Consider the following 144,179-nt stretch of genomic DNA (forward strand, 5'->3'; position numbering starts at 1 on the left):
GATAGCATGGGTATCAAGTACAGGGGCGATTGGTTTTAGTGCAAGTGGGAGATTGAAAGAATAGTGCCCTACAATCAATCATATGGATGATGCGATGGGACTATTCTATATCATTTTTCTCCTCATATGTATGACATTAATTATTTATACATATATAAAGCATTGTGTTTCGTCATTTATTATATCATATTCATGATTACGACGAACCCTATAGATTAGGGCAATGATTTTAGGACCATGATGAGATCATGCTAGTGAGACCTAAAATCTTGATAGTCTCAGTCAAATATTTTCAGTCGTAGAATCATCAAGTCGAATATCGATGATGTCTGTAAGACTGGTACATCCTACATATGCTTAACAGAGATGGTGATTGATCTCACAGTCACTTATGTGGTGACACTAATACAAAGATGTAGGTGCTCATTGAAGAATGAGTTCACTAAACTATCTATAGAAAAAATATCTGATAGAACCTTATCAGCATGTCAAAAGATGGTTCTCCAGTGGGAGTGGTGCAAGTGATCCTTAGACCTGAAATCACCACGGTACCTTGTGTATGTGGATCCATGCTTTGGTTCATACTCTAGCATGACTCTTTGAGACATGTGTGGGATGTTCTAGATGTGGTGAAGTGTATATGAAGGTTATGAGTAGTCAACAAGGAATCACTCACTCTTTATAAGAGGAGAGAATATCCTATGTGATCTCATAGGATGATGACTCAGAGAACCTCTAGTCAGAGTAGAGATGAACATTAGAAAGAGTTTCTAATAGTTCATCAAGCAAATCATCATTATCAAATCGAGATACATATGGATAGGTATTTGGACTTGACATGATTCTATGTCCATAGCCTGCCCGAGATGTTGTGTGATCGAAAAATTGAATTACACGATAACTCACCATAAAAAGATAATTTTGGTATTCCACCAAATTTCATATTTTTTGAATAGTCATGATACGTTACTAGACGTCAATCTTGACTTGTAGTCCCAGTGAATTAAAGAAGTTTAATTTAGCAAATTAATTAGAAAGGGCTCTAATTAATTGATGCATTTGGGTTCAATGTATCTTGGACCTAATTAGATTAGGTGCATATGAATCTGGACCTACTGCTGACTAGGTGTGGAATCTAATAGGTCACACACAAAAAAAAAATGATCTAGAATTTTTAATTAGGCCTTGTTGAATCTAATTGAAATAAGAATTTAATCCTAAGCGGTTGAGTCAAGCATGCTAGCATATATCTAAACCCTAATCCCTAATCTAATTGGATTCATTTTTGGCAATGGGCTTTAATTAGTCAAAGACCAAATTTATTGGACTTCAATTGGATTTTGAATAGTTTAGATCCTATCTTGAATTGGGTCCATAGCTCCTAGATTTATAGGTGTCCAAGTGTTGGATACAAAGGAAGAAGTTTGATGTCCAAGAGTTGGACGTAATGAGGAGTCCACGCTATCAGAAAGAACTCACACACTCTTCCTCTTAATTTCTTGCATGAAAATTGTTTCGCGCGTCTCACTTCTTCTCCATGCGCTTGGGAATAATGTGGAAGGATTAAGACACCATAAGATGGTGTGTTCCATTAGTATCACTTGGTTTAAAGGAGTCCATGACTTAGTTTCTTTCCACACTAATTATCCCTTAAATTTACACACATTTTCATGTACGCACGCCAAGAGTTGTGCGTTTCCTCAACTTTCCTCATGCCTCTTCATTTCTGTATTTGTGGAAGAGTTTCATGCAAAAGATAGAGGAGACCCTTGAGCCCACGCTACTCTGACTTTTTCCTCCGACCACATCTGGTCATCCAAGTTGTTGGTTGCCAAACGAAAATCCACGCTGAAATGGCGTGAAAGATTTTTAGATATTTGAGGTTTTATCCCATGGCCACACGTCCCGGTTTTGGAATGTTTTTTGGACGTCCAATAGTTGGACATCTGATAGGAACTTCTATTGGACATCTGATAGGAACGTCACGCTGAAATGGAAGGTGTACATGCCTCCAAAAATCCACACCAAGAGTCCCTGAAGAATGTGATTCTTTCATTCCTTTATTGACGCATGAAAGTATTCACGCTAAAACAGATTTCAGCACCCTTAAGGTGAAGTCCAGAGAAGGACCTTCTGTATCTCACAAAACATCGGGAGAAATATCTTTGATTTTTGTCGCCCAAATGTTGGATAGTTTGGCGTGAGATTGAGTCTGCCCATGGCTTATTTTTAAGTCAGAATTTGGGCTGATAAAGGACTGATTACATAGGGCTTAGGTGTGGTTTTCTTATGTCCAATTATTAGACAATAAATGGGCAAAGGGATGAATGGATCTGAGAGATCAAAAATCAGATCTAATATGTGATTTTCTTATGTCCAAATGTTGGACAGCAAAAAAAGGCTAAAAAACATCAGGATTATACATCCCAAAGAGGGAAGAAAGGAGAGAGGAAATATCAAGTGTTGATGATGCAAAGTTAGGAGCTGTTGCTGATTTCCTTGAGAAGAAATTCATCGAATCCAGATTGGGAGAGTCCTAGATCAAAACCTATGTGGATCACCATTGGATGGCACGCGCTTGAGTGCCTTGTGGATACTGACTACCAGACTATTCAAATCTATATGTTTGGTATAATATTTTAATCTCTCACTTATATACTTTATGTTCTTGTTTGATTGAATGCATCAAAGTGATTTTGGGATTGAAGTTCGGATTACATATTTTCAATTATTGTTACATATTAAAAAATTTTAAAATTCAATTCCGCTATGCATCCCAATCCCAACATTTTGAAGACATGCTTTGACTGCCAGAAAATAGCGACATGCACATCCTATGATTGCTGAGATCATAGATCTCATCTAGTGGGGGAGAGAGTGGTGGAGCGAATGGTTGGATTACTTGTCGTCTTGCTTGCGGATAGAAGACTCTAGAATTTCTTCAACATAGCCATAAAAGATCAGGTGGCAGAGGTCAAGCAATCACTCTATCGACCTTTACCAAGGACATGCGTCGGATTATTATTGGATCGTCAGTACCATGGTGGATGATCCATCTTGGGGTATATCAGTACCCATGTCTGAGATTTTAGAGAGTTTTTCCTTCTATGTTAGTAATAGGACTTCATCTCTTATCATCAATAAGATTCAGACCTTGTGGTCAGTAAACATCCGAGCAAGAGGTCAGACAAAAGTCGATGACATAACATCACTTCATTTCGATTTTTTTGTCTTCTCTTCCTAACACCCAAGAGTATCCTATTATCGACAAATGCTCGATTATAATCCCATGAAAAAAAGGTCGCAACAGATATAAAATCCATCTGAGCTATATCAGGGGTTTTTTTGATATTATATGACTAGTAATTTTGGATTCTCATAACATACCAAGTAGGTTATTTATGGAGGTTATTTATGGATGCCTAGGATCTTTAATCATGGAACATGGCCTATCAAATGCAGTGATTCTAAATCACTAAGGATCAAATTATCCCAAGATTAAAATCACCGACAACACTAGATCACCATGGTGATCCCATTAGGATCACTAAACATGCTGTATAAGTAATAGTGCACAAGGCTACAGCTAGTGGGGCATGTAAAGATGCAAGCCTTTGGGGGTCAATCTAAGGCCATCAAGATAATTGATGATTTCAGCAGGCATGTTTGAACTTTGAATTCAGATAGTCAGACTTAGAGGTTGCAAATTTCTTGTTGGGACACTTCTTTTAGTTGTAGCCCGGACGATTCTGTTATATGATGGGCTTTTCAATTGGGTTTGGTCATTGTTCTTTTGAAGTCAGGGCTTTCTTTTTCTTTTTCTTTTTCTTTTTCTTTTTTCTTTTTCTTTTTTTTTTTTTTGGAGGGAGTTTGCCCCTGGGGGATGGGGAGGGCATTTGGCGTTTTGCTTTCAAAAATTAAAAAAAAAAAAAAAGATTAAATCTTTTTTTGCTTTAAAAAAAATATAGAGGTAACCAACGTTAAAAGCTGCCCACACTTCAGGCAACCTTCTAGAGAAACAAGGAAAAAAAAAAAAAAGCTGAAAAATTGAACATTTATTTGTTATGCTATCATTCGTAGAACCTTTTATATATAACCATCCAAAATTTCAAATACAAAAACAATAAAATAAAATGAAAGAAAATAAAAAATACAGAAGTAATTAAATAATTCAAATGGGTTTGTGAAAATCACTTAACCAAATTACTAACCATGTCATGTTCTGGTAGTCCGTAATGGTACTAGGCCATAACCTTCAAATGATGATACTATTAACCATGATGAGCACAAAGAGGGCTGAATGGTGGTAGCAGATACTCCAGCTTAAACCCAGCAAGTCTAGAAGCAGGCCCAGCAGAAGCCCTAATGTCAAAATTATCCGGGCAATGACCTTAAGTATTTGTAAAATACTCAATCCTTGTAACCATGATACAACTAAGGAGTTGTTTGCAAGCCATTGCATTGCAAAAACAGGCACCTCCCTAATTTTGTCCACCTAAAAATGACATATGAATTCACTGTTGAGGTCATTGAACTTCATGCGTTCAAAGACTGGGTGCTAGTGTAAAATCTCACTTCATGCTAAGCGTAATTATTGGTACAAAGTTTGCCATCTGTAGAGAAACATGAACATTAAAATAAGCTCAAATGAATTAAGATATCTTATGTTCCAAATGATAACACTAAGAGGTGCTGCAATCTGTGATGTTCAATTCTTCATCTGTTCACCCTGCATATATTTGAACACTCCATATGCAACTGTGCCACCCACAAACAAAAAGACAGTTGGAGTGAAGGAAGGATAGAGATACTTCACAAAAAAATTATCCCATTCCTCTGGCAGGAAGCCTGCACATGCAAAAAGCCTAGGGTTACGGAAGACCAGTGCAATGTAAAAATTTTGTAGTACGAGAAAACTGGAACAAGGAAATCCCTAAACCCATTTAGTCTCCTTCCAATGTTTTGGCGCATATCGTTCTAGTTATCTCAACAAAAAGGTCAAGTTGGATGTGAGGTGGTGATTGCATAATAAATTTTGTTATCTTAATCACAAAATTAGTTCATAATAAAGAAAATTGCTAAGGAGCACCCACCGTATCGTTGCTCAGTTCATAGATCCTATATGGAAATTGGTGATTGGCTGAGCAGTATATGGGACGCCAAGCAAAACCACCTACCTCTTAATGCACCATACCAATCCCTGACCACCACACAGCCTGTTGAACTGAGTGGTGATTTAGCAAGTTATCAGAAGCAACATGCCATGATAAAGTAGGTAGATCCCCTCACCTATCAATAAGCCTTCTAATTATAATGGCAGGCTCATCTGTCTCGTCTGTCACATGGTTGTCCAAAGACAGCAATTAAGTGACAAATAGAGAGAGTTGACATCAAATCAGGAGCTGCTTGTGACATTTCCAGCCTTAATTGGATCATACGTCAAGCCATACAGCTTTCCTTATAGATGAGATGAAGCACATTAATTAAGGTCATAAACATGAATTATTAAAAATCATATTCCACCCAAGGATTAAAAAAATTCATCTCAGTTCTTTTATACCTGCTAAAGTGAACGACCTAAAAGAATGACTCGCATTGAGATCCTGTTTTAATCATTTGCTCACTGGACATTAACATACTCCAACATCTGGAATGCCCATAATATTCCACAGACTTGAGTGCCTAATACAACAACCAATAATCAATATATCTGGTAGGCATTTATGGTGGAAGAGATACAACCTTTCGCTTAAATTTCTCCATCCTTTCCAACAAAGCTAGTCATTAAAAAACTTGCCAGTGGCCACCACCTCTATCTTCAACTTTGGCATTACAAACATCCTCATGTCACCCAAATATTCAGAAGCAAATTCCATCCATTGGTTAGATTCCACTAATTTATCCTGGTAGGCATCATGCGAGATGAATAGAACTAAATCAAGATGAAGTAATTTAATGATGCTACCAATCTTATCAACCAAAAACATGTTTGGAATATATTATTTGCCATCTTTTTTTTTTCAAAAAAAAGGTCAACAACAAAAATACACCAATTTTCATCAGCCCACTTTTGCCTTATCTTTAAAACACAACTGTAGAGAGAAAAATTAATGAGAGATCAATCCACCTGGAGGTCCTGATCAGGAGCATCAGGAGGCACAAAAGAAGCCATTAGCACATTGTCTTAGCTTGTTGATTATTCCAACCAAGACTCTGATTGATCAAGTAGAGATTTCACATCCATAAAGGAACAGCAGAGATATTACCAATGCAAAAAGTTGTCCATGTCATTATCTCATGGCTCAGGTTGCCTGCTGATCCGAGGTTTTTCCAGCAGCAAGTCTTAGGAGATGTTTTATGGTGTTAGAAATGCAACAGAAGTTTTTAGGGCCTGTTTGGATGTTGGAAGATCTTATTGGTTGATAAGATCTGATTAGCCTGAAAAGATCTTCCAAAAGGGGCTTCTATATCGAAATATGGTGAAATCTAGGTAAGAGAAAGAGAAGTTGGAAAAGCCAATCATAACCAATCCCAATATTTAGGGATAATGGAAACTGGCAGATGGGCAATTTACATTATCCCAGAAAAATTATGGATAATTTGTGACCAGGCGACTTCCTCAGCTCTCACTCCCACATAGTTTTAGATAAGAAGCTGGCACCATGATCTTATCGGATGATCTTATCAGACAATAACATCTCCCTATGTCAAGGCACTTAAGGTGCTTTGATGGGCATATCTATGTTCTCATTTATGTCCCGTTTTTAGTTCTTATTTAGAAATGCTCCAGATGTCCATAAGGGCAGGACTGTTTGTTTCAAATTGATATTCTTTTGTGAACTCCAACTTGAATGGAAAAACAACATTTAGGGGCTAGCTAGTAGAATATATAAAGTTGTTTGGTTAATAGGAAAAATAATTTGGGAGTTATTTTGGTTAAATGAAAGACACTGAAGATTTTGTAACCACCGCCCACCCCCCCTCCCTCTATGGGCAAGGCCCATCAAAGTTTATGTGATTGTAAATTGTTGCAAGATAAGACTCATAGTAGTGGGTAACCAAACCCCAGTGACTACCCATTGAATTAGTTGGCACCCTTAATTCTTCCCTCTTCTTAATTCTTCTCTACAATAAACTTTCTCCAATCCCTTTTCCCTTCTTATCTTTTCCTTTTTTTTTTGTTTTGTTAATATAGACCCATGATATGAACAAAGCATCAACGTATTTGAGTTGTTTTCAGCCTTACTGTATTTCTTTGATCATTTACAAGTATTGAGAGCCAGGAGAAATTAAAGTCATAACCCTAATTGAACCTTAGAATCCTGTCCCATCCCTTTTTCTCGTATGGCTAATAGATATTGATTGGTCCACATGAATTAAGTTTAGCAAAATGGTCCTATGTTAGTTAGGATTAACTTTGAATCTTAAGTAAGGCCACGAAACACTACAAGTTTTACTATTCAATTAGAGCCGAATTTGAAGATCCAAACTAGAGTATTGTATCATATGGGAAACTCTTTTAGTTGTTTATTATTTATTTTATCATAGATTTTAGGAAGTCCATCAAGATGGACTGAGTGAGAGGTAGTTCGAATTCATGAAAGGCTCCTATTAGGTAACGTCATAATTGACTAGCACATGTGATCTGAGAAAGGATGGAATGTCATTCTTGAAGAGATCGGAGTACATGAGACAATGTAATGCAAAATAATGAAGTTAGCCTCAAATTAATATATTGATAGCAAACAAGAATTCAAGGATAGATTGGTCACTCATGGGGGACAGCTAGAAAAACTGGCAATCCTTTTTCTTTTTAAACAAATATTGGACTTGCAATGGTAGTTCTCTCGAGGCTTGGATTGAACAAGTTCCCAAACTGATTGGTCACTTTTGCTACAAGCTGCTTTCATGGCTTTGATAGTCCAAAAGAAACTTAAAGGAGGTCTCTCAGCTAGACCTAGCACAAAAGGTGGTGACTAAGAGTGAAAGTAACAGTGAGAAAAATTTGCATCGTAGTTCTAACCTCAAGCTATAAGCACTAAAAGAATGGCAAAGAAGATTGGATCAACAATTTCCAGGCATGTTATTGTTGGAATTTTGTATAGGGGCATGCATCCATATTTCAATTTTTTTTTTCTAAATAACGCAGCAGAATATAAGATTAAAACACCTTTTAATCTAAATCATACATACACAAAATATAAAGCACAATGATCTACTTCATATGCTGAAATTGAACACATACTGAATTTTATTCTAAAATTAAATATGTGATTGAATCACATACCTGTTTCATAATTTCTTTCTTCGAATCTGGATCTGGAAAAAAGTAGACTCTCTCTTAGCCACACAAGTGTCCGATTTTTATGGATATCTATTAGGATCAATTTGGAACAGCCCTCTATGGTATTGATCTTTCTTCTCCAAAAATGATCACCCTACAAATCTGAACGAAGCCTGGATCACGATCAACTCTTTGATCCGTTCCTTGATCTTTTTCTTCTTTTCTTCTCTTGCTTTCCTTTCCTTGATTATGAAGCAACCAAGGTCTGGAAACCAGCCACCAAGTGGGATGCCCAAGCTCCTCTTACGCGTGGAGATGGACGACGCCCAAACCCCTTTGGGCCTTGGAACAAGAAGGGAGAAGAGAGGGAGGCGTGGGGAGGCTTATGGGAGGCGTGGGGCTACTGAAAATCTTATCATCAGAGTTTTAGAGAAGGATCCTTTAAATAGGTAAAAGATTTGAATCCTATTCAAAACCAAATAGCCCCTTAATACAAGTCCTATTTGCATTAAGAATCCTTGTAGCCTTAGATATTTAACCCCCTTTAAGAGATCCATAAGGTGCCAAATATTGGAGCCTTTTCACCCACTTTTTCACACGCTACATAGGGTCTAGGAGATGCCCAATGCTGGTCCCACACGCCCTCTATCATGTGGGCACACCCAAATTGATCAAATCAAGTGACGCTCCAATGCAAACAATCAAAAAAATTGATTAAAAATTTGAACCCTTAATGCATATGATCCAAAACCCTAGGCACCCAACAATTTGAGCCCAATGAATCTAATTCATTTAGGTTATTAATAGATAATTAACTCGAATTAATCTTATCAAATAAATAATTCAAGTACAAAGAGAAAATTGGATTCAACCATATGCTAACAAGATTATCCTGAATCCAATAAAATTTCTCTAAACCCAATTGAGACTTTATAAGCCCAATTATTTATTACAGATCTAATCTTCTTGTTGTGTGATTCCATAGGTTCAATCCTATCTGATAGTGAGATATATCATGATCTCTATCATAGTGAATATTTCAGGTCTAATCTTTTTATTGTGTGACTCCATAGGTTCAATCCTATCTAATAGTGAGATATACCATGATCCCTATCATTGTATCATTGAAACTCTTTTCAATAGATCAGAATAATTCTACTCTAACTCATCAAGAATTGTCGATGATACTATGTGCTCATCCTGAACCATGTGCTAGCAAGATTATCTTAAACCCATAGGATTTCTCTAAACTCAATTGAGACTTCATAAGCCCAATTGCTTATTCCAGATCTAATCTCTTTGTTGTGTGATCCCGTAAGTTCAATCCTATCTGGTAGTGAGATATACCATGATCTCTATCATAGTGAGATATTCCAAGTCTAATCTCTCTGTTGTGTGACTCCATAGGTTCAATCCTATCTGGTAGTGAGATATACCATGATCTCTATCATAGAATCATTGAAATTTCTTTTAATGGATCGAAACAATTCCACTCTAACTCATCAAAGATTGTCAATCCTGAGCAATCCTAATGAGCTCTCACAATCCACTAGTGATACCTAGCAGTATGTAGTAGCAATCCAGTAGAACTGAAAAAGAACCTTAAGGTGTAGTTCACGTATGATTTAGTTTCTCTATCATGAGTCTGCCTAGATGACAGGTCATGGATAAATCGTCAAACCTCATCATCAGTCATATGATAGATTCGATTAGCTTAAGTCCAATTGTGATCCTCATAAATACTCTTTTCCATTAATCGCACTGCTGTGACCACAGACTCGTGGATTTAGCCTCTCAAATCTCATAGCACTACTCTTTATCAAGATCGATAGATTCCATCTAGATACGCACCCTACTCCCACAGTGGACCAACTATCACCAACATCTACTACAAGTCTCAATGAGGCCATATTTGTGTCAGTCAAACTCCAGCAGTCTCATTATGAGCAACGTACCATCACAGATCAAAGGACCATTCACACAACTACAGCATCGAGACGATCACTGACGATCGAGTAAAAATTCAAGTGATCTCTCATATGGTCATGCTCAGTACTAGTTGTTCTCTAACAACTATCCGTACTCATCGTTTAGTGTTTATACTGTATACTAGAGACTCATCTATCCCGAAAGAAGCGATCTATGCGTCGGACTATCCAAATCGATCACCGTCCTCATGATGATACTATGACCGAGAGTATTTAAAAATTAATTATACATACCTCTAATTCTCAACTACTTGAGAATATGTATCGAAGTATTAATTTCATTAACGATTCAAGGACACATCATACTTGAATAAAAAAACAAACTTGCCCTTTTATGAATCAAATCAATATATTAAGTACAAAATTATCTTAGATTTATTACAATATGCCAGTCAGATTGGCTTCTAGGACATATATCTAACAATCTCCCACTTGGACTAAAGCCAATTGGCCACTAATCTAACTCCCATCTTCTCAAGGTGGACTTCCATCTTTGGCTGGCTCAATTATTTTGTCAATAGGTCTGCCATGTTATCCATAGAGTCTCCTCTTCACACCTCGATATATTTCTTTTCGAGATAGTCATGTATGATATGAAACCGCCGCTCGATGTGCTTGAATTTTTTATGAAACCTCGGCTCCTTAGCAAGTACTATGGCTCCATTATTGTTGTAATAAAGTGATATGACATCTGATGTCATAGCCCCAAGCTCCACGACGTACTTCTTAAACCAGAAATTTTTCTTTGCAGCATCCGAAGCAGCGACATATTCAGTTTCTGTGATCGAATCCACTATGACGGGTTGCTTGAAACTCTTTCAGCTGATTGTGTCACCATTGCATCTGAACACGTATTCTGACGTAGATTTTCTATCATCAGGATCAAATATGAAGTCTGAATCAGTATACCCCTCGACTCGCAACTCAGAAGCTCCTCCAAAAATCAAGAACAAATCCTTAATTTTTCTCAAGTACTTAAGGATGTTCTTAACAGCTATCTAGTGCTCCTCGTCTGGATTCGACTGATACCTGCTCATGACACTCATAACAAGGACAATATCAAGTCGAATACATAGCATGACATATATGAGGCTTCCTATGGTCGAGGCATAAAGAATCTTACTCATACGCTGAACTTCCTCAGATGTGATCGGATACATCATTTTGAAAAGACGAATACCATGCCTAAAAGGTAAGAGTCCTCTTTTAGAGTTTTTCATACTGAACCTATTCAGCACTTTCTCTATGTATAGCTTTTGCAACAGGCCTAACATCCTTTTAGATATATCCCTATAGACCTTTATTCCAAAAATATAGGATGCTTTCTTTAAGTCTTTCATAAAAAATTCTTTGGACAACTATCTTTTAACCGTGGTCAACATAAAAATATCATTCCCAATAAGGAGAATATTATTCACGTACAATATGAAAAATGTGATTGCACTCCCACTGACCCTCTTGTATACACAAGATTCCTCTTCATTCTTGAGAAAATCAAACGATTTGATTGCATCATCAAAACGAAGATTCCTACTCTGAAAAATCTGCTTTAATCCATATATAAATCTTTGCAGCTTGCAGACTCGATAATCACCATCATCAGATATGAAACCCAAAGACTACTCCATATAGATATCTTCTTCAAGATATCCATTCAAGAAAGCAGTTTTTACATCCATCTATCAAATTTCATAATCATAATAAGCTGCAACAGCAAGCAGAGTGTGGATGGATTTCAGCATGACTATAAGCGAAAAAATTTTCTGATAGTCAATGCCTTCGCACTAATTATAACTTTTGCCACGAACCTAGCTTTAAAGGTCTCACTATACCATCGGCATTTTTTTTTTTTGTAAATCCATTTACACCCAATGAGTACCATACCCTCAGATGGATCTACTAAGATCCATTCTTGGTTCGAGTGCATCTAGTCAATCTCTGACTTCATTGCATCTAACTATTTCTCGAAATCAATGTCAGACATCGCCTAGTCAAAGATATTAGAATCATCATCATGATCCTTATCTCCCATAAGAAATATTTTCTCTACTTCCTCCGTAAGCATTCTCATGTATCTTTCAGAAACTCAAAAAATCCTACTAGATCTACGAGGTGGTGGAGAAACATCAACACTGGCTCATGAATAATGAATTCCGGAGGATCCATAGCTCTTTGCTCTTCAGAAATCTCTTCAAGCTCAACTAACCTCCCACTACCACCATCCTGGATAAACTATTTTTCTAGAAATATGGCGTTCCGATTCACAATCACATTATGATTTTCCAAAAAGTAGTATCCTATTGATTCTTTTGGATACCCGATAAAATGAGCTATTACAGATCTATTCTCTAATTTATCAGCCATCTGTCTTTTGACATAGGTTGGACATTCCTAAGTCTTAAGATAACCTAAACTCGACTTCTTACCATGCCATATCTCATATAGTGTGGTAGGAACGGATTTTAATGAAACTCTATTCAATAAGTGAATTGCAGTTAATAAGACATGTCTCCAAAGATATAAGGATAAATCAGTGAAGCTCATCATGGATCTGACCATATCTAATAGGATCCTATTCCTTCTTTCGAATATCCTGTTGAGCTGAGGTATTCCAGAAGAAATCCATTGAGAGATTATGCCACTGTCCTTAAGATATCCCAAAAATTTCTGACTAAGGTATTCACCTCCTCGATCAGATCAAAAAATCTTAATACGTTTGTCTGTTTATTTTTCTACTTCGTTCCTGAATTTTTTAAATTTTTCAAAGACTTCAGACTTATGTTTCATCAGATACACATACCCATACTATGATAGATTATCGATAAAGGTGATGAAGTAGATATAATTATTCCTGACCTGCACATCAAATGGCCCACATACATCGGTGTGTATCAGGACAAGTAACTCGATAGCCCTTTTCCTATGTCCCGCAAAAAATAACTTGGTTATTTTTCTTCAAAGACAATTCACAAACTGGGTACGACTCTGAATCAAAAGAGCCAAGAATCCCATCCTTTTTCAATTTGTTTATCCTATCCTCTCCAATATGGTCTAATCTATGATGCCATAAGTACTTTTGGTTAATTTCATCTCTAAGTCTCTTTTGACTTACGACACCCACTACTTATTCATTAAATTCACATTCGCATCAACATACAAGTGATAAAGACTGTCAATTAAAAGACCACATGCAATGAATTTATTTTATAAATAAATGAAATAAAAATTTTTGTTCAAATTAAAATCAAAATCATCCTGTGCTAGCACAGACACGAAAATCAAATTCCAACTAGCTATAGGAACAACATAACAGTTTTTCAAATCTAATCTAAACCCTAATGATAATCAGAGAGAATAGATGTCAACGGCTTCTGCAACAACTTTTGCTCCATTGCCGATCCGAAGGATCATGTCATCTTTCCTCAACCTCCTACTTTTTATTAGATCCTGCATTAAAATACATACATAAGCATTCGCATCAGAGTCCAATACCCAACTAGAAGTAGAAGAAATCGTAAAATTAAATTCAATTACGAGCATACCTTTTGAAAGTTTGTCATCCTTTTTGATCTTTAGGCTCTCCAGATAGAGTAGACAATTTCTCCTCCAATAGCTATCAGCATCGCAATGGAAATACTTTTTCTTTGCTTCAGCCTTCTTGGAAACGTCCTTCTTTGGCTTGCTCTCTTTCTTCTGCTTCTTAGCGGATTTACTCCTTCCAACCAGACTTTCTTTTGGATGAAGAAGTCCATTTCACAGCGAGAACAGTATCCCTTGAACTCTTAAAAGTTCTCTCAGTTGTGACCAACATGTTGACCAGTTCAGGTATAGTGCAATCCAGTTTGTTCATATGAAAATTTATAATAAATTAACTATATGAACTCGTAAGGGATTGAAGGATCAAATCCATCTGTAATTTCTTTTGCATATCAAGTCAGAGCTTCCCAAGCTCCTCAATATCCTTGATCACTATCATATAGTGCTCATGGACCAACTGCCCTTCGTACATCTTCAAATTGAAGAATTTTTTGGATACTTTGAAGCGTGCTATGCGGCTCTACTCACCATATAACTTTTGTAAATGAGTGATCATAACCCTAACAGTAGACATATGCTCATGCTAACTCTACAACTCATTTAACATGAAAGCCAGCATCCACTTTTCATATGCTGATCTTTGCTCAGCAGTAGGATGATTTGATAACACTACGAATTCCTGATCAAGTACATGATCTAATTTTTTAGAAGTCAGGACAATCCCAAAGTTTCTTAGTCGATCTTTAAAATTGATTTCGATCAAACGATTGAATTCAAGGATGCGGACTAGAGGGTTTGAAGCTGATATGGTTAAACTGCGAGTAGAGATTTAAATTAAACTTTTATACTTTAAATTTATATTTACTCTAGAAACTTTAAGAAGCAAACAATGATTCCCACTATTTTTCGGATCCCAACACTCCCCAGATGGGAAGCGAAAATCCTAACGCAATAACTGGATTTCTAATGGGTGCTACGGTCCCACCGATGTCATGCACCTCACCTAACAGTTATTGGTAATATGCACACCGATGCGTGGACAACTCTTTGCTCAGATGCTTCTCTAAGCATATTGCAGCGACTTGATCTCTAAATTATGTGAGCTCACCTAACAGTTATTGACCATACTTCTTGGTTAATCCGACCCACCATTCATAAGTAGGTGCAAAGCCGTCATTGGGTCTCTCACCTAACAGTTATTAGGTCCAATCCCATCTTTATCCTAGAGCAACTCTTTGCTAATAGAATGGTTGCGTGTTTTCGGTGCAATTGAACCACTGTGACTAGTCGAGAACAATCAACATCAGTACCACATCCGCACATCTATAATGGTGGAAGATCTATGGACTTAATATTTATGGAGAGATTTAGATTTAAATCTCATCTAATCAATTATCATATGACCGATTTAACTGGCATAGGCTAAACCAAACCATCAAGCAATCTTATTCAAGACTCAATCTTCCAAATTAGCCAGGTAAGCGGAGATCAGTGGAGTTCCCCAGTTGCTTTCCTTAGACACCAATAAATTGATCAAGTCAGCAAACGAAACCAATTAAATAACCACCTCTCAATTATTTGCTTTAGACACCAATAAGTTAATTGGTCCAAATAGATTAGCTTAAACGAATCAGGCTCAAGCCATCGAGCCGAATTAGATCCTTAGATTAATCAATTCTACATATGAGATTTAATCGATTTGATCAACAATAATTGTATGATCTTAAAACTTGATCGATCTAATCTTAATCAACACTTAACTCGATTTGATCGATTACTTCATCGAATTAATCTCATTATGATCAAATCAAAAATCTTAGATGCAACCTAATTACATGACCTAATTTTTGATTTTTCTATGATCAGAATCCTCATGTACAAACATAAATTTCAGACTTTAAAACTAAATTTCAGATCTAAATTCTTTGCATGAAAAGTAAGTTTTAAATCATGAAACTAATTTTTTAAATTTAACATATAAGCATATATCTCATATATATATATATATAATTCAAATCTAAACAAAAATTCAGATCATATTATGATATCATATATCTCATATACAAATAATGAATCATATTGAAATTAATTTTCAGACATAAATATGCAATCATACATCTCATATATGGATCATAAATCAAATCAAAATAATTTTCAGATTTATGCATGCATCTATATATTACATATACATGAACTAGAATCCTATCTAGAACAAAATTCAGATCTATGCATGCCTTCACATATCAAATATATGATCTGAAAAATAAATCTAAAATAAATTCTAGATTCAAAGCAATTATCTATACATCTCTGTATCGAAAAAAATCAGATTTTGAAACTCTTTTCAAAATAAAATGTCAATTTCATATATATGAAAATCGTGGCTCTGATACCACTGTTGGAATTTCGTGTAGGGGCATGCATAGATATATCAAAATTTTTCTTTTCTAAACAATACAACGGAATAGAAAATTAAAATATCTTTTAATCTAAATCATGTATGCACAACGATCTACTTTGTATGCTAAAATTTAACACATTGAATTTTATGCTGAATTAAATATGTGATCGAATCATATATCTGTTTCATAATTTTTTTCTTCGAATTTGGATCTGAAAGAAGGTAGGCTCTCTCTTAGCCATGCAAATATCTGACCTCTATGGTATTGATCTTCTTTCTCCAAGAACAATCACCCTGCGAATCTGAACGAAATCTGAATCGCGATCAACTCTTTGATCTTTTTCTTGATTTTTTTTCTCTTACTGTCCTTGATTATGAAGCAATCAAGATCTAAAAATCAACTACCAAGTGGGACGCCCAAGCTCCTCTTGGGCATGGAGATGGAGGATGCCCAAACCCCTTTGGGCGTTGGAACAAGAAGGGTGAAGAGAGGGAGGCATGGGGAGGCTTATGGGAGGCGTGGGGCTACTGAAAATCTTATCATCAGAACCTTAGAGAAGGTCCCTTTAAATAGGTAAAAAGTTTGAATCCTATTTAAAATTAAATAGCCCCTTAATCCAAGTCCTACTTGCATTAGGAATCCTTGTAGCCTTAGATATTTGACCCCCTTTAGAAGATCCATAAGGCGCCAACTATTGAAGCCTTTTCACCCACTTTTTCACATGCCACATGGGGGCTAGGGGACGTCCCATGCTGGTCCCACACGCCCTCTATCATGTGGGCATGCTCAAATTAATCAAATCAAATGACGTCCCAATACAAACAATCAAGAAAATTGATTAAGGATTTGAACCCTTAATGCATATGATCCAAAATTTTAGGCATCCAACAATTTGAGCCCAATGAATCTAATTCATTTAGATTATTAACAGATAGTTAACTCGAATTAATTTTATCAAATTAGTAATTAAATATAAAGAGAAAATTGGATTCAACTATGTGCTAGCAAGATTATCATGAATCCAATAAGATTTTTCTAAACCCAATTGATACTTCATAAGCCCAATTACTTATTCCAGATCTAATTTCTTTATTATGTGACCCCATAAGTTCAATACTATCTGATAATGAGATATACCATGATCTCTATCATAGTATCATTGAAATTTTTTTTAATAAATCGAAATAATTTCAATCTAACTCATCAAGGATTGTCGATCCTGAGCAATTCTAGTAAGCTCTCACAATCCATCAGTGACATCTAGCAGTATATAGTAGCAATCCAGTAGAACCGAAAAAGAACCTCAAAATGTTGTTCTCGTGTGATTCAGTCTTTCTATCGTGAGTCCCAAATAGATGGCAGATCATGGATAAATCGTCAGACCTTATCATCAATCATATGATAGATTCGATTAGCTTAAGTCTAATTGTAATCCTTATGAAAATTTTTTTCATTAATCACACTACTGTGACCACAGACTCTCGGATCTAGCCTCTCAAATCCCATAGGACTACTACTCTCTTTCAAGATCGATAGATTCCATCTAAATGCGCATCCTACTACAATGGACCAATTGCCGCCAACATCTATTACAAAATCTCAATGAGATCATGTTTGTGTCAGTTAAATTCCAGCAATCTCACTGTGAGCAATCGTACCATCGCAGGTCAAAGGATCATTCACACAACTACAACATCGAGACGATCACTGATGATCGAGTAGAAATTCAAATGATCTCTCGTATGGTCACGTTCAGTACTAGTTATTCTCTAACAACTATCCGCATTCGTCACTCGATGTCTCTACACTATAGACCAGAGATTCATCTATCTCAAAAGAAGCGATCTGTACGTCAGTCTATCCGGATCGATCACCGTTTTCATGATGATACTATGATTGAGAGCATTTAGGAATTAATTATACATGCCTCTAATTCTCAACTCTTTGAAAATATGTATCGAAATATTAATTTCATGGACGATTCAAGGACACATCACACTTAAATGAAAACAAACTTATCTTTTTATTGATCAAATCAATGTATTAAGTATAAAATTATGTCCTAAATTTATTACAATGTGTCAATCAGATTGACTTCTAGGACATACATCCAACACTTATAATATACACTTGTTCACTACAGTTATCAACTCTGGAAGTTGTCTTAATGTGGTGTAAGAGGATGGCGGTTCGAATGCAATGGCTCACATATGAAGCCCAAGAAGATCATGTGGGTGCAAAGTGCCATCAATCATGGATTCATTGAGATGAAACGCATCATGCCACATGTGAAACTATGGCATGAATTGCTCTAAGCATGAATACCTCTAAACAAAGCACGTATAAGCTGAAGACTTGCCACCGATAAGCTCAAGAAAACTACAAGCCATACAGTACAAGACTGATCAATCAATCTATCTATCAGATTATGTGTCCATGATGACTGCATATCAAACATCAAATCACTACACAATGACTCAAACTGCTTGTTGATGCAAAGACTGCTAGCAGTCCAAGTGTAACCAAGTGTAACTGATATCCTACAGTGGTGTATTCCAAAAGCATTTGAAAACATTTAGGAGAATTTTACAAGCCATAACTGTTTAGAAAAGTTTCAGACGTTCCACGGGGTTGATATGGGTGCTCAGTACTAGTAGGCTTATTCTTTTGTGAAGTCCAGGATGAACTCAAATAGGAATTTTTGTGTGAGCAAACAGGAAAAGGAGTTGTTTGGCTTGCTGTTAAGATGATTTCATTTTGGTTCAAGTAGGGGAAACCAAAGCTCTTGACTATTCTCTTTTCTGTTCCTAGTCCTCTCTCTCTCTCTCTCTCACTCACTCACTAGTTCCTCTATTTGATCTGCTCATTTTATTCCCCTTACTCTTCTTTATCTGAGCAAAACGGGTCTCTGAGGAGATTCAAAAGTGGGTACATCACCCTAAATAGAAAACTCCTACTAATAAGGATCTACCTTGTTTTATCTCAGATCAGTTAAAGAGACAAACAGATTTCTTTTCTCTTCCATTATTATCTTTTCTGCTCTTCAAAAGTTTATACTCTTGATCTACACAATTCATAACGTTAATTTCAGTTTGCTTTGCTATATATTTGGGAAGGGTGAGCCTTAGCACAGCGGAAACTATGGTCTGCCATACTGCCCTATATCATCTAGTGCCGAACATACCATACCATACTGGTCTTTTACCGGTACACTATCTTGTACCATACCGACACTTGATACGCTATCTCGAACCGTACCGAACCATGTACTGACACTATAATAAAATGGTACTCATACAGGATCTAGTACTGAGATGGCGAATCTTGGTAGTAATATTACTCCACTGTGACCTATAGATCACGCATGCGAAACATGGAAAGAGACTCTCTACAATTAAGGGTTAGGAGGCATACATCTGACCCTCCCTAGACATTGCAAATGGCAAGATCCTCCTGAAGTGGACCACCCTTTTTATTCCTTTGATCCTTTGGATCTTTAGAAGGTAGAAAAATAAATACAAATTCTCAAGACCCTTATAATTTTGTGCACACCACTTCACTCAAATGTCAGAATCATTTGCACTTATTCATAAACTCTGAACCACAGCTACTAAAAAAGCTATCATTACACTAGCAAAGCCTTAGAAAAAACATTCTCATAGTTTTCATACCTACATCATACCTCAAACGACCAGCTCTTAACCCTAGAACCATAGATAGGCCCTCCATTTTCTTTTTATATCTGAAACTTTGGATCATTCCAAAACTTTCCCTTTTTCGACCACAGAGCAACAAGGTACAACCATTATGAAAACTTCAACGAACTATTTTCTTTCCCTACCATCACTAGTCTATGCCCTTTAACTGTTGGAGCACGATCCCGGCTCCTCCCACGGACCTTGGGTGCAGCGGAACCAGCAACGAACAAATCTGGAGACTTCTGGACTCGATCAAAGGCCCTTGACGAAATCAGCCTGGTTGCTGTCTTCTTCGTCAGCCTTTCGTTCCAGATGAAGAACGCCTCTAAAATCACCTCTAAAAAATTCAAGATCTGGTACCCAACCAGATCAGGCCTGGACCGAGGTCTTCCAATTCGTAGATCTCGAATCGGGGCGTTCTAGATAGGAAAGAAGGTAGATAGAAACAGACCTTGCAGATCTGTCCTGCTGCAGCCTTTCCTGTAGATCTATTGATGGAGATCTCACCCGCGCCTCAAACGACCTCAGATCAACTCCAGATCTGAGAGGAACTTGTACCAACCTCTTTTCAAGAGATTTTAGATCCTGGACCTGATGTTTGGGCGGCTGCAAGAGAGGGAGAGGAGAGAGAGTTGGCGGCACAAAGGGGGAGGGGGCTAGCGCCTCCCCTTGCTTTCCTGCCTTTTTGGACCTTGGCGGCAAGAAACCCTAGGGTTTCTTGCTCCTGGGGTGTGGAGAATGGCTGGAGAGAGAGGGAGAAGAGAGAGAGAGACTTAGGAGAAAGAGTATTGTATTCCTTGGCTTAATCAAACCTATACAGTACATGTATATATAAACACAGGGTCAAGTGACCCAAACCCAAAACTCCCTTGACCAACTCTATGGGAGATTAGGTTAACCCAAGCCCATGTATACCCATGACTCGACCTAATCTCACCTATCCTGGGCTCAGACCTGGCCCATAAAGAGTTGGTCCCTTGAGGCCCACATAACCTAGACCTTAAGAACCCCAAAGGCCCACAGCCTTTCAACCTAGGGCCCAACTAGCCCTAGAGCCTCCATGAAGCCCTCATGAATGATGGACCTTGGCCTTAGCCTTGGTTCCCTGGGCCTTGGGCACACCACTTGGATCACAACAATCTCCACCTTGATGTCCCAAGGCCTCAACCAGCTCCACTCTGTCCATCAGCCGAATCAGCTCAACACATCTCTGAAAGCTATCCCGTGGAAGTACCTTCATAAATGCATCAGCTGGGTTCTCCTTAGTGTGTACCTTTACCAGCTCCACCTCGCCATTCTCCACAAGCTCCTTGATTCGATGATACCGAATGTCGATGTGCTTTGTCCTTGCATGATAGACTGAGTTCTGTGCTAATAGAAGTGCACTCTGGCTGTCACAGTGCACTCTAATGGCCTCCTGAGTAAGGCCCATCTCCGTCAATAAATTCTTCAGCCAAATTGTCTCCTTAGCTGCTTCTGTCAGCCCGATGTACTCCGCCTCTGTAGTGGATAGGGTCGTGATAGGCTGCAGACTCGATCTCCAAGAAATAGGACTTCCATACAAGCTAAAGTGAAGCCTGTCGTAGACCTCCGGATATCCAAATCTCCACCGAAGTCTGCATCTACATAACCGCCAATCAGCCCCTGAGCCTCCCTGGACATGTCAGAGTGTCCCACTGCACCTCCTCGCTGTTCGTAGCAGATACCAACTCCAACTGAACCCGTCAGGTATCTGAATATCCACTTCAGAGCTCTCTAATGCTCCCTGCCAGGCTGCGCCATGAACCTGCTAACCTGACTCACTGCATGAGCGATGTCTGACCTACAACAGACCATCGCATACATCAAGCTCCCAACTCCTGAAGCATAAGGAACCATCTCCATCTCCTGAGCCTCCTCCTCAGTCTGTGGCGCCATGGTCTTCGAGAGTCTGAAGTGACCGGCAAGTGGCAGCTCCGCCGGCTTTGCTCCCTTCATCTCGAACCTCTCTAAGACCTTCTGTATGTAGCCCCCCTGAGATAGATGCAGCACCCTCCGGGCTCGGTCTCTGAAAATCTCCATGCCTAGGATCTTCCTTGCAGGGCCCAAATCCTTCATCTCAAACTCCCGAGATAAGGATGCCTTCAGATCCTGCACAACCTTCCTACTCTTGCATGCTATAAGCATGTCATCCACATACAAGAGTAGGAACACCCTAGAACCATCCTCAAGAGACTGAACATAAACACAGGGATCAAACTCGCACCTGGAAAATCCAATGCTGCGCACATAGGAGTCGAACCGCTTGTACCATTGCCTCGGCGACTGCTTCAGCCCGTACAGCGACTTCTGCAACAAACAAACCTTTTCCTCTGATCCTGGATCCCTGAAATCGAGTGGCTGCTCCATGTAAATCCTCTCCTCCAAATGCCCATGGAGGAACGCCGTCTTGACATCCATCTGCTCCAGCTCTAAATCCTGAGCTGCTACAATGCTCAGCAACACTCTGATGGAAGTATGTCTGACGACGGGAGAGAAGACCTCGCTGAAGTCGATGCCTTCCTTCTGGGAGTATCCCTTGGCCACTAACCTCGCCTTGAATCTGATACCTCCCTGCTCTGAAGGCCCTTCCTTGCGACTGTAGATCCATTTGCAGCCAATGGGCCTCTTCCCCTGTGGCAACTGCAATCGCCACGTCTGGTTCTGGTGGAGAAACTGCATCTCCTCGGACATCGCCTGGACCCACCGCTCTGTCCTAGCTCTCAATAGCCTCCTGATACGTATATGGATCTCCATTCGCTGTCACCAGAGCATATGACAGCATCTCCTCGAAGCCATATCGATCCGGTTGCCTGATGGTCCTCTTGAACTTGTGTAGGACAACACCGATATCAGTCCTCGATCCAGCTCGCTCCTGCTGGACCTCTCCGCCTCGATCATCCATCCGAGTCCTCTCCACCTGTGGAGACACCTTAGGTAGGTTCTCCACCTGAATGTCATGTCCTCCCGTAGTACCTGCAAGAGGCAAAATCAAAGAGGTAAGCTGTCCAGCAGTGCCCTGCTGGACCTCCTCTTGCTCCTGCTGCTCCTCCATGCCTGCTTGCCTCCGTAGGACTGACTCCACATTAAAAGTCACATTCCGACTAATGACAACCTTCTTTTTCAAGGGATCCCACAACCTGTATCCCTTAACTCCTCGCGGATAGCCTAGAAACACCGTCTTGCGTGATCTGGCGTCTAGCTTGCTCCGCTCACAAGCTCCAATGTGCACATAGGCCGTGCACCCAAATATCCGTAAATGGCCCAGCCCAACTGTCCTCCCAGACCACACCTCCTCTGGAAGCCTGCCATCCAACTTGGTGTGAGGTGACCGATTGACCAAGTAACCCACTGCATCAACTGTGTCAACCCAGAACTCCTTTGGAAGCCCTGCCTGCAGCCTCATGCATCGTGCCTTTTCCAAAAGTGTTCTGTTCATCCTCTCGGCCATCCCATTCTGCTATGGAGTCTCCTTAACTGAGAAGTGTCTCCTGATCCCACACTCCTCACAGTAGTCCTGAAACTCTCTGCTGGTGTACTCCCCACCATTGTCTGACCTCAGACACTTCACGCTCCTCCCCTGCTCCTCCACCTCAGCTCTCCAGATTTTGAACTTGGTGAAGACCTCTGACTTCTCTCTCATGAAGTAAATCCAGAATTTCCTTGAGAAATCATCAATCAGGATCATGAAGTATCTGGACCCATTCCTAGCTGACACTGGGGCTGGTTCCCACACATCCGTGTGTACTAACTCCAGAGGGGCTGCACTACGGGCTGTACTGATGTTGAACTGAACTCTCCTCTGCTTTTCCATCTGGCAAGGCTCACAGATCTCTCCTATAGCACCATCCTCCAGATCAGAGATGAGTCCTCTCCTGCTCAACTCCCTCAGCCCCTTGTCACCCATGTGGCCTAGGTGGTAGTGCCACATCCTGTAGGCCCCCTGCTGGTCCTGTGCTGCAGCTGCTGCATCAGACTCTCCGGTCACCACAGATCCCTCCATGCGATAGAGGTTATTGTCCAACCTCTTGCCTCTCATCACTACCATAGCTCCATTGGAGATGTTCAGTACTCCGCTTCTAGCCCTACTACTGAAGCTGTATCCACTGCACTCCAAGTAGCCTAGTGACACCAGATTCTTTTCCAGCTCCGGGATGTGCTTTACATTTGTTAATGTCCTCACAATCCCATCAAACATCCTCACCCTGACTGTCCCTATCCCAGTCACCTTGCAAGGATGATTGTCGCCTAAAGTCACTGATCCCTCATCTGTCTTGGTGTATGTCGCAAACCAAAACCTGTGTGGTGTGTAGTGATGTGAGCACGCAGAGTCTAGTGTCCACTCCTCTGTGTAATGCCTGTGACCATCTGACACCACAAGTAGATCATCCTCCACCTGCTGCCCAGCAACTGCACTCACTGATTCTGAGCCACTTCTTTCTCCCTTCTTGCTCTTCCATAGTGGACATTCTCGCTTGAAGTGCCCGAACTCGTTGCACTTGAAGCATTTCATCTCTTTCTTTCCCTTCTTGGACTTGGACCGCCCCCTGGACTTGCTTCTGCCTCTGCCTCTACCTGTCCTCTCCCCTACTGCCAAACCCTCCTGGGGAGCCCGATCTCTGGTCAACTTTTTCCTTTGCTCATTAGACCTCAGCACCGAGACCATGTCCTCATATTCCAGAGTCTCCTTGCCATAGAGCAGTGTAGTCACCAAAGAGTCATATGATCCTGACAGTGAACACAAAAGCAACAGGGACTTATCCTCCTCATCCAGCTTCACCCCGATATTCATCAACTCCGTGCACAACTGGTCGAACCTCTGAATGTGGCCAATCACATCAGATCCCTCCTGCATCCGAAAATTGTACAATCTTTTCTTCAGTATTAGCTTGTTGCACATATTCTTCCACATATACATGGTGTGCAACTTCGACCAAAGGCCCTTCGGGGTCTTTTCTTTCAGCACCGAATACAACGCCGCATCCGCCAAACATCCTCTGATCACCGAGCATGCTTTCTTCTCCAACGATGCCCACTGTCTATCTGTCATTCCCTCAGGCTTCTCATCCAAAGCCTGATCCAGATCTGCTTGCACCAGAAGATCCTCCACCTGGATTTTTCACATGGAAAAATTTTTCTTGCCATCAAACTTCTCAAAATCGACCTTCATATTGCTGCCCATGACTGGATCCAAGCCAAACAAGCAATATAAAATCAAAAAGTGTAGAATATACCTTGATGGTACCTTGCTGAAAATTTTCAGCACTTGGGATCTTCAACTTCTCGCGCTTAGAACCGCTTCCTCACCAACGTGACTCTGATACCAACTATTGGAGCACGATCCCGGCTCCTCCCACGGACCTTGGGTGCAGCGGAACCAACAACGAACAAATCTGGAGGCTTCTGGACTCGATCAAAGGCCCTTGACGAAATCAGCCTGGTTGTTGTCTTCTTCGTCGGCCTTTCGTTCCAGATGAAGAACGCCTCTGAAATCACCTCTAAAAAATCCAAGATCTGGTACCCAACCAGATCAGGCCTGGACCGAGGTCTTCCAATTCGTAGATCTCGAATCGGAACGTTCTAGATAGGAAAGAAGGTAGATAGAAACAGACCTTGCAGATCTGTCCTACTGTAGCCTTTCCTGTAGATCTGTTGATGGAGATCTCACCCGTGCCTCAAACGACCTCAGATCAACTCCAGATCTGAGAGGAACTTGTACCAACCTCTTCTCAAGAGATTCCAGGTCCTAGACTTGATGTTTGGACGGCTGCAAGAGAGGGAGAGAAGAGAGAGTTGGCGGCACAAAGGGGGAGGGGGCTAGCGCCTCCCCTTGCTTTCCTGCCTTTTTGGATCTGGCGGCAAGAAACCCTAGGGTTTCTTGCTCCTGGGGCGTGGAGAATGGCTGGAGAGAGAGGGAGAAGAGAGAGACTTGGGAGAAAGAGTATTGTATTCCTTGGCTTAATCAAACCTATACAGTACATGTATATATAAACACAGGGTCAAGTGACCCAAACCCAAAACTCCCTTGACCAACTCTATGGGAGATTAGGTTAATCCAAGCCCATGTACACCTATGACTCGACCTAATCTCACCTATTCTGGGCCCAGACCTGACCCATAAAGAGTTGGTCCTTGAGGCCCACATAACCTAGATCTCAAGAACCCGAAAGGCCCACGGCCTTTCAACCTAGGACCCAACTAGCCCTAGAGCCTCCATGAAGCCCTCATGAATGATGGACCTTGGCCTTAGCCTTGGTCCCCTGAGCCTTGGGCACACCACCTGAATCACAACATTAACCATGGAGTCTCATGTCACAGCAAAGATAATAGTGGAGAGCAGAAATTAGAAAAGGAAATTGATAAACACAGTTCCACAATTTTATTGCAGTCCTCTAGTGCCTATCCTTCTCCAACATGTAAGCTAACCTAGCAAGAGTAACAATGGTAAAAGGAGCCCTGATGCATCACCCAAATTAAATGACCACAACACTGTTATTTAGAAGACGAAAACTAATGGTGGAATCAAGAAGTTGCAATCTGATGTTTGAGTAATAATATAAAATTGATGGGCTTGGAGTTCAAAGTAGGAAACCTTTTTCTGGCTGTTATTTGATTTCTGTGTTCTTAAGAAATATACTAGAGACAATCAAAGACAGTTTATATCATAAGGATGAGTTCTGAGAGGAGGCCAAATAAGCACAGCTTTAAGGAAGATGACAAAATGTTTAATGAAACAATTAGTAAAATACTGCATTCAAGGAAGTGTTAGCATCAACAGAAATAATAAATGTATTGGCTTGGACATTCTATTTGTTGTCACAAAGTCCACAAGCCAACAAAAGACTGATGGCTTGTAAATAATTATGATATCTATTTTAATTCTATACAACAGTATGAATAATTTTTATCAGTAGAGATCATGACCCTTAGATTTAGTGAAAGCATCTAAACCATTGAAGTTTTACATATTTTAAATTAGTGGAAACTGCTAATATGGGTCAACTTGGTACCAAACTTAATAAAAGACCAAGTTAATGTGCCAAATGAAAAGAACACAGGACAGGTGTTAGGCTATGTAAGAGTTTCAGTTGGAGTTTCGAGAACTTTGGGTAGATGGGGAGGTGTGTCAAGTTCAAATCCCGTTGAGTTCGATTTGTTGATTGGTTGATGCACTCCACCCCAGTTCATGTCCCACTGAAATAGAAACTTTTTATTTTATTTTTTTATTGATAGAGCTCTTATGTTCTCTCTTATTATGCTAAAGCAACAGCTCTCAACGCTCTCACAGACTCTTACATTCTCTTATTACACTATACTAACTGCACTCAGACATGACAACGAAACAAGCAGTTAACCCTCTCAAGCTTGGAAATTTGATTGATCACAAAGAATGCAATAGGATTGATGGACAACATGCTGTTTTTGATCCTTTGGGACTGGATACATAGGAAGGACGATAAAGGTGTTTGCTAGACTACTTAAGGGTTAAATGAATATGGATGATTCCAGTTAAAAGATATACTGATGATTTTGGCCACACTCATGTGGTCATGTTGATTGGTTGCCATTGCAAATACTCTACAACTCCATGAAAATAGAAGCAGTTGTTCGATTATGGGTGTGCCCCTGACAAACCACCACTGTATGATTAATCACTTAACAAACATGAGAGGATGGGATTAATCAAAAGGGATATCCATGTAAACTAATGAATGTTTATTTCTTACATTTCACCTATGAGACAGTCTTGGGGTTTAAGTTTAAAATCTACAAAGGTATTAAGCTTAAAAGATAAGTGCAAAGGAATAGATAGTCTTTAGTAGCTGTGAATTGTTGAGTCATCGATACAAGGAACTCATATCAAAAGTCAAAAGAAATTAATGGTTTTAGAATTGTGACTCACTTAGAACTATTGCTTCATCAAATACTTCTATAGTTATTGATGTTTTACCAATTTAATGTTTTATAGGACTTTATCATTATCATCATCATCATATTTTGTTTTGTTTCATTTTGAAACATGAATTATATTTGAAGGCCCAATTTTTGGAATTTTTAATGTGACTCTTGATAGTAGAAAGCAAGTTCTGATAATAATTCCCATGTGACGCCCTAAAGTTAGCTTCTCCAAGAGTAATGATTCCTTGTAGGAAGTGTGCTACAAATTGCCATGCCTAAGTAATGTAATAAATTTACAAATAAATACAATGGTAATGTGCCATCCTCTGAGATAGAACCCAAGACTTCTTCTCAAGAAGGGAAGGTGTAGTTGTTGGAACAACTTGCTTGGCACAAGTGGATTTATGGACTACTAAACAATAAAAGATAGTATCCTGATATTTTTATAAAGTTAAATTATTTAACAATCAATATTTGGACTCTATGCACTTTAAACATGTAGTTTTACTAGTCAAGTTTAAAAGTTTCAATAAGTAGATATTTACCATTGCCATAGAATTTTGATATGCACAGACACAAGCACCGGCACCCCACACGCACATGCACCTGTGCATATGCAACACAACACAGACCCCCACACCCCCAAACATGCATACATGTATGCACCAAGAAACACACATGCATACATGCACGCACGCACACGCACACGCACACGCACAGAGAGACTATTATCTTTCCTTTTTTTTTCTATGCTACTTGGTCGCTTGATTCATTCATCTCTCTCTAATCACAAACTAACTAAGCCATTAAAGATAATTTAGCATTTAAATTTTATCTTTTTCATTGCTACAATTATTCAACTTAAAATCTTCCAAGCTAATAAGGCGATATTTCTATTCTAAATTCCTTACTCTAAATCCATTGCGTGTGCGCGCGCGCACACACACACACACACACACACATATATATATATATATATATATATATATATATATATGCATATATAAGAATCATAATTATAATTATGAAGCTTTTTCTTAACTATTTGGAGTCAACTTTATGGATCCTCCTCATCCATTCACCAAGTATTTCTATTTAGGGCCACCTCAAATCAAGGTTCGCCGTCTCACCGGATCCCATATCGGTAAATCTTGCTATAATGTCGATATGCGATTCAGTACAGTAGAGTAGTGTTGGTACGCTCCAAGACGGCATACCAGTACGAGACCGATATGATACGGTTCGGTATGGGGTGGTACCGTATTTCATGCCTCAAATGTTATTCCAAGTTGCTCTGTCCTTTATCAAGACCTCCATCCTTAGATCTTTGATGCAGAATGTCAAACTGAAGAGTACGTGGGCCAGATGGAGCGCAGGAAGTAGCGAAAGCCCAAATAATTGGGCTGGAGCATCAAAACAGAGACCTAAATTTCAAATGGCCATAACTTTTTATCCGAAAAGAGTTACGGGACCCATGACATATCAACGGAAAGCTTGTTTTGAGCCCTATGATCGTGAACCAGGTGTACCCGTTCATCCCAGTTTTCTGGCCCAAATTCCATCATTTTGGTGGGTTCCAGGGCCGTTTTATATTCGAGAGTCCGTCTTTGATTCAGTTTATGTTTTAGCCTTTATTTAATTTTTAGTTAGGCTATTAGTTTATTTTGATGTTATCATATTATTTTGAATATTTTTGCTATTTACGAAACTACTCATGTTAGGGTTAAGACACTATAAATAGCTTTATTCGTGTTTATTTGGTTTTTATCAATAAAATCTCAAGAATATTTCTCCGATTGGAGTCTAGGGTTTCCTCTTGATACCAAAAAGATTTTATCTTGTATGAATCCTTGTTTTTATTCGCCAATGCTGCATAAGGTGATATCAGAGTAGGTCGCATCACCGCCCATTCTTGGTGGATAACCATGACGAAGTCAGAGATGATCATCCTATCAACGTTGATCAAGGGGTGCAGGTGAATTGGGAGGCGAGACATGCCTAGAGAGCAGCGGTTGAACTCTAAAGCAACAAGCAGAGACGCTCGAGCAGTGGTTTGCACGCATAGAACAAACCCTAGAGGGCTTATGTGAGTAGTTCAATGCTTTGGGGATCAACGCAAACAAGAATTGTGATAGAGATAGGGGATTTATCGGAGATGGAGCTCACGGCCTACCTATCAATAGAGCTATTCCTGCAAACCCACGTAGACAACCAAACTATATGGGCTTTCAAGAAGATTACAATGATCAAGGAGAAGCAGATTATGCAGATTATAACTGGCATCGTGACTTTGATCGATATCCGAGGGGGTCAGAAGACTTTCGTTTGAAAGCAGACATCCCATCCTTTAATGGAGATCTCAATATTAAGGATTTCCTTGACTAACTATCCGAGTGTGATCGATTCATGGAGTATCTAGGTATCCAAGATGAGAAGATGGCAAGACTGGTCGTGTTCAGATTGAGGGGTGGAGCATCCGCATGGCGATAGAGATTGATGGATGATCGATTGAGGCAAAGGTTACCTCCTATTCAAACTTGGTTTCGGATGAAGCAGTTGTTGAGGCTACGATTCCTTCCCCTGGATTATGATCAAATTCTGTTTAATAAGTACCAGAAGTGTATCCAGGGTCAGAGAACAGTCCATACGTATACTGCTGAATTCCTTAGGCTGGCAGAACGAAATTATTTGTTGAAACTGAAGGGCAGCAAGTGACGAGGTATATGTCAGGACTAAATCCAACAATATAGGATTGCATAGGAGTTCAAATGGTTCACGGTGTTTCAGAGGCGAGAAACATGGCACTGAAAGCTCAGATGTTGATTCAGGAGCATTCCTCTAGTGTTGGCAAATTCGATTCTACGCGACGAAATTAGGGCGAATCAAACCAATTTAATACAAATAGGGGCAAAATGCCTCAGAATAATTCATAGCCTAAGCAGAAAAGTAGAGCAAACAAGATTGGTGAGAAGCAAGTGCAGACAAGAGGCAATAATGAAAGGGATAATCATGATTGAGGTAATCAGCGGGTAAATAACCCTTATGCCACGCCAGCTCTCATGAAGTGTTATAAGTGCAACAAGCTGTATCATCGTTCTAGTGATTGTCCACTGAGGAAGGCTATTAATTTGGTGGAGAGAGAAGATGAAGATGCTGATGATGGTGATGAGTACCTTTGTGAGCCAGATGGAGATGGAGAAGAGTATGATGAGCTGAGCTAGGCTTATATGGTGCGGAGGCTAATGCCATTGCATGAGGTGGACGATGATACATAATGGAATAAATTGTTCTATACTAGATGCACAAGTAACAAGTCTCTCCTTGATTTAATAATTGATAGTGGTAGTTGTGAAAATATAATTGGTATAGAGACTGAAGAGATTGGGATTGACTATAGAGAAGCACCCCAACCCTTATACTATTGGCTGGATTAAAGCAGTTGATGAGTTTAAAGTAACTGAGAGTTGTAAGATACCCTTTTCTATAAGTAAATATAAGGATGAGGTGCATTGTGATATTGTTAACATGGATACTTGTAGTCTGATATTTCATAGACTTTGGCAGTTTGATGTTGATGCTAGGCATGAGGGCATAGAAAATGTAAATAAGCCTAGCAAAGGCAGGGTAAAATTTACACTGTTACTTTTCAAGGGGAGTTCTCCACCCTAAACTTTTAAAGTGGAGGCAAAGACTTTCCCAACTTTGACTAATCATTGCCGTAAGTTTGAACCAAATTATAAGGAAGCCAAGGAGCTGTACTTATTGGTGGTGAAAGGCATGACTAGTAACGATGAAGAAAAGAATGAGATTGCATGCCGAATGCAGTCAAGCCTTTATTGGAGGAGTTTGTAGAAATCAGGCCGAAAGAGATTCCAGAGGGCTTACCTCCCATAGGGATGTGCAGACTAGATTGATTTGATCCCTGGAACCAGCTTGCCAAGCCTTCCGCATTACAGGATGAGTTCGAAGGAAGGGGAGATTTTGGGAGAAAAGGTAGAAGAGCTACTACGGAAAGGGCTAATTCGAGAAAGCATAAGTCTGTGTGTAGTATCCGCATTCTTGACCCCTAAGAAAGATGATAGTTGGCAGATGTGTGTTGATAGCAAGGCCATTAATCGGATTACTTTAGGGTATAGGTTTCCAATTCCTAGACTAGACGACATGCCTAATCAGTTACACGGATCTATAGTGTTTTCAAAAATTGATTGAGTGGGTACCATCAAATTCAAATTAGACCTAAGGATGAATGGAAGACTGCCTTCAAGACAAAAAAGGGATTATATGAGTGGTTGGTGATGCCATTTAGACTATCTAATGCCCCAATTACTTTTATGCGACTTATGAATCAAGTTCTGAAATATTTTATTAACAAGTTTGTTGTTGTTTATTTTGATGATATCTTGATTTATAGTCATGCAGAAGGTGAGCATATTAGGCACTAGCAGTACTAATAGTTTTGCAAGAGAATAAGCTATATATCAACATGAAGAAGTGTATTTTTATGACTGACAAGTTGCTATTTTTAGGCTATGTTGTGTGTAGATGAGATTCATGTTGATGAGGAGAAGGTGCGTGCCATTAGAGACGGGCCTTTGCTGGTTCCTAAAAATAGCTAAGGGACAGGCATAGAATACAGGATTGTCTATGACTTTGCCGGTTCTTAAAAACATCTAGGAAGATCTGTCTATGGATTGTGTTCTTGGCTTGCCCCACACCCAAAGAGGTGTAGATTCTGTGTTTGTTGTTGTTGACAGGTTTTCTAAGATGGCACATTTTATCCCTTGCTAGAAGACTTTGGATGCTGAGTATATTGCTAAGCTGTTCTTTTTAGAGGTGGTTCGATTGCATGGCATGCCTAAAACGATTGCCTCAGATCTAGACAGCAAATTCCTGAGTCACTTTTGGAGGACTTTGTGACAGATGTTTGACTCTTGAATTATAGCAGCACAGCTTACCTATAGACTGATGAACAAACTGAGTCTCTTAATCGGACTCTCGGCGACCTAATTGGAAGCATCTATGGAGACAAGCCGTAGCAATGCGATTTAGCACTTGCACAAATGGAATTTGCATATAACAGTGTGCAACATAGTGCTACAAGACAGTCACCATTCTCAATAGTTTATTTGCAGGCTCCTTGCAAGCTCCGAGGCATGTGGTGGACTTGGTGAATATTCCTAAGGGACTTAAATTCAATGCTGCTGCTGAGAGGTTTTGCAAAATAGGTTCAAAATATTCAAGCTGAGGTGAGACAGAAGCTTAAAACTGCTAATGCTAGGTATAAAGCAGTTGTGGATAAACAACGCAAGGAGAAAATTTTTGCTGAAGGGGACATGGTCATGGTGTTCCTTCACAAGGAAAGGTTTACGGTTGGCACCTACAGCAAGCTATAGCAGAAGAAGTATGGACCATACCAAATCCTATAGAAGATCAATGATAATGCCTATGTTGTTGATCTGCTTGATAGTATGGGTATTTCCAGAACCTTTATTGTTCCTGATGTTTATTCTTGCTATCCCGAAGATGAGGTTTTGTATCCTGATGCTGATGACAACTCAAGGATGAGTTTTTCTCAAGTGGAGGGGAATGACGTGGAACATCAAGTTGAAGAGCACTTAGGCCAGATGGAGTGCAGGAAGCAGCGAAAGCCGAAATAAATGGGCTGGAGCCTCAAAATAAGGACCTAAACTTCAAACAGACAAGTCTTTTGATTCAGAAAGAGTTACAAAATCCATAATATATCAACGGAAAGTCCGTTTCGAACCCTACGATCATGAACCGGGTGTACCTATTCACCCTAGTATTTGGGCCCAAATTCCATCATTTTGGTGAGTTTCGGGATCATTTTATGTTCGAAAGTCTGTCTTTAGTTCAGTGTCATGTTTTAGCTTTTATTTAATTTTCAATTGGGCTATTAGTTTATTTTGATGTTATCATGTTATTTTGAATATTTTTGCTATTTACGGAACTACCCTTGTTAGGATTGAGACACTATAAATAGCTTTGTTCGTGTTTATTCAGTTCTTTCAATAAAATCTCAAGAATATTTCTCCAGTTAGAGTCTAGGGTTTCTCCTTGATACCTGGAGGATTTCATCTTATGTGAATCCTTGTTTTTATTCGCCAACACTGTATCAATCTTCCCCTCTCTTTTTTTCACCACCTTCAATGCAAACTAAAGTACCTATCCCTAATGGGGCTTACTCAGATCTTTGTTGTACATATCCATACAAGCTCAATTGATTTTCATCACTATCTATAATTTGTGCAACTTCTCCGACCCCACTAAAATATTCATTCCTCATTTTTTTCCTTTCTACTATTACCAAATATCCATTTTAACACTCATTCAACTGCGGTCAAATGGTTTTCATTTGCTTTCTTTATTGCCTAACACTCTAAGCAACACAACTAAGCAAGTGCTATTTTTGCTCTACAAAATTCTCTTTAAGTCTCCAAGGTACAGGCCTATCACATAATATTCTAGATGCATCTCTCAGCTTCATCCAACCAACTCTAATTTTATTACATATATCTTTATTGGGCATGAGCCACCAAGGTGTGGAGCTTCATTATCGTCCCAAGTTAGGAAAAGGGAGGGGGTGTGGGCAACCACAACCCACTAGTGGCCTCCCTAATTTCTATCCTTTCTCAAACACGTCCCCTAATCACGCCCCCGCCGGCCCCCCCCCCCCCACCCCCGCCCCCTCCTCCTCCAAAACCTCACCTCTTGTTCCATTTCCTACTACTCACAATAAGTGAGGATTTAACTTGCAAATCTTTACAAAAAATGAAATGAAAAGAATTTCAAAAGGACTAAAATAGAAACTCAGTTTAGATACCATGCTAAGCCTCATCACAATCTATGGAAATTTTAGTGTACCCAAATCCTCTATTTCCTACTATTTTTGTAAAAGAAGAAATTGTGACTCAAAAAATAAAATCAGGTTTGGTTGTCAATTACAAAACCTAAAATGACTTTATCATTCCTCATTTATGATATTGATTAAGTGTAGCTCCATTAGACAAGATAACTCTATCAAATTTTTCATGACACTACTTTGGTGCTTGCTTAAGACCATATAAAGATATCGCAAATTTGGATACTTTCTTTTCTTAGTGAATGACTAGCTTATGAATTGATGTTAAAGCCTATAGTTTTTTCCAGAAATAGGAGACCAAGAGTCAAACTAAACTATGCCTTTCTCTTGGTAAGCCTTAAACCAGATTTTCTACACCACCATATATACAATTTCTTTCCTGACACCCATTTACAATCTACTGATATATTTCTTTCCTAGAGACAAAACAACTAATGTAAATTTTTTTATTAAATAATGGACTCAAACTCAAAGTTAACAGCTTCTTTCCAAAATGATACATTCACAGAGGAAATAACTTCATAATTTCTAGGTAAACCTTCTATCAAATAGGTAGAGAGCTCCTCACCAAAAGTCTATTGAACCCAAACTCTCTTACTCCCAGCTTCAACTTGAAGTTCATGTTCCAAAATCTAGTAAAGCTGCCCAACCATATGGAAGAGACAGAGCTAAAAATTAACTTGGCTAGGAATTCTAGATTTCAAGGGAAAGACGTCCTCAAAAAAGGAAGCATCTCTAGCATCAATTATTCTAATGTCTATAACATCACTTAGCTCTGATTTATAATTAAGAATCTATTAGAATTGCTTTGCATCGTCAAAGCTATACATGGCTTCTGATTATGTGAATACTTTTAAATTGGAAAGGCTCATGGTCCAACAACCTTGATCCAATACTACCTGTACATAGAACTTAACCTGATTTGACCTCATAGCAACCTCTCCCTAAAACTAGAGCATCCAATGTTTATCATTTTAATGACCTCATAACAAAAGTTAATATCCTTCTTAAGCCTTGATTAAACAGAATTCAGTAGGTTAAGGTCATAGTCTTCTAGATATTGAATATTGCTTCAGGGTAATTCATGTGAACCCAAATATCAAAAGTAAACAATTCTATATGTATTATCAATGGAAAAGAGGGGGGGTTTGTCCAATAATGGACAGTTATCTAGCTACTAAAAATTATATAATTTCTTCAAAAATTCTTAAGTATGTGTTATGCAACCAGATCTATATTGCCCCATGCTACAATTGCTAGTAGATAGGGATCGAGTTCACAAATCATAGAGGGGACTAGCACGGATTCGTTTGTGGACTGAATTGTAAATTGTAAGACTTTTCTTGGATTTCTTCAAGAACTTTTAAACATATAAAAGAATGAAGTAATTGTAACATGAATCAACCATAAATTAGATGGACGATGAATACAAATATGTATATGCAAAAGTTCTAGTTTTCACCAACTTAGTCCCATATATAGCAAGTGCAATGAAACAAATATTTTGTTTGGTAAATCAAGAAAAACATATACAGTCTATTCATTTATTCATCTTTGTAGGTAGAATGTTTTAGAAAAAACAAGAACAAGACCTCATCATATGGCTGTAAAAATTATAATATTTGTATCTTGTTTTTAACTCTATAACTCCAATAGCAGACTTTATAATTTTCTTACCTGAGGCTTCTTGTTGATAAGCAATTCAGAAGCCATATAGTCACATAATATGTAGGAAAATGGATCCACTCATGATTTAATATGTAATTAGAATAATCAAGTCGTATGCTATGATCCAAACAAATGTATAGTCCATCATATGGATCTGATTTTATGATTTATGCATTGACCCTGATCCATGGATAGGAACTAGACCGTTTAGGGTCATCTTGATTTGGATCGTAAGATTCAGATCATGAATCAGAAGAATTTAACACCATGTGCTACTTAACATAGTCTAATCACCAACTACTCCAGTTACTTTAAGAAATTGACATTAACCTACAGCCCTCTCTCAAAATCCCTCATCCTTCCTTTGATCCTCCATATCACACCATACCATCCTTTAGACCAACCAACTCCTACATGAGATTAGGGTTCTTCAATGGCCATGACTCCAAGGAGCCTATTCTATTGCAAGCTTAATTTTTCCTATTACTTCGGATGCCCTTCTAGCTTTATCTTCTTCTATTCCAAGAGAAAAAGGGTGCATAGTAGTGAGAGAGGAAATGAAAGTGATAAATATATAAATTAGGATACTAGAAGCTACTGATTTGTTATTAATTGATCATTATTATTAAGAATTTGATGCTTCTTAATCTATTTTGCAGATAATTGGAGGATTGGGCTGATCAAGATTCAAATTGGTTCAAACCCAAAGAAATACTCAAGAACTAATGGGTCAAGTGCAACCAGCTCAAGGATGAAGGCGCAATCAATGGCTAGGAAAAAAAAAACTCCAAGACTCCCTCCCTTAATAAAACTCTCTCCTAATCTCACACACTCCACTCTTTCACGCCGCCCCAAGTCATCCAAGAGCTTTCACGTGCAACTACTCTTAAAGATTTCTCATGGAATAAACTCCACGGGCCCCTCCACCTTGCTATCTTTTACACAAATATCCTTTCACATGTTCCCAAGTACAAAAAAAAAAAAAATAACCTCATGCTGAAGCCTTCACGCTAACTTTTAGCATCTCCTCCCTTCCACTCTTCACCATGGCCCCCACTCTTATTCTTTCCCTTGACTTTTCCATGCTAAAACTCTTCCAAACTCCACGTGGGCCCTCTAATTTCAAGTATTTTAGTGCCTTAGGACTCCATGCCCCCAACTTCTGCACGCCCCTAAATACCTAATGCCTACTCCATCCTCCATCAATAAGCCCCCACATCTCCTTTCTCTAGAGATTTTTAACACCCCCCTCTCCTCCAGATTCTCTCATCAAGCCCTAGGCCGTTCCCCTTCTCTCCTTTTTCTCTCTCGTGCCTCTCCTCTCAATCCTCTCTTCCTCCTTTCTTCCTTCTTCTCTTCTTCCTCTCTTCCACACAAAACCTTTCTTTCTTCTTCCTCCATCTTTTCATCCAAAAGAGAGCAGCAGATTTAGGAGTTTGGAGTTCCAGAAGATGAAGATGCTGGAAGCAAGATGACTCAACACCATGCGTGGCTAAACTCCTGTGTCTCGGTGAGGAGATAATTTCTTTTGTAAATCAGATCTGTTTTCCTAACTCAATCTTTTATGTATTCTTTTTCATGCATAGAATAAAAGATTATTTTCTTTTTCATATATGCTTGTGCTTTTATTTTAATGATTAGATTATTAATCTAAACAATTTATTTTCTTTAGAGATAAGTCGTGATCTATACAATACGACGCATGCTCAAAAAAAAAATAGATTGTCTTAGGGTTTGATCTTTTATCTTTTCTTTACAAAACTTCTTAGGATAATTTATACTCATAAAGGGACAAGTCGTGATTTGAAAGATACGTTCCGTACTCAAATAGAGATAGATTATACTCAAAGACCATTGACAACAAGCCACCCTTGTATGATTTTGAGTACTAAAATCTGTTTTGCAAAAAAATGATTCGTAATCCCTGAGATCTTTCTTACTTGATCACCTCTACCATTAATTTAAAATTTATTTTTCTAATTTAGTTTCTAAAAGTTTTTAAACAACAACTTCAACACACATAAAATTCTGAATTTTTCTCTTGCTTTAAGTTCCAAACACAACTGCCTAAGATCTCTATAGATTGACCCGACTCACCCTATTCTACGAAATTAGGAGATCGGTAAGAATAGTATCTTTGATCGCTCTTACGACAAGAGCGCATCAGATTTTGACGCCCTTGCCGGAGATCTTGACACAGTTGTTTTGAAAAGAAAAAAAGAAAAAGAAAAAAAAATTACTACCTTCGTTATTTTATTGCTTTCCTTAGTTAACTACCTTAATTATTCTTGCCTTTGTTTTAATTGCTTTATTTTCCAGCTTGCCTTTTATTCTCTTGATCTAAAAAAAATCAAAAAATCAAAAAAAAAATCTCATAATACATATAGTGACATTAGAAACAAAAAAATAAAAACTTTTTACTTTACTTGGATATCTTGCTTTATTTGCATTACATATTCATAAAATACTTTAAGGGCACTAAACCATTAAACAAGATAAGGTGGGGATTTCATCATCCTTCCTTAACCCACAAATCACCTCCTTGCATCAGCATCATCTAATCCTAATTTTTAAAATCAATTAGACGTTGGCCCTAGAATACTCGAGCTTACTAAGACAAAAGATCCTAAGAGTTGGACCGGATTAGGGTTGATCAGTTAACTGGTATCTAGGCAAGTGGTTCAGGGACAAGATCTCAAAGGAAGGTGGTTACTTAATTGGTTCCATTCGTCGATCTGGCCAATTTAATTGGTGTCTAAGGAAAGCAATGGGGAAACCCCCACCAACCTTACACTTACCTGGCCAGTTGGTTAGTTAGCCTCTAACTTGGAGGGCTCAAAGACAATCTTGGCAGTTAAAAGCTGTCTAGACCTAAGGTAACCCTAAGTAGAATTTAATTTGTTTATAATTTGTTTGCTATTGAAATTTAAACTTAATTAAAATACTCTTCTCAATCGTCTCTAGATTTAGGACTCCTTAGGACTCATCTTTAGAACTCTCTTCTCATCTATCTCTCCTTTCTCTTATCTCTTCTTCCATTAAAAAATTGCAAAAATAACTGAAAATTCCCAACTTCCTTCTTGGACAAGAATATTTGAATGATTAGTTAGAATCGAATTGAACCCTATATCAAGTCCAGTAGACCTTAAGGACACCATGAGCAAAATCGATCAACCATAAGTCCTGAAGGACTTGTGTTATCCGATTGGGTCAGTCCAACTGTCATGTATCCAACTGCCACAAACCAATGCCAATTTCAAAATTAAACCCCAAATCATAAATATGCTTCCCAAATTTATTGGAATCAAAGATACATATATTTTTATGAGAAAATTTGAGAAAGTATGCACCACGATACGGCTCCAACAGCTCACTAAGGATGCTGTTAAACTTAGGCTGATCAATTTGCCCTCAAGGATAGTGCTAAAAAGTAGTTATACAGTCTTCCTAACCAATCCATAGCATCATGGGAGGGTTTTGTTAAAGTGTTCCTGAAGAAATTTTTTTCACACCATAAGACTACCAAATTTAGAAATGAAATTAATCAATTTTATCAATTACCTGGTGAGTCTTTCTGAAAGTGCTTCGATCGCTTCAAGAACCTTTTGAGTCAATGCCCACACCATGGAATAAAGACTTGGAGACTGCCAAATCATTTACGAGGGACTAGACCCAAACTCTAAAACTATATTAGAATCCATGTGTCAGGGTCAGTTCATAAATAAAGAGCCTATAGAAGCCTGACAATTTCTAAAGGACCTAGTGGAGAAGAGCTTATAATGGGAGATAACTAGGGAACCCGAAAGACAAACCTTCAAGAGAGGGAGTACATCAAGTTCAACCATTCCTAGCTATCGAGGCCAAGATTGCTATCTTGGTCCAAAGAATTGATGCCTTAGAACTCCAGGGATACACCTAGGTGAACCAAGTTTGAACATCCACTTGCAATGGGTGTAATGCCACAAACCACACAATGGAAGTATGTCCCTTCTTGATGGGCCCAATCGGAAACGAAGCAATACAGGTCAACATTTCTAATCACAGACCGACAAATGACCCCTATGCACCAACGTACAATCCAGAATGGAGGAACCACCCCAACTTTTCTTGGTCACAATGGTCAAACTCAAATAGACCTACCTTCAATCAACCCAACCCCAGGCCCACTCAATCATCGAATAACCCACCAGGTTTGGGCAAAGATCAAAGGCTGAATACATTAGAAAAAGGGTCAGAGATTTTGGTGAAATCAACAACACAAATACCTTCAATGATTTCATGAAAACTATGGATAATTTCATGCAAACCATGAGCCAAATTTTGACAGCCAATACCCAAGCGAAAGCCCTATTGAAAATGCAAGTAGAATAGTTGGCTACCACCATCACTGAAAGAGAAAAAGAAAAATTACCAAGCTAACCAGAACCTAACCCTAGAGTCCAAACCCGTCAACAATCCCAACCTGAAGGTCGATTCAACCATGTAAATGCAATTCACACCTTAAGATCTGGGAGACAAATAGACAATCATGTGGGTACACCTGAAGATCAAGAAGACCCACTGTCTGAACTACCTCATGAGCAATTGATTGATCAGACCAAATCTGAGGAGCTCGAATCAACAGAAGTTGACGAGCCACCCAAGCTACTTGCAAAACCCACCTCAAGGTTCAAGCGAGCCGAGACATCAACCACCAGTCCTGTAGCTCCTTTTCCTAATAAACTTAGGTCTAACCAACACCCACCCCATATAGATCAAATCTTAGGGATGTTCAAACAAGTAAAAATAAATATCTCTCTACTAGATATGATCCAACAAGTTCCCACATATATCAAGTTCCTCAAAGACCTATGCACAAAAAAGAAGACCACCAATATTCCCAAGAAAGCCTTCTTGGCGATCAGTATGAACTCATATCTTTCAAACCACATGCCAGTCAAGTACAAAGATCCAAGATCTCCTACAATTTCTTGTATCATTGGAAAAACTATCATCGATAGGACTTTGTTAGACTTAGAGGTTAGTGTGAACATCTTATCTTGTTCGATTTATAAACAATTAGGGATAGGAGAATTAAAGCCTATAAAAATCGTGTTACAATTGATAGACCGATTAGTGAGAATCCTCAAGAGAGTTGTGGAGGATATGCTAATCAAGGTCAGCAATTTCATTTACCTTGTGGATTTTGTGATCCTAGAGACAGAACCAATATCTAACCCAAAAGATCACATCCCAATCATGATAGGAAGATCATTTTTAGCAACCACCAATGCCCTAATCAACTGTCGCAATGGACTCATGAAGCTCTCATTTGGAAACATGTTTATTGATCTTAATATGTTCAATCTCGAAAACAAAATGGACCAATTCATCGACGTAAACCTGATCCAAGATGAGATTTATAAGCCCATTGACCTAGAGAAAGAGATTTTGACTGTAATCTCTGCTTAGATCAAAAATCTGAAATTGCTTATGAAATTTTCACATCTAGCGATCAGAGAGTTCATCCACAATGACAACCACCTGTCGAACCACTTGTAAGAATGGATGAACCAATACCCAAACCATCGATTGAGGAAGCATCGAATCTAGAATTCAAAATACTCCCCAAGCACCTCAAATATGCATATCTAGGTTTACCAGAAACCCTATCCGTAATCATCGCATCAAACCTAAATCAAACCCAAAAGGAGGAACTTTTAGCTGTCCTCAAAGAGAATCAGAAAGCCATAGGTTGGACCATGGCTGACATCAAAGGGATTAGCCCTTCAATCGTCCAACATCAAATTCATTTAGAGGAGGAAGCCAAGCCAATTAGAGACCCCCAAAAGAGGCTTAACCCAGCTATGAAGGAGGTAGTAAAGAAAGAGATTCTCAAGTTACTAGACAATGAAATTATCTATCCCATTTCAGATAGTTCATGGATTAGCCTAAGCAAGCATTGATATTGGCATCAAAAGATGAGAATACAAATAGACTTCTTGATATAGCCAGTCTTAATCCATAGCCTTTTTTCACTCGAGTCAGTAAATCCAAAGGATGTTCTACATCTAATGTCCCAAAACCAACTAATTTGGGAGTCATTAGCTTAAAACTCGCTATAAGGATCAGATAAAAAGCTCAAGGGGTTAGGACATTGCACTGACTGTACACGTTTTGTTTAGAAAATTAAAATAAAGGGACTCAATTGCAAGAAAACAAAACACCAGCCCATATTAAAGCTAGAGTATTTAAAGAGTAAAGTAGGGAGTGGTCCAGGAAAAGCTCTAGAATTTTATGTTCCCCACTTCATAACTATTTGGGATGGAATTAATAATCCAATGACGTATCTTTTAATTCTTTGATCGGGTATCAATTGACTTTAAAGCGGTCTGAAGAAACTTTCACATTTAAACGAGTCAGTACATACTTTTAATTTTATTTTTTACTCAAGAACGAGTAAAGCTCAAGTTGGAGGGTGCGATAAATACATGAATTAGGATACTAGAAGCACCTGATTTGTTATTAATTGATCATTATTATTGAGAATTTGATGCTTCTTAATCTATTTTGCAGATAATTGGAGGATTGGGCTGATCAAGATTCAAACTGGTTCAAACCCAAAGAAATACTCAAGAACTAATGGATCAAGTGCAACCAGCTCAAGGATGAACGCGCAATCAATGGCTAGGAAAAAAATACTCCAAGATTCCCTCCCTTAATAAAACTCTCTCCTAATCTCATGCACTCCACTCTTTCACACCACCCCAAGTCATCCAAGAGCTTTCACGCGCGACTCCTCTCAAAGATTTCTCATGGAATAAACTCCACGTGCCCCTCCTTCCTTGCTGTCCATCTTTTTCGCAAATACCCTTTCACGTGCTCCCCAGTCCAAAAAAAAAAAAAAAGCTCATGCTAAAGCCTTCACGCTAACTTTTAGCATCTCCTCCCTTCCACTCTTCATCGTGGCCCCCACTCTTATTCTTTCCCTTGACTTTTCCATGCTAAAACTCTTCCAAAGTCCACATAGGCCCTCCAATTCCAAGTATTTTAGTGCCCCAGGACTCCTCCACGCTCCCAACTTCTACACGCCCCCAAATACCTAATGCCCACTCCATCTTCTATAAATAAGCCTCCACGTCTCCTTTCTCTAAAGATTTTTAACGCCCCCCTCTCCTACAGATTCTCTCATCAAGCCCTAGGCCTTCCCCCTCTCTCCTTTTTCTCTCTCGCGCCTCTCCTTTCAATCCTCTCTTCCTCCTTCCTTCTTCTCTTCTTCCTCTCTTCCACACAACTTTTCTTTCTTTTTTTTCCATCTTTTCATTCAAAGGAGAGCAACAAATTTAGGAGTTTGGAGTTCCAGAAGATGAAGATGCTAGAAGCAAGAGGACTTAACACCATGCAAGGCTAAACTCTTGCGTCTCAGGAAGGAGATGATTTCTTTTGTGAATCAGATTTGTTTTCCCTGACTCTATCTTTTATATACTCTTTTTCATGCAAAGAATAAAAGATTATTTTTTTTTTCAATATATGCTTGCGCTTTTATTTTAATGATTAGATCATTAATCTAAACAATTTATTTTCTTTAGAGACGAGCCATGATCTGCAGGATATGACACGTGCTCAAGAAAGAAATAGATTGTCTTAGGGTTTAATCTTTTATCTTTTCTTTACAAAGCTTCTTGAGATAATTTATACTTATGAAGAGACGAGCCGTGATCTGAAGGATATGGTCCATACTCAGATAGAGATAGATTATACTCAAAGGCATTGACAATAAGCCACCCTTGAATGATTTTGAGTATTAAAATCTGTTTTGTAAAAGAATGATTCGTAATCCCTGAATCTTTCTTGCTTGATCATCTCTACCGTTAATTTAGAATTTATTTTTCTAGTTTACTTTGTTTGTAAAGATTTTTAAACAACTTCAGTGCATATAAAATTCTGAATTTTTCTCTTGTTTTAAGTTCCAAACACAACCACCTAAGATCTCTGTCGATCGACCCGACTCATCCTATTCTATGAAATTAAGAGATCGGTAAGAATAATATCTTTGATCGCTCTCGCGACAAGAGCACATCAAAAAGAGATTGAGGCTGGTTAGGGGTTATACCAAATTAGGTTAGAAAGAAGCAAACAAGGAGCAAGGGCATGGATTTAACAAAGTGAGTATGATATGAGATGAGATTCAATCTCATCATCACAAGCATGGATTGATAGAGCTCTTGGTATGATGAATTCAACCTCGAAGTGCATGGGCTACTAGATAAGGCACCATCCACCATCTCTCGAAACTTACAGCGCAGCACACAATTTAGACCTTTTGATCTTCATTCCTGTTGGTGCATTAAACCAGCTTTAAGACACGTGGCATCATCATACAAGATCAAAAGGATGTCAATCTAAAGGTGCCAGATCCCAACAAAGCAATTCATCGGTTGGTAGATTCAGCTCGGTATTTCACCGACCTGAATAAAGAACACTCTTATGTTCTAACCGGATGACGTCTCAGCTAACAAAAAAATGTTCATGTCGGGTATTTACCAACCTAAACCCCGATGTCTCCTCATCTAGAAAAAATTTTAGGACATCTCTATTTCACCCCGATCATTTATCGAGGTGAATTATTATGCTGACGGACTTAATCGTTCTACGAACGCTCGCGGTGGTTTCCTCAATCAAGCCACAACTGGCCACGAACTCATGTCCAGCTCACATGCACAACTGTACGCCAACTCACTTACAGGTGGCTCTCTAATTGCCTAACAGACTCATCTAACGGCCTAACAAACTCTGAAACAGCCTCCTTAATCCCTCTATAAATAGAGGGTCAGGGATCCTCCATTGATAAGTTCTACTCTCCGAAATTAGGAGAGACTCTACCAGTAGAAAATTAGGCCAGACTCTTGGCTTCCACCCAGTTCTCCTCTAGGTCCATTCAATCTCTCTTGCTTTTTCACTCTTTTCCATCCCTGTTTTCAAGGCTCGAACTGACTTAAGCATCGGAGAGTCAAGAACCGAAAGATCCCCACCCAATTTCTTGACTGATTTTATAGATTGGAGGAATTCTCACCAAATCGCAAGGATCATTCTAGTCTAACCTCACTCTAGTTGATCAACGCTACTCTAAATTTTGAGCCTTGCAGCAACAGATTGGCGCTAGAAGAGGGGCATTTGATTTTTTTTGTGAAAAAGATGGTCAAAGCACAAGCTCAGCACCCCTCCCTCTGCTCCAGAAGGAACACCTGAGGCGCCACCACAGCAATCAATTACTGTTGATCCTCAACAACTCAACCTCCTTGTCCAGCAAGTTCAAGCCCTGACAGCAGCTATTCAACAACTTCAAAAGGAGGAGCAACCGTCAAAAGAAGTTCCTCCCCCAAATGCTTTGTCCCAGCACAATCCTCAATCAGTCCATCAAGATGAATACCATAATAATGAGGCTGACAGCGAATTTACCCTCAGTACTCTGAAAGTTCAAAGAGGGAGCAATCTGGAGCACAAAGTCTTAGATCTTGAAAGGCGTCTGATAGAGCTCCAGATAGGAGGTCGATCTCAGAATAAAGATAGTTTCAATCTTCGATCTCCGTTCTTTCACGAGATCTTGAGTGAACCAGTTTTGAACGGATTCAAGATGCTTGCTATCGAGTCTCTTGATGGATCTGCTAATCCGATGGATCATATCAAGAGTTATAAGGCCCTCATGGCTTTATAAGGAGCTTCTAATGCCCTATTATACATTGCTTTTTCTACAACCCTCAGGAAAGTGGCGAGGGTTTGGTTTTCCAAACTCCCACAAAGATCCATCTCTTCTTTTAAGCAGCTTGGAAGACTGTTCGTCACTTATTTTGGTACTAACAAACCTCATTTGAGGCATATGGATAGTCTTTTCTTTGTTCAGCAGCAGGAAGGAGAAGATCTTTAGAAATATGTGGCTCGTTTCAACGCCGCCACCATGGAAGTAATAAATTTTAATGAATTAGTTGCCATATCTGCTTTGAAGAAGGGACTCCAAAGCAACCGTCTGATTTTTTCTCTAAATAAAAACTTTTCGGATACCTATGATGAGATGCTTGACCGAGTGCGTAAGTACACCCAAGCCAAGGAAGAGGAGGCTATCTTAAGGCAGGCAAAAAAAGATAAAAATAAAAAAAAACGATCGAGGGAGAATGATGAGCAGACTGAAAATTCAAATCGACTCCAGAAAAATCTAAGATCAAGAAGCCCACCTCAGTGCTTTAATTCTTATGCCCCTCTATCCGTTTCCCGAGCTCAGATTCTGATAGAAATTGAAGGGAAGAGATATCTTCGAATGCCTGATCCCTTGAAGGCCCCTCTAGAGAAGAGAGACAAGCGAAAGTATTACTACTTCCATAGAGATCATGACCATGACATCGAAGAATGTAGGCAGATGTGGGATGAGATAGAAATCTTAGTGCATCGAGGTTACCTTGGTAAATATGTTAGACCAGCCAAAATCGAAGAATACAGACCTCTAGCAAAAGAAACTTCTGATGATCACAACCGACCAACTGCTGGTATTATCAATATGATATCCAGCGTCTTATCTGGCACTGATAACCCATCCCCCAAAAGGCAGAGAACTGAAGATATTATTTCTTTTTTTGAAAATGATGTAAAGAGGATTCAAACCCCTCATAACAATACTGTCGTCGTCTCTATAACGATAGCAAAGTATGATGTAAAAAGAGTTTTTATCGATAATGAAAGTTCTGCTGATTTATTGTTCTATAATACTTTCTCAAAAATAAACCTGATCGGACAACTCAAACGGATCGGTACTCCCCTCATCAGGTTCTCAGAAAATCCAATGATAACTGAGGGAGAAATTACTCTACCAGTTACAGCAGGACAGGAGCCAAGACAATCAACGGTGCAGCTTACTTTTTTGACAGTCAGAGTCCCATCTACTTCTAATGCTATCCTCGGCCGATCTGGTCTCAATGCCCTCAAGGCTATTGTCTCTACTTACCATCTATTGGTGCATTTTCCGACTAAGTTGGTGAAATGTATGGTGACTAGATGGTAGCTCGACAGTGTTTTATGATTTCTCCTGAAATAAACCAACCGGCGGAAACTGTGTCATTGATATACCGAATGCACTAGATGAGATCGAAAGAATCGAAGGTGAACCGGCAGAAAAGCTTGAAGCAATTCCGTTAGGAGATGATCCAAAAAAATGGTCCAGATCGGTGGAAATCTTAAGCCTGATTTAAGAGAGAGAATGATCAAATTTTTACGAGCAAATATTAACGTCTTTGCTTGGTCGGCTTCTAATATGCCTGGCATCTCTGCCGATGTTATTATTCATAAACTAAATATGGATCTAAATTTCAAACCAATTCAGCAGAAGAAAAGAAGTTTTGCCTCAAAAATGCAAAAAGCCATCGATAAGGAAGTTGACAAGCTTTTAAAAGCAAGATTCATCGTGAAAGCTCATTATCTGAAATGGATAGCCAGTGTTATTATGGTCAAGAAGGCCAACGATAAACGAAAGATATGCATCGACTATAAAAATCTCAATAAAATTTGTCTGAAAGATGGTTTTCCTTTATCAAAAATCGATCAGCTCGTAGATGCTACCTCCGATCATAAGCTCCTCAGCTTTATAGATGCTTTCTAAAGCTATGATCAGATCCCAATGGCTCCAGAAGATGAAGAAAATACTGTGTTTGTCACTGAAAGAGGTTTATATTGTTACAAAATGATATATTTTGATCTTAAAAATGCAGGTGCTACATTCCAATGCCTCGTCAATAAAGTTTTCAAACAACAAATTTGCCTTAATATGGAGGTCTATATTGATGACATGATAGTAAAAAATACCAAAGAAGATCGACATATTACCGACCTTAAGAAAGCATTTGGAGAACTTAGACGGCACCAGATGAAGCTCAATCCTAACAAATATGCCTTCGAAGTTTGCTCAGATAAGTTCCTTAACTTTCTCATTAATCAAAGAGCAATAAAAGATAATCCTGAAAAAATTAGAGCATTATTGGAAATGAAGTGCCCGACCTCTATCAAAGAAATCCAGCAGCTCACCGAACGAGTAGCAGCCCTCAATTGATTTGTTTCCAGATCAGCTGAAAGATGCCTTCTCTTCTTCAAAATATTAAGAAATATCAAAAATTTCAGCTAGACAGAAGAATGTCAGACTGCTTTTAAGGATCTTAAGAAGCATCTTGGCTCTCCGCCTCTTCTTTCTAAGCCAATCGAAGACGAAGAACTATACATCTATATTTTCATTTCACCTTATATAGTCAACTCAGTTCTTATCTGAGAAGAAATGGACATTCAAAGACCCATCTACTACACCAGCAAATTGCTGCGAGACGTAGAAACCCGATATAAGAAGGTCGAAAAGATGATATATGCTTTGATCATGGCAACCTGAAGGTCGAAGATGAAGAACTATACATCTATATTTCTGTTTCACCTTATGCAATCAACTCAGTTCTTATCTGAAAAGAAATGGGCATTCAAAGGCCCATCTACTACACCAGCAAATTGCTGCAAGACGCAGAAACCCGATATAAGAAGGCCGAAAAGATGATATATGCTTTGACCATGGCAGTCCGAAAATTCAGGCTTTACTTCCAAGCTCATACTATTACAGTATCGACGGACCAACCGTTCAAATCAATATTACAAAGAGTTGATACCTCAGATCAGATCGTCAAATGGGGTGAATTTAATATCCACTACCGACCTCGGAACTGCAGTTAAAGGCCTGATACTCGTCGATTTTGTTGCAGAATGCACTATCCCGATGATGGGTCAATCCCAACAAATCCTAAAAGTGATGATTCATTTTGGATTCTACATGTGAATGGAGCCTCAAATTCCTAGGGAAGTGGTGCCGATTTGATTTTGGCTAGTCCTCAAGGGTTTGTAACTGAGCAGGCCCTGAGGTTCAATTTCAACACTTCCAATAATAGCGCTGAATATGAAGCCTTAACGGCAGATCTTAGAATGACAAAGAGCTCAGAGTCAAAAAATTAAAGATTTTTACAGATTCACAACTTGTCGTCGGCCAAGTCCAAGGTCAATTTGAAGTCAAAGATTCCACAATGGCTCGTTACTTACAGAATGTCAAAAAGCTATTCGAAAATTTTGAAGAGCTTGAAGTACTCCAGATTCCTAGATCGGAAAATGCCCAGACTGACGCTCTATCCCACCTCGCCACTTCGGATTTTTTCGAACTGAATTAGAAGGTACTGATTGAACAATTGGACAAGCCTAGTATTGAGATGCTCTCTGTATTTCAGATCGATCATGAGCCGAGTTGGATTAATCCCCTCGTAGATTACATATCTAAAGGAGTCCTGCCCAATGATCCAACTAAGGCCAGAAGCATTAGAAGGCAAGCTCCATGATATGTTCTTCAAAAAGGCCACTTATATAAAAAGTCTTATTCTCTTCTTCTACTTCGATGCTTGACACCATATGAAGCTGACTACGTACTTCGAGAAGTATATGAGAAGATATGCGGAAACTCAGATCACTTGCTTATAAAGTAATCCGACAAGATTACTATTGGCCGACTATTCAAAAAAATATAGCTGATCTCGTCAACAAATGCAACCAATGCTAGAGGTACGCTAATATCCAACATCAACCCGCTGCTGAGCTTATCTCTATTACCGTCCCTTGGCCCTTTGCAATTTAGGGGATGGATATACTGGGACATTTCCCAATAACGGCAGGCCAAAGAAAATTTCTGATGGTAGCCATTGATTTTTCACAAAATGGGTAGAGACAGAACCTTTAGCCCAGATCACAGAGAAAAAGATGCAAGATTTTATCTGAAAATCTATAATATGCCAATTTGGTTTACCTCGAGTCATCATCACTGATAATGGCCGGCAATTTGACAACCCCAAGTTCAATGAATTCTACTCCAAATTTCATATTGATCACCGACTCACTTCTGTTGGACATCCACAGTCAAATGGTGAGACTGAAGTAACCAATAGAACTATCCTTCAAGATTTGAAAATAAGACTCACTGATGCAAAAGGATTGTGGACTGAAGAGCTGCAAAATATACTGTGGGCATACCGAACCACGTATTGAATTCCGACAGGAGGAACTCCTTTGAGGCTCACCTATGGGACTGAAGCGGTGATTCCAGTTGAGATTGATCTATTATCTGATAGAGTCAGAAATTTTCATGAGACAACCAATTCTGACCGATTGAGGATCAACCTGAATCTTCTTGATGAAGTGAGAGAACAAACCCATGTCAGAATGACAACCTATAAACAGAGAATTATCAAGTATTACAATGTCCATGTAAAACCGAAGTCATTTCAGAAGGATGCCTCGTCCTGGGACGAACTGAAATTTCAAAACCTACTGAGCAAGATGAACTAACTCCCAATTAAGAAGAACCTTATCGGATTACTGATGTAGTTCGCCCAGAGGCTTTTAGAATTGAAAATTTAGACGGATCTGTTATTCCCCGCACTTAAAATTCTGAAAATCTCCAAAAATATTATAAATAAAAATGCTCTAACAAAACCCTTCTTATATGTCATGTTTTCCCTTTTGTCGAGATCCGGATTCTAGTCCGATAAAGCCCCTAAGGGTATACATGTTAGTCCGGATTCCAATCCAATAAAGCTCCGAAGGGCATACATCTTAATCCGAATTCCAATCCGGTAAAGCCCCGAAGGACATACGTCTTAATCCGAATTCCAGTCCGATAAAATCCCGAAGGGCATACGTGTTAATCCAGATTTTAATCCGATAAAGCCGAAGGGCATACGTCTTAATTCGCATTCCAATCCGATAAAGCTCCAAAGGGCATACGTGTTAATCCGGATTTCAGTCCAGTAAAGCCTTAAAAGGCATACGTGTTAATTCGGATTCCAGTCTACTAAAGCGCCGAAGGACATACATATTAATCCGGATTTCAGTCTGATAAAGCCCCGAAGGACATACATATTAATCCGGATTCCAGTCCGGTAAAACCTCGAAGGGCATACATTAATCCTCCGATAAAGCCCCGAAGGACATACATATTAATCCGGATTCCAGTTCGATAAAGCTCCGAAGGGCACACATGTTAATCCGAATTCCAGTCCAGTAAAACCCCAAAGGGCATATGTATTAATCCGGATTCCGGTCCGGTAAAGCCCCGAAGGGCATACATATTAATCCAAATTTTGGTCCGATAAAACCCCGAGGGGCATGCATATTAATCCAGATTTCGGTCCGATAAAGCCCCGAAGGGCACACATGTTCATCCGGATCGCAATTCGGTAAAGCTCCGGAGGGCTTGATCCCCCCATCAACTGACAAGTCTTATTTTGAATACAAGACCGAAATGATCTTACATCAGTTTCGAAATGATATGATACTATATTGATCTTTAGAGCGAGATTATCTTTGGATTCTCTTGAAAATATTGATCTCTGGATCGAATTTCAAACTTTATCCATTTAAGATCATACAAATAAAGGTACATTCGAACCTTGATTTTCAATTAATTGATGATGGATGAATTTAAAGTTATCAGTTTTCTATTCTATCGAATTATAAATATATGTGCGGTTATTTTATCTTGGCAAGCAATAAAATTTATTAGAACACACGAATTAAATCATAATGTTTGGAAAAATATTTCTTGTATTGATATAAAAAGAAAGTATAGAAGTGGGAACCCACATCAGGTTTACATGTTCCAAAAAGGAAGAAAAAAGAATAAAAGAAGAAGATCTGTATCAGATCAGTACATCCCGAGAAGAAAGAAAAATTTCCACTGGATGAGCACCAGCACATCAGAGCTCTCCTTGGTTGGTTCTTTTTTGGTTTGCTCCGACTTTTCAGTAGTATCGATGGTAGCAGGCTCTGCAACTAGGGTGGACTCCGGCTTCTTGCCAGCCTCGAGAATTTCGATCTCTACTCGAGGCACCACAGATATAGGCTCCGCGGCGATGGCTTTTCAATTATATTTACCCTGGTAGGAGACCGACCAGATTCCTTCGCTGGCTTCTCTGTCGCTTCAAGAGGCAACTCAAGATCTCCCTTTACACCCATCTCGACGGCCACCTTCGGAGTGACCTTGGAGACATCTACTTCGGGATACAATTTTTTGATCAGATTGCGGCACTGACTGAAGGCATAATCATATGCACTCTTGGAGCTCTCGAATACTTCATCCTCGAACTCCTCAGAGGCTTTATATAGCTCCACCGCTTTAACCGCCTTGTCCTGCTCCTTAATTTGCCTCTTCAAGACCTCTATAGCCTTCTCATGAGTCTCATTGGCCTTCTCCACCTCTCTAAGCCTCGGCTCCAGTTCTTTATTCTTCTCGATGATAGTATGCAGATAAAAAATCTTTTTTCTCCTGTTCATTGATCTTTCATTAAAGATCCAGTAAGTTTTGATTCTTCTCCTTTAGTGCCTTCAGCTTTTCCTCAAATTGATGTTTGAGTCCCGCAGCAAATTCGGACTCTTTTTTCTTCTCCTCCTAGAGAATGATCAGATTGGCGCCATGGCCTCTTTATTCTTCAACAAGTAGGCCATGTTCTCATACATAACCTTGAAGTCGACAGCGACCTACAAGACAGGTTTAGGTCGGTCATTCACCGAAGTGAAAAAAAAAGAGAAAAAAAAAAAAGAAAGAACTCACATGCATGAGCTATTCGAATCCATGATTGGCGATCTTTTTTGACTTATTTTTCCGACGCACCTCCAGATCAATGGTCAGCATCACTGACTCGAGAAGATCGCAGCCCAATCACGACCGCTCTCTTAGGTGCGGGGTCAATAGCAGATGGCTTTGGTTGATCCTTCCTCTTCCTCTCCTCTACCTCCGCCAGATTGAACCTCATTTCTGCATAAGACAGGCATTTTAGAATAATGAAGACAGAAAAGAAATGATAAAGTTGAAGAGTAAAACACTTCGATCTTATCCCGAGAAGAGTACAGACTGATACTGGCATCATACAATGCCTAATCATTTACTAGAGAAGATAACTTGGGTGTTTTGGTGGTAATTAGGGTTGAATGAGCCACCTCATCTCCGAAAAGAATTTCATCATTGGAGTTATGTTTGGTATCCGGACGTCCCCAGGAAGTCTTAAAATCCCATGGAATAAAAGTCCAGATGAGGAAAAAATGGCCTTTCTAATCGTGAATTGAAGAGGGAAGACTCAGTCTAAATTTATGATTTTTTCGAGATGAGAAGTACCACCAACCCTTCTCACTTGGATGCCTTTTCAAAAGGACCAAAAAACTAAATAGAGAGATCCTAAGATCTATGCGAAGGAAGTTACAAATAATTATGAATACCATAATCATCCTAATTGCGTTCGGAGTTATTTGAGTGGAATGAACCCTATAAAAATCAAAGACACTGAAAAAGGGGTGGGAACCGCAGTCCGGATCGAAAGAACTCATCATAGAAAGCTATACAACCCTCGAGAGGCTCAGATACCTGAGCTTCCAGATCCGATACTATTATTTCATACTCGTTGGATATATCATATTTCTTTCTACGGGTTAGGAGGTTCTCCTCGATCAAAATTGATCCTTCTGTCTCCAGACCGAGGTAGTCCGTGAGACCACATATAAAAGATTCTGTGCTGTGATCTAAACTCCCCTCACCTATAGGATCGGTTTCAGGGTCCTCCCGGGGTAGATTTCCTACCTCAATAACCAGTAAAGGCTGGATCGACCTAATCTATGAGTCACTTACGGTCTCTTTCCCCTCTCACCTCTCTTGAATATGTTTCTCGAGGGAAAATATGAGGAAAAAAAATGAAAATAATCGAAAGAGAAAGAAGGGCTACCCTACGGCTGAAAGAAAAGAAATGAGGAAGGACCGATATCTAAAAGAGACAAATGAAATCCTCCCAAGAGATGAAAATGGACTCCTCTCCTCCTACTCCGGTGAAGCTTCTCATTGTCTTCGGCGATCGTTCGACGCTGAGAAGCCTCCGAAAATAATTTAGCAGCACCTTCGCATGGTAACAACAAAAATGAACAGTGATCGAAGGGCAAAAGCCTTTTATAGGCGAACCGACGACCTAGATTAATTGATCTCTTTGCCGATTTGGGACACCTGACATTAATCCAACACTGCGTCAGACGGCGGTTAGGCACATCTCCTCTCAGATTCTGCTACGACAGATCGATCCGTACCCAAGCTGATAAGCCAATCAGACGTTGACAGATGTCGCACTCTTATTTGATATTTTCAAATCGTCCGTCCAAGCAATGATGATAGAAGATCGGACAGATCATTTTCTGAAAAATCGAGCCTCTTCGTTTTCAACCAAGTAATTAATTTTTATGCTCTCGAGAAGTGGTGCATTTATTCCAGGTGGCGGCAACACCAATCCGAAAAGTTTCGAGGTAAAATACAGAGATAAGATCTCTTGGTCGGTGAACGATCGAACCAAAATTCAAGTATGGATATAAGATCTCCTGATCGGTGAAAATTGGATCGAAAATTCAAGCAAGGAGATAAGATTTTTTGATCGATAAACGACCGAACCAAAATTCGAGTGTGGAGATAAAATCTCCTGATCGGTGAAAATCGGATCAAAAATTCAAGCATGGAGATAAGATCCCCTGATAGGTGAACGATCGAGCCAAAATTCAAGTATGAAGATAAGATCTCTTGATCGATGAAAATCGATGAAAATCGGATCGAAAATTTAAACACGAAGTAAGATCTCCTGATTAGTGAATACCGAACCAAAATTCAAGTGTGGAGATAAAATCTTCTGATCGATGAAAATCGAATCGAAAATTCAAGTACGGAGATAGGATCTTCTGGTCGGTAAAAAATCAGACCAAAAATTCTAATTCGAAAATAAGATATCTTGATTGATAAAATCTGATCTCTATGACAAACACCTCCCAAATTGGTGAAAATCCAACCTTATTAAGATACTTTTACTTTCCAGTTCGATCAAAGAATTATCATCTCGGACATAGGAAGTGAGGAGCAAAGTATTGGTGCATTAAACCAACCTCAAGACATATGAAATCATCATACGAGAACAAAAAGATGTCAATCTAGAGGTGCTAGATCCCAGCAGACCAATTTACCGATTAACAGATTCAGCTCGATATTTCACCAACTTGAATAAAGAACATGCTTGTGTTCTGACCAGATGACATCTAAGCTAATAAAAAAATGTTTAGGTCAGATATTTACCGACCTGAACCCCGATGCTCCCTCATCCGGGAGGAATATTAGGACATCTCTATTTCACCCCGATCATCTACCGAGGTGAACTATTATGCTAACGGACTTAATCGTTCTACGAACACTCACGGTAGTTTCCTCAACCAAGCCATGCTGGCCACAATCTCATGTCCAGCTCATATGCACAGCTGTACGCCAGCTCACTTACAGGTGACTCTCTAACCACCTAATAGACTCCTCTAACGGTCTAACAAACTCTAGAACGACCTCTTCAATCTCTCTATAAATAGAAGGTCAGAGATCCTCCATCGGTAATTCTACTCTCTGAAATTAGAAGAGACTCTGCCAGTAGAAAATTAAGCCAGACTCTTGGCTTCCACCCAGTTCTCCTCTAGTTTCATTCAATCTTTCTTGCTCTTCCATTCTTTTTCATCCATGTTCTCAAGGCTCGAACTGACTTAAGCATTGGAGGATCAAGAACCGAAAGATCTCCATCCGATTTCTTGACTGATTTTACAGATTGAAAGAATTCTCACCAAATCGCAAGAATCATTCCAGCTCAGTCTCACTCTAGTTGATCAATGCTACTCTAGATTTTGAACCTTGCAGTAACAATGCTAATCCCACAAGAAGTGGCATCAATCAATGCTTCATGGACACTAATACAAGAATTGGATTACAACACATGTCCGCATGTCAAACTCAACGAGAGGGAGAAAAGGATATATGGGGATACATGGAATAAAATATGATTTCAACTAAATTATATATTTGTACCTTTGAAACATTGTTTACACATTATGGTATTAAAAAGATCTATTTTGTTAAATTTTTTCAATATACAAGTTTCTCATTCACATGGCCCAGTTAAGTTAAGGATATAAGAAAAATAATATCTCACAATTTTCTTTCGATACTTATATCCTTGACCCATCTCTAAAAACAACAAATAATCACTCCTAACATCCAAATAAAGGATCAAACTCATTGTTGAAAGAGCTAAATGCTTCTCCAATCTCTATAAGCGGCTAGCAACGAACTTCATAAATATCCAAATGTCTGATATGTACTTGAGTCAAATGCATATTTGACATTAATTTTTTTTTTGGTAGATGCAAGTGTCCAAGTATCACAAGCATCTTTTGGTCCTCCATGACCAACCATTAGTCTATATCCACTCATCTAACCACTCTTCGTCACCCCTTGGTTAACATATCTCCTCCATTGGCTACTCAAACCTCTGATATGTTCTAGAGTAATTCTCCTCAAAGATGTCAATGGTACAATCACCACAACATCGGGGAGGCAAGCGAAGGGAATTGGAGAAGCTAAGGGACTCAAGGCATTGGCGTTGGCCAATTTTCCTCTCATTCTAGGTGTAGGAGTACACTAGGAATGATATATTTTTTCTGTCAAGCAACCAAAGAGATAGAATCTCTCCAACTGTGATTCCATGCCAATTTGTAGATCATGGTAAGGTGGCATGAAAACTCTATGCATGGCAGCCTCCCCGATTCCCACATCCATCAACGACTATTCTGATCCTTATATTTTAGCCACATGTTTAAATGAGTATACTTTACGCCTTGGTTGGGAGAGAAGAATAGGAGAGAAAAAAAAAGAATGAGAGAAAGTTAATATTTTCTTTTGATTGAAAGTTTTTTTATGAAGGAAAGATAAAGAAAAGGAGAGAAACAGAGGGAATACAAATCTTCTGCAACTTTTTTATCCTTCAAATCGAACAGATTTAGAGAGAAAGGAATTAAAAGTTAGTGAATCTTTTATAATTCCTATCTTAACCCTTTAATAATGAAGAACAAAATTAATATTATATTTCAATCTTCAGGATTATTTTAAGCCTCTCACTTAAGCTTTCTATCTGATTGAGACTCTTGTGGATAGAAAAAATCAACAAAAACAAAAGAAAAGATGAAAAACATTTAAAAATAAGATCTTTTCTTGGTCCTTTTCTAGGGTTTATTGGATTCCTTTCAAGGGTATAATAGTAAAAGGAGGTTGTAACATTTTTTTTCTTTTCCTTCTTCTTTACTTCCGATCAAAAAAAAATTATTTTCTTTTCTTTCTTTAAACTCCCAATCAAGAGAAAAGAAATATATATTTTTTTTTTCTTTTCTCTTCTTATTAATATTTTTCTTTTTTTCTTTCCTATTGGGTATAAAATACCCCCGGCCGAAGTTTGTAAAAGACCGATCCTTCCAGGGCTCTTCCGGCTCCCGACCTTATGTGTGGCGTCTCTCCGAACCCCCTCGACCGTCCGGACTTCTCCGACAATGAACTTCTGCATTCATCCACTAGGCCACCCCAAAGGCCCTCTGGACCCCACTGTTAGCCGACCTTCTACAGCAACCAACTATTTTCCGAATTTCTTCCGGACTTCGTCTGCATCCGAGCTTCCCCGACAGCGAGATTTCTACGGTAACCAGATTCCATCCAAGTTTCCACGGCGGTCGACCGCCTTCTGGATCCCAATCGAGCTCCCGCGAGAGCCGAACTTCTACTACAAACAGTCTGCTCCGAACTCCTACCACGGGCTGTCTATCCCAGACATCTACTGTAAGCAAATTCCATTCAAGCCTCTACTGTAAATGAATTCCCTCCGAACTTTTATTACAGGTAGACTTCAGCCGAGCTACTTCTCCGGCGGATGGATTCCGGACGAGCTCCAACAGTTGGGTCCCTGCGATAGCTGATTGCCTCCGATGTCTGCCGAGCCTCCCCAGCGCTATCCGAAGTCCATCGCTGGCCGACCTCCTACCAGGCTTCCCATAAAACCGGACTTTTCCGACGGACGATCTTCGGATGAGCTTCCACATCGGATAAATCCCAGACGGACTTCTCTAGCGATCGGACTTCCCCGGACTTCGCCCACAGAAAATCTCCATCCGAACTCCTACAGCAGGTGACTCCCGCCTGAGATGTTAGCGCCCGAAGCATCCGACAACAGTAGATTCGTCAGCGACCTCGGAACATCCGAGCCTCTCCTAGAACGATGATGTAAAGGGCCATTCTGCTCCATCAGGCATCCCAACCGAGCTTCAGCCGACGGATCCAAGCTCTCTGGCAAGCCACAACAAAGGCCACTACCTTACTCCACTCGCTGCAACGGATTCCACGCGGCTCCACCACTCTCTGACAAGCCACGACAAGAACCGCCACCTTGCTCCACTCTCTGCAATGGATTCCAAGCAGCTCCACCACCTCTGGCAAGTCACGACAACGGACACCACTCCACTCTTCGCAACAAGCTCCACGTAGCCCTGAACGACCTCTGACGCCACTATTCTCCGTAACAAACTCCGCACGGCTCTGAACGGCCCACTACCAGACGGTTACAGACGTCGCTGTCAGTCAGTTACGTTCTCCGTCTATAAATAAGGATCCCCAGATACGTTCTTTTCTAAGCTCAAAAACTCTATCTCGAAACTCTGCCAAAATTTTCGCTCGAGCACTTCATTTTTGTTGAAGCAGAGTACTGATTTGAGCGTCGGAGGGTCTTGCCGGAGCACCCCCAACTCCGGTTTAGACTTTCCTTGAAGGTCCCGACGGCGACCACGGTCTTCTCGACTCCAGCAACTCCGGCTTCGGCGGAATTCTGCACCAACAGAATTGGCGCTAGAGGAAGGGTGCTGTGTCTTCGCAGTACCCTTGTTCTTAAAGGAGTGCTCAACGGGATTGATTCCGGTCATCTTCTCCGACATCCTCTTCTCGTTCTTCTACTAGATCTTCACCTGATGCCTACCCGCAAAGCATCCACCAGGCGGTCCACGGCCTCCGTGGCCAGATTTCAGGCTCCGGCCTCACCTCCAGTTTCTCGGGCTCCTCCGACAACGGCGGCCGACAGGTTCATCCGACGCCGGCCTGAAGATAGGGAGAATCGGCCGAGGGCCCTGCCACGATCGGAGCCGCCGAGAAGGGAAGAACAACCTGGAGATCGGCCTCCAATCGGGATCGTCTACACCATCTCTGGAGGGCCCCGGAAGGAAGCGGCCAACGGATCGGCCGGACCGCCCAAGCGACAAAGAACTGAAGGACCCATAACCTTTACTGAAGAAGACGCCCGAGAGATCCAGTTCCCCCATAATGATGCGGTTGTGGTTTCTTTAAATATTGCTGATTATGATGTCCGCCGCATTCTTGTTGACAGTGGAAGCTCGGCCGATATTCTGTTTTACGACGCCTTCTCAAAAATATCCATCCCTGATGGTCGTTTGGGGCCGATTAGCTCTCCGTTAGTAGGGTTTACCGGCGATGTTATCCCGGTGGAGGGAGTAATAACTTTGACTGTAGTTGCAGGTCGATACCCAAAACAATCCAGGGCTCTAGTGGATTTCCTGGTGGTGAAGGCGCCGTCAGCCTACAACGCAATTCTCGACCGACTTGGCCTCAACGCCCTCCGGGCTGTAGTATCAACCTACCACCTGAAATTGAAATTCCCTACTAACCAGGGGGTCAGAGAAGTCAAAGGAGATCAAGCCCTGGCAAGACATTGCTATAATATAGCCCTGCAAAGAAGTGATCAGCCTGACCCCTGTCCGGTCGATGGATTAGACACCCGCGACGACCTGACGGAAGAACGGGACGGGCCAATGGAAGATCTTGTCTCAATTCCTTTGAATGATGGGAATGAAGAACACATGGTGAAGATCGGCTCCAACTTGGGAAAAGAGATGCGGACGCAGCTTATCAATTTCCTACAAAAGAATGCGGATATTTTTGCTTGGGTTCCGACGGACATGCCAGGGATCGATGCAGAAGTTATGGAACACCGTCTGGCCGTCGATCCCAAACTCCGACAGACGAAGGAAAAAGTTCGAAGTCATGCGCCGGAAAGACAAGTGGCAATAGCCGAAGAGGTTGATAAACTCCTGAAAGCCGGATTCATCAGAGAGATCAACTATCCGAGCTGGATTTCCAATGTGGTCCTGGTTAAGAAGACGAATGGCAAATGGAGGATGTGTATAGACTTCAAAAAACTGAATAAAGCCTGCCCGAAGGACAGTTACCCTCTGCCCAGAATCGACCAACTAGTAGACGCAACCTCGGGCCACGAGCTTCTCACCTTCATGGATGCGTTCTCCGACTACCATCAGATCAGGATGGCGCCAGAGGACGAAGAAAAAACCGCTTTTATTACTAACCATGGCCTTTATTGTTACAGGGTCATGCCTTTTGGCCTCAAAACCGCAGGGGCGACGTATCAGCGACTAGTGAACAAGATCTTCAAATAACAGATCGGCCGCAACATGGAGGTCTACGTGGACGACATGCTCGTAAAGAGCAAATCCTCGATGAACCACGTCGCCGACCTTGAGGAGACCTTCAGCGCCCTTCGAAAATACAAGATGAAGCTGAACCCAGCCAAATGCGCTTTTGGAGTAATCTCAGAGAAATTCCTGGGCTTCATGGTATCGGGGCGCAGGATCGAGGCAAATCCAGAAAAGATTCGCGCCATCCAGGAGATGACCGCCCCGAGGTCAATAAAGGAGGTTCAGCACCTTATCGGGAGAGTAGCGGCTCTAAATCGCTTCATCTCGAGATCGGCCGAGCGAAGCCTACCTTTCTTTCGGACCATCAAGCAGCCAAAGAACTTCTGTTGGACCACTAGATGTCAGCAGGCATTCGAGGAGCTGAAGAATTACCTCGGCTCATCACCACTATTGGCAAAACCCGAGCCTGGAGAGGAATTGTTCCTATACCTGGCGGTCTCCCCTATAGCCCTCGCTGCAGTTCTGATTAAGGAAGAAGCAAAAATTCAACGACCGATCTACTACATAAGCCGAGTATTGAGAGACGCCGAAACCAGGTATACTAAGTTAGAGAAACTAACTTACGCCTTGTTGATTGCAGCTCGAAGGCTCCAACCTTACTTTCAAGGACACACCATAACGCTGCTCACCGACCAGCCGATCAAGGCGGTTCTGCATCGAGCGGACGCCTCTGGGAGAATCGCGAAATGGGCAGTCGAGCTCACGGAGTTCGACATCAGCTATCGACATCGGCCAATGATCAAAGCCCAAATATTAGCGGACTTCACGGTGGAATGTACTATCCCAGAGGAGGCCGAACTTGGACAAGATGAAACCGATAATCCAGGGCCCCGGTCGAACTCCCCCGAAGAAAGAGACGATCTCCCTGATGGTTCTTGGGCCCTCTACGTGGATGGTTCCTCCAACATGTCAGGCGCAGGCGCGGGCCTGATCTTGGTCAATCCAGATGGAGTTATCGCGGAGTATGCACTGCGCTTCGAGTTCCCCGCCACAAATAACGGAGCAGAATATGAAGCTCTGATTGCAGGACTAAAAGTCGCCAAAGAATTAGAAGTAGATCGACTTCAAGCCTACAGTGATTCTCAATTAGTAGTAGGACAGGTCAGCGAAAATTATGAAGCTCGGGAGGGCAGTATGGCCAGGTATCTCGAAAGGGTAAGGGAGATCATCCCTACCTTTGACAGCTTCGACATCAGGCAGATCCCGAGATCAGAAAATACCAGGGCCGACCTTCTCTCCAAATGGGCTACGCTGGCTTCGGCCGAACTGCCTAAAGAAGTCTTCTTCGAGGTTCTGAAACGTCCAAGCACGGAAGAATCACAGTCCGTGATGGAGATCAGCTATGAACCCAGTTGGATCGATCCACTAGTTACATACCTCAGGGACGGGGTTCTTCCTCCTAATGCAAAAGAAGCTCGGAAGCTTAAGAACCAGGCCGCCAGATATATCCTCTACGAAGGCAAGCTATACAAGAGGTCGTATTCCTTGCCCCTCTTGAAATGTCTCCGGCCTTCCGAGGCCGACTTCGTCTTGAAGGAGGTACACGAGGGAGTCTGTGGAAGTCACCTGGGAGCCAGGTCTTTATCCCACGAACTGCTCCGACGAGGTTATTACTGACCTACCATGTACCATGACTCCGTCGAATATGTCCGAAGATGTGACCGATGTCAGAGATATGCAAATATACAAAGGCAACCTGCCTCCGAACTTACACCATTGAGTGTCCCATGGTCGTTCGCGCAATGGGGGATGGATATCCTCGGACCTTTTCCCATGGCATCAGGGCAGCGGAAGTTCCTCCTGGTGGCAACAGACTATTTCACCAAGTGGGTCGAAGCTGAACCTTTGGCAAAAATCACGGAAGCTAAAGTGCAGGACTTCGTCTGGAAATCGATTGTCTGTAGGTTCGACTTACCCAAAACCCTCATTACTGATAACGGGCGACAATTTGCTGGAGCAAAGTTTGCTGAATTTTGTGAGGACCTAAATATCTCCCACAACTTCACTTCAGTGGCCCATCCTCAGGCAAATGGCAAGGCCGAGGTGACTAACAAGACTCTGTTGCAAAGCATCAAAGCGAGATTTGAAAAAGCAAAAGAAACTTGCGCTGACGAGCTTTATCATGTGTTATGGGCATACCGAACTACTCAGAGATTGCCCACGGGGGAGACCCCCTTTGCCTTAGCTTTCGGGACAGAGGCCGTGATCCCAATAGAACTCAAGCTTCCGTCAGCATGAGTCGTGGCATTCGACGAACAGCGCAACCCACAGGATCTCAAGGCCAACCTCGACTTGTTGGAAGAAAAGCGGGAGATAACTCAAGTTCGGATGGTGGCTTACAAACAGAAAGTAGCCCGCTACTGCAACTCCTGAGTCAAAAGCAAAGCCTTCAGAGCGGGGTACTTGGTGCTGCGGCGAGCCGCTGCCTCACAACCTCAGAATCAAGGAAAACTTGCCCCAAACTGGGAAGGCCCGTATGAGGTCAAAGAGGTGGTCCGGCCCGAAACGTACTATCTAAAAGAGCTCGGAGGAGCAGAGCTTCTGTGACCATGGAACTCGAAAAATCTACGAATGTATTACCAATAGCTTCGTCTTAAATAAAAATTTCATATTTGCATATTTTTCTTTTAGCATGAGCTTATAACGACAGGAAATAACTCTCTCATGCAATTGAATTTAAGCATGTTAGGAACAGGAGGAGAACCTCGTCCTAACATAAGCAAAGTCGAAGGACCGGTTTCTTAAAGACCGGATGGGAGGAGAGGCCCTCACAACGGCCCTTATGTGCCCCCACAGCCTTGTTAGGAACAGGAGGAGAATCTCGTCCTAACATGAGCAAAGTCGAAGGTCCGGTTTCTTAAAGACCGGATGGGAGGAGAAGCCCTCACAACGGCCCTTATGTGCCCCCACAGTCTTGTTAGAAACAGGAGGAGAACCTCGTCCTAACATGAGCAAAATCGAAGGCCCGATTTCTTAAAGACCGGATGGAGGGAGAGGCCCTCACAACGGCCCTTATGTGCCCCCACAGCCTTGTTAGGAACAGGAAGAGAACCTCGTCTTAACATGAGCAAAGTCGAAGGCCCGATTTCTTAAAGACCGAATGGGGAGAAAGGCCCTCACAACGGCCCTTATGTGCCCCCACAGCCTTGTTAGAAACAGGAGGAGAACCTCGTCCTAACATGAGCAAAGTCGAAGGCCCGATTTCTTAAAGACCGGATGGAGGAGGACCTCGTCCCGACGTAAACAAAGACTCGGTTGATCAACAAAGAGGAAAGCTTCCTCAACGACTCCTCTACACTCTCACGACTCCGTCAAGAACAGAGGGAAGACCCTCACTCGAACACAGAAGAAAAGGAGATACGAGAAGAAAAAGCGACGAACTACACCGACAATAGGTGAAAAACGAACTACATCAAAAGTACCAGGGACTTCATTTCGACGAGAGAAAATACCCTTGGCGAAAATCTCCAATCCCTAAGGGCAAATCAACACAGCAACGACCAGGAACTCTCAAACAGCGTCGACATCAAATACGACAAAAGACAAAAGAAGTCCGGTAAACAACCGGTTAATACCAGAATGGGCGAGGTAATAAACAATTTCATTTTCATCTCATTGGTGAAGTATACATTACAAAGCCCTGAAGGCCAAAAAAAAAAAAAGAAGAAAAGAAAAGAAAGGACGAGATAACGGAAAATTTCTTTTTCATTTCATTGGCGAAGTGCACGTTACAAAGCCTTTAAAAAAAAATAAATAAAATAACACAAACAGCTCTAAAGAAGCTCAGCTTCGTCAGACTTCGAAGTCCCAGTTCCGACCATCGTCGAGAATTACTTTAAGTACCTGGCTTCTTCTTCCAGTCCCCCTTTTCGGATCAGCAATTACTCCAGCATTATCTTCAAAGTACATGTAGACGCCACCTTTTCCGCGCCATGATTTCCGCTGCCTCACGATGACGGCGGGCATGACCTTCTTTCTGAGGTCAGGTTCCTCCTCACAGTGACGGCGGGCATGACCTTCTTCCTGAGGTCAGGTTTTCCCTCACGATGACGCACACCGGGAAGCACTCGCGATCGAAGATGTGCCATAAGCGCGGGCTCTGGGCGCTCAAGGCGAAACACGGCCAGATCTGTCTCTTCTACCCTCACCTTCTTCGCCAATCCGGAAGTTGCAGCGCCTTCCCACTCGTGGGCTTTCAGACTCTGGGCTAACATCTGAGCCGCGTCCGCGTCCATATCCGCAACGAAGGAAGACCAGCACAGTCTATAAACGAGGCCGCGGAAGCAGAGAACGTTTTGGGGCTAACCCAAGCTGGTCTGAGGGATGCGGGGATACAAAGATGAAAACGACTCAACGGACGCCTAAGGCCAGGAAGGAAAGACCGAAGAAACTCCTGTGCAAAGTGAGATCCCCGAAGAGGGGAGGCAAGTTTAAATAGGCGACGGGGTCCGATGCAATAATGACTGCAGGACTCAGACCAGTCTGTAACCGCCGCGTGGCCCACTCACCGTGGCAAGCGGCTGGAGGTGGCCGACAATTAGTAAAACCATTATGGCACCGTACCTAGGACTGCGCTCCGGCGGAAATTCCGAAAAGAAGAAATCTTTTCTAAAAAGGCTCCAGTACCAGCGTGCCGGACGTCAAAATATCTGGCAACCGTCGAGTGCGGAAATCGAGGGAAGCAACTTCGGCCATGAGAATTTCTCTGTACTTCCTTCATTCGAAACCCGAACTCAAAAGTAGGGAGACTGGTGTTGGGTATAAAATACCCCCCGGCCGAAGTTTGTAAAAGACCGATCCTTCCAAGGCTCTTCCGGCTCCCGACCTTATGTGTGGCGTCTCTCCGAACCCCCTCGACCGTCCGGACTTCTCCGACAATGAACTTCTGCATTCATCCACTGGGCCACCCCAAAGGCCCTCTGGGCCCCACTGTTAGCCGACCTTCTACAGCAACCAACTATTTTCCAAATTTCTTCCGGACTTCGTCTGCATCCGAGCTTCCCTAACAGCGAGATTTCTACGGTAACCAGATTCCATCCAAGTTTCCACGGCGGTCGACCGTCTTTCGAATCCCAATCAAGCTCCCGCGAGAACCGAACTTCTACTACGAACGGTCTGCTCCGAACTCCTACCGCGGGCTGTCTATCCCAGACATCTACTGTAAGCAAATTCCATTCAAGCCTCTACTGTAAACGAATTCCCTCCGAACTTCTATTACAGATAGACTTCAGCCGAGCTACTTCTCCGGCGGATGGATTCCGGACGAGCTCCAGCAGCTAGGTCCCTGCGATAGCCGATTGCCTCCGATGTCTGCCGAGCCTCCCCAACGCTATCCGAAGTCCATCGCCGGCCGACCTCCTACCAGGCTTCCCATAAAATCGGACTTCCCCGGCGGACGATCTTCGGATGAGCTTCCACATCAGATAAATCTCAGACGGACTTCTCTAACGATCGGACTTCCCCGGACTTCGCCAACAAAAAATCTTCATCCGAGCTCCTACAGCAGGTGACTCCCGCTTGAGATGTCAGCGCCCGAAGCGTCCGACAACAGTAGATTCGTCAGCGACCTCGGAACATCCAAGCCTCTCCTAGAACGACGATGTAAAGAGCCATTCTGCTCCATCAGGTATCCCAGCCGAGCTTCAGCCGACGGATCCAAGCTCTCTGGCAAGCCACAACAAAAGCCACTACCTTACTCCACTCGCTGCAACGGATTCCACGCGGCTCCATCACTTTCTGACAAGCCACAACAAGAACCGCCACCCTGCTCCACTCTCTGCAACGAATTCTACGCAGCTCCATCACTCTCTGGCAAGTCACGACAACGAATACTACACTCTCCGCAACAAGCTCCACGTGGCCCTGAACAACCTCTGACGCCACTACTCTCCGTAACAAACTTCGCACGGCTCTGAACGGCCCATTACCAGACGGTTACAGATGTCGCTGTCAGTCAGTTACGCTCTCCGTCTATAAATAAGGATCCCAGATACGTTCTTTTCTAAGCTCAAAAATTCTATCTCGAAACTCTACCAAAATTTCCACTCGAGCACTCCATTTCTGTTAAAGCAGAGTACTGACTTGAGCGTCGGAGGGTCTTGCCGGAGCACCCCAACTCCGGTTTAGACTTCTCTTGCAGGTTCCGGCGGCGGTCACGGTCTTCTCGACTCCAGCAACTCCGACTTCGACGGAATTTTGCACCAACATTCCCCAAACTCCCAACAATTAATGATCAAATTTTTTTTTTTTTTAATTATGAAAATGCTGGTTGACAAGATAGAAATCTCCCAATAAGATAATGTAAATGAGACAAGGGCATCTTCCAGACCTAAAACTGCGAGCACTTCTTCCTTTTCCTAAATGATTGATAGATAATGAGCAGCAATGCAGGCCACAGCAAACGGAGAGTACCTGATGCAGCCAAGGCAACGCCCTCGACGAGGATTAGAAAGCCGAGCCCCAACCAGGTGAGGAGAAAGGCGCTCTCGTTCACACTCTGCTGCCCTTGTGATGCTGGGTCCTCTTTTTTGCTGCCCGAGTAGAGCATAGAGGTACCCTTTACCGGAGAGCGTCGGATCACAGAGCCCCTTTCTTTACCTTTCCGCTTCTTCTTCGCGTCGACGCCGCTGCCAAATCCGGTTCCCTTGCCACCCGGCTTCTTGGGGGATGTTGGAGGAGGCGAGGAAGTGGAGGCCTTGTCAGCGGGCGGCCCCGTCTCGCCCTCCGGCAGCTCCGCCCTGGCGATGAGGGAGACTCCTCGGTGGGGGGCGCTGATGGGGAGAGAACAAGAGAGGAGGAAGAGAGATGGAATAGAACAAAGGGAGGGTCTCCGAGAGAGGCATAGCGACGGAGGGAGACACCGGTGGTGGGTTCCGATCGGTGAGGCAGTTCCATCCATTTGGGTATTGTCTGGTTTCCTTTCCGACGGCTTCTGGGGATATATGCATCATATGGTGTCCGCGCCACGTTTCAGCGCGCACTGGCTCAGAGCTGCAGTCCATTTGGCTGACCGTCGAGGTGAATTTGGGTCCGCACGGTCCATTTTTCTGACCGTCGAGGCGAATTTGGGTCCGCACGGCCCACGCTACTTATTAATTACTTGTTTCGGACCGTTCATCAACGCGGACTATGATACAGTTCCGGTCACCGGTTCAAGGGATGAATCGCAGATACTTCTTATCGACTTTTATTATTATTTAATCTCAACAATAACATAACGTTGCAAATAATGCATAACATTAGCTAAGCATTATTACAGGATTCCTCGGATCAATGTACTATCATACATATTTCAAATCAATGAGCTATCTTCGTGGTTGCCGACCCAAACACCGAGCTGAAGTACACGAAATTGAACTATTTGCATCCAGTCTGATATGCGGTCCATCTGACATGTGAGCTTCCTCTATTACCTCGGTCAACCAGTTTTCTGATACGTGTAGTAGCTGTCCATCCTAAATAGAAGGCTTAGATGCAACTAACTTTCCATAATCCCGCAAGAGCAGATAAGGATCAGAATATCTCGCCCACAACGATACATCGAACAGCCCAACAACCTCAAAACTGTATGTTTCCACGGTTGTTCCACCATATTCTCTATAAATAACCAAAGCCCCGATAACCCAAGTAAAAGAATCCATCTCATAGAATCACTTGCGGCTTCTGCTGTTCTCTAATTCCTGACTTGAGCGTCAGAGGATCCTCACTGAAGCAAAACCACCAGTCCGGACTTTATTTTGTAGGTCACTCCAGCACCCCTGACAAGCCTCGGTCGCTCACCTTCTGACTTCAGTCGGAACAAACAGCAACAAATAAAGGAATGGCACTCTTTCGCATCATGCCACCAAAGAAAATCGCCTTCAAGCAATCAGGGCGATCTATCGCCTCTCGAATCGCCGTCGGTGCTAGAGAAAACCACGCACCAGCATCACAACAATCGGCCCCTCCGCCACCAATACAGCCGGCTCAAGGTATTACTCAAGACCAGTTTGCCTTATTGGTCGACCAGGTCCAAGCACTGATGGCGGCGGTCGGTGCTATTCAATAGTAGGTGCAGCTGCCACCCTCTCAAATCTCTCCTTGGTCCCCTCATTAAAGTCTGGATCAAGGAAGGCAAACTAGGTAGAGTCGGCCCCAGAGCCCTGATCGTAGAAGACACTTGCCTACTTCTCGATTTGGGAGAGACTCGACCTCAGATGGTCACTAATCACCCGGACAAATGCACCTATGGTCCGTGATGATAGATTGGATTGCCAACTCTAGGAGATGAATCACAAAATCAAGGCCATATAGCATCCAGCCCTGGAGCAGGCCGATACTTCTGATCTCCATAGTGAAAGATTTCCACGTCAACCCCCCTTTCACCATGGAGATCTTATGGGAACCCTTAACGGCAAGGTTCAAGATGCCACACCTAAAAGCCTATGATGGGTTGACAGACCCGACTGACCATTTAGGGAGTTTTAGAACTCTCATATTACTGCAAGAGGTCAGTAATGCAATCTTGTGCCGGGCCTTTCTATCTACTTTAAAGAAAGCAGCTCGAGATTAGTATTCTAGCCTGAAGTCTGGCTCTAATCATTTCTTTGATCAAATGAGCCAGATGTTTGTTGCCCATTTTACTACAACTAAGAGGCAATGTCAGCTATCCTCCTCTCTGGTACATATTAAATAGGGAGGACGGTCGATCTGGGAGTATACAGCCCGCTTTAATGTCCCTATGCTAGAAGTTCGTGACTTAGATCAATCAATCACAATGATAGCCTTCCAAGGAGGGCTTTAGAGAAATGCCCTTCTTTATTCCCTGGAGAAGACATATCCATGAGACTTTGAGGATATGCCGAAGCATGCGAAGAAATACACACGCGCCGATGAAGCTTAGGATAAGCATGGGGGTCCATTCGAGCCCCCGACTGGAAAAAATAAAGGTAATGTTCCTCCTCCAAACACTAGGGGCCTTGGAGAAGGTCACCCAAAATCCAAGATTCCCCTCGTCATTGGACCCGATCTCCACCAAGGAATCGGCAGAATAGGCCCCCTCCCGGGGGACGAAGGAATAATTCGCCTCAAACGTGGTACACTAATTATACGCCTTTGAATGCCTCTAGGGGGGAGATACTGATGGAGGTGCGAGTCGAGCTGCCTCAACCTCCAAAGATGCGGATGAAGCCAGAGCGCTATGATCCAAATAAGTACTACTTCTATCATCATGACCATAGTCATGATACTGAAGATGGCCTCCAACTCCAAGATGAAATTGAGAGGTTCATTCGGTAGGGGAGGTTAGACTGTTTTATCCGAAGGAGAGCACTTTCATGTCGACCTCCATCAAGGGCTCAGCAACGACTCCCTTTGCCTCAATAACCACTCTCTTTGCCTCAGCAACCACTCTCTTTGCCTTAGCCACAGCCAGCATCAACGTAGCTGGAGAGACAAGAGGTAAGGGGATAAGTGGTAGCAAAAGATCGACCCCTGAGGGGAGAAATCCACATGATAACTGGGGGGCATCTAGAGTGAAGAGGTTGAGTCTCGAGGATGGGCTAAAGGATGCCATTATCTTCATCGAGCAAAATGCATAGGGGTATACAAGCCCTATACAATGATGCAGTAGTTGTAACTACAAATATTGCTGACTATAATGTACACCGTGTATTTATTAATAATGAAAGCTCGATCGTCGTTTTATATTTTTCTATCTTCTCTCAAATGGAATTTACTCCAGATCAATTGAGTAGATTCGATACCCCAATTCAGAGTTTCTTAGAAAGCTCGATGATTTCGGAGGGGATAATTAGGTTGCCTATCATAGTAGGTATCCCATCTCAGCAAATGACGATTCAAATCAATTTCCTAATAGTTAAACTTCCTTCAGCCTACAATGCAATCCTTGACTGTCTGAGTTTGTGGACTTTAAAGGCCGTAGTATCGAACTATTATTTGATGGTGAAATTCTCAACAAACAATAGAATAGGGCAAATCCGAGGCAATCAAACTATGGCTCGATAATATTTTGCACCCAAGCTTTGAGTAGAGGTCCAATCCGAACTTCCAATAGGGTTGAATACTCGGGATGATTTGGTCGAGGAGTGTGCCCAGCCATCTGAGGACCTCCTGGAGGTCTTGCTGAGGAAAGAGAATCTACATGAGATGGTGAAGATTGGCTCACATCTAGACAAGATAACAAAAGATCGACTAACCACTCTTTTACAGAAAAATATGGATCTCATTACTTAGTCGGCCGTTGACCCAAAAGTGATGTCCCACTACCTACTGAGGAGGTGGACAAGCTAGTGAAAGCTGACTTCATTAGAGAAGCAATATACCCAGACTGATTGGCGAATATCATCTTGGTCAAGAAGGCCTATGAAAAGTAGTGCATGTGCATCGACTTCACCAATTTGAATAAAATCTATCCTAAGAACAGCTATCTATTGTTAGATATATGTCCTAAAAGTCAATATGGTTGACACATTGAGATATAATTAGGACATAATTTTATACTTAATACATTGATTTAATCAATAAAAGGGACAAATTTAATTTTCATTCAAGAGTGATGTGTCCTTGAATCATCTATGAAATTAACATTTCAATACATATTCTCAAATATTGAGAATTAGAAATATATATTTAATTCTTAAATATTTTTAATCATAGTATCAGCATGAGGATGGTGATCGATCCGAATAGACTGACACACAGATCATTTTCTTCAGAGTAGATGAGTCTCTGATCTATAGTGTAGAGACACTAAACGATGAGTGTGGATAGTTGTTAGAGAACAAATAGTACTAAGCATGACCATACGAGAGATCACTTAGATTTCTACTCGATCATCAGTGATTGTCTCGATGCTGTAGTTGTGTGAATGATCCTTTGACCTGCAATAGTACAACTGCTCATAGTGAGGCTACTGTAGTTTGACTGATACATAAATATGATCTCAGTGAATCCTTGTAGTGGATGTTGGCGACAGTTGATCCACTGTAGGAGTAAGATGCGCATCAAGATGGAATCTATCGATTTTGATAGAAAGAAGTAGTCCTATGAGATTTGAGAAGCTAAGTCTGAGAGTCTGTGGCTACAGCAATGTGATTGATGAAAATTTTTTTTTATAAAGATTACAATTGGACTTGAGCTGATCAAATCTATTATATGACTGATGATGAGGTTTGACAATTTATCCATGACCTGCTATCTAGTCGGGACTCACGATAGAGGGACTGAATCACACATGAACTACACCTTAAGGTTCTTTTTTGATTCTACTGGATTGCCACTACATACTGCTAGGTGTCATTGGTAGATTGTGAGAGCTCACTAGAGTTACTCAGGATCGACAATCCTTGATGAGTTAGAGTGGAATTGTTTCGATCTATTGAAAAAAGTTTCAATAATACTATATTAGAGATCATTGTATATCTCACTACCAGATAGAATTGAACCTATGGTATCACACAACAAAGAGATTAGATCTAGAATAAGTAATTGAATTTATGAAGTCTCAATTGGGTTTAGAGAAACTCTATTAGATTCAGGATAACTTTGCTAGCACATGGTTGGATCCAATTTCTTCTTTGCATTTAAATTTTTTATTTCATAAGATTAATTTAAATTTAATTATCTACTAATAACCTAAATAAATTAGATTCATTAGGCTTCAATTGTTGGGTGCCTAAGGATTTAGATCAAATAAATTAAGGATTCAAATCTTTAATTAATTTTTTTGATAGTTTTTATTAGACGCCACTTGATTTGATCAAGTTAGGTGTGTCCATCTGTTAGAGGATATGTGAAACCATTATGGGGCATCCCATGGGTGTCATATTAGGTATATTTTTGTGGAGGCAAAGGCCCTAATAGTTAGTGCCTAAAGGATCTTCTAAAGGGAGTAAAATAACTAAAAGAATAAGGATTTCTAATGCAAGTAGGACTTATATTAAGTGGTTGTTTAGTTTTGAATAAGATTTAAACCTTATGTTTATTTAAAGGGATTTTCCTTAAGGTCTCTAGATACTTCAACCAGCAGCCCCATGCATTCTTTGAAGAGCCCACGCCCCCTCTTTCTCTTCTCCCCTCTTCTTCCTTGGAGATCCAACGCCCATACCTTGGGCATCCTCCATCTTCAACGGCCAAAGGTGTTTGGGCATCCCCTATTGCTTACTGGTTTTAGTCTCTAGTTGCTTCATAATCTAGGGAAGAAAAGCAAGAGAAGAAGAGAAGAAGAAGATCTAGAAAATGATCAAAGAGTTGATCACGATCCAGACTTCGTTCAGATTCGCAGATTGATTTTTCTTAGAGAAAAAAATCAATATCAAAGAGGGCTATTCCAGGTTGATCCTGAGTGGATACCCATAGAGATCGAATACTTGCGTGGTTAAGAAAGAGCCTCTTCTTTTTCAAATTCAAATTTGAAGAAAGAAATTATTAAATGGATATGTGATTCGATCACATATTCAATTTCAGCATATATTCAATTTTAGCATATGAAGTAGATCCTAGTGGTTTATATTTTATACATGTATGATGTAGATTAAAAGATATTTTAATCTTCTATTTTACTATATTATTTAGAAAAAAAAATTAAAACATACATGCATACCCTGATATAGAAATTCCAATAGTGGTATCAGAGCCACAGGTTTCATATGCATGAAATTAACACACATATTTTGAAAAGAGTTTTAGAATCTAATTTTTCTTTGATATATGAGATGTATAGATGAGTATTTTAGATTTAAAATTTATTTTAAATTTAATTTTAAAATATATAGTCGATAAATGAAAACATATATAGATCTGAATTTTGTTCTAAAATAGTTTCTAATTTATAATTATGTGATATATAGATGCATGCATAAATCTGAAAATTAATTTAACCTGATTTGTGATATATATATGAGATATATGATTATATATTTAGGTCAAAAATTTATTTTTAATATGATTCATAATTTATATATGAGATATATGATATCATGCTATGATCTGAATTTTTATTCAGATCTAAATTTTATATACATATATGAGATATATATTTATATGTTAAATCTGAAAATTAGTTTCATGATTTAAAACTTATCTTTCAAGTAAAGAATTTAGATCTAAAATTTAGTTTTAGAATCTGAAATTTGTAACATGCATGAGGATTTTGGTTATAGAAATATCAAAAATTAGGCCATGTAATTATATTGCATCTAGAGTTTTTGATTTGAATGTTATGGGTTTAATTTAATTAAATAATTAATAAACTGAGTCAAGTGTTGGTTAGGATTAGTTCAATTAAGTTATATGATCAAGTAATTATTATTGATCAAATCGATTAAATCTCATATGTAAAATCGATTAACCTAAGGATCTAATTCGACTCGATGGTTTGAGCCTGATTCGCTTGAGCTAACCTATTTAGATCAATTGACCTATTGGTATCTAAGGTAAGTAATTGAGAGGTGACTATTTAATTGATTTTGTTAGTTGATCTGATTAACTTATTGATGTCTAAAGAAAGCAACGGGGGGATCCCCATCGATCTTCACTTATCTGACCAATTTGGGAGATTGAATCTTGAATAAGGTTACTTAGCATTTTAGTTTAATCCATACCAATTAGATCAATCATATGATGACTGATTAGATGAGATCTAAACCTAAACTTTTTCATAAATATTAAGTCCATAGGTCTTCCACTAGTGTAGATGTACGGGCATGCTACTAGTGTTGATTGTTCTCAGCTGGTTATAGTGGTTCAATTGCATCGGAAATACGTAAGCACTCTATTAGCAAAGAGTTACTCCAGGGTAAGGATGGGGTTGGGCCCAATTGTTGGAAATTATGTCTTAAAACTAATCGTGTGACTATTGAGTTCATCATTGTATATAAATTATTGATTATTGAATAATAGTTATTTTGATATTTTTCATCACAAAGTGACATCTTCTTTGAACTCTTGTACTGTGATGAAGTCTCTAGAACTATGCTAGTGTATGATAAAAAGAGAATTTATCGTATAGTTCTTAAATAAGTTTGCGATCAAATGATACGTCATTACGGGATGATGACGTTTATCGAGTGAAGGTCGTTGTGTACCATATGGATTGGTTATCCTCTTAATCAAGGAGTGTGGTGATACTGGTATGGCATACAGGTGAGATATAAGGGTACATCGTTACTGAACAAGTGACTCACTTGCTGAGCATTCTGCTGTCAAGAGCTGCTCGCGAAACACATAGGTATAAATATCTTTCAGACCTGAGATCACCATAGTGACTTGCAAGCAACTCACTATGCTTTGGTGCTGAACTACTTGAATTTTTAATACAGTGATGGAAGGCTACTGGGTACAGTCAAGTACTTGCGAAATCTGTGTATAGATCAAGATAGGATTGACCCCTACAGATTATTGAAATTGATGTATCACTGTATTTTAATTTAGTAAAGCCTTGGCTAGGGTAATCTATGAGATAGATTTGAAAGGTTGAAATACAATGTGGATGAAGCAATCTCGATTGATAGTTAACCTAAGACCATTCTAGAGCATTCAGGATCAAAAGGATGAATTATGCAGTAACTGTGAGTATAGGTTCTGAAATATTTTTTTGTAATAATTTGATCTATCTGGACGTCGGAAACCATTGCTAAATGGTATTTCGATTAGTGTAGGAATTGGTTCTTATGCTACCGACTTAGTATTTGAACCTATGGAGTCATACACACAAGTCAGACAAAGTAGGAAGGAATTGACCCCATATTTATATGTTCAATCTGAAAGTACTTGACTTGATTAAACATATAAGCTAACTTGATTGAGAATTGAGTTACGGGTCAAATGAAATTGAAAAGTTGACTATGTCTAGCTAGCACTACACATGAGGTTCAGGTTCAATCTTGAGAATGAACAATTTCTATCTATGATCCATGAAATATATGAAAGATTAGATTTAAGTATTAATTAATTTCAAATTATATCTAAATTAATTAGACTTAAATAGATCTAAAATTTAAGTTAGATTTGGTACAAAAGTTCTAAAGAGTTTAGAATTAACAGTCTTTCGAAATTATTTCGAACCGACTTCGAATCAGATTCGAATTGGACCTGTTTTGGATGAGATATGAGTATCCTACTTGTAAAGCATGACCAAAAATTAGTTTAGTGCTTATTTGGGGTATCCCAAGTGGGTGTGGGAGTAGGTGCAAAGTGGATGTCATAAGTGATGGCAATTATATCTCATGTAGGAGTCATTCTTTCATGAGTATTGGATCAATTCAAATCAGATTTGAATAAAGAGTCCTCTTCTCAGTAGATCATGAGAATCATCTATAAATAGAGAGGATCTCTATCTATAGATGAAAGAAGAGAATAGAATAGCAAACTAATCAAATGGAGAGAAGAGAAAAAGAGAGAGAGACAAGCATGTGAAGAGAGAGGTCCTTTATCTTTTACATCTCTCCCTTTGTTGTCGCCTCCTCTCCTTGGATGTGGATCCTTCTTGAACATCCTACCTGCTAGTATGAGGTGTCACATCATCATATCTCATCTCTCGATTGATTGAGTTACGAAGCTAATTAGATTGGAGTTCATTCTACTTTCCTACGGCATCTGACTTGCATGCGAAGTAGAGGATCTGTATATTCAGGCCTCCGCAAAGATTTATATTAGATAATTTAAGATTTGATCCTTGATTCCATTATGATTTAGATAAAAATTTAATCTTTAAACAAGTAGAACATTAAAAAAAATTCTTAGATGCAATGTGGGCATTCTAGAGGGAAACTATTCCCTTATCAGAGTAGATTTGAAATATATACATGCAAAATAGAATTTTTTATGATTATTTATATGAGATATAATTAAAATTTTTTATATAATATTAAATCTCATTTAAATCTATTTATATAAAATTTTTGATCTGATTTTGATTGGATTAGAGGTACTTAATCAATGGTTGATTGAGGTTGTTATAAATCTGTTATAACAGAATTCTGCTATTACTAAATTTTTGATGAAAAATAATATAAATTAAAAATCTATTTTAAATCTATTTTAATAAAATTATAATTTTATTATTTTTTTATAAAGTAAAGATTATTTCAGATTTAAATTAGATCTATTTTGATAGATATTTAGATCTGAATCCTATTATAATTCAGCACTGTGCGAAAACAGATTTTATCAGAAATTAATTCCTTATGCATTCATATTTGTATTTAATTATTTTTTTATTTGATATCAAATTTAAAATTAATATTTTATAATCAATATAAGATAAGTTTTAGATTTGATATGATGTATATGATACATCAAATCTAATTGGATTAAATGAAGAACATAATTGATGAGATCAAGGATATGTTCATGACATAAAATAGTTTTATCAATAGTTGCATATTGATGTAATTATATATGAAATTAGATTTTAGATCTTAGTAGCTTAGTACTCAGATTGATGAGATCACCAGACCATCTGATCATAAGAAATTAAAGAGATTAATCTCTCTTTTGCCTATTCGATGGGTTCTCTTATGATGTGTAAGGGTGTCGTTGTGATCCAGTTTCATGAAGAAGAAAAGTGAATAATTTTTATGTATTATTTTGATCATAAATATATTTAGATTAGATCTAAAATGATCTATGATTCATTATAATAAGATAAAATTCAGATATAAAATTATTTTATATCTGAATTATATGTAAAATATGATGTAATTGGTATTGATCTAAAAGCTGTTGTTGGTGCAAAATTCCGTCGAAGCCGGAGTTGCTGGAGTTGAGATGACCGCGGTTGCCATCGGAACCTGTAAGGGAAGTCTAAACCAGAGTTGGAGGTGCTCCGGTAAGATCCTCCGATGCTCAAGTCAGTACTCTGCCTCAACAGAAATGGAGTGCTCGAGTGAAAATTTTAGTAGAGTTTCGGGATAGAGTTTAGAGCTTAGAGAATAACGTATCTGGAGGATCCCTTTTATAGATGGGGGAGCGTAACTGATTGACAGTGACGTCCGTAACCGTCTGGTAGTGGGATGTTCAGAGTTTGTTGCGGAGAGTAGTGGCGTCAGTGGCCCGTCCAGAGTTTGTTGCAGAGAGTAGTGGCGTCAGTAGCTCATTCAAAGTTTGTTGCGGAGAGTGGTGTCCATTGTCGTGACTTGCCAGAGAGTAGAGTAGGATAGCGGCCCTCGTTGTGGCCTGTCAGAGAGTGATGGAGCCGCATGAAATCCATTATAGAGAGTGGTGGAGCCGCGTGGAATCTGTTGCAGAGAGTGGTGGAGCCGCGTGAAATCCATTGCAGAGAGTGGAGTAGGGTAGCAGCCCTTGTCGTGGCTTGCCAGAGAGTTCGGATCTGTCAGTTGAAGCTCGATTGGGATGTCTGATGGAGCAAAATGATTCTCTGTCTCGTTGATCTAGGAGAAGCTCGGACGTTTTCGAGGTCGCTGATGAGTCTACTGTTGTCGGAGGCCTTGGGCGCTGAGGTTACAGGTGAGAACCATCTGCTGTAGAGACTCGGATGAAGACTTTCTATTGGCGAAGTCCGATAGGAGTCCAATTGCTAGGAAAGTCCGTTTGGAATTTGCCTGATGTGGAAGCTCGTCTGAAGATTATTCGCCAGAGGAGTCTGATTTCATGAGGAATCTGGCAGAAGGTCGGCCGGTGGTGGACTTCGGATGGCATTGGGGAGGCTCATCTACTGGAGGAGTCTGAGGGATTCAGAGGCGATCGGTAATTGTAGAAATCCAGCTGTTAGAGCCGGTCCGTTGCAAAAGCTCGTCCGGAATCCATCCGCTGTGGAAGTTCGGACGGAGTCCGATTCTTACAGAAGCTCGTCTGGAATCCATCCGCTGTGGAAGTTCGGATGGAGTCTGGTTCTTGCAGAAGCTCGTCTGAAATCCATCTGCTGTGGAAGTTCGGATGGAGTCTGATTCTTGCGGGAGGCCGAAAGGAGGCCGCTTATTGTCAGAGCTCGATCGAAGATCAATTATCGTGGGAGCTCGGAGTAACGACCTGGCCGGTGGATCCTGCCCCATGGTAGAAGCTCGTCTGGGATCCGGCTACGAAGAAGCTCGGCTGAAATCTACCTGTAATAGAAGTTCGAAAGAAATTTGTTTACAGTAGAGGCTCGAATGAAATTTGCTTACAGTAGATATCTGGGGTAGACAGTTCGCTATAAGAATTCGGAGTAGACCGCTCGTAGTAGAAGTTTGGCTCTCATGGGAGCTCGGTTGGGATCCGAAAGACGGTCGACCGTCGTAGAAACTTGGATGGAGTTCTGGTTACTGTAGAAATCTTATTATCGGAGAAGCTCGGATGCTGACGAAGTCCGAAAGAAGTTCAGAATAGGGTCATCCACGACCGAAAGAAGTTCGGAAGAGTTTCGGAGAATAGTTGATTACTATAGAAGGTCGGCTGACAGTGAGGCCCAGAGAGCTTTTGGGGCGGCCTGGTAGATGAATGCAGAAGTTCATTATCGGAGAAGTCCGAACGGTCGAGGGGGTTCGAAGAGACGCCATACACAAGGTCGGAATTCGGAAGAGCCCTGGAAGGGTCGGTCTTTTACAAACTTCGACCGGGGGGGTATTTTATACCCAACACCAGTCCCCCTACTTTCGAGTTCAGATTCCGAATGAAGAAAGTACAGAGAAATTCTCACGGTCAAAGTTGCTCTTCTCGATTTTCGTACTCGATGGTTGCCAGATATTTTAATGTTCGGCATGCTGGTACTAAAGCCTTTTCGAAAAAGATTTCTTCTTTTTGGAATTTTCGTCGGAGTGCTGCCCCAAGTACGATGCAATAATGGTTTTACTAATTGTCAGCCACCTTCAGCCGCTTGCCATGGCGAGTGGGCCATGCGGCGGTCATGGACTGACCAGAGGAGTCCTGCAGTCATTATTGCTTCGAACCCCATCGCCTATTTAAACCCGTCTCCCCCCTTCAGGGATTTCACTTTGCACGGGAGTTTCCTCGATCCTTCCCTGTTGGCCTTAGGCATCCTTCGAGTCATCCTCATCTCTGCATCCCTGCATCCCTCATACCAGCCTAGTTTAGCCCCAGAACTTTCTCCGCTTCTGCGGCCTCGTTCATAGACTGTGCCGATCGTCCTTCATTGCAGATATGGGTGCGGACGCAGCTCGGATGTTAGCCCAGAATCTCAAAGCCCACAAGTGGGAAGACGCTGCAACTTTCGGGTCAGCGAAGAAGGTGAGGGTTAAAGAGACAGATCCGGTCGTATTTCGCCTTGATCATCCAGAGCTCGCGCCTAGGCACATCTTCGACCGTGAGTGCTTCTCGGTGTGCGTCATTGTGCGGAGAAACCTGACCTCAGAAAAAAGGTGATGCCTGCCGTTACTATGAGGGGGAACCTGACCTCAGAAAGAAGGTCATGCCCACCGTCATTGTGAGCCAGCGGGAACCATGGCGCGGAAAAGATGGCGTCTACATGTACTTTCAAGATAACGCTGGAGTAATTGCTGATCCAAAAAGGGGGCTGGAAGAAGAAGTCAGGTACTTAAAGTAATCTTCGACGATGGCCGGAACCGAGAGTTCGAAGTCTGATGAAGCCGAGCTTCCTTAGAACTTTTCTCCTCTTTTTTTTTTATGTATTCTTTTCTTCTCTAGTCGTTTCTCTTTTTGTTTTTGTCCTTCAGGGCTTTGTAATGTATACTTCGCCAATGAAATGAAAATGAAATTGTCTATTACCTTGTCCATTCTGGTATTAAATGGTTGTTTACCAAACTTCCTTTGTCTTCCATCTCGTTTGGCGTTGGTGTAATTTGTAATTTCTTGTTTGTTCTTGCTTCGAGTCGTCGTTTACTGAACTTCTTTTGTCTTCCGTCTGATTCGATGTCGGCGTTGTTTGAAGGTTCCTGGTCGTCGCTGTGTTGATTTGCCTTTTTTGTTTATAACCATAGGTCCTTTCGAGGTCATTTGAGTTTTACGCTTCCTCCCGGTGCTCGAGCTTAGGGGCCCGAACTTCTTGTTACTTTGAGGAAGTTGATTTCTTCTCGGCCTGTGTGGGTTCCCTCTTAGCGACTGAGGATTTTTGGTAGGAGTATCCTTCCTCGTTGAGATGAGGTCCCTTATGTCTTTGGTGTAGTTCGTTTTTCATTTATCGCTGGTGTAGTTCGTCGCTTTTCCTTTTCATCTCCCTCTTTTCTTCTGTGTTCGAGTGAGGGTCTTCCCTCTGCTCTTGACAGGGTCGTGAGAGTGTAGAGGGGCCGTTGAGGAGGCTTTCCTCCTTATCCGATCTTGATTGATCGAGCCTTTGTTGACGTCAGGTTGGGGTTCTCCTCTTGTTCCCAACAGTTAGTTTCAACTCATATTAGGACGAGGTTCTCCTTCTATTTCTAACAGGGCATGGGGGCACGTAAGGGCCGTTGCAAGGGTCTCTCCCTCCATCCGATCTTTAAGTAACCGAGCCTTCGACTTTGCTCATGTTAGGACGAGGTTCTCCTCCTGTTCCTAACAAGGCTGTGGGGGCACATAAGGGCTGTTGCGAGGGCCTCTCCCCCCATCCGATCTTTAAGTAACCGGATCTTCGACTTTGCTCATGTTAGGATGAGGTTCTCCTCTTGTTCCTAACAAGGCTGTGGGGGCACATAAAGGCCGTTGCAAGGGCCTCTCTCCCCATTCGATCTTTAAGAAATCGGGCCTTCGACTTTGCTCATGTTAGGACGAGATTCTCCTCCTGTTCCTAACAAGACTGTGGGGGCACATAAGAGCCGTTCGAGGGCCTCTTCCTCCATCCGATCTTTAAGTAACCAGGCCTTCGATTTTGCTCATGTTAGGATGAGGTTTTCTTTCTGTTCCTAACAAGGCTGTGGGGGCACATAAGGGCCGTTGCGAGGGCCTCTCCCCCCATCCGGTCTTTAAGTAACCAGGTCTTTGACTTTGCTCATGTTAGGACGAGGTTCTCCTCCTGTTCCTAACAATGCTGTGGGGGCACATAAGGGCCGTTACAAGGGCCTCTCCCCCCATCTGGTCTTTAAGAAATCGGGCCTTCGACTTTGCTCATGTTAGGACGAGGTTCTCTTCCTGTTCCTAACAAGGCTGTGGGGGCACATAAGGACCGTTGCAAGGGCCTCTCCCCCCATCTGGTCTTTAAGAAATCGGGCCTTTGACTTTGCTCATGTTAGGATAAGGTTCTCCTCCTGTTCCTAACACACTTAATTTCATTTGTATGGGGGAGTTACTTCCTGTCGTTATAAGCTTATGCCAAAAGAAAAAATATGCAAATATGAAAGAAATTTTTATTTAGGGCAAAGTTGTTGGTAATACATTCATAGATTTTTCGAATCCTATAGCCGCAGAAGGTTTACTCCCCGTCGGGGTCCTCTTGAGATGGAGTTGATAATCCCAATCGGAGGTTGATCTTCAGGCTGCTCCTCCCTCCTTGGCAGCTCCGACTGCGGCAGGGCCCTAGGCCGGTCTTTCCTACCTTCAGGTCGGCGTCGAATGAATCTGTCAAGCCGACCTCGCCTGATAAGCTCCTTGATTTCGTCTCGGAGCTGAATGCATTCTTCCGTGTTGTGGCCGTGGTCACGGTGATAAAGGCAGAATTTGTTTGGGTTGCACTTCCCGGGGTGCGAGCGCATCCTTTCCGTCCTTAGCAGCTGCTCCCTAACCTCCATCAGCACTTGAGTTTTCGATGCGTTGAGAGGGGCGTAACTGTGAAATCTTCTAAGGGGAGAGCTTTGCCAAACTCTGTGGTCTGGGCTTCTCTGCTTACGAGCTCGGGGAGGAGTCTGAACATGCCTGTGTCCGGGAGGAGTTCGAGAACGCGATCGAGCTTCACTCGGCCCTTTTTCAATTGCGGGCTTGCTTGAGTCTTCCGCCTGCCACTCCTTCGCAGTCTCTTCATCCTTCATCTTGAAGACTTCTTCTGCTCGGGCATATCCTTCGGCCCGAGCCAGCAAATCAGCAAAGTTTCTGGGATACTTCTTTTTCAGGAAAAATAAGAGATCGTTCTTCTGAAGATCGTCCTTCAGGGCGGCCATCGCGATCGATTGGTCTAAATTCCGGACCTCCAATGCGGTGATGTTGAAATGGTTGATGTAAGCTCGGATGGATTCTCCCTCTCTTTGCTTGATGTTGATGAGGGACTTCGAACCTCTCTGGGGGCGCCGGCTGCTAACAAAATGAGCCGCAAACTGGTGGCTCATCTGGTCAAAGAAGAAGATGGTACTTGACTTCAACATCGAGTACCAGTTCCTTGCTGCTCTCTTCAGAGTGAATGGGAAAGCTTGGCACAGAATGGCGTCTGGCGCGCCATGGAGCAGCATCATTATCCGAAAGGCCTCCAGGTGGTCAATCAGATCCGAGGTCCCATCATAGTTTTCGAATTGGAGGAGCTTGAAGTTCGGCGGGATCGGTTCCTGCATGATCATTTGAGAGAAGGGAGGGTCAGTACAGATGTCCTCACCATAAGCAGGGGGAGCGTGGCGGAGTTCTTCGATCCGTCGGTTCATCTCCTGGAGCCTTCGATCCAGGAGGTCCTCTCGACTGTGAGTCTCGAGGGTCTTCTGGTAGAGTGGAGGTAGGGATCCTCCGGGAGTGAAATCGTGATCAGACTGAGGGCTCTCCACCCTCGGATTCCTCTTTTCGGGGAAGATAGGATGACTGGCCCAAGTGGCCTGTCCTACTGTCGGATTTTGGAACTTCGACGATGCCCTTTCCAACCGCATTGACGCCTGTGGCTATTGCTGCTGCTGCATGGCCTGCACTACTTTGGTGAGGTCTCTGACTTGCTGAACTAGCAGGTCGAATGGCTCCATACCGACCGTCGCTGTTGGAGGAGGAGGAACCTAAAAAACTGGAGGTGAGGTCGGAGCTTGAGATCTGATCGCGGAGGCTGTGGATCGCCTGGTGGATGCCTTTCGGGGAGGCATCAAGTGGAGATCAAATAGGGGAAGGAGAGAAGGACGTCGGAGAAGATAACTGGAGGCAGTTCTGTTGAGCACTCCTTCAAGAACAAGGGTACTGTGAAGACACGCAGGCCCTTCCTCTAGCACCAATTCTGTTGGTGTAGAATTCCGCCGAAGTTGGAGTTGCTGGAGTTGAGATGACTGCAGTCACCATCGGAACCTGCAAGAAAAGTCTAAACCAGAGTTGGGGGTGCTCCGACAAGACCCTCCGATGCTCAAGTCAGTACTCTGCCTCAACAGAAATGGAGTGCTCGAGTGAAAATTTTAGTAGAGTTTCGGGATAGAGTTTAGAGCTTAGAGAATAACGTATCTGGGGGGTCCCTCTTATAGATGGAGGAGCGTAACTGATTGACAGCGACGTCCGTAACTGCCTGGTAATGGGCCGTTCAGAGTTTGTTGTGGAGAGTAGTGGCGTCAGTGGCCCGTCCAGAGTTTGTTGCGGAGAGTAGTGGCGTCAGTAGCCCGTTCAGAGTTTGTTGCAGAGAGTGGTGTCTGTTGTCGTGACTTGTCAGAGAGTGGAGTAGGGTAGCGGCCCTCGTTGTGGCCTGCCAGAGAGTGGTGGAGCCGCATGGAATCTGTTGCAGAGAGTGGTGGAGCCGTGTGGAATCCATTGCAGAGAGTGGTGGAGTCATGTGGAATCTGTTGCAGAGAGTGGAGCAGGGTAGCGGCCCTTGTTGTGGCTTGCTAGAGAGTTCGGATCTGTCAGCTGAAGCTCGGTTGGGATGTCTGATGGAGTGGAATGGTTCTCTGTCTCGTTGATCTAGGAGAAGCTCAGACGTTTCTGAGGTTACTGACGAGTTTACTGTTGTCGAAGGCCTTGGGCGCTGAGGTTACAGGTGAGAACCATCTGCTGTAGAGACTCGGATGAAGACTTTTTGTTGGCGAAGTCCGATAGGAGTCCGATTGCTAGGGAAGTCCGTCTGAGATTTGCCTGATGTGGAAGCTCGTCTGAAGATTATCTGTCGGAGGAGTCCGATTTCATGAAGAATCTGGCGGAAGGTCGGCCAGTGGTGGACTTCGGATGGCGTTAGGGAGGCTCGTCTGCTGGAGGAGTCTGAGGGATTCGGAGGCGATCGGTTGTTGCAGAAATCTCGCTGCTAGAGCCCATCCATTGCAAAAGCTCATCCGAAATCCATCCGCTGTGAAAGTTTGGACAGAGTCCGATTCTTGCAGAAGCTCGTCCGGAATCCGTCTACTGTGGAAGCTCGGACGGAGTCTGGTTCTTGCAGAAGCTCGTCCGGAATCTATCCACTGTGGAAGTTCGGACAGAGTCTGGTTCTTGCGGGAGGCCGAAAGGAGGTCGCTTATTGTAGAAGCTCGGTCGAAGATCGATTGTCGTGGGAGCTCGGAGTAACGACTTGGCTGGTGGATCCTGCCCCATGGTAGAAGCTCGTCTGGGATCCGGCTACAAAGAAGCTCGACTGAAGTCTACCTGTAATAGAAGTTCGGAAGAAATTTATTTACAGTAGAGGCTCGAATAGAATTTGCTTACAGTAGATATCTGGGGTAGACAGTCCGTTATAGGAATTCGGAGTAGATCGCTCGTAGTAGAAGTTCGGCTCTCGTGGGAGCTCGGTTGGGGTCCGAAAGGCGGTCGACCGTCGTAGAAACTTGGATAGAGTCTGGTTACTGTAGAAATCTTGTTGTCGAAGAAGCTCGAATGCTAACGAAGTTTGAAAGAAGTTCGGAATAGGGTCATCCGCGGTCGGAAGAAGTCCTGAAGGGATTTGGAGAATAGTTGATTACTGTAGAAGGTCAGCTGGCAGTGAGGCCCAGAGAGCTTTTGGGGCGGCCCAGTAGATGAATGCAGAAGTTCATTATCGAAGAAGTCCGGACGATCGAGGAGGTTCGGAGAGACGCCACACACAAGGTCGGAATTCGGAAGAGCCTTGGAAGGGTCGGTCTTTTACAAACTTCGACCGGAGGGGTATTTTATACTCAACAGCTGTCATGATACATGAGATGTATGAATAAAGTTTAGATCATACCTATGTATGTTTAATTGTTAAACATATTATAAAAATTTATTTCATATATTGAAATATATGGTATGCTTCACTTGAAATCCTTGTAGAATAGTCCTACAAACTGAAACACACATTTCACACACTTAATTTTGAATTAAATTTGAATGATCTAGAATTGAGAATTAAAGATCATTAAGACACCACATAATATGATGAGCAAAGGATTAGCATGGATCAGGTCCTTTTAATGGGTTAGACCTAGGGTTAGGAACATATATGGACCAAGTAGAGAAATTGATTAAGTCTAATCAAGTGTTGAATAAGATTAGATCAGTATTTCTCTAAATCAATCTCAATAGTTAAAGTTTGATCAAGTCCATATGTTTGACCCTAATAAATGGATCATGATCATGGCTCCGTGGTTGAGCCCGAATCTTCTGGTATATCAAATTAAAATTAATTAACCAGTTGGTGTCTAAGGTAAATTTGGCAGACTCGATCAAGTGATTTTTAATTGAGAGCTATTCACCTAGATGTGTTTACGGTGAGTTAAGGGCAGATCTCTCCCACTAATCTCACTTACCTAGCCAACATGGTAGATTATATTTTGATTAGGTCACTAGTCGATTGGTGTAGACCCATACCATTAAGGTGAATCAGTGTGACTGATTTAGGTATTTTTAGATCAGCTTGTGTTTAATCCTTTACATGACTTGGTGAAGTCAGTGGAAGGATTTGCAGCTTGCAGGTTGACTTCTTCTCTTATTCTCAGGTCAATGAAATCAAATCTTCTAAATTATTAGATCCATAAGGTGATAAAGTTATGAGATAACTTGGTCATTGCCTCCCATTAAGGTGTGTGATAATGAGTCCAATATTTCAAATAGACATTGGAGGCACCACACGCCTGGTGTCTATTACGTATTAGAATTGTCATTCATCATATAACCATCATGATGTACCTTTAGATTAATGCTTAGATTGGCCGAGCCACACTCGGACCTGGATATCCATTTGTTGGATGCACTTGATGTGTCATGTTAATGGTTGGATCTAATCATGATTTTTAGTAGAGGCACCACACGCCTGCTGAAGAAAAGTCTGGGGCAAAATCCAATGTTAGAAGTTGTTTGGAGAAACAATTGATTATGAACCTACCCATGGATGCACTAGGGTTGGTCGAGCCACACTCGGGCTCGAATGCAGTCCATGTGGATTCTAGTACCCGCTAAGAGATTAATGTAATTCTTCGAGTTGGAGGTAAAGGCTACCAATTCGCAAAAAATAGTGGGAAGATCTTTAGACTAAAGTTCATATTTTCAGAATTAAAAAAATAATTCATATACTAATAGTTAGTATTTTCTCCTTTCAGTTATGGTCAATACACTATCCCTTCATTCGCTATTGGACAGTGACAAGCTCATCGGACCCAACTTCGATAGCTGGTATCGAATGTTAAAGATCGTGTTGGAGTATGAGAAGATTTTGTATGTCCTTATGGATCAGGCACCTGAAGAATCTGCAGCCAATGCTCCTCGTGCTGCAAGAGACACTTACATGAAGTGGCTCAATGATCACACGATTATGCGTTGCGTGATGAGGGCAGCTATAAACGATGAACTTAGTTATAAGTTCGAGGATGCGCAGTCTGAGAAAATGATTCAAATGTTGAATGAGTCCTTCGGCACCTTTGAGGATGCAGAGAGACATAAAACCTCTTGCACAGTATTCAATGCCTATATGCGAGAGGGAGCTTCAGTCACCGATCATGTATTATACATGATTGAGCAGATTGAACGTCTTAGCAAACTTGGCTTTCCGTTGCATGAACAGTTAGGCAAGGATGCTATCCTCAATTCGCTACTGAAATCCTACCTACCCTTTCTCAGTCATTATAGAATGACGAAGTTTGCAGTAAACTACCATAGTTTGCTAGGGTTACTGCAGATTTTTGAGAAAGATCATCAGCTCCAAAAAGAGCCAATAAATTTTGTGGGAGGTTCATCTATAGGACGTTGATCCTCTAGGAGAGGAAAGAAGAAAAAGATGCAAAAATCTTGTGCCGCCGATCCCAAGCAGAGCAAACCATCAAAAGTTGACAAGAGCCAGGTAGAGTGCTTTTTCTGTAAGAAGCTGGGTCATTGAAAAAGAAATTATCCTGCTTATATAGCCATCCTTGACCCAACTAGACCTAAGAACAAGAAAAAGAGGCAAGTAGTTGCTTCACAAGGTATTTATATGATAACACTTTGTAATTTCTCTGTTTGTGATACTATTACTTGGGTATTGGATACTGAAAGTCCTATTAATATATGTAATTCATTGCAGGGACTGCAGATAAGTAGAAAATTTCGAGAGGAGGAGCGGTTCCTTAACATTGGAGATAGAAGCCTTGTTCCAGTTCTGATCTTGAAAACCTTGTAGCTTGTCTTCAAGTCCAGTAGTGTCATGTTAGATGGTTGTCATTATTGTCCCTCCTTTATGATGAATGTCATTTCTGTAGGCCTTTTAGCCAAACTTGGTTACAAGTTTATAATAAAGGATAAATTTTGTGATATCATTGTAAATGATACTACAATTTTGCGTGGATAATTAAAATATGACATATACATAATATCACGGCCTGTTAATGTAGTGTACACACTTAGTAAATATCCCAAAATAGATAATGTCAGCGAATCCTATCTTTAACATTGTAGGCTTGATCATGTGAACAAGAATATAATTGACAGGTTGATTAAGAAATATGTCCTTGAGATAGATGATTGTGAATCATTGCCTACCTGTGAATCTTGTCTACTTGGTAAGATGACTAAGTCATCTTTTAAAGGAAAAGGTGAAAGAGCCAGTGATATCCTAGGTCTAATACATACTGATGTATGTGGGTCTATGAACATAAGTGCCAGAGGAGGATACTACTACTTCATTATGTTTACAGACGATCTATCGAGGTATGGGTATGTCTATCTTATGAAGCATAAGTCAGAATCATTTGAAATATTCAAACGATTCTGTGCTAAAGTAGAGAAATAAATTGGAAAGAGTATTAAGATCCTTCGATCAGATCGAGGAGGTAAAAACCTCACCAGTGAGTTTCTGACATATCTGAAAGAGGATGGGATTCTCTCACAATGGACCCCTCCTGAAACACCACAACATAATGGTGTGTCAGAGAGGAGGAATCGAACCTTGTTAGACATGGTCTGATTAATGATGGACTTTTTTAGTTTGTCAATATCTTTTTGGAGATATGCTCTAGAGACTGCCTGCTATATTTTGAATAAGGTGCCCAGCAAGTTTGTCGATAAAACTCCATATGAGATATGGACTAGACGTAAGTCGGTGCTCTCACATCTTAGGATCTGGGGATGTCCAGCTTATGTCAAGCATTTAAAGATAGATAAGCTTAGATCGAAGTCTGATAGATGCTTGTTCGTAGGGTATCCAAAGGAAACTAAAGGGTACTACTTTTATCTTGCTGCAGAATAAAAGGTGTTTGTCTGCAGCCGACAGTCTTTTTGGAAAAGGAGTTTCTTAGTGAAGGAGCTAATGCCTATAAAATTGAACTTGATGAAGTTCATGAGGTGGAAGGACCGACACATACAAAATTAGATTCGATTGATGAATCAAATTCGGAGCCAGTAGAGGCACCATTAAGAAGATCCGATAGAGTACCGCATCAGTCAGACAGATACTATGGTTTCTTGGTTCGGGATGGTGATCCTATTGAACTTGATGAGAACAATAAGGATTCGATCACCTATATGGAGGCCATGCAAAGATCCGACTCTCAAAAATGGCTTGAGGCCATGAAGCCTGAGATGGAGTTCATGGAGATCAATAGTGTCTGGACACTAATTGATCCGTTTAAAGGGATAAAACCCATAGGGTGTAAATGGATTTTCAAAAAAAAAAGAGAGCAGATGGGAAGGTAGAGACCTATAAAGCCCATCTAGTTACTGAGGGTTACCATCAGCGTTATGGTATTGACTATGATGAGACGTTCTCTCCTGTGGCAATGTTTAAGTCTATTCGGATTATGCTAGCTATCGCTGCATACTTAGATTATGAGATCTGGCAGATGGATGTCAAAATCATTTTTCTTAATGGAAAGCTGAAAGAAGAGGTGTATATGATACAACCTAAAGAGTTCACATCTATAGACGAGTCGAAAGTGTGCAAGCTGAAAAGGTCAATTTATAGACTTAAGCAGGCATTGAGAAGTTGAAACATGTGTTTTGATAAAGTAATCAAAATATATGGCTTCGTTAGAAACGGAGAAGAGCCTTGCGTCTACAAATGGACTTGCGATTCTGTGGTCATTTTTCTTGTGCTTTATGTGGATAATATACTGTTATTAGCAAATGACATCTCAGCTTTGCAGAGTGTGGAGCTATGATTGTCATCACAATTCTCCATGAAAAATTTAGGAGAAGCATCCTACATCCTAGGGATGAAGATCTATAGGGATAGATCTAGAAGGTTGCTTGGATTGTCCCAATCTACGTACATTGACACTTTGTTGAAGCGGTTCAACATAGATAATTTCAAGAAAGGCTATCTTTCGATAGGCCATGAAATTACTCTTTCTAAAAAGGATTGTCCGACAACTCTTGAGGAAAGAGAGTGTATGAGTAGAATACCATATGCTTCGGCAGTGGGATCTATCATGTATGCTATAGCATGTATGAGACTGGATGTGGCCTATTCACTAGGGCTGATGAGTAGGTATCAGTCAGATCCGGATGAAAAGCATTGAAAGATTGCAAAAGTAATTCTTAAGTATTTGAGAAATACTAAAAATCACTGGCTTATCTATGGAGACTCTGATCTGAAACTTATGAGATATATTGATTTCAGTTTTCAGTCAGATTATGATGACAACAGAAGTGTGTTGGGCTACGTATTTACCTTGAATGGAGAAGCTGTTTGCTGAAAAAATTTCGAGCAACATATTGTGGCTGATTCTGTATGCGAGGCGGAATACATTGCTGCATCAGATGCTGCAAAGGAGATAGTGTGGTTGCGAAAGTTCATTATCGAACTGAGAGTTGTACCTTCTATTGATGGTCCTATTTTGCTGTATTGTGACAGCTCCAGTGCCATAGCTCAGACGAAAGAACCTAAGTCGCACCATCGCACTAAACATGTTCTGCGCCACTATCACCTAGTGCGGGAGATCGTGAATCAAAGTGACCTCGAGCTTCAGAAGATCGATGGAAAGGAGAACCTAGCCGACCCCTTCACTAAAGCTCTCGAGATCAAAGAGTTCGATGATTTCAAATGGAAGATGGGTATAAGATACTACCCCGATTGGCTTTAGTCCAAATGAGAGTTATTGGGAATTTGTCATAAAACCAATCGTATGACAATTGAGTTCATCCTTATATATGAATTATTAATTATTGAATAATAGTTATTCTGGTATTTTTCATCACAAAGTGACATCTTTCTTGAACTCTTGTATTGTGATGAAGTCTCTAGAACTATGCTAGTGTACGATAAAGAGAGGATTTATCGTATAGTTCTTAAACAAGTTCGCGACCAAATGATACGTCATTACGGGACGATGACGTTTATTGAGTGAAGATCGTTGTGTGCCATATGGGTTAGTTGTCCTCTTAACCAAGGAGTGTGGTGACACTGGTATGGCATACAGGTGAGATGTAAAGGTACATCGTCACTGAACAGGTGACTCACCTGCTGAGCATCTGCTGTCAAGAACTGCTTGCAAAGCATATGGGTATAAGTATCTTTCAGATATGAGATCATCATAATGACTTACAAGCAACTCACTGTGCTTTGGTGCCGGACTATTTGGATTTTTAAAGAAATGATGGAAGGCTACTGGGTACAGTCAAGTATTTGCGAAGTCTGTTTGTGGTTCAAGATGGAATTGACCCCTCCGAATTATTGGAGTTGATGTATCATTGTATTTTAATTTAGTAAAGCCTTGGCCAGGGTAATCTATGAGATGGATTTGAAAGATTGAAATACAATGTAGATGAGCGATCTCGATTGACAGTTAACCTGAGACCACCCTAGAGCATTCAGGATCAAAAGGATGAATTATGCGGTAACCATGTGCATGGGTTTTAGAATATTCTTTTACGATAATTCGACCTATCGGGATATCAGAAACCATTGTTAGATGGTATCTCGATGAGTGCAGACATTGGTTCCTGTGCTATCGGCTTAGTGTTTAAACCTATGAAGTTACGCACATAAGTCAGACAAAGTAGGAAGGAATTGACCTATGTTTATATGTCCAATCTGAAAGTACTTGACTTGATTGAATATATAAGCTAACTTGATTGAGAATTGAGTTATGAATCAAATGGGATTGAAAAGTTGACTATGTCTAGCTAGCACTACACACGAGGTTCAGGTTCAATCCCGGGGATGAACAATTTCTATCTATGATCCATGGAATATATGAAAGATTGAATTTAAGTACTAATTAATTTTAGATTAGATCTGAATTAATTAAGCTTAAATAGGTCCAAAATTCAAGTTGGACTTGGTATAAAAGTTCTAAAGAGTTTAGGATTGACAGTCTTTCGAAATTGTTTCGATCCAACTTCGAATCAGATTCGAATCGGACCTATTTTGGATGAGATATGAGTATTCCTGCTTGCACTGAAAATACCCACTCATGAAGCATGATCAAAAATTAGTTTGATGCTTATTTGGGGCATCCCAAGTGGGTGTGAAAGTGGGTGCAAAATGGACGTCATAAGTGATGGCAATTATATCTCATGTAAGAGTCCTTCTTTCATGAGTATTGGACTAATTCAAATCAAATTTGAATAAAGAGTCCTCTTCTCATTGGATCATGAGAATTATCTATAAATAGAGAGCATCTCTACCTATAGGTGAAAGAAGAGAATAGAATAGCAAACTAATCAAATTGAGAGAAGAGAAAAAGAGAGAGAGATAGGCGTGTGAAGAGAGAGGTCCTTCATCTTCTACATCTCTCCCTTTGTTGCCGCCTCCTCTCCTTGGACGTGGATCCTTCTTAGGCATCCTACCTACTGGTGTGAGGTGTCACATCATCACATCTCATCTCTTGATTGATTAAGTTGCGAAGCCATTTGGTTTGGAGTTCATCCTGCTTTTCTGCGGCGTCTGACGTGCATGCAAAGTAGAGGGTTTGCATATCCAGGCCTCCGTAAATGTTTATATCAGATAATTTGAGATTTGATCCCTGGTTCCACTGTGATTCAGATAAGGATTTGATCCTTAAACAAGTGAAATATTAAAAAAAATTCTTAGATGCAACCTGGGTATTCTGGAGGAAAACTGTTCCCTTCCCTTCACCAATAACTGTTAGGTGAGGGACCCAATGACGGTCTTGCACTTACTTGTGAATGGTGGGTCGGACTTAACTACATAGTATAGTCAATAAATATCAGGTGAGCCCATATGACTTAGAGATCAAGTCACTGCAATATGTTTAGAGAAGCATCTGGGCAAAAGATGTTGGGAAATATGTCCCAAAAGCCAATCGTCAACCTATTGACGGTTGAGCAACCTTGTATTGTAATTGATTTGTTAATAAATAAAATATATTTTTGGCATTTTTATCATAAATTTTCATCTTCTAATGAACTCCATTATTGTGATGAAATTCTTAGGACTATTTAGGTTCGATAAAGAGAGGATTTGTCGATTAGTCCTTAAAACTGTTCATGCCCAAATGATAGGCTGTTAATAAAGACGACAGCTTGTATCGAGCATAGGTCGCTGTAGGCCATATAGGTTAGTTGTCCTCTTAACCAAGGAGTGTGGAGACACTGGTATGGCATACAGGTAATATATAAGGATACATCATCATGGAATGTGACCAACTCCAGAGCATTCTGCTGTCGAGAATGTCTCTGATGGGATATAGGTATAAGTATCTTTTAGACCTGAGATCGTCTCAGTGACTTGCAAGCAACTCACTGTGCTTTGGTACTGGACTAACTGAATTTCTAATTCAGTGACGGAAGACTTCTGGGCACAGTCAAGTACTTGCGAAGTTCGAGTGTGATCAAGATGAGATTGACTACTCCAAGAGTTGGAGAAGAATGAGTCACTGTATTTCAATTTAGCAAAATCTTGATCAGGATAATCCATCAGATGGATTTGATATTTTAAAATACAATATGGATAACCTGATCAGAGTTGACAGTTGAACTCTGAGGTATCCTATGAGCATTTTGGTTAAGGGGATGAATTATATGGAATCTATATCCGCATGGATTCTAAGGTTGTTGTTCTACACATTCGACATATCTGGCCGTCAAGTACCATTGCTAGATGGTCACTTCGATTGGTATAAAAATTTATTTCTATACTACAGGCTTAGGTTCGAACCTATGAGGTCACACATATTTGAGTTCACGATCCGATCGGATGGTTGATCAACAATTAAGAATCGTTCTAGGGTTAAATGATCAATACGATTGACATTTAACTCAGTACAAGTGTTACAGGAGGATCGATTAATAATTTGATTGCTAATTAACTTAATTTAATTAAGCCAATAGATTGAGATTAAGTCTAATTGAATATTATTTAATTAGATTTAGTTTGAGCTTGATTGGATCAAGTTCAATTGGTTTATTGGATAAGTCAAGTGCAAGGAAAAACTAGTCCTAGTTCAATTAGGACTTAGGTCAACCTAATTTTTTATTTGATTAAAAAGTTAAATCAAAATTAAATCAAATTTAATCTAATTAAATTAGGTTTTTAATTAGATTGATTTGATTTTGATTTGATTTAGTTTGAGAAACCAAATTTGAACAAGTCATAGATTGAACCCTAGTAAGACTAGGATTCCACCTTGTGCCACCTTAGCCCCTCACGCCCACTCTCTCTTATTTTGTGTGATAAAATCTTCTCTCCTAGGCCTTCATGCATGTCCAAAGCTTTTCACTCTTTCTCTCTTACATAGAATGTAGTTGTGGACCAAGTCAAAGTAGGAATTAGTTTGGATTTCAAATTCTGTGAGATAGAATTTTAGGAAACCAAAACTCTTTCCTTATGGTATTGATTTTATTCAGATTTTTTTTGAGATTTTTGTGGATTTTATGGCACATATTGTGCACCCTTTTCTGGTGGTCCATTGTAGAAAAAGAAGGAGGGGGCACCCAAGAGTTGGGCACCCCTTGTCTTGCCCTATTTGGATTTTCTTTGACTAGGTATTTGATCTAGACAAGAATTCTTCATATCTCTTTATTTCAGATGAATTTCTTCTTGAGATTTTCATAGATTATAAAGAATTAAGAGACCTTTGAGGCATGTGAAAATTAGAGGGATAGAGTGTTGGGGCATGGAGATATAATAGATACAAAACTAAGTATCTGGATTAGAGCAAAGAGAAGAAGAAGAGGGTCTTCTTTTAGGGTTGCTGAGTTCACCTCTTTTCTTCCTCTATCTGTGAGTTTTCTAAGAGTGTCTCATATCTAAAACTCCTTCTCCTATTTCTCATCTTTGAAAGAGTCCAAATCAAGAAGAAAGAGGCATCTGATCGACCATCAAGGAAGGATCAGCACAGTACTAGCATACTGTGCTGATTTTCTGGACTAGAACTTCTGATCGTGATTTGTGGGCTCATGTGGATGATTCCTAGAGGTCGGATGTATGTGCGGATCACAACATCATCCTCAAACTTGGATCAGTAAAGTTAGAATATCTAACTTGCAAGGTAATAGATCTGATCTATTATATTTTACATACATTAGATGTAGTATTGAAACATGTTGGTAAGATCAACATGTAGTTCTTGCTCTTTGTATTTTAATTTTTGATTTAATATCATGTAATAATCATATAATAAATTCTTAGATCTAAGAATTCTCTGATTTTATAATATAAATTTTGATTTATTTTAATCTTCCGCTGCCTAATCTTGAAAAAGTTTCGAGATCTAATCCTGAAATCCTAGATCTGGTTCCTTCAATTGGTATCAGAGCCTAGGTTGTTTATTACATGATTATTTATACATAGTTAGATTATTTCTTAGATTAGATCTAATTTATAATTTGATTATTAAATCTAAAATTAAAATTTTTAGATCAATCACGAACTGTAGGTTGTCCTGCTGTAAGGTTTACCCCTTACAGTGCAAATATTGTCTTAGTTCGTGTAGATCTATCTTTAATCATAAATTTGTTAGATATAATCTAAATTAAATTTATGATTTATTAGATTTAAATGGTGTTTAAATTTAAAATAAAATCTTTTCATTAATAATTTCTGCGTAAAGAACCATCATATATTTGTCTGAAAAATTTGTGCAATTTAAAGTTGAAATTATTTCAATTACATGAACCTGTTTAGATTAGATCTAAAGTAGTTTCATGCTTATTTCACTTACATTTTGATTATGAATCAAACATGCAACTTGATTGATAGAACCATGTTATAAAAATATTTTACAAATATGAAAATTATTTTTGAAAAGCTGAACCCCAACCCTCAGCCCAAAACTTAATTGAGAATTAAGAAGTTATTTGATTAGGTTCTAGGATTGTGAATTGAAGAACCTAAGACACAAACCATAATATATTGGGTTAATGGGTTAGTGAAAATTAGGTCCATTAATTGGGTTAGACTTAAGATTATATTAAAGATGGACTTATTTAGAGAATTGACTAAATTTAATCGATTGTTGTCTTAGATTAGGTCAAGGATTCTCTAGATCAATTACAATAGTTGTAGTTGGTCAAGTCCATGTCTTTAACGAGAACCAAATGGACTTGACTCTTGGCTAAGTGGTCTAGCACGAACTGTTAAATTGATCTAATCAAAACTAATTAAATCAGTTGGTGTCTAAGATAAACCAGATCGATGGTTTTTAATTGACAGTCCACTTACCTGACCATTTCTGATGGTGTAAGGCAAGCTTTGGTAGACCCTCCCACTGATCGAACTTACTCGGCCTCTTAGTGAAATTATATTTTGATCGGATCACTTGATTATTTGAGTTGACCCATGTCAGCTAGGTAAATCAGTGTGACTGATTTAGGTGCTCCTAGACCAGCCCTTTTAATGATCTCCCTTAAGCTAACTTGGTGAAGCCAGTGGGAGGATCATGATAAGCTGGTTCATCTGACCTTCTCCTCTAAATCAATTAAATCTTTAAAAATTATTAAGTCTTTAAAATGAAATAGTTATGGTGATAACTAGATTATAGCCTCCCATTAAGTGGATGATAATAGGTCCATCAGTTGGATAATCATTAGAGGCCCAAAGGCCTGGTGCTTATCGACTGATGGAATTGTCATTCATAATATGATTTCTTGACTGTATCTATCTAAATGGTAGTTAGGTTAGCCAACCAAAGTTGGGCCTAATCATTCGTTGGCTAGATGGACCAAGTATGGTCATGTTAATGGTTGGACTTAACCAGACCTTTTCAGTGGAGACCAAAGCTTACTGATTAGGGACTGGGGCAAAATTAAAATTATTAAAAATTATTTAGAGAAACAATTGGTTATGAACCTACCCTTAGATGTACATAGATTCGCCAACCAAAGTTGGGCTTGTGTGCAATCTAAGTGGATTCTAGTACCCACTAAGGAATTAGGATAATTTCTCGAATTGGAGGTAGAGGCTATCAATTCGAATAAAATAGTGAAAGAAATTTTTTGATTAAAATTTAAATCTTTAGATTTAATGAATCAATTACTAATTAGATTATGATTTTCTTTTGTGCGGATATGGCCACTTCCCTATCGCTCCAATCATTGTTAGACAATGATAAGTTGATGGGATCCAACTTCGGTAGCTGGTATCGAAAGTTGAAGATAGTCCTGGAGCATGAACGGATCCTATATGTGATAACGGATCCTGCACCTGAGGAGCCAGCTGCCAATGTACGTGGAACAATCAGAGACACTTATCAGAAGTGGCTCAGTGACCGGTCCACGGTGCGCTGCATCATGTTGGCTGCCATGAGCAACGAATTCAGTCACAGATTTGAGACAGCTCAGCCAAAGGATATGCTTCAAGTGTTGGAGGATGTCTTTGGCACATCCGATGATGTGGAGAGGCACAAGACTAGTTGTGCCATCTTCATCGCCAAAATACGGGATGGTGCCTCTGTCACGGATCATGTATTGTACATGATCGAGCTGATGGAGCATTTGAGTAAGCTCGACTTTTTCTTGCATGAGCAGCTTGGGAAAGATGCAATACTGAACTCGCTATCGAAATCTTATCTCCCATTCCTCACTCATTATAGAATGACAAAGCCTGAAGTAAACTACCATGGGTTATTGGGATTGCTTCAAAACTTTGAGAAGGATCACCAACTCCACAAGGAGTCGGTGAACTTAGTGGGAGGTTCCTTTTCTGGTTCTCGACCTTTTGAGAAAGAAAAGAAGAACAAGAAGAAGAAAGTGAAGAAGGTGCAAGTTCAGACTGAGACATTAGTGCAGGGCTAGACCAGAAAGATCAAGCTCGATAAGAGTCAAGCTGAATATTTCTTTTGTAAGAAGTGGTGGTACTGGAAGAGGAACTGTCCTCAGTACATTGCCTCCCTGTAAGGTATTTATATGATAACTCCTTGCAGTTTCTCTATTTGTGATATAACTGACTGGATATTGGATACCGGTAGCCCTTACCATTTTTGCAATTCGTTACACGAGTTGCAGGTCAGTAGGAGATTCGAGCAAGGCGAGAGGTTTCTGAATGTTGGAGATGGAAGATCAGTTCCAGTTCTAGCATTAGGAATCTTGAAACTTATATTTGAGTCCCATACCGTTGTTCTTAATGATTATCATTTCTGTCCCAGTTTCTTTTTAAATGTTATTTCTATAGGCCTTCTAGCCAAAAATGATTATAAAATTTTAATAAAGAAATAAATTTGTAATATCATTATAAATGGTGTTACTATTTTTTGTGGACATTTGAACAATGGTGTGTATATGTTATCACAACCTATTAACGTAGTCTATTCTACTGGCAAGCACCCTAGATTAGATAGTGTATCAGATATCTACTTATGGCACTGTAGGCTAGGTTATATAAACAAGAATAGGATAAACAGGTTGACTCAAGAGGGAATCCTCGAAGTCAGTGATTGTGAATCACTTCCAACCTGTGAGTCCTATCTTGTTGGTAAAATGACCAAGTCACCTTTTACTGAAAAAGGTGAGAGAACTAGTGAGCTCTTGGGCCTAGTACATGCTGATGTATGTAGGCCCATGAGAACAAGTGCTAAAGATAGATATTTCTACTTCATCACTTTCACAGATGATCTATCCAGATATGGATATGTCTATCTGATGAAACATAAGTCAGATTTATTTGAAATTTTCAAACGATTCTGAAGTGAAGTAGAAAAATAAACTGGAAAGAATATTAAAACTCTTCGATCTGACCGAGGAGAAAAATATCTTTCTAGTGAGTTTCTCACATATCTAGGAGAGAATGTGATTCTCTCCCAATAGACTCCTCCAGGAACACCACAGCATAATGGCGTGTCTGAAAGAAAAAATCAGACTCTTTTAGATATGGTCCGATCCATGATGGGTTTTGCCAGCTTACCAATATCTTTCTGGAGATATACACTCGAATCGGTCTGTTATCTGTTAAATAGGATTTCAAGTAAGTCTGTAATTAGGACTCCATATGAGATATGGACAGAGCGTAAGCCAGCACTTTCACACCTTAGGGTTTGGGGGTGCCAGACTATGTCAAACGGTTAGTTATAGATAAATTTGGACTTTCGTCTAACAAATGCACATTCATAGGGTATCCCAAAGAAATCAAAAGATAGTTTTTCTATCATGCTGATGAACAAAAAGTGTTCATCAGTCTTAAGGCAACCTTTTTAGAAAAAGAGTTCCTTGGTGAAGGAACCATTGCCTCTAAGGTTGAACTTGATGAAGTTTAATAGGTAGAAGGATCGACAACAATAGCTGAACCTGAGTCGGATTTGATTAGATCAGATCTGGAGCCCAATGTACCTACACCATTAAGGCAATGCGGTAGAGTACCGCGTCAGCCAGACAGATACTATGATTTGTTGATCCAAGATGGTGATCCCATCGAACTCGATGTGAACGATGAGGATCCAATCATATATATGGATGCAATGTAGAGATTTGATTTCGAGAAATGGCTTGAAGCCATGAAATCCGAAATGGAGTCCATGAAGGTCAACGATGTATGGACATTGGTTGACCCACCTGAAGGGGTTAAACCCATTAGGTGTAAATGGATCTTCAAAAGGAAGAGGGGTGCAGACGGAAAGGTGGAGACCTATAAAGTCCATCTGGTTGTCAAGGAATATCGTTAACATTATAGTATTGACTATAACGAGATGTTCTCCCCTATGGCAATGCTCAAATCTATTCGGATAATGCTTGCAATAGCTATCCATCTGGATTATAAGATCTGGTAGATGGACGTAAAGACAACTTTCCTGAATGGAGAGCTGACCGAAGAGATGTATATAATACAACCTGAGGAGTTTACATACACAGATGAGTCCAAGATGTGCAAGCTTCAGAGATCTATTTATGGATTGAAGCAAGCTTTTCGGAGTTGAAATATGTGTTTTGATAAGGTAATCAAAATGTATGGCTTCGTTAAAAATGGAGAAGAGCCCTGCATCTATAAATGAGCAAATGATCCAGTTGTGGTATTCTTTGTCTTGTACGTGGATGACATTCTCTTAATCGAAAATGGCATCCCCGCACTATAGGGAATAAAAATTTGATTGTCATCGTAGTTCTCCATGAAGGATTTGGGTGAAGCATTCTACATTCTAGGGATGAAGATCTATAGGGATAGATCTAAAAGGATCCTTGAGTTATCCCAATCCACGTACATAGACACTGTGCTGAAGAGATTCAGTATGGAGAATTCTAAGAAGGGTTATCTACCGATAGGCTATAGAATTTTTCTCTCTAAGAAGGATTGTCCGACAACTCCTGAAGAGAGAGAGCATATGTGTAGAGTCCCATATGCTTCGATCGTAGAATCTATCATGTACGTCATGATATGTACAAGGTCAGATGTGGCATACTCACAAAGAGTAGTGAGTAGATACCAATCTGATTCTGGAGAAAATCACTGAAAAGTGGTTAAAGCCATCCTTAAGTATTTGAGAAATACTAAAGACCAATGGTTGGTTTATGGTGAGTCAGATCTGAAACTTGTGGGGTTCACAGACTCCAGCTTTCAATCTGACCATGATGATAGCAGAAGCGTGTCGGGTTATATCTTTACTCTGAAGGTGGAGCCATCTACTGGAAGAGTTTCAAGCAGCATATTATGGCAGACTCTGTTTGTGAGGTGAAGTACATCGCAGCATCGGATATCGCGAAGGAAGCTGTGTGGCTGAAGAAATTCATCATCGAGTTCGGAGTAGCACCCTCCCTCGATGGTCCGATCCTGCTCTATTGCGACAGCACTGGTGCCATTGCTCAGGCGAAGGAACCCAAAGCACACCAGCGGATGAAGCACATTTTGTGCTGCTTCCATCTGGTCTGGGAGATCGTGGATCAAGGTGACGTCGACCTTCAGAAGATCGACGGAAAGAAGAAACTGACTGACCCCTTCACTAAAACCCTGGCGATAAAAGAGTTTGACAACCACAAGTCGAAGATAGGTATTAAATACTGTGTCAATTGGTTTTAGGACAAGTGGGAGTTGTTAGAAAATATGTTCCAAAAGTCAATCGTCAATCTGTTGACGGTTGAGCAACCTTGTATTGTAATTAATTTATTAATAAATAAAATATATTTTTGATATTTTCATCATAAGTTTTCATCTTCTAATGAACTCTGTTGTTGTGATTCATCCTTAGGACTATTTAGATTCGATAAAGAGAGGATTTATCGATTAGTCCTTAAAACTGTTCACGACCAAATGTAGGCTATTAATAAGGACAACAACTTCTATTGAGCATAAATCACTGTAGGCCATATGGGTTGGTTGTCCTCTTAACCAAGGAGTGTGGAGATACTGGTATGGCATACAGGTGAGATGTATGAGTACATCATCATTAAACGTGACCAACTCCAGAGCATTCTGCTGTCGAGAATGTCTCTGATGGGATATAGGTATAAGTATCCCTTAAGCCTGAGATCGCCTCAGTGACTTGCAAGCAACTCACTGTGCTTTGGTACTGGACTAACTGAATTTCTAATTCAGTGACGAAAGACTTCTGGGTATAGTCAAGTACTTGCGAAGTCAGAGTGTGATCAAAATGTGATTGACCACTCTAAGAGTTGGAGAAGAATGAGTCACTGTATTTCAATTTAGTAAAACTTTAGCCAGGATAATCCATCAGATGGATTTAATATTTTGAAATACAATGAGGACAACTTGATTAGAGTTGACAGTTGAACTCTGAGGTGTCCTATGAGCATTTTGGTCAAAGGGATAAATTATATGGAAACTATATCCGCATGGGTTTTAAAGATATTGTTCTATACATTCGACCTATCCGGCCGTCGGGTACCATTGCTAGATGGTCACTTTAATTGGTACAAAAATTTATTCTTATACTATCAACTTAGGTTCAGACCTATGAGATCACACACATTAGAATTCACGATCCGATCGGATGGTTGATCGACGATTAAAAATCATTCTAGGATTAAACGATCAATACGATTGACATTTAACCTAGTGCAAGTGTTGCAGGAGGATCGATTAGCAATTCGATTGCTAATTGGCTTAATTTGATTAAGTCAATGGGTTGAGATTAAGTTTAATTAAATATGATTTAACTAGGTTTAGTTTGGGCTTAATTGGATCAAGTCCAATTGGTTTATTGGATAAGCCAAGTGCAAGAAAAAATTAGTCCTAGTTCAATTAGGACTTGGGTCAACCTAATTTCTAATTCGATTAAAAAATTAAATCAGATTTAAATCTAGTTTAATCTGATTAAATTAAGTTCTTAATGTAGGAACCAGATCTAGGGTTTCAGGGTTAGATCTTGAAACTTTTTCAAGATCATACAGCGGAAGACTAAAATAAATCAAAATTTATTTTTTAAAATCAGAGAATCCCTAGATCTAAGATCCTATTACATGATTATTACATAGCATTAAATCAGAAATTAAAATATATAAATATAGCATAAACTACATGTTGATCAAATCAACATATTTTTATACCACATCTAATGTATGTATTAAACAATAGATCAGATCTATTACCTTGCAATTTAGATGCTCTAACCTCGCTGATCTGGGCTTAAGGATGATGTTGCAAGCCGCACATGCATCCGGCCTCTAGGAGTCATCCACACGAGCCCACGAATCTCGATCAGAAGTCCTGCTTCAGGAAATCAGCACAGTATGCTAGTACTGCGCTGATCCTTCTTTGATGGTTGATCAGGTGCCTCCTTCTTCTTGATTTGGACTCTTCCAAAGATGAAAAGTAGAAGGAGGAGTTTTAGATCTGAGACGCTCTCAGAAAACTCAAGATGGAGGGAGGAAAGATATGAAAACAATAACCCTAGAAGAAGACCCTCTTCTTCTTCATGTTTTTCTCTCTAGACACCCAAACTTGCGTCTTTTATATCTCCATGACCCAAAGATATTTCTCTCTGATTTTTGGATAGCACAAAGGTCTATCAAATCTCTGACTTCTCCAAAAATTTTACGAAGAAACTCATCTTATATAGAGAGATATGATAGAGTCCTTGTCTAGGTCAAATACCTAGTCAAGGCTTATCCAAACATGGCAATTTAAGGGACGCCCAACTCTTGAGCACCTCCTTCATATTTTCATACATGGATCATTAGAAAAAGATGCACAATATATACCCTAAAAGCCACAAAAATTCAAAAAAAAATTTGGATAAATTCGGTGCAAAATTGAAAGAGTTTTGGATTTCTAAAACTCTATCTCATAGAATTCGAAATCCAAACTTATTCCTTTTAGATTTGATCCAAACCACCTTCCATGTAAGAAAGAAGAGAAGAGACCTTTTGTGAATGTGGGAGAGATCTGGGAGAGGGCTTTTGTCGCATAAAATAAGTAAAGATTGGTATTGAATTAAGAGAGAGGGCATGGAGAAGGCTTATGTGGCGCAAGGTGGAATCCTAGTCCTACTAGGATTCTGTCTTATGATTTGTTCTAATTTGATTTTCCAAACCAAATCAAATCAAAATTAGATCAACCCAATTAAAATAGATCTTAACCCAATTAAGAACCTAATTTAATCATATTAAATTAGATTTAAATCTGATTTAATTTTTTAATCAAATTAGAAATTAGATTGACCCAAGTCCTAGTTGAACTAGGACTAGTTTTTCTTTGCACTTAGCTTATCCAATAAACCAATTAGACTTGATCCAATCAAGCCCAAACCAAATCTAATTAAATCATATTTAATTAGACTTAATCTCAGCCCATTGGCTTAATCAAATTAGGCCAATTAGCAATCAAATTGCTAATCGATCCTCCTGCAACACTTGTACTGGGTTAAATGTCAATCGTATTGATCATTTAACCCTAGAACGATTCTTAATCGTTGATCAACCATCCGATCGGATCATAAACTCTAATGTGTGTGACCTCATAGGTCCGAACCTAAGCCGGTAGCATAGGAACAAATTTTTATACCAATCAAAGTGACCATCTAGCAATGGTACCCGACGACCGGATAGGTCGAATGTATAGAACAACATCCTTAGAACCCATGCGGATATAGTTTTCATATAATTCATCCTCTTGACCAAAATGATCATAGGACACCCCAGAGCTCAACTGTCAACTCTGATCAGGTTGTCAACATTGTATTTCAAAATATCAAATCCATCTGATGGATTACCCTGGCCAAGGTTTTGCTAAATTGAAATACAGCGACTCATTCTTCTCCAACTCTTGGAGTGGTCAATCCCATCTCGATCACACTCTGACTTCACAAGTACTTGACTGTGCCCAGAAGCCTTCCATCCCTGAATTAGAAATTCAGTTAGTCCAGTACCAAAGCACAGTGAGTTGCTTGCAAGTCACTGAGGCGATCTCAGGTCTAAGGGACACTTATACCTATATCCCATCAGAGACATTCTCGACAGCAGAATACTCTGGAGTTGGTCACGTTCAATGATGATGTACCCTTACATCTCACCTGTATGCCATACCAGTGTCTCCACACTCCTTGGTTAAGAGGACAACCAACCCATATGGCCTACAGCGACCTATACTCGATAGAAGCTGTCGTCCTTATTAACAGCTTATCATTTGGTCGTGAACAGTTTTAAGGACTAATCGATAAATCCTCTCTTTATCGAACTTAAATAGTCCTAAGGACTTCATCATAACAACAGAGTTCATTAGAAGATGAAAGTTTATGATGAAAATACCAAATATATTTTATTTATTAACAAATCAATTACAATACTTGGTTGCTCAACCATCAACAGCTTGACGATTGACTTTTTGGGACACATTTTCCAACAACTCCCACTTGTCCTAAAGTCACTCGGCACAGTATCTAATACCCATCTTTGACTTGTGGTTGTCGAACTCCTTTATTGCCAGAGCTTTAGTGAAGGGGTCGGCTAGGTTCTCCTTTCCGTCGATATTCTGAAGGTCGACGTCACCTCGATCCACGATCTTCCAGACCAGGTGGAAGCGGCGCAAGATGTGCTTCGTCCGCTGATGTGCTTTGGGTTCCTTCGCCTGAGCTATGGCACCAGTGCTGTCGCAATAGAGCAGGACCGGACCATCGAGGGAGGGTGCTACTCCGAGCTCGTTGATGAATTTCCTCAGCCACACAGCCTCCTTCGCGGCATCTGATGCTGCGATATACTCCACTTCACAAACAGAGTCTGCCACAGTATGCTGCTTGGAACTCTTCCAGCAGATGGCTCCACCATTCAGAGTAAAGATATAACCCGACACGCTCCTGCTGTCATCATGGTCATATTGGAAGCTGGAGTCTGTGAACCCCACAAGTTTTAGATCTGACTCACCATAAACCAACCATTGGTCCTTAGTATTTCTCAAATACTTAAGGATGGCTTTAACCACTTTTCAGTGATCTTCTCCAGGATCAGATTGGTATCTACTCACTACTCCTAGTGAGTATGCCACATCTGGTCTTGTACATGTCATGGCGTACATGATAGATCCCACGGCTGAAGCATATGGGACTCTACTCATACGCTCTCTCTCTTCAGGAGTTGTCGGACAATCCTTCTTAGAGAGAGAAATTCCTTGGCCTATCGATAGATAGCACTTCTTGGAATTTTTCATGCTGAACCTCTTCAGCACAGTGTCTATGTACATGGACTGGGATAACCCAAGCATCCTTTTAGATCTATCCCTATAGATCTTCATCCCTAGGATGTAGGATGCTTCACCCAAGTCCTTCATGGAGAACTATGATGACAACCAAACTTTTATTCCCTGTAGTGCGGGGATGTCATTCCCGATTAAGAGAATGTCATCCACGTACAAGACAAGGAATACCACAACTGGACCATTTGCCCATTTATAGATGCAGGGCTCTTCTTCATTCTCAATGAAGCCATACGTTTTGATCACCTTATCAAAATGCATGTTCCAACTCCGAGAAGCTTGCTTCAATCCATAAATGGATCTCTGAAGCTTGCACACCTTGGACTCATCTGTGGATGTAAACCCCTCAGGTTGTATCATATACACCTCTTCAGTCAGCTCTCCATTCAGGAAAGCTGTCTTTACATCCATCTGCCAGATCTCATAATCCAGATGGGCAGCTATTGCAAGCATTATCCGAATGGATTTGAGCATTGCCACAGGAGAAAATGTCTCGTCATAGTCAATACCATAATGTTGACGATATCCCTTGGCGACCAGACGGGCTTTATAGGTCTCCACCTTTCCGTCTGCGCCCCTCTTCCTTTTGAAGACCCATTTACACCCAATGGGTTTAACCCCTTCAGGTGGGTCAACTAACGTCCATACATCGTTGACCTTCATGGACTCCATTTCGGATTTCATGGCTTCAAACCATTTCTCGGAATCAGATCTCTGCATTGCATCCATATGGTGATCGGATCCTCATTATTCTCATCAAGTTCAATGGGATCACCGTCCCGGACCAAAAAACCGTAGTATCTATTCGGCTGACGCGGTACTCTACCGGATCGCCTTAATGGTGCAGGTATATTGGGCTCCAGATGTGATCTAATCATATCCGACTCAAGTTCAGCTATTGGTGTCGGTCCTTCTACCTGTTGAACTTCATCAAGTTCAACCTTAGAGGCAACGGTTCCTTCACCAAGGAACTCTTTTTCTAAAAAGATTGCCTTAAGGCTGACGAACACCTTTTGTTCATCAGCATGGTAGAAAAAATATCTTTTTGTCTCTTTGGGGTACCCTATGAATGAGCATTTGTCAGACCTAGGTCCAAGTTTGTCTGTGACTAATCGTTTGACATAGGCCGGGCACCCCCAGACCCTAAGGTGTGAAAGTACTGGCTTACGTCCTGTCCATATCTCATATGGAGTCTTAATTACAGACTTACTTGGAATCCTATTTAACAGATAACAGGCCGATTCGAGTGCATATCTCCAGAAGGATATCAGCAAGCTAGCAAAAACCCATCATGGATCGGACCATGTCTAACAAAGTCCGATTCCTCCTTTCAAACACACCATTATGCTGTGGTGTTCCTAGAGGAGTCCATTGGGAGAGAATCTCATTCTTTCCTAGATATGTGAGAAACTTACTAGAAAGGTATTCTCCTCCTCGATCAGATCGAAGAGTTTTAATATTCTTCCCAGTTTGTTTTTCTACTTCACTTCAGAATCGTTTGAATATTTCAAATGAATCTGACTTATGTTTCATCAGATAGACATATCCATATCGGGATAGGTCATCCGTGAAAGTTATGAAGTAGAAATATCCACCTCTAGCACTGGTGCTCATGGGCCCACATACATCAGTATGTACTAGGCTCAAGAGCTCAGTAGCTCTCTCACATTTTCCAGTAAAAGGTGACTTGGTCATTTTACCAAGAAGACAGGACTCACAGGTTGGAAGTGATTCACAATCACTAACCTCGAGGATTCCCTCTTGAGTCAACTTGTTTATTCTGTTCTTGTTTATATGACCTAGCCTACAGTGCCATAAGTAGATATCTGACACACTATCTAATCTAGGGTGCTTGCCAGTAGAATAGACTCTTATCAGGCTTGACCTTTTTGGTCTGGCTCTGCACTGATGTCCTAGCCTGAACTTGCACCTTCTTTACTTTCTTCTTCTTGTTCTTCTTCCCTTTCTTAAAAGGTCGAGAACCAGAAGACGAACCTCCCACTAAATTCACTGACTCCTTGTGAAGTTGGTGATCCTTCTCAAAGTTCTGAAGCAACCCCAGTAACCCGTGGTAGTTCTCTTCAGGCTTTGTCATTCTATAATGAGTGAGGAATGGGATATAAGACTTGGGCAGTGAGTTCAGTATTGCATCTTTCCCAAGCTGCTCATGCAAGAAAAAGTCGAGCTTGCTCAATCATTCCATCAGCTCGATCATGTACAATACATGATCAGTGACTGAGACACCATCCCGTATTTTGGCGTTGAAGATGGCACAACTAGTCTTGTGCCTCTCTACGCCATCGGGTGTGCCAAAGGCATCCTCCAACACTTGAAGCATGTCCTTTGGCTGAGTTGTCTCAAATCTGCGACTGAACTCGTCGCTCATGACAGCCAGCATGATACAGTGCACCATGGTCCGGTCACTGAGCCACTTCTGGTAAGTGTCTCTGACTGTTCCACGTGCATTGGCAGCTGGCTCCTCAGGTGCAGGATCCATTATCACATATAGGATCCGTTCATGCTCCAGGACTATCTTCAACTTTCGGTACCAGCAACCGAAGTTGGGTCCCACCAACTTATCATTGTCCAACAATGATCGGAGCGATAGGAAAGTGGCCATATCTGCACAAAAGAGAACCATAACCTAATTAGTAATTGATTCATTAAACCTAAAGATTTAGACTTTAATCAAAAGGTTTCTCCCACTATTTTATTCGAATTGGTAGCCTCTACCTCCAACTCGAGGAATTACCCTAATTCCTTAGCGGGTACTAGAATCCACTTAGACTGCACACAAGCCCAACTTTGGTTGGTCAACCCATGTACATCTAAGGGTAGGTTCATAACCAATTGTTTCTCTAAACAATTTCTAGTAATTTTAATTTTGCCCCAGAAACCTAATCAGTAGGCTTTGGCCTCCACTGTAAGGATCCAGTTAGGTCCAACCATTAACATGATCATATTTGGTGTATTTAACCAACGAATGATTAAGTCCAATTTTGGTTGGCTCACCTAACCACCATTAGAGAGACACTTCCAAGTCGTCATATGATGAGTTATAATTCCATTAGTCAACAAGCACCAGGTCTTTGGGTCTGCAATGATTATTGAGTTAATGGACTCATTATCAAACACCTTAATGGGAGGCTATGACTCAGTTATCTCCATAACTTTATCATTTTAAGGATCTAATAATTTTAGAGGATTTAAATAATATAGAGGATGAAGTCAGATGAACCAGCTTATCATGATCCTCCCACTGGCTTCACCAAGTCAGCTTAAGGAAGACCAGGACTGGTCTAGGAGCACCTAAATCAGTCACACTGATTTACCTAGCTGACATGGGTCAGCTCGAATAGTCAAGTGATCCGATCAAAATATAATTTCATCAAGAAGCCAGGTAAGTTCGATCAGTGGGAGGCTCTGCCAAAGCTTGCCTTAGACACCATCAGAAATGGCCAGGTAAGCGGGCTCCCAATTAAAAACCACCGGTCTGGTTTACCTTAGACACCAACTGGTTTAATTAGTTTCGATTAGATCAACCTAACAGTTCGTGCTAGACCGCTTAGCCAAGAATCAAGTCCATTTGGTTCTCGTTAAAGACATGGACTTGACCAACTACAACTATTGTAATTGATCTAGAGAATCCTTGACCTAATCTAAGACAACAATTGATTAGATTTAGTCAATTCTCTAATTAAGTCCATCTTTAATCTAACCATAGGTCTAACCCAATTAATGGACCTAATTCCTACTAACCCATTAACCCAATGTGTTATGATTTGTGTCTTAGGTTCTTCAATTCACAATCCTAGAACCTAATCAAACAACTTCTTAATTCTTAATTAAGTTTTGGGCTGAGGGTTGGGTTCGGCTTTTCAAAAAATAATTTTCATATTTGTAAAATAATTTTACAATATGATTCTACCAACCATATTGCATGTTTGATTCATAATCAAGATGCAAGTGAAATAAATATGAAACTACTTTAGATCTAATCTAAACAGGTTCATGTAATTGAAACAATTTTAACTTTAAAAAATTTCTTTGCACAAAAATTATTAACAAAGAGATTTTATTTCAGATTTAAATATCTTTTAAATTTAATAAATCATAAATTTAATCTAGATCATATCTAATAAATTTATGATTAAAGATAGATCTACACAAACTAGGACAACCTTTGCACTGTAAGGGGTAAACCTTACAGCAGGACAACCTTGCAGTTTGTGATTGATCTAAAATTTTAATTTCAGATTTAATAATCAGATTATAAATTAGATCTAATCTAAAAAATAATCTAAGCATGTATAAATAATCATGTAATAAAGAACCTAGGCTCTGATACCAATTGTAGGAACCAGATCTAGGGTTTCAGGGTTAGATCTTGAAACTTTTTCAAGATCATACAGCGGAAGACTAAAATAAATCAAAATTTATTTTCTAAAACCAGAGAATCTCTAGATCTAAGATCCTATTACATGATTATTATATAGTATTAAATCAGAAATTAAAATATATAAATATAGCATGAACTACATGTTGATCAAATCAACATGTTTTTATACCACATCTAATGTATGTATTAAACAATAGATCAGATCTATTACCTTGCAATTTAGACGCTCTAACCTCGCTGATCTGGGCTTAAGGATGATGTTGTAAGCCACACATACGTCCGGCCTCTAGGAGTCGTCCACACGAGCCCACGAATCTCGATCAGAAGTCCTGCTTCAGGAAATCAGCACAGTATGCTAGTACTGCGCTGATCCTTCTTTGATGGTTGATCAGGTGCCTCCTTCTTCTTGATTTGGACTCTTCCAAAGATGAAAAGTAGAAGGAGGAGTTTCAGATCTGAGACACTCTCAGGAAACTCAAGATAGAGGGAGGAAAGATATGAAAACAATAACCCTAGAAGAAGACCCTCTTCTTCTTCACGTTTTTCTCTCTAGACACCCAAACTTGCATCTTTTATATCTCCACGACCCAAAGGTATTTCTCTCTGATTTTTGGATGGCACAAAGGTCTCTCAAATCTCTGACTTTTTCTAAAATTTCACAAAGAAACTCATCTTATATAGAGAGATATGATAGAGTCCTTGTCTAGGTCAAACACCTAGTCAAGGCTTATCCAAACATGGCAATTTAAGGGATGCCCAACTCTTGAGCACCTCCTTCATATTTTCATGCATGGATCACTAGAAAAAGATGTACAATATATACCCTAAAAGTCATGAAAATTCAAAAAAAAAATTGGATAAATTCGGTGCAAAATTGAAATAGTTTTGGATTTCTAAAACTCTATCTCATAGAATTCGAAATCCAAACTTATTCCTTTTAGATTTGATCCAAACCACCTTCCATGTAAGAAAGAAGAGAAGAGACCTTTTGTTAACGTGGGAGAGATCTGGGAGAGGGCTTTTGTCGCATAAAATAAGTGGAGATTGGCATTGAATTAAGAGAGAGGGCGTGGAGAAGGCTTATGTGGCGCAAGGTGGAATCCTAGTCCTACTAGGATTCTGTCTTATGATTTGTTCTAATTTGGTTTCCCAAACCAAATCAAATCAAAATTAGATCAACCCAATTAAAATAGGTCTTAACCCAATTAAGAACCTAATTTAATCAGATTAAATTAGATTTAAATCTGATTTAATTTTTTAATCAAATTAGAAATTAGATTGACCCAAGTCCTAGTTGAACTAGGACTAGTTTTTCCTTGCACTTGGCTTATCCAATAAACCAATTAGACTTGATCCAATCAAGCCCAAACTAAATCTAATTAAATCATATTTAATTAGACTTAATCTCAGCCCATTGGCTTAATCAAATTAAGCCAATTAGCAATCAAATTGCTAATCGATCCTCCTGCAACACTTGTACTGGGTTAAATGTCAATCGTATTGATCATTTAACCCTAGAACGATTCTTAATCATTGATCAACCATCCGATTGGATCATGAACTCTAATGTGTGTGACCTCATAGGTCCGAACCTAAGTCGGTAGCATAGGAATAAATTTCTATACCAATCGAAGTGACCATCTAGCAATGGTACCCGACGACCGGATAGGTCGAATATATAGAACAACATCCTTAGAACCCATACGGATATAGTTTTCATATAATTCATCCCCTTGACCAAAATGATCATTGGACACCCCAGAGCTCAACTGTCAACTCTGATCAGGTTGTCCACATTGTATTTCAAAATATCAAATCCATCTGATGGATTACCCTGGCCAAGGTTTTGCTAAATTGAAATACAGCGACTCATTCTTCTCCAACTCTTGGAGTGGTCAATCCCATCTCGATCACACTCTGACTTCACAAGTACTTGACTGTGCCCAGAAGCCTTCCGTCCCTGAATTAGAAATTCAGTTAGTCCAATACCAAAGCACAGTGAGTTGCTTGCAAGTCACTGAGGCGATCTCAGGTCTAAGGGACACTTATACATATATCCCATCAGAGACATTCTCGACAGCAGAATACTCTGGAGTTGGTCACGTTCAATGATGATGTACCCTTACATCTCACCTGTATGCCATACCAATGTCTCCACACTCCTTGGTTAAGAGGACAACCAACCCATATGGCCTACAGCGACCTATACTCGATAGAAGCTGTCATCCTTATTAACAGCTTATCATTTGGTCGTGAACAGTTTTAAGGACTAATCGATAAATCTTCTCTTTATCGAACTTAAATAGTCCTAAGGACTTCATCATAACAACGGAGTTCATTAGAAGATGAAAGCTTATGATGAAAATACCAAATATATTTTATTTATTAACAAATCAATTACAATACTTGGTTGCTCAACCATCAACAGCTTGACGATTGGCTTTTTGGGACACATTTTCCAACACTTAATTAGGTTAAGACCTATTTTAATTAGGTTGATTTGATTTTGATTTGATTTGGTTTGAGAAATCAAATTTGAACAAGTCATAGATTGAACCCTAGTAAGACTAGGATTCCACCTTGCGCCACCTTAGCCCCCCATGCCCACTCTCTCTTATTTTGTGTGACAAAACCTTCTCTCCCAGGCCTTCATGCATGCCCAAAGCTTTCTACTCTTTTTCTCTTACATGGAATATGGTTGTGAACCAAGTCAAAGTAGGAATTAGTTTAGATTTCAAATTCTATGAGATAGAATTTTAGGAAACCAAAACTCTTTCCTTATGGTATTGATTTTATTCAGATTTTTTTTGAGATTTTTGTGGGTTTTATGGCACATATTGTGTGCTCTTTGCTGGTGGTCCATTGTAGAAAAAGAAGGAGGGGGTGCCCAAGAGTTGGGCACCCCTTGTCTTGCCATGTTTGGATTTTTCTTGACTACGTATTTGACCTAGACAAGGATTCTTCATATCTCTTTATTTAAGATGAATTTCTTCTTGAGATTTTCATAGATTATAGAGCATTGAGAGATCTTTGGGGTATGTGAAAATTAGAGAGATAGAGTGTTGGGGTGTGGAGATATAATAGACACAAAACTAAGTGTTTGGGTTAGAGCAAAGAGAAGAAGAAGAGGGTCTTCTTCTAGGGTTGCTGAGTTCACCTCTTTCTTTCCTCCATCTATGAGTTTTCTAAGAGTGTCTCACATCTAAAACTCCTTCTCCTACTTCTCATCTTTAGAAGAGTTCAAATCAAAAAGGAGGCATCTGATTGACCATCGAAGAAGGATCAGCACAGTACTAGCATACTGTGCTGATTTCCTGGACCAGGACTTCTAATCATGATTCGTGGGCTCGTGTGGATGACTCCTAGAGGTCAGACATGTGTGCGGCTTGCAACATTATCCTCAAGCTCGGATCAGCAAAGTTAGAACGTCTAACTTGCAAGGTAATAGATCTGATCTATTATATTTTACATACATTAGATATAGTATAGAAACATGTTGATAAGATCAACATATAGTTCTTGCTCTTTATATTTTAATTTTTGATTTAATGTCATGTAATAATCATATAATAGGATCTTAGATCTAAGGATTCTCTAGTTTTATAAGATAAATTTTGATTTATTTTAGTCTTTCGCTGTCTGATCTTGAAAAAGTTTCAAGATCTAACCCTGAAACCCTAGATCTGGTTCCTTCAAAAGAGTTGTCCACACATCGATGTGTATGTTACCAATAACTGTTAGGTGAGGTACATGACATCAGTGGGATCGTAGCACCCACTAGGAATCTATTTGTTACGTTAAGATTTTTATTTTCTATCCGGAGAGTGGAGGGATTCGAAAAATTAGTGAGAGTCATTGTTTGCATATTAAAATCTTTAAAAATAAATATAATTTTAAAAGTATAAAAGTCTAACTTGAATCTCTATTATCGCAGTTAAATAATGTCAGCCTCAAACCCTCTAGCCTGCATCTTTGAATCAAATCATTTGATCGGAACAAACTATAAAGACTGGTTAAAAAATCTCAAGATTGTCCTAACTTCTAAAAAACTAGATTATGTACTTGACCAAGAACTCCTGGTGTTACCAAACCGTCCTACTGCTGAGCAAAGAGCTACTTATGAAAAGTGGATGGATAAAGATAGTTGGGTCAAGTGCTATATGCTGGCATCTATGCCAAATGAGTTGCAGAGTCAGCATGAGCATATGCCCATTGCCATGGCTATGATCACTCACCTACAAGAGTTGTATGGTGAATAGAGCCATACAATGCACTTCGAAGTATCCAAAAGACTCTTTAATTTGAGGATGTGTGAGGGCAGTCAGTCTATGAGCACTATATGATAGTAATCAAGGACATTGAGGAGCTTGGGAAGCTTAGACTTGAATTTTATTCAATTAGGTTCTCAACCAAACTAAATTAGGTTGGATCCATTCAAGCCATTGAAATTAATCTAATTAGGTAATAAATTATCTCGATTAAATCTTAATCAAATTAAAAATTAATTGAATTTAAGTTTTGATCAAATCAGAAATCGAACACCCTTAGTGATTAGGTCATCTTATAACATAATTGGATCAAATCTAATTGAATCTAATTCAATTAGACTTGATCCAAACCTCAATGGTTAACAATATGGAGCTAATTAATAATCTAATCACTAATCAATCCTCCTATAATTCATCAATTATTAGCGAATCAATTTATTACAACTTTTGTGCAAGGTTAATCATCAATCGAATTGATGGTTATATCTTGGAATGGTTCTCAATCATCGATCAGCCACATGATCAGTCAGAAACTTCTTTTTGAGTATAACCCCATATGTTCGAAGCTAAGCTAGTAGTACAGAAATTATTTTTTAGTACCAATCAAAATAACCATTTAGCAATGGTATCTAACGTCTGGATAGGTCGAAAGATTGCTAAGCAACATTTAAGAACCCATTGGCATATGGTTGCCGTATAATTCATCCCTTTGACCCTAATGCTCAAAGTGATCTGAGACTTAACTGTCAACCCAGAAAAGATTATCAACATTGTATTTCAACTTTTCAAATCTATCACATGGATTATCCTAGTCGAGGTTTTACTAAAATGAAATATAGTGATGTATTAACTCCTACTTATTTGGAGGGGTCAATTTCATCTTGACTCACACACTGACTTTGAAAGTATCTGATTGTGCCTAGAAATCTTTCATTATTGAATTAGAAATTTAGGTAGTCTAGCACCAAAGTATAGTGAGCTCACCGTGGTGATCTCAGATTGGAGAGATACTTATACCCATATCCTTCACGAGCTATTCTTGACAGCCAAGTACTCTGCAGTTGGTCAAGTTCAGTGAGATATATACCTACGTCTCACTTTCATGCCATGTTAGTATCTCTACACCCTTGGTTAAGAGGACAACCAAAGTTCATGGCACACAACGACTTATACTTAATATAGCTATCATCCTAATAATAGCATATCATTTGGTCGTGAACTAGATTTAAGGACTTAGTGATATATCCTCCTATATCGATTCAAATAATCTTAAGGACTTTATCATAACACAGAAGTTTGAAGAAGATGTACAAAGTGATGAAAAATTAAATAACTTTTATTATTAATAATTTATATATAATTACAACAATGAGCTCAACCGTCGATAGGCTGACGATTGGTTTTGGGACATAATTCCCAATAATTTTCACTTAGACTAAAGCCAATAAGTACAGTATCGTATATCCATCTTCGATTTATAATCTTCAAACTCGTTGACACCAAGGATTTTAGTAAATAAGTTAGCCAGCTTCTCTTTTCTATCGATCTTCTAAAGCTTGATGTTACCTCAATCCATGATCTTTCGGATCAGATGGTAACGACACAGAATATGCTTGATGCACTGATGTGACTTCAATTTCATCACTTGAACAATGGCGCCAGTGCTGTCACAGTACAACAAGATAGGACCATCGAGGGAGGATACCACTCTGAGTTTGCTGATGAACTTCCACAACTACACAACTTCCTTCACTGCATCTGATGCCACGATATATTCCGTCTTGAAAGTAGAGATGGCCATGGTGTGCTGCTTGAAATTTTTTCAGTAGACTGCTCTATCATTTAAGGTATATATGTATCCCAACATACTCTTGCTATCGTCATGATCTGATAGAAAATTGGAGTTGGTAAACTCCATAAATTTTAAGTCAGATTCTTCATAGACAAACTACTAATCCTTAGTATTTCTTAAATACTTAAGGATGGTTTTTATGATCTTCTAGTGGTTCTCACCTGGATCAGACTGGTATCTGCTCATTATCCCTAATGAGTTTGCCATGTCCGATCTCATATATATCATGACGTACATAATGGATCCCACTACTGAAGCATATAGAATTCTACTCATATACTCTCTTTCTTTAGGAGTTGTCAGACAATCTCTTTTCGAAAGAGAAATTTTATGACCTATCGAAAGATAGTCTTTTTTAAAATTCTCTATGCTAAACCGCTTCAGCACAGTATCAATATACATGGACTGGGACAACCCAAGCAACTTCTTAGATCTATCTCTATAGATCTTCATCCCAAGGATATAGGATGCTTCTCCCAAGTTCTTCATAGAGAACTATGACGACGGCTAAACTTTTATTCTTTGTAATGCAGGAATCTCATTTTCGATTAAGAGAATATTATCTACATATAAAATAAAAAATACTATCATAAAATTATTAACCCACTTGTACATGCAGGGTTCTTCTCTATTTTTAATGAAGCCATACGTTCTGATCACTTTATCAAAATTCATATTCTAACTCCGAGATGCCTGTTTCAATCCATAAATGGATCTTTGAAGCTTGCATATCGTAGACTCATCTGTGGATATGAAATCTTCAGATTGTATCTATTGAATTTCGACCATGTAGCAGAAAGTGGTTTTTAAAAATTTTAAAATCACACAAATCAATAACTTTATCAAATAAAACTATCGAGTCGGAATCCAAACCCTAGAATCACCTTGTCGATATCGATCAAAGCAAAAACAAGCATGCATAAGGATAAAATTTTATGCTTTCATCAAAATGAAAGAGTGGCATATTGGTGTTCTTCATAAGACCCCAAGATAGAAGTCCTCCAATGGTGATTCACATGGAAGATGGCCAAAGTCCTTCCCAACCGGTGCACTACCGCAGCCTTGTCTTCTCAAGACATTGCCGGCTTCAAACTTGCATCACGATCACACCAAAGCCCAGTTACTTTCGATCTTACCACCAGAATGACATCAAGAAGATACTCTTCAGATGTCATACAATCTAGGATTTGATTTTTGTCTCCAACACATGAAAAAACTAAATTCTAGGGTACTCAAGCAACACTTGCTGAAAATCTCACCACCCTTGTAGCAACTTTTGCCACTCAAAATTCTCTCTTTTTTTCTTAAAATTTTTTCAAAATTTTTCTTATGTTTACACATCCCTCCTCTTAGTTTCAACTAAAAATTATCGAGGGGCATCCCCTATAAATAGGGGCCAGGGGACCTCTCATGGGATGAAGGGGGGTGCCAACCTTTGGCGCTCCAACTTTCCACGCACCAACTAAATTCACCGAGTAAATTTTTGGTGATCTAATTATTTGGAGTAGAAGGACTCTTAGTTTTCTATATGCCATAAAAAATTTAATAAATTTTGATAACAAAACATAGGGTTTCTGGTCAGAAATTCAAGGCAACGTGTGTTAGTTAAGAGCCTTCTTTAAGAAGGACTCTTTACTTCACATGCCAAAAAAAGGGGGTGGCATTTATTTTTATACGTGGGTTTTGGTGGACACAGAGGACTCCTTCTCCACTTGAAACTCCTTTAAGTTGGATAAGGATCCAATTTTTCAAGTTGGATAAGGATCAATTTAAATTGACCCAATCCCATTGGATCAAAGGCAACTGGTCTAGATTTGCTTAAATAATTTGATCTAAACTAATTTAGAAACTTGGGTTAATACAACGTGCTAGTATATCAAATTAACCCATAAAATTTATATTAAATTTTAATTAGATCAGATCAAAGTCAAATCTCAAAGTATGTGACCCATTGGGTTCCAAATCTAGCCAGCAGTGGATCTAAACTTTCAATGTAAACCTAATCTGATGAGATTAGGCCACCCAAAGAGTCCCAATCAATTTGGACTCTTCCAAATTGACTTTAAAATTAAACTCTTTTAATTTTGATGAATCTATAAGTTAAGATTGATGTCTAGTAATGTATCATGACTATCCAAAAGATTTAGTATTTTTGGTGAAAATTTATCAAAATACCTTTCAGTGATAAGCTTTCGTGTAATTCAATCCTTCAGTCAAACAATATTTCAGATGAGCTGTGGGTATGAAAATATGTCAAACTCAATCACTTATCATTATGTATCTCGATCAGAAGGTGATGATTTAGTTGATGATATATTAGAAATACTTTTCTAATTATCATCCTACTTTGATCAAAGACTTTCGAATCAACAACTTATGAGATCACATAGGATGTTCGCTCCCATTATTAGGAGTGACTGATCCCTTATTGATTACTCACAACCTCTATGCACTCTTCACCATATCCAGAACACCTCACATAAGGATTAGAGAATCAAATTAGGTAGTGAATCAAAATATGGATCCAAGTACACAAGGTACCATAGTGATCTCAGGTCTAAGAATCACATACACAACTCCCACTAAAGAATTATCAGTTGACATGTAAATAAGACTCCATCTGATATTCTCTCACAGGTCAATTCAGTGAACTCATTCTCTAATGAGCATCCATATCCTTATATTAGTGTCTCCACACAAGTGGTTGTGAGATCAACCATCCTTATTTCTAAGCATACATAGGACATGCCAGTCTTACCGGTATCATTGATCTCTGACTCAATGTACCAATGACTAAAAATATTTTAGGTTAGGACTATCAAAGAATTAGATCTCACTAGCGTGATTAGTACAGCATAAGGGGGAGAGGGAGTTAGCTTTCATCACAACCCTAAAACCATGCCCAGACCTATGGGGTTCATTATAATCTTAAAATAAAATAAGATGCAGCATATAATGAATCAAAAATATCTTATTTTATTAATAATAAATGTTAATTACATGAGTTTGAAAGATAAATTATAATAAATACTCTATCGCATCCCATATTGCGATTGGCTTGTAGGGCATTATTCTTTTAATCTCCCACTTGCACTTAAAGCCAATCACCCCTATACTTGATACCCATACTATCAAGGTGGCGATCAAACTGCTATGTTGACAAGACTTTAGTGAACGGATCTGCTATATTGTTCTTGATGTCAACTCACTCCACGATCACATCAAGTCTTTCAACTATCTCCCAAACGAGGTGGAATCATCTTAGATGTGCTTGAATTTATGGTGAGACCTTGGTTCTTTGGTTTGAGCAATTGTCTCAGTATTATCACAATAAAGAGGCACTGGTTGTTCAATCCCCAGAACCACATCCAACTTTGTGATAAATTTTTTATCCAGATGGCCTCCTTAGCAACCTCATTTGCAGTGATATACTCAGCCTCAATGATCGAATCAGCAACTGTTTGCTGTTTGGAACTTTTCTAACCTACTGCACCACCATACAAGGTGAATACATATTCAGATATCGATTTGCTATCATCCGGATCAGATTGAAAACTAGAATCGGTATAACCTTCTATTTTTAAATCAGATCCACCAAATATTAGAAAAAATATCTCTAGTCCTTCTCAAGTACTTGAGTATATTTTTCACAGCTTTTCAATGATCCTTCTCGAGATCAGCCTGAAATCTGCTTACAATGCCTAAGGTATAAGTAACATCAGGTTTGGTACATAATATAGGATACATTATTGATCCTACTACCAAAGCATAAGAAATAGAACTCATTCTATTTCTCTCTTTAGGTGTCTTAGGAGATATCTTCTTAGAGGGTTGTATGTCATGACCTATGGGCAAGTAACCACTTTTACTTCTCTCCATGTGGAACCTCTTCAACACCAGGATAATGTACCTAGACTGAGACAAGTCTAGCATTCTTTTTGATCTATCCCTATAAATCTTTATATCAAGTATATAGGATGCCTCATCCAAGTCTTTTATAAAAAACTTTTGTGATAGGCAAATCTTGACCAATTGCAACATCCGGACATCATTCCTAATAAGTAGTATGTTGTCCACATACAAGACTAAGAAGACAATAGCACTTTCATTATTCTTCTTATACATATAAGGTTCATCTACATTTTTGATGAAGCTAAATGATTTGACTATCTCATCAAAATGAATGTTCTAGCTCCTCGATACTTGCTTTAATCCATAAATGGATCTATTGAGCTTGCATACCTGATTTGCTCTCCTACTTGAGATAAATTTCTCTGGCTGAGTCATATAGACTTCTTCCTCAAGGTTTTCATTGAGGAAGGCAGTCTTGATGTCCATCTGTCAGATCTCATAGTCATAGTATGCTGCTATAGTAAGCATTATCCGAATAGACTTGAGTATGGCTACTAGCGAAAAGGTTTTTTCATAGTCAACACCTTATTTTTGTCGAAACCTTTTGCCACCAGCTAGGCCTTATAGGTCTCTACCTGGCTATCTACTCCAATCTTCTTTTTGAAGATCCATTTGTAGTCTATTGGGGTCATACCCTCAGGCGCATCAATCAAAGTCCATATTTGGTTGTCATACATGGAGTCCATTTTGGATTTTATAGTATTTAGCCATTTATCAGAGTCACTACTCATGACAGCTTTCGAATAGATCGTAGGATTTTCATTCTTAATAATATGGATTGTGTTGTCTTTCTCAATGACAAATCCATATCTGAGTGGTATATTATGTACTCTACTTGACCTTCGGAGAGGAGATGTGTGTAGTGGTTGTGCCTCAACAATGGGCACATCTGGTTGAAAACTATTTGGTGAATCCTGGATGGGTTGTAAGTTTTGAACTTCCTCAAGTTCAACAGACCTCCCACTGTCTCTTTTTTGGATAAACTCTTTTTTCAAGAAAACAACATGCCTACCAACAAACACCTTTTGTTGAGTAGGGTTATAGAAGTAGTATCCTATACTCTCCTTGGGATAACCTACAAACCTGTATTTTTCTGATCTAGCATCTAGCTTATGTCCATCAATACTTTTCACATAAATCAGATAACCTCAAATCTTAAGATGCTTAAGATTAGATCTTTTTTTTTATATTTATATATGGAGTGCTAGAAACAGATTTAAAAGGTACTTTGTTTAAAATATACGCTGCAGTCTCGAGGGCATATCTCCAAAAAGATATCGGAAGATCCGTGAAACACATCATGGAGTGCACCATATCTAATAAGGTGCGATTCCTCCTTTCTGCAATTCTATTTAATTGTGGAGTATAAAGAGGTATCTATTGAGAGAGTATTCTATTTTATTTCAAATAATCGAGGAATTCACTGAATAAGTATTCTCCTCCTCGATTCGATCGAAGAGTTTTAATACTTTTATCAGTTAATTTTTCGATCATTCTTGATACTCTTTAAATTTGTCAAAGGCTATGAATTTGTATTTCATTAAATACACATATCCAAACCTAGACCTATCATCAGTAAACATGATGAAGTAAGAGTGTCTACCTCAGGCTTGAGTCGATATTGGACCACATACATCAGTGTGTATAAGAACCAAGATGTCAGTCGTCCGATCTCCATGTCCAGTAAATAAAATCTTTGTTATTTTTTTCATGTGCTAGAGGCATGTGACATTCACATCCTCTCTCTTTTTCTTCTTCATATTATCAACATGAAGTACATTATCATTAAGTGAAAGAAACATAAGATCATTATCAATAAAAGCACTTCCATAATATTTATTAGAAAAGTAAATAGAACAATCATTATTCTTTGCAATTATTTCAAAAGTTTATTCCAATAATAATGGTACAGAAATAATATTTTTAACAATATCAAGAATATAAAAACAGATCTTCAGTTTCAAAATTTTATCCGAAGGCAACTTCAAAATCTTAATTCCTATGACTTTGGCCTGAATGGACTCTCCACTAGCATTGAACAGCTCAAAGTCACCTTTATTCAGATTTCTTACTTCCTGTAGATCCTGCAACAATTTGCAAACTAGCATGCGAAGAAATACATGCGTCGATGAAGCTTAGGAGAAGCATGGGGGTCCATTCGAGCCCCCAGTTGGAAAAATAACGGTGCTGTTCTTCCTCCAAACACTGGGGGCCTTAGAGAAGGTCACCCAAAATCCAGGACTTCCCCCATCGTCGGACCCGATCTCCACCAAGGAATCGGCAGAATAGGTCCCCTCTTGGGAGACGAAGGAATAATTCACCTTAAAGGTGGCACACTAATTATACACCTCTGAATGCCTCTAGGGGGAGATACTGATGGAGGTGCGAGTCGAGCTACCTCAGCCTCCAAAGATACGGATGAAGCCAGAGCACCATGATCCAAATAAGTACTGCTTCTATCGTCATGACCATAGTCACAATACTGAAGATGGCCTCCAACTCCAAGATGAAATTGAGAGGTTCATTTGGTAGGGGAGGTTAGACTATTTTATTTGAAGGAGAGCACTTTCATGTCGACCTCCATCGAGGGCTCAGCAGCCACTCCCTTTGCCTTAGCAACCACTCCCTTTGCCTCAATAACCACTCCCTTTACCTCAGAAACCACTCCCTTTGCCTTAGCCACAGCCAGCATCGAACGCAGTTGGAGAGACAAGAGATAAGGGGATAGGCGGTAGCAAAAGATCGACCCTTGAGGAAGGAAATCCACATGATAATAGGGGGGCCGTCTAGGGTGAAGAGGTTGAGTCTCCAGGATGGGCTAAAGGATGCTATTATCTTTATCCAGTAAAATACAGAGGGTATACAAGCCCTGCACAATGATGCTGTAGTTGTAACTAGAAATATTACAGACTATAATGTACACCGTGTATTTATTGATAATGAAAGCTCGATCGTCGTTTTGTATTTTTCTGTCTTCTCTCAAATGGGATTTACTCCAGATTAATTGAGTAGATTCGATACCCTAATTCAGAGTTTCTTTGGAAGCTCGATGATTTCGAAGGGATAATTAGGCTGCCTATCACAGTAGGTACCCCATCTCAGCAAATGATGATCCAAATTGATTGCCTAGTGGTTAAACTTCCTTCAGCCTACAATGCAATCCCTAACTGTCCGAGTTTGTGGACTTTAAAGGCTGTAGTATTGAACTATCATTTGATGGTGAATTCTCAACAAAGAATGGAATAGGATAAATTCGAGGCAACCAAACTATGGCTCGATAATGTTTTGCTTCCAAGCTTCGAGTAGAGGTCTAATCGGAACTTCCAATAGGGTTGAATACTTGGGATGATCTGGTCGAGGAGTGTGCCTAGCCATTTGAGGACCTCCTGAAGGTCCTACTGAGGAAAGAGAATTTGCACGAGATGGTGAAGATTGGCTCACATCTAGACAAGATAACAAAAGATCGACTAACCACTCTTTTACAGAAAAATATGGATCTCTTTATTTGGTCAGTTGTTGACCTGAAAGTGATGTCCCACTACCTACTGAGGAGGTGGACAAGCTAGTCAAAGCTGACTTCATTAGAGAAGCAATATATCCAGATTGGTTGGCGAACATCATCTTGGTCAAGAAGGCCAATGAAAAGTAGTGCATGTGCATCGACTTCACCGACTTGAATAAAGTCTGTCCCAAGGATAGCTATCTATTGTTAGATGTATGTCCTAAAAGTCAATATGGCTGACACATTGAGATATAGCTAGGACATAATTTTATACTTAATATATTGATTTGATCAATAAAAGGGACAAGTTTAATTTTCATTCAAGAGTGATGTGTCCTTGAATCATCCACGAAATTAATATTTTAATACATATTTTCAAAGTGTTGAGATTAGAAATATGTATTTAATTTTTAAATACTCTCGATCATAGTATCATCAGGAGGGTGGTGATCGATCCGAATAGACTGACACCAGATCACTTCTTTTGGAGTAGATGAGTCTCTGGTCTACAGTGTAGAAATACTGAGTGACGAGTGTGGATAGTTATTAGAGAATAAATAGTATTGAGCATGACCATATGAGAGATCACTTGGATTTTTACTCGATCATCAGTGATTGTCTTGATGCTGTAGTTGTGTGAATGATCTTTTGACCTGTGATGGTACGATAACTCACAGTGAGGCTACTGTAGTTTGTCTGATACATAAACATGATCTCAGTGAGCCCTTGTAGTGGATATGGTGATAGTTGGTCCATGAGGAGTAGGGTATGCATCAAGATAGAATCTATCGATCTTGATAGAAAAGAGTAAGTCCTATGAGATTTGAGAAGCTAAGTCTGAGAGTCTGTGGCTCACATGTGATTGATGAAAAAAATTTTTCATAAGATTACAATTGGACTTGAACTGATCAAATCTATCATATGACTGATGATGAGGTTGACAATTTATCCATGATCTGCCATCTAGTCGGGACTCACGATAGAGGGACTGGAATCACACTTGAACACACCTTAAGGTTCTTTTTGGTTCTACTGGGTTGCCACTACATACTGCTAGGTGTCATTGGTAGATTGTGAGAGCTCACTAGAGTTACTCAGGATTGACATCCTGATGAGTTAGAGTGAAATTGTTCCAATCCATTGAAAAAAGCTTCAATGATACTATAATAGAGATCATTGTATATCTCACTACCAGATAGAATTGAACCTATGGTATCACACAACAAAGAGATGAGATCTGGAATAAATAATTGGATTTATGAAGTCTCAATTAGATTTAGAAAACTCTATTAGATTCAGGATAACTTTGCTAGCACATGGTTGGATCTAATTTCTTCTTTACATTTAAATTTCTTATTTTATAAGATTAATTTAAATTTAATTATCTACTAATAACCTAAATAAATTAGATTCATTAGGCTTCAATTGTTGGATGCCTAAGGATTTAGATCAAATAAATTAAGGATTCAAGTCTTTAATTAATTTTTTGATAATTTTCATTGGGATGCCACTTGATTTGATCAAGTTGGGTGTATCCATTGTTAGAAGACATGTGGAACCATTATGGGGCATCCCATGGGTGTCATATTAGGTGTATTTTTGTGGGTGCAAAGCCCCTAATAGTTAGTGCCTAAAGGATATCTAAAGAGAGTCAAATAACAAAGGAATAAGGATTCCTAACGTAAGTAGGACTTATATTAAGTGGTTGTTTGGTTTTGAATAGGATTTAAACCCTATGCTTATTTAAAGGGCTTTTCTTAAGGTCTCTAGATACTTCAACCAGCAGCCCCATGCCTTCCTTGAAGAGCCCATGCCCCCTCTTTCTCTTCTCCCCTCTTCTTCCTTGGAGATCCAACACCCATACTTGGGCATCCTCCATCCTCCATCTTTTGGATTTCATCCGAGCTCCTACAAGAGCTGGACTCTGTCCGAACTTCTACAGCGGATGGATCCCAAACGAAACTTCTACAACGGACGGGCTCCACCAGCCGGATCTCTACTCCGAACTTCTATGCAAGCGAATTTCATCCGAGCTTCTACAATAAGAAGTCTCCATCCGAGCTTCCACGACAATCGATCTTCGTCCGAGCTTTTACAGTAAGCGGCCTCCTTCCAAACTCCTACAAGAATCGGACTCCATCCGAACTTCTACAATAGAATTGAATTCAAGACTCCTCCAGCAGATGAACTTCCACAATGCCTTCCGAACTCCACAATCGGTCGACCTTCTACTGGATTCCTCGTGAAACCGACCTCTCTAGTGGACAGTCTTCAGATGAGCTTCTACATCAGACAAATTTCAGACAGACTTCTCTAGCATCGGACTCCTGCTGGACTTCTCCAATAGGAAGTCCCGTCCGAGCTTCTACAGCAAATGACTTCTGCCTGCAGTGTCAGCGCTCAAGGCACCCGACAACAGTAGACTCGTCAGCAACCTCAGAAATATCCGAGCTTCTCTTAGATTGCTGAGACAGAGAGCCATTCCGCTCCATCAGACATCCCAGTCGAGCTTCAGCCGTCCAGTCCAAACTCTTTGGCAAGTCACGACAACGGACACTACCCCACTTCACCCTCCATAACAAATCCACGTGGCCCCACCATTCTCTGACAAGTCATAACAATGGACACTACTCACTCTCTGTAACAGATTTCACGTGGCCCCACCACTCTCTGGCAAGTCGCGATAACGGACACCACTCCACTCTCCGTAACAAACTCCACGTGGCCCTGAACGGCCCACTATCAGGCAGTTACAGACGTCGCTGTCAATCAGTTATGCTCTCCCATCTATAAAAGAGACCCCAGATATGTTCTTCTCTAAGCTCTAAACTCTATCTCAAACTCTGCTAAAATTTCATTCGAGTGCTCCATTTCTGTTGAAGCAGAGTACTGACTTGAGCATCGGGAGGGTCTTGCCGGAGCACCCCCAACTCCAGTTTAGACTTTCCTTATAGGTCCGATGGCGGCCCGATCCTCTCGACTCCAGCTTCTCCGACGTCGGTGGAATCTGCACCACAGAATTGGCACTAGAGGAAGGATCTGTCTTCGCAGGATCCTTGTTCTTAAAGGAGTACTCAATGGAACTATCTCCAGTCATCTTTTTTCGATATTTTCTTCCTCTTCTCCTGTCAGATCCCCACCTGATGCCTCTCCGAAAGCTTCCACCAGGCGATCTACGGCCTCCGTGGCCAGATCTAGCGAGATCCGCAAGCTCCGGCCTTGTCTCTAGTTTTTCAGGCTCCTCCTCCTCCAGCAACGACAGTCGGCATGGGAGCAGTTCGACCTGCGTTTCAACAGGTCAGGGCCTCATCGAAGCAGTGCAGGTCATGCAGGCAACCATAAGCATTTGTGCGGCTGGAAAGACATCGTCGGAATTCCAGAATTTGGCGATCGGATGACCCATTTGGGCCAGTCACCCTGTCTTCCCTAAAAAGGGGAAGCAGAGGGCGGAGAGCCCTCCATCTGATCACAATTCCACCCTCAGAGGGTCCCTACTCCGTTCTGCCAGAAGACCCTCGAGACTCACAGTCGAGAGGATCTCCTGGATCAAAGGTTCCAAGAGATGAACCGACGGATCGAAGAGTCCACCATGCTCCCCCTGCTTACGGTGAGGATATCTGTACTGACCCTCCTTTCTCTCAAATGATTATGCAGGAACCGATCTCGCTGAACTTTAAGCTCCCCAATTTAAGAGCTACGACAGAACCTCAGATCCGTTGACCACCTGGAGGCCTTTTGGACAATGATGCTGCTCCATGGCGTACCAGACGCCATCCTGTGTCGAGCCTTCCCATCTACCTTGAAGGGAGCAGCAAGAAATTGATACTCGACACTGAAATCGATACTATCTTCTCTTTTGATCAGATGAGCCATCAGTTTGCTACTCATTTCGTTAGCAGCCGACGTCCTCGGAGAGGTTTGGAGTCCCTCATCAACATCAAGCAAAAGGAGGGAGAATCCATCCGAACTTACATCAAACCATTTTAATACCTGCTGCATTAGAGGTCTGGAACTTTGACCAATTAGTTGCAATGGCCGTCCTGAAGAGCGGTCTTCAAAGACGATCTCTATTTTCTCTGAAAAAGAAGTATCCAAGGGATTTCGCTGATTTGCTGGCTTGGGCCGAAGGGTATGCCCGAGCAGAGGAAGCCTTCAAGATGAAGGACGAGGAGGCCACGAAGGAGCGACAGATGGGTGACTCCAGCAAGCCTGCAGCTGAAAAAGGGCTGAGTGAAGCTCGGCCACATTCTCGAACTTCTCCCGGACACAAGCATGTCCGAACTCCTCTCTGAGATCATAGGCAGAGGAGCCCGGACCACAGAGTTCGATGAAGCTCACACCCAGAAAGATTCTACAGCTATGCCCTCTCAATGCTCCAAAAGTCCAAGTACTGATGGAGGTCAGAGAGCAGCTGCCAAGATCGAAAAGGATGCACACACACCTCGTAAAGCACAATCCTAACAAGTTCTACCTCTATCATCGTGACCATGGCCACAACACGGAGGAGTGTATTCAGCTCCGAGACAAGATCGAGAAGCTCATCAGATGAGGTCGGCTCGACAGATTCATCCGATGCCGGTCTGAAGGTAGGGAGGATCGGTCGAGGGCCCTACCACAGCCAGAGCCGCCAAGGAGGGAAGAACAGCCTGAAGATCAACCTCCAATCGGGATCATTAACACCATCTCTGGAGGACCCCAACGAGGAGTAGCCAGTGGATCGACCGGACCGCCCTAGCGGTAGAGGACTGAAGAATCTATAACCTTGACTGAAGAAGATGCAAGGAGATTCAATTCTCCCATAATGATGTGGTTGTAGTTTCTTTAAATATTGCTGACTATGATATATGTCGCATTCTTATTGATAGTGAAAACTCTATCGATATTTTGTTTTATGATGCATTCTCAAAAATATCCATTCCAGATGGTCGATTAGGGCCGATAAGCTCTCCGTTGGTAGGGTTCACTGGCGATGCTGTGCTGATGGAAGGAGTAATAACTTTAAACCATAGTTGTAGGTTGGTACCCGAAACAATCTAGAGTGCAAGTGGATTTTCTGGTAGTAAGGACGCTGTCTACCTACAATGCATACTCGGCCGACCTGGCCTCAACGCCCTCCAAGCTGTGTATCGACCTACCATTTAAATTAAAATTTTTTACTAGCCAAGGGGTCGGAGAGGTCAGAGGAGATCAAGTCCTGGCAAGACACTACTATAACATAGCCCTACAAAGAAAATGATCAGTCTGACCCCTATCCAGTTGATGGATTAGACACCCGTGACGACCTTGCTGAAGAACGGGGTGAGCCGATTGAAGATCTTGTGTCAATTCCTTTGAACGATGGAATGAGGAGCATGTGGTGAAGATCGGCTCCAATTTGAGAGATGAGGTATGGGACACAGCTCATCAATTTTCTACAAAAGAATGTGGATGTCTTCGCTTGGGTTCTGACGGACATGCCGGAGATTGATGTGGAAGTCATGGAACACCGTCTAGCTGTTGATCCCAAACATCGATCGATGAAGGAAAAAAATCTGAGGTCATGCACCAGAAAGGCAGAAAGCAATAGCTGAGGAAATTGATAGACTCCTGAAAGCTGGGTTCATCAGAGAAGTCAACTATCCGAACTGGGGTCTCCAATATGGTTCTTGTCAAGAAGGGCGAACGGCAAGTGGAGGATGTGTATAGACTTCAAAAAGCTGAACAAAGCCTGCCCGAAGGACAGTTATCCTTTGCCCAGGATTGACCAACTAGTGGATGCAACCTCAGGCCATGGCTCTCACTTTCATGGATGCATTTTTCAGCTACAATCAAATCAGGATGGCACCAGAGGACGAAACAAAAACTGCTTTTATTACTAACCGTGTCTTTATTGTTACAGGATCATGCCTTTTGGTCTCAAAAATATAGGGGCGACCTATCAACAGCTGGTGAATAAGATCTTCAAAGAGCAGATCAGTCACAACATGGAGGTCTACGTGGATGACATGCTTGTAAAAAGCAAATCCATAATAAACCATATCGCCGACTTTGAGAAGACCTTCAGCGCCCTTCGAAAATATAAGATGAAGCTGAATCCAGCCAAATACGCTTTTGGAGTGACCTCAGGAAAATTTTTGGGCTTTATGGTATCAAGGCATGGGGTTGAAGTGAATCTGGAAAAGATTCATGTCATCCAGAAAATGACCGCTCCGAAGATAATAAAGGAAGTTCAGCACCTTACTGGGAGAGTAGCAGCTCTGAATCACTTCATCTCAAGGTCGGCCAAATGGTGCCTACCTTTCTTTCAGACTCTCAAGCAGTCGAAGAACTTCTGTTGGACCACTGAATGTCAGCAAGCATTCGAAGAATTGAAGAACTATCTCAGCTCACCTCTGCTATTGGCAAAGCCCGAACTCGAAGAGGAGTTGTTCCTGTACCTGTGGTCTCTCCTGTGGCTCTCGCAGCAGTTCTGGTTAAGAAAGAAGCAAAAATTCAATGGCCGATCTACTACATAAGTTGAGTATTGAGAGACACTGAAACCCGGTATACTAAGTTAGAGAAACTAACTTACACCTTGTTGATTGCAGCTCGAAGACTCCAACCTTACTTTCAAGGGCACACCATAACACTGCTCACTGACCAGTCAATTAAGGCGGTTCTGCATCGAGCGGATGCTTCCGGAAGGATAGCAAAATGGGCAGTAGAGCTTACAGAATTCAACATCAACTATTGACCTCGATCGATGATAAAAGCTCAGATATTAGCAGACTTCATAGTGGAATGCACTATTCCGGAAGAGGCCGAACTTGAACGAGGTGAAGCTGACAACCCAGGGCTCCTACCGAACTCCCCTGAAGAAAGAACAGATCTGCCTGATGGTTTTTGGGCCCTCTACGTGGATGGTTCCTCCAATATGTTAGGCACAGGCGCGGGCCTGATCTTAGTCAATCTGGAAGGAATTATCGGGGAGTACGCGCTGCACTTCGAATTCCCTGCGACAAATAACGGGACAGAATATGAAGCTCTGATTGCAGGACTAAGGATTGCCAGAGAGTTAGAAGTAGATCAGCTCCAAGTCTACAGCGACTCCCAATTGGTAGTGGAAGAAGTCAGCGAAAACTATGAAGCTCGGGAGGACAGTATGGCCAAGTATCTCGAAAAGATAAAAAGAGATCATCCCCGCCTTTAGCAACTTTGACATCAGGCAGATTCCAAGAGTAGAAAATATCAGGGCCGATCTCTCCAAGTTGGCTACACTGGCTCCAGCTGAACTACCCAAGGAAGTCTTCTTCGAAGTTCTGAAGTGTCCAAGCACAGAAGAACCGTAGCTTGTGATAGAGATCAGTCATGAACCCAACTGGATTGACCCACTGCTTGCATTCCTCAAGGACAGGGTTCTTTTTCATGATGCAAAAGAAGCTCGGAAGCTTAGGAACTAGGCCTCCCGATACATCCTTTATGAAGGCAAGCTGTACAAGAGGTCGTACTCTTTGCCCCTCCTGAAATGTCTCCAGCCTTCTGAAGCCGACTTCGCCTTATGGGAGGTACATGAAGGAGTCTGTGGAAGTCACCTGGAGGCCAGATCTTTATCCCATAAACTACTCCGACAAGGTTATTACTGGCCTACAATGTACCACAACTCCATCGAATATGTCAAAAGATGTGATCGGTGTCAGAGATATGCAAATATCCAAAGCCAACCCGCCTCCGAACTTACACCCTTGAGTGCCCCATGGCCATTTGCACAATGGGGGATGGATATCCTCGGACCTTTTCCTATGGTATCCGGACAGCGAAAGTTTCTCCTGGTGGCAATTGACTACTTCACCAAGTGGGTCGAAGTTGAATCTTTGGCGAAAATCACAGAAGCTAAAGTACAGGATTTTATCTGGAAGTCAATCGTCTGTAGGTTCGGCTTATCCAGAACTCTTATTACTGATAATGAGCGACAATTTGCTGGAGCAAGGTTTGCTGAATTTTGTGAGAACTTAAACATCTCCCATAACTTCACATCGGTAGCCCATCCGCAGGCAAACGGTAAAGTCGAGGTTATTAACAGGACTCTGTTGCAAGGAATCAAGGTGAGACTTGAAAAGGCAAAGGGAACTTGGGCAGATGAGCTTTATCATGTGTTATAGGCATACCGAACTACCCAAAGACTATCCACAGGGGAGACCCCCTTTGCCTTAGCCTTTGGAACAGAAGCCGTGATCCCGACAATTGAAATTAAGCATGTCAGGGAGCAGCTCCTTCAGACAATTGAAATTAAGCATGTCAGGAACAAGAGGAGGACCTCGCCCCGACACAAATGAAGGATCGATTATTTAGAGACTGGATGGGGGGTGAGGCCCTTGCAACAACCCTTATGCGCCCCCACAGCCATGTTAGGAATAGGAGGAGAACCTTGTCCTAACATGAGCAAGGTCGAAGGCCGATTATTTAGAGACTGGATGGAGGGAGAGGCCCTTGCAACTGCCCTTATGCGCCCCCACAGCCATGTTAGGAATAGGAGGAGAACCTCGTCCTAACATGAGAAAGATCGAAGGTCCAATTATTTAGAGATCGGATGGGGGAGAGGCCCTTGCAACGGTCCTTATGCGCCCACACAGCCATATTAGGAATAGGAGGAGAATCTCATCTTAACATGAGCAAGGTCGAAGGTCCGATTATTTAGAGACCGGATGGGAGGAGAGGCCCTTGCAACGGCCCTTATGCACCCCCATAGCCATGTTAGGAATAGGAGGAGAACCTCATCCTAACATGAGCAAGGTCGAAGGTCCGATTATTTAGAGACCGGACGGAGGGAGAGGCCTTTGCAACGACCCTTATGCGCCCCCACAGCCATGTTAGGAACAAGAGGAAAACCTCGTCCTAACATGAGCAAGGTCGAAGGCCTGGTTATTTAGAGACCGGATGGGGGGAGAGGCTCTTGCAACGGCCCTTATGCGCCCCCACAGTCATGTTAAGAACAGGAGGAGAACCTCATCCTAACATGAGTAAGGTCGAAGGCCCGATTATTTAGAGATCGGATGGAGGGAGAGGCCCTCGCAACGGCCCTTACGTGCCCCCACAGTCCTGTTAGGAATAGGAAGAAAACCTCATCCTAACATGAGCTGAAATTGATTGTGTCAGGAACAGGAGGAGAACCTCATCCTGACACAAATGAAGATCTAGTCATTTAAGACCGGATGAGGAGAAGAGTCCCTCAGCGGTCCCTCTACACCCCTACAATCTCGTTACGAGTAGAGGAAAAACCCTCGCTCCAAACATAAAGAAAGAGAGAGAAAAAGGGAAAGTGACGAGCTACACCAGAGATAAGGGAGAAATGAACTACATCTAAGACTCAAGGGACCTCGTCTCAACGAGGAAGAAAACTCTTGTCAAAAACCCTCAATCCCTAAGAGGGAACCCAACACTAGCAGAAGAAAATAGACTTCCTCAAAGTAACGAGAAGTTCGGGCCTCAAGCTCAAACATCGGAAGAAAGCGTTAAACTCCAATGGCCTCGAAAAGATCTTTGGTCATGAACAAAAAGGGCGAGTTAACACAGCGATGATCAGGAATCTTCAAACAACGTCGACATCGAACAAGATAGAAGACAAAAGAAGCTCGATAAACGACAACTCGATGCAAGAATAGATAAGATAATAAAAAAATTTCTTTTCATTTCATTAGTAAAGTGCACATTACAAAGCTTTTGAAGGCCAAAAAAAAAAATGACAAGAAAAGAAAAGAATACATGGAAGAACAAAAGGTAAAAGAGGCTCTAGGGAAGCTCGACTTCTTTCGACTTCGAACTCTCGGTTCCAGCCATCATCAGGGATTGCTTTAAGTTCTCAACTTCTTCTTCCAGTCCCCCTTAAAGGATTTTGCTTCTCCAGCCTCCATCCCTCCTCCATTTCTAGGGTTTCTTCCCCTCCTCTCTTCCTTCGCTCTCCATGGCGCCAAGGAAATCGAGGGCTTCGAGCCAAAATCCTGAGCTCATCTGTGGGATCGAGAAGTATTCGTGGTCGAAGATGTACCACAAGTGCGGGCTCTGGGCGATCAAGGTGAAGCACAGTGGTGTCTTTCCACGCCACGAGCCCAAGGAGGTGCCGCCTAAGCCCGTCGAGAAGCCAGGACGCACCCGTCGACCAACTTTTTTATTAAATCCCTATTATTGAAGGGATTCTCCCCCGGATTCCTTTTCGGAGCCATCAGCCCCCTCGATGGCAGCCCGGTTGCTGCAGCTCTTGCGGGCCAATGTCTTCTTTCTCCTCCTCCTTTCAGCCCTCGATGCCTCCTCGGGGCGAGACTCTAGAGTGGAAACCTTAGTCGGGGGCTTCTTGGAGAGGCTCGGGGGACTGCGGGCTCGACGTCGGAGGGGGCATCGACGGCAATGGCCGTCTGGGCAGGCACGATCGAGCTCGTCTCTTCTACCCTTGCCCTCTTCACCGCCCCTGAGGATGCGGCGCCTTTCCTTTTATGGGTCTTGAGATCCTTGGCTAGCATTCGAGCTACGTCTGCGTCCATATCTGCAATGAAAGAAGATCGGCATAGCTTAGAAAAGAACAAGAAAAAAGGGTTAGCCGAACTTCAGCTAATCTACAGAGGAAAAAAAATCCTATCAGAAATCTAAAGGAGTTCGGCACTACAAAAACTAAAGAAATATTTAAGAAGTGAAAAAGAGCAATAACAAAAGGTGGAAGTGGAAGTCGAAGCTCGACGTGGAAAGCTTCTTGGTATAAACAGAAGCAGTCGAGGGGAGGGGTGCTAGTCCGGCCAGTTGGTCCGGAAAGCTCTAGCTCGTACTTCAAAGGAACCCCTACTGAATCCTAATTAGTGAGAGTTTCTCTAGAGTCAGAGAGCTAGAGATGGTGTCTGGTACAAAGATCGAATGAGATTCATCTACAGAACTAAGATTTTGGGGGGCTGGAATGAACGAACTCCTAGAACTGCTAGAGGAGGAAGTGTTGGAGGATATTTTGAATCAAGTAAAAATCCTAAAATTCCTAAAAAAATTGAGAAAAATAAGAAACAAAGTGCTCACGAAAAATCGAACAGGCAGAATGCAAAGGAAGAAAAATGAAAGAACAGCAAAAAAAAAGGAGGTTCTGAAACTAACCTAGGCTGGTCCGAGAGATGCAGAGATGCAGAGATGGGGGTCGACTTGAAGAATGCCTGAGGCTGAAAGGGATGCTGGAGAAGGACGAAACTCTCGGAAAGAAGGAGGGATCGAAGAAAATCTCAGGCAAAGTGAAACCCCTGAAGGAGGGGAGCGGGTTTAAATAAGCAATGGGGTCCGACGCAATGATGATTGCAGATCTCCTCTGGCCGATCTACAACCGCCACGTGTCCCACTCATCATGGCAGGTGGCTGAAGGCAGCTGATGACTGACAGAATCATTATTACATCATACCTAGAGCAATGCTCCAGTAGAAATTTTGAAAAAATCTTTTCGGATTGACTCAATTTGAAAAGACTCAAGCATCAGCGTGCCAAACGTCAAAATATCTGAAAACAATCGAGTACGAAAATCGAGGAAGGCAACTTCGGCTATGAAAATTTCTCTGTACTTCCTTCATTCGGAACCTGAACTCGAAAGTAAGGGGATTGATGTTGGGTATAAAATAACCCCAGCCGAAGTTTGTAAGAGGCCGACTCTCCTAGGGCTCTTTTGGCTTCCGACCTTGTACGGCATCTTTCTGAACTCCCTCGACTGTCCGAGCTTCCATAATACCATCCGGACTCCCCCAGCAGTCGACCTTCCACAATGTCCTCCAGATTCCTCCAACGGACGAACTCCTATCATGCCATCCGGACTTCTCCAATAATGAGCTCCTCCATTCATCTACCGAACTGCTCCAAATGCTCTCTGGGCTTCACTATCAGCCGATTTTCTACAGTGATCGACTACTCTCCGAATCTCTTCCAGACTTCTTTCGGCCATGATCGACTTTACTCCGAACTTCTTTCAGACTTCGTCAATGATCAAGCTTCTCCAGCAGTAGGACTCTATAGTAACCAGACTCCATCCAAGTTTTTACGGTGGTCGACCACCTTCTGGATTTCATCCGAGCTCCTACAAGAGTCGGACTCCGTCCGAACTTCTACAGTGGATGGATCCCAAACGAACTTCTACAACGGACGTGCTCCACCAGTTGGATCTCTACTCTAAACTTCTATTACAAGCAGATTTCATTCGAGCTTCTACAATAAGAAGTCTCTATCTGAGCTTCCACGGTAATCGATCTTCGTCTGAGCTTCTACAGTAAGCAGCCTCCTTCCGGACTCCTACAAGAACCAGACTCTGTCCGAACTTCTACAATAGAATTAAATTCAAGACTCCTCCAGCAGACAAACTTCCACAACACCTTCCAAACTCCACTATCGATAGACCTTCTGCTGGATTCTTCGTGAAATCGGACCTCTCCAGTGGACAGCCTTCAGACGAGCTTCTACATTAGACAAATTCTAGACAGACTTCTCTAGCAATCGAACTCCTACCAGACTTCTCCAACAGGAAGTCTTCATCTGAGCTTCTACAGTAGATGACTTCTGCCTGCAGCATCAGCGCTCAAGGCACCCGACAACAGTGGACTCATCAGCAACCTCGAAAATATCCGAGCTTCTCTTAGATTGCTGAGACAAAGAGCCATTCCGCTTCATCAGACATCCCAGTCGAGCTTCAGCCATCCAGTCCGAACTCTCTGACAAGTCACGACAACAGACACTACCCCACTCCACCCTCCGTAACAAACTCCACATGGCCCTACCATTCTCTGGCAAGTCGCAACAACAGACACCACTCCACTCTTTGTAACAGATTCCACGTGGCCCCACCACTCTCTGACAAGTCGCGATAATGGACACCACTCCACTCTCCGTAACAAACTCCACATGGCCCTGAACGGCCCACTATCAGACAGTTACAGATGTCGCTGTCAATCAGTTACGCTCTTCCGTCTATAAAAGAGACCCCCAGATATGTTCTTCTCTAAGATCTAAACTCTATCTCGAAACTCTGCTAAAATTCCATTCGAGTGCTCCATTTCTGTTGAAGCAGAGTACTGACTTGAGCGTCGGAGGGTCTTGCCGGAGTACCCCCAACTCCGGTTTAGACTTCCCTTGCAGGTCCCAACAGCGGCCACGATCCTCTCGACTCTAGCTTCTCTGACGTCGACGGAATTTTGCACCAACAAAAAGATTAATCTTCTATTCTACTATATTATTTAGAATTTTTTTAAAAAAAATATATATGCATACCCCGATATAGAAATTCCAATAGTGGTATCAGAGCTACAGGTTTTATATGCATAAAATTAACACACATATTTTGAAAAGAGTTTCAGAATCTGATTTTTCTTTGATACATGAGATGTATAGATGAGTATTTTAAATTTATTTTAAATTTAATTTTAAAATATATAGTTGATATATGAAAGCATGCATAGATCTGAATTTTGTTTTAGAACAGTTTCTAGTTCATAATTATGTGATATATAGATGCATGCATAAATCTAAAAATTAATTTAACCTAATTCATGATACATATATGAGATATATGATTGTATGTTTAGGTCAAAAAATTATATTCGATATGATTCATGATTTATATATGAGATATATGATATCATGCTATGATCTAAATTTTTGTTCAGATCTGAATTTTACATACATATATGAGATATATATTTGCATGTTAAATCTGAAAATTAGTTTCATGATTTAAAATTTATCTTTCAAACAAAAAGTTTAGATTTGAAATTTAGTTTTGAAATCTAAAATTTATAACATGCATGAGGATTTTAGTTATAGAAAAATCAAAAATTAGGTCATATAATTAGATTGCATCTAAGATTTTTGATTTGAACGTTATGGGTTTAATTCGATTAAGTAATTGATCAAACTAAGTCAAGTATTGATTAGGGTTAGATCAATCAAGTTATATGATCAAGTAATTGTTATTGATCAAATCGATTAAATCTCATATGTAAAATCGATTAACCTAAGGATCTAATTCGACTCGATGGCTTGAGCCTGATTCGCTTGAGCTAACCTATTTAGACCAATTGATGTATTGGTGTCTAAGATAAGTAATTGAGAGATGATTATTTAATTGGTTTCATTAGTTAATCTGGCCAACTTATTGGTGTCTAAAGAAAGCAACAGGGGGACCCCATCGATCTTCACTTATCTAGTCAATTTGGAAGATTGAGTCTTGAATAAGGTTGCTTGATGTTTTGGTTTAGTCCATGCCAATTAGATTGATCATATGATGACTGATTAGATGAGACCTAAACTTAAAACTTTCCATAAATATTAGGTCCATAGGTCTTCCACTGTTGTAGATGTGCGGGTGTGCTACTGGTGTTGATTGTTCTCAGCTGGTTACAGTAGTTCAGTTGCATCAAGAATATGCAACCACTCTATTAGCAAAGAGTTACTTCAGGGTAAGGATGGGGTTGGGCCCAATAACTGTTAGGTGAGGGACCCAATGACGACCTTGCACCTGCTTGTGAATGGTGGGTCGGGCTTAACTAAGGAGTGTGGTCAATAAATATTTGGTGAGCCCATATGACTTAGAGACCAAGTCGCCACAATATGTTTAGAGAAGCATCTAGGTAAAAACGTTGTCCATGCATCGGTGTGTATGTTACCAATAACTGTTAGGTGAGGTACATAGCATCGGTGGGATCGCAGCACCCACTAAGAATCCATTTGTTGCATTAGGATTTTCGTTTCCCATCCGGAGAGTGGAGGGATCCGAAAAATTAGTGGAAGTCATTGTTTGCATCTTAAAGTCCCTAAAAATAAATATAATTTTAAAAGATAAAAGTCTAACTTGAATCTCTACTCTCGCAGTTAAACAATGTCAGCCTCAAACCCTCTAGCCCACATCTTTGAATCAAATCATTTGATCAGAACAAACTATAAAGACTGGCTAAGAAACCTTAAGATTGTCTTGACTTCTAAAAAACTTGATCATATACTTGACCAAGAATCCGTGGTGTTACCAAACTGTCCTACTGCTGAGCAAAGAGTTGCTTATGAAAAGTGGATAGATGAAGATAGTTGGGTCAAGTACTATATACTGGCATCTATGCCAAATGAGTTACAGAGTCAGCATGAGCATATGCCTACTGCCAGGGCTATGATTACTCACCTATAAGAGTTGTATGGTGAGTAGAGCCATACAGTGCACTTCGAATTATCCGAGAGAATCTTCAATGTGAAGATGCGAGAAAGACAGTCAGTCTATGAGCACTGTTTGACAGTAATCAAGGACATTAAGGAGCTTAGGAAGCTCGAGCTTAATATATGATAAGTGATATATTTTTACATTTATTGAAGATATTTTTGATAATTTATGATGCTAACATCTTCTTAAAAACCCTAATTTCATGAATTTATTGAATTTTTCTAAAAAATAAGTGATTTTGAAAAAAAAAATAAAATTAGATATATTTATAAAAAAATAGATGTTAATTTAATTGAGTAATTTAAGTACCAAAATAAAGAGAAATTTTTGAGACATTTAATGTATATTTTTTCTAATTTTTCAGATAAAAATCAGAGCAAAAATGGAGCTAAAATATCCTAAAAAAATAAAAAATATTACCTCCGGTGCACGATGGACCGGTCGTTCGGTCCACAGAGCCAGGGCACAGTCCATAGGAATAGTTACGCGGTCCACAGGCGTAGCTCACAGCGAGAAAAAGATCCTGGATGCAATCCAATGGCTGAGATTTAATCCGACCTAGATCCGATGGTTCAGACTCATTGCCGACTTTAAATAGGACTCTTTTGCGTGATCCAATGACCCAAAAGCAATCCATCATGTGATCCAACGGCAGTTATTGCTCCCAACTGTGTTAAGGACTCTTTTGTACGATCCGAGGGCCAGAACTTCATCAGAACCCAGATCAGACGGCTGACATTTGATCCGACCTTGATAAGGATTATAACTCTGATTTTTGAGCTGATCTGGGCGGTCCAAGCTTGATCCGACGGTCAGAAAAATTTCTAGAAGATTAATACATTTTCTAAGGGTTTTAGGATTCTTTTTGTGATTAGAAAAATATGAAAAAATTACCTATAAATAGGGAGTCCGGGAATAAGCTTTGAAGGAGAAAAAAAAATCAGAGAAAAAGCAAGGAAAAAATAGAGAAAAAATTCAAAGAGCTTTAGGGATCAAATATTAGGAGATTATGGAGCTAGAGAGCTTGATGCGTGGCTAAATCCTTTCAATCCAGGAATATGATGAAGCCTGTAAATGGGTTTTTATTTTTATTTTTTTGTATTTAATTTTTATGCAATAAAATTATGCTTTTATTTTATATCTTTTTATTGAGGTATTGATCCAGCCTACACGACCTATACCCTCTATTGACATGCCGTGATCCCTGGATACGGTACGTGCTTTGAAGAGATAGATCGTGGTATGTTAGATTGAATCTTAGATCTTGTAATTAAATTTGGATAGTTTATACTCCAACAGGACGAGTTGTGATCTACTGATACAGTTCGTATTCCTTAGAGATAAACTATACTAATACCATAATTACAAAAATTAAATATTATAATATAGAAAAAAAGAAAAAAATAAATCTCTTTGCATGGTGGATTCAGAATTCCTAGATTATTTCTCTGAATTATTTTTTTCATAATTTAATTTACACTTTTGATTTTTTTTGCTATTCTATTTCTTGTTAATTCTTCTATAATCAATTCTCTTTTTATTTCTTCTTAAAAGAAAAAGATAATCGCCCTAGATCCCCATGGAAACGATCCCTACTCACCCTATCTATATAGTTTGAGTTAGTTTTTATTCTTGACCGCCTACGACAGCGATCAAATTTTGGTACCATTATCGGGGATCTAGGCACGATTATTTAAAAAAAAAAATTTTTACATTGACACCACATAATCTACTCAAGGAATTAGATACTTAATCACAAAATCTAAAAAATAAAACAAATCAATTTACTCTTAACTAACTATCAAATCTGGTCATCTTTTCTTCTTGCATTACATAAATTCATAAAACATCTTAAGGGCACAAATCCTAAACAAGATAAGGTGAGGATTTCATCACCCTTCCTTGACCCACAAACCACCATCCTGCATATTGCATGGACCTAAACCTTAATTTAAAATCAATTAGACGTTGGCCCCTAAGGACTTTCGAGCTCAATAGGACAAGAGATCCTAAGAATAAGATCGGATTAGGGTTAGTCAATTTGATTGATGTCTAGAAAAGTGGTTCAAGGACTACGTCCTGAAGGAAAGTGGTTATTTAATTGGTTCCATTCATTTACCTGGCTAACTCAGTTGGTGTCTAAGGAAAGCAATGGGGGGACCCCCACCGACCTTACACTTACCTGGCCAGTTGAGTGGCTAGTCTTTTACCTGGAATGCTCAAAGACAACCTTAACAAGTTAGGAGCTGTCCAAATCTAGGGTTACCCTTAGCTAGGATTGATTGAGTAACGTGACTACTAACCTACAAATATTAACCCTAATTAAAATGCTCCTCTATCGTCTCTAGATTTAGGACTTCTTAGGCCCCCATCTTTAGAATTCTTTTCTTTTAAAAAAAAAAAATAATAAAAAATAATAATAAATTTTTTTTTTGCAAAAATAACTAAAAATTCTCAAATTTCTTCGTGGACAAGGTTATCTGGTCGATTAGTGAGAATAGATCCAAACTTTACATCGAGTCCAGTAGACCTTAAGCCCACCATGGGTGAACCCGAACATGAACCTAAGATCTTGAAAGATCTTTACTATCCAGTTAGGATAGCCCAACCCTCATATATTCGACTACCACAAACTGATGCCAATTTTGAAATTAAACCTTAGATCATAAACATGCTTCCCAAATTCATCGAAATCGAGGATGCATATATTTTTATGAGAGAATTTGAGGAAGTATGTGCTACGATGCGGCTTCAACAACTCGCTGAGGATGTTGTAAAACTTAGGTTGATCAACTTTGCCCTCAAGGATAGTGCCAAAAAGTGGTTATACAGTCGTCCTAATCAATCCATCGCATCATGGGAGGGTTTTGTTAGAGTGTTCCTAAAAAAAAATTTTTCCACACCATAAGACTGCCAAATTTAGGAATGAAATTAATCAATTTTATCAATTACCAGGTGAGTCTTTTTGGAAGTACTTTGATCATTTTAAGAATCTTTTGAGTCAATGCCCACATCATGGAATAGAAACTTGGAGGCTGTGCCAAATCATTTATGAAGGACTAGATCCAAACTCAAGAACCATGTTAGAATCAATGTGTCAGGGTCAATTCATGAATAAAGAACCCATAGAAGCCTGGCAATTTCTAGAGGACCTAGCAGAAAAGAGCCTACAATGGGAGATTACTAGAGAATCCGATAGACACATACCTTCTAGAGGGGGTGTATATCAAGTTCAACCTTCCCTAGCTGAAGAGGCTAAATTCGCATCTTTGATCCATAGGATAGAGGCTCTAGAACTCATGGAACATACCCAAGTAAACCAAGTTGCAACAACAACTTGCAATGGGTGCAATGCCATAGACCACACCATGGAAGGATGTCCTTTCTTGATGGGTCCAGCTGAGAACGAAGTAGCACAGGTGAATGTAGCCTATCAAAGACCCACAAATGACCCCTACACACCAACATACAATTCAGGATGGAGGAACCATCCCAATTTTTCTTGGTCACAAGGGTCAAACTCAATTAGACCTGCTTTCACTCAACCCAACCCCAGACCCACTCAATCATCAAATACCCCATCAGGTTTCAGCTATGATCAAAAGCTTAACTCACTAGAAAAGAGTCTGGAAATCCTAGCAAAATCATCTGCTAGCACCAACATTACACTAAACAACTTCATGCAGACCACAGGCCAGCTTCTAAGTTCCAACACCCAGGCCATTATCCGTTTAGAGATGCAATTAGGTCAATTAGCCACTGCTGTAAGTGAAAGAGAAAAAGGTAAACTACCGAGTCAATCTGAGGCTAATCCTAGGATCTAAAACAATCAAAGACCACAACAAGGAGCCCAGATCAACCAATTAAATGCAATTCATACTTTAAGATCTGGAAAACAAGTAGACAACCATGTCGATACACCTGAAGATCAAAATGAATCATTGTCTAAACCACCTCATGAGCAAGTAATTGATCAGACCAAGTTGGAGGATCCAGATAAGTCTAAGGAGTCAATAGAGATTAACAAACCACCCAAGCCACTGGAAGAATCCACATCAGGGATTAAGCAATTCGAGACATCACCCACCAATTCTGTAGCTCCTTTTCCAAATAGACTTAGGACCAACAAATACTCAGTCCATATGGATCAAATCTTAGAGATGTTTAAACAAGTTAAAGTGAATATTCCTCTATTAGATATGATCCAACAAGTTCCCATATATGTCAAATTTCTCAAAGACCTATGCACAAAAAAGAAGACCACCAACATTCCCAAGAAAGCCTTCTTGGCGGCTAATGTAAGGTCATATCTATCAAGCCACATGCCTGTCAAGTATAAAGATCCAGGGTCTCCTACAATCTCTTGTTTTATTGAGGAAACCATCATTGACAGGGCCTTATTAGACTTAGGGGCTAGGTGAATATCCTATCGTATTCGGTCTATGAAAAATTGGGGATAGGAGAATTAAAGTCTACAGAAATTACATTACAATTGGCAGATCGATCAGTGAGGGTTCCCAAAGGAGTTGTGGAAGATGTGTTAATTAAGGTAAGTAATTTTATTTATCCTATGGATTTTGTGATCCTCGAGACTGAACCAGTGATTAATCCAAAAGGTCACATTCCAATAATCTTAGGAAGATCATTCTTAGCGACCACCAACGCCCTAATCAATTGTTGCAATGGACTTATGAAACTCTCATTTGAAAATATGACCATTGATCTAAATATTTTCAATCTTGAAAAAAAAAGGGACCAATTCGTTGATGTAAATCTGATTCAAGATGAGATCTATGAGACCATTGACCTAGGAGAAGAAGATTTTGACTGTAATCTCTCGTCAGATCAAGAAATTGAAATAGCTTATGAAATATCTCCATCTAGTAATCAGAGAGTTTATCCACAATGGCAACCACCTGTCAAACCACTTGTAAGGATGGATGAACCTATACACAAGCCATCGATTGAGGAAGCACCTAAACTAGAACTCAAAACACTCCCTCAGTATCTCAAATATGCATATCTAGGTCCATCAGCAACCCTACCCGTAATTATAGCATCAGACCTAGATCAAACTCAAGAAGAGAAACTTTTAGCTGTCCTCAAAGAAAATA

At 40.5% G+C, this 144,179-nt stretch overlaps 1 protein-coding gene across 1 annotated transcript; it reads right to left on the reverse strand.

Annotated features, from left to right (window-relative positions):
• Positions 1 to 4,386: 4,386 nt before the first annotated feature.
• On the reverse strand, positions 4,387 to 67,775 carry LOC114913295 (protein LPA2). The gene is made up of 2 exons (XM_073246698.1): positions 67,245 to 67,775; positions 4,387 to 4,848 (listed from the first exon to the last, which is right to left on the reverse strand). Exons 1-2 carry the CDS (start codon positions 67,729 to 67,731, stop codon positions 4,709 to 4,711), a joined length of 627 nt encoding a protein of 208 aa, XP_073102799.1. The 5' UTR covers positions 67,732 to 67,775; the 3' UTR covers positions 4,387 to 4,708.
• Positions 67,776 to 144,179: the final 76,404 nt, after the last annotated feature.

Source organism: Elaeis guineensis, chromosome 12 (genome assembly GCF_000442705.2).
Source record: "Elaeis guineensis isolate ETL-2024a chromosome 12, EG11, whole genome shotgun sequence".
NCBI lineage: Eukaryota > Viridiplantae > Streptophyta > Magnoliopsida > Arecales > Arecaceae > Elaeis > Elaeis guineensis.

What these genes read in the sequence shown, in the direction of transcription:
- LOC114913295 (XM_073246698.1), bottom strand. Translation starts at nt 67,731, where the DNA reads ATGGATGGAACTGCCTCACCGATCGGAACCCACCACCGGTGTCTCCCT. An exon ending in CGTTGCCTTGGCTGCATCAG is followed by an intron (nt 4,849 to 67,244) that starts GTACTCTCCGTT and finishes TTGCATGTGCAG; the next exon opens with GCTTCCTGCCAGAGGAATGG.